The 144,179-nt window shown below is 45.4% G+C and overlaps 1 pseudogene; it reads right to left on the bottom strand.

Annotated features, from left to right (window-relative positions):
* Positions 1–29,011: 29,011 nt before the first annotated feature.
* On the bottom strand, positions 29,012–30,319 carry LOC113029874 (uncharacterized; annotated as a pseudogene).
* Positions 30,320–144,179: the final 113,860 nt, after the last annotated feature.

Raw genomic sequence — 144,179 nt, 5'->3', positions numbered from 1 at the left:
TAGCTCAGCGGAGGGACAGCAGCAATCTCACATGGCTAAAGATCGCTACTGCCCTTGATCCCAGGTTTAAAGACCTTAAATGCCTTTCCAAAGATGAAAGAAGAGAGGAGTGGGCATCAGTACATGACCTTGTGATGTCAGAGACGGATGCACACCAACCATCTGCTCAGACAACAGAGGAACCCTCACCAAAGAAGAGCAAGATGTCCATCTGCTTGCTGGGTTCTCCTGATTCAGATACAGAGGAAGAGGAAGATGCTATAGACTGCTGTCTGAATCTGTACAAAGCAGAGCCCAAAATTGACATAGGAGAGTGTCCACTACAGTGGTGGTTAAAGAGAGAAGGAGCACATGCCAGGCTGGCACCTATTGCACGCAAGTACCTGTCAACCCCTGCAACCACAGTGCCTTGTGAGAGATTATTCTCACTCTCAGGTCACATCATTCAAAAGAAGCATGCTTCTTTGTCATCAGACAATGTAAACAGAATAGTCTGCCTCAGTAACTGGCTGAGTGCAAAGAAGGACTAAGCCAGATTGCTCCTTTGAAGTGAAAAATGTTCAACATTCTGGGTTTTCAGCCGTGTCTTTTTGTGTTTTAAATACTGAGTTTTGTGCACCCTTTATTGTTATGATATTCACTTTAACCTGTAGGCCTGGGTTCAGTCACTGTTGATGGCCTTAAAGGTTTTTTGTAAGTTTTCACTGTGTTAAAGATTGATGAAAACTATTAAAATTCTCTTTGAATTTCAGCATACATTCTTTGTGTTTATTCTGTATTTACTTCATTGTGTTGCATAAATGTCTGTTACAATCTTAAAATATAAAGAATAAAAAAATGTAATTGGAGCCAGGCTATTAATAAAGTAATTGCAATTAATCGCAATTAATAACAGAAAATTGTGAGATTAGTTATTTTTTTTTAATCTATTGACAGCACTAGTTTTATTAGCTGTGTTTCGATTAATGTATCACATTATATTGTTGGGAATGTTAAATGCTAAAGTGAAGAAAAGGTTTGATTTCACTCATGACTGAACATGTTATTATTAACCATAGCAGGCCACTGTAAAGAGTCAATTAACTTTTATAGAGGAAAAAAAAAGCCAAAAAACTCTATTAATATCTATGGATAACAGGGAAATGGTAGGCTTGTCACATTCAAAATGGAGATTTGTAATAATAAACACTGGTCCCCGTCTTTTAGGTGCCTTCTTGAAATAGTCAGCAATTTAAAAAGTAGAATAAAACCGACATGGCCATGTGCTGACATGTGGTGCTGCACAAGAACAAGAGCAAAATAAAGAAAGAAAACTTATTATGCTTAGCTTTGATAAATTCAGATTAAAATGTACCATTACACTCAGAGGATCAATATGAAATCAAATATATGCTAATTTTGTATGGAGTACATGACTGATAACTGTTCTCTCCTGAGCTTTTGTTTTTACAGCACCCACTTGACCACACCAACATTTTCTCACCACCAAAAGGGGGTATTTGCAAAGAATAGGGAGGAATATCTTCAAAACTGGGAAAGGTAAGCCCCGAAGGGGGTGATAACACCATAACTTTCACTTATGGTCAAATTCTCAAAATTTGACCCCAAACTTGAAAAATTCTTGAAACATTTAGAGACAGAGTGGAATTCTGGATAAACATAATGTAGCAAACCACATAAGGATGGAGCATTGGAATCGATAAGATGGTGAAATAACACACAGCAAAAATGTTGATCATGTTGATTATGTTTATTCCAGTGTGCAGAGATTGGCTAATCTGACCAGGAAATGTTATAAAATGGATTGTCGGAACAGTCAGCGTTAAAGTCACCTTTGACAGTCCACACTAAGATGGCATTGGACAGCTTCAGGGCGGAAAAGGGTTGGTGTGACCAAGGTGTGGTTTGGCTTGTTGTATGTATATTTCAAGATGATATGGCTCTGGATGGACCAGTTACCAGGGCATGGAAGGAGGACAGACTTATTAAATTCGGAGAAGGAATTTTCTGGGATTGAAGATCCTCTGGGTGAGTGGTTGACTAAAACCATGCATAAAATAAAAGCTATCTTTTGTTATGGATTGGTGATTGATTGATAATTGGCCACATTTACAGCTGTATTGACTTGTTGTGGACGTACTCTACTTCATGTTTAAGCACTCTAATTAACAGATTGAAAATAGTGACATTAAAGGAAGAATATGCAGCGCCACCCTGTCAGATGCCAGTGACGGTGGGGCTCAGTGATGAATCAGGTGAGCTGGATTCATGGCTGAATCAAAACATAGATTCCAATGCTGTGGTCAGTAAGGGAAAAACAGGGGGAAATGAAATTTGAAAGAGGCATTTATAAACGTTTATGTGTGAAGTTTATAATCGGGATAAAAAGGGGGTGTTTTACTGTTATTTTAGCATCAGGATTATTGTTACATCAGAATCATATAACAAGCATTGCATTAAACATTTATTGAAGCTATTGACATTACATTAACATTTGTATTACAGTGATTGTTATAACCTCATGTTAATCTTCTATTTACAGGTGTCAGAATAATCATATGATCTTTCATTGCAGGTGTAACCATGATCATCTTTATACACATTGCAGTTTGTTGCTCATTATAGAGTTATTATGTTATTCTTTATGATCTTTTATTGAGTTATATCTTTTGTTAAGTTTTAAGTAGTGACAGTTGATTAAACGACATTCATTTAATATTACATACCTGATTCAGAGCATTACACACAGATAAACTTAACAATCTGCAGAACCTTGTAGCTGCATTGTTGTGTCTCCATAAGGGACAGTTGGCTCCGGGAGATAAGTGGGAGTCAGTGTCGGTCCTCAAGAAGGAGAGAATGTTCCTTTGCTGTGTCAAAAGTAGTCAACAGGTTCATATTGAAGTGAATTTCATATTAATACAGGTTTTGTTTCTTGGCAAATCTGCGGACGCAGGCTCTGGGCGGAGCCAGGAGTTGAACAGATCTAACATGACAATTAAATTGATTTCATTCCCTGGCACAGGATGACAGGACTGGAGCAATGACACTGGATAGGAGAAAGTCTGATACTTTCTAAGATATGAGGTCACTAACCTTTTCTTTTAATTTTCTAGCTCCGTTGAATTGACACATGGGAATGTGTCAAAAAGGGGGGGAAGTTGAGTTTTAACATCAAACAAGGGTTATATGAACATTTTTATGACTTCATTTGTGTTTTAATAACTTAGGTATGATAAAACTTGAGCTAATAATGACCCAAAAGGTTTCCGGACTTTTTTAGAGAACCAGTGAGAAGCATAAATCATTATTTCCATGTTTAAGCGTTAATCATTAAAATGAACTGAATAGCGTTTAGAAGATAAAATGCCTGTGTTCACAAGAAGCTGAGTACCACACGTGAGAGGAAACCATGGGACGGTAGGCGGAAGGAAACACATAATTTTTGTGAAAACAGGGGGGCAAATGTTATAATTAAAAATGGCTAATTTGTTTTTGATGTCTTTTATTAAAATGAGTAGTTTTAATCATTTTCATACACACCTTGCAAATGTGCTTATAATGAGTTGGCACTCGGTCTTTTGAAGGTCATTTGAAGGTTCGGCGTGATGGTCCGGACTGATAAAGTGTAGGAAATGCCTTAAGTGCAGAGGGCTAAATGCAAACACGCTTACACACACATAAATTGTGATTAGAATAAGAACTCCTGAACATTTTGAATATTCTAAACCAATTCTGAATCACCAGAAGATCAGTAGATAACAACATTAAATTATTAGAGCTAGGAAGAGAGGTACAGTGGGGCAAAAAAGTATTTAGTTAGCCACCGATTGTGCAAGTTCCCCCACTTAAAATGATGACAGAGGTCAGTAATTTGCACCAGAGGTACCTTCAAGTGTGAGAGACAGAATGTGAAAAAAAAATCCATGAATTCACATGGTAGGATTTGTAAAGAATTTATTCGTAAATTAGGGTGGAAAATAAGTATTTGGTCACCTCAAACATGGAAAATCTCTGGCTCTCACAGACCTGTAACGTCTTCTGTAAGACGCTTTTCTGTCCCCCACTCGTTACCTGTATGAATGGCACCTGTTTGAACTCATCATCTGTATAAAAGACACCTGTCCACAGCCTCAAACAGTCAGACTCCAAACGCCGCCATGGCCAAGACCAAAGAGCTTTCGAAGGACACCAGGAAAAGTATTGTAGACCTGCACCAGACTGGGAAGAGTGAATCTACAATAGGCAAGCAGCTTGGTGTGAAAAAATCAACCGTGGGAGCAATCATCAGAAAATGGAAGACATAAAAGACCACTGATAATCTCCCACGATCTGGGGCTCCACGCAAGATCTCATCCCGTGGGGTCAAAATGATCATGAGAACGGTGAGCAAAGATCCCAGAACCACACGGGGGGACCTGGTGAATGACCTGCAGAGAGCTGGGACCAAAGTAACAAAGGTCACCATCAGTAACACACTACAACGGCAGGGAATCAAATCCCGCAGTGCCAGACGTGTTCCACTGCTGAAACCAGTGCATGTCCAGGCCCGTCTGAAGTTTGCCAGAGAGCACATGGATGATACAGCAGAGGATTGGGACAATGTCATGTGGTCAGATGAAACCAAAGTAGAACTTTTTGGTATAAACTCAACTCGTCGTGTTTGGAGGACGAAGAATACTGAGTTGCATCCCAAGAACACCATACCTACTGTGAAGCATGGGGGTGGAAACATCATGCTATGGGGCTGTTTTTCTGCCAAGGGGACAGGACGACTGATCCGTGTTAAGGACAGAATGAATGGGGCCATGTATTGTGAGATTTTGAGCCAAAACCTCCTTCCATCAGTGAGAGCTTTGAAGATGAAACGAGGCTGGGTCTTCCAACATGACAATGATCCAAAACACACCGCCCGGGCAACAAAGGAGTGGCTCCGTAAGAAGCATTTGAAAGTCCTGGAGTGGCCTAGCCAGTCTCCAGACCTCAACCCCATAGAAAATCTGTGGCGGGAGTTGAAAGTCCGTGTTGCTCGGCGACAGCCCCAAAACATCACTGCTCTCGAGAAGATCTGCATGGAGGAATGGGCCAAAATACCAGCTACTGTGTGTGCAAACCTGGTAAAGACCTATAGTAAACGTTTGACCTCTGTTATTGCCAACAAAGGTTATGTTACAACGTATTGAGTTGTATTTTTGTTATTGACCAAATACTTATTTTCCACCCTGATTTACGAATAAATTCTTTACAAATCCTACCATGTGAATTCATGGATTTTTTTTTCACATTCTGTCTCTCACAGTTGAAGTGTACCTCTGGTGCAAATTACTGACCTCTGTCATCATTTTAAGTGGTGGAACTTGCACAATCGGTGGCTCACTAAATACTTTTTTGCCCCACTGTATTTTGGTTTTCTGTCTCTTACAGAGAAAGGAACAGACACCAGACGAGGTCACAGATATACGAGGATCCTTCGCAGCAGAGACAGACACAGTGACTGCTGAGACACCAATTGCGTTCAAGTGTCATGGCATTTTGGGCTCCAGCTAGTCACCTCAAAAGGATGGATCCCATAAACAAAGCAATAACCATGAAGGGGTTGGCGGAAATCCAGGAACACCAGACCAACGAGGTTCGAGAAGCTCTTGGTCAAAAGGGGGACACGTTCCTGTTCCTTTCTCTGGGGGACACAGCTGTGACCCGAGGATACACAGATCGTTGTTTGGAATCGGGGCAGAATAATCCCCTGATCTGTGCAACGACTGAAGGGTTGTCTAACCACTGAGGTTGACGAAAGAAGAGCAGAGGATCACCCGACTGGAAGACACTGGTAGCTGCAGCAATAAAATAAAGCCTAAAAGCTCCTCGGAAAGAGGTTCTAGTCTGAGTACGTTTGAAGGGTATAAGGTAGCACCAAAATAAAGCTGTGGGAGAACTGGGGAGTGATAGGAGTGCCATATGTACCTACTATCGTTGTTGTAATAATAGTTTTTCTTGCATCTGAACTGCGCAAACACAGAGGTCATCTCACATATGGTTCACCCAACAGGGGACAAAGGGCCTCAGGGATAAGATGAACTGAACCCGGCAACACTGGATTGCAGGGTGTAGGTGAGCTCTTTAGAATAAAGAGCTCAACGGGGAGTGTGGGATTTTAATATTGTTTTATGCCATGTTAGACCCCTAATTAAAGATTGTGAATTATTATGTAGTTTTAGTTTGCATTATTCTCCTGAATTAGAAGAAGGTGATAACTATTGCATTTGTTAGACTGATTTGCATTACATTAGACTGCTGATTTATTGTGAATGAATGATATTGTTTTACGATGCATTATACTGCTGAGTTATAAGAAATACTGTTCGCAGAAAGTCATCGCCTTATTTGTCTGATTAGAAGAGAACAGAACATACTGGAGAGGTTTTCTGCCCCATCTCAGCAGGAGCAGATAAACAGGGAGCCAAGGTCGTAGCTTAGGTGCTGTGAGAGAGAAAGAATGCGAATGTTTAGGCTTTTATGATTAGGTGGGGGCCACTAGAGGCTATAAGAGTTTGATCAATGCTCCACCATATTGAGATCTGATGCTGTCTGCGTACGGTGTCCATCTCCCACGCGTGTGATCATTAAAATCATTGTTTGACTCAACCCGGCCAGAGCAGTGTTGTTATTTTGGTTTTTCCTCTTGTATCCATCCCCAATATTTGAATCCGTAACACTAGTTAGTATCCATTTCAAACAGGACAGTGGTAACAACAGCAGGCTACGGACAATTTAAAGTTTTAGATTTTAAATAGGCTGTATACATTTCAATGGGAGCAACAGGACGGTCAGATGTCGCTGATTTTACTACAGAGCAGGACGGATTGTAGAGTAGCAAACATTGTCAGAAAACACGTTTTCAACACAGCAGGTTACCTGGTGTAATGTTTTTCAGCTAAAAAGAAACATGGTCTGACTCCTACCTAACTATATAAAGAGTAACTGAAGGTTAAATCTTTGGGGGTGCTTTGATTCATTTTAGGGGTGCTGAAGCACCCCCAAAAATGGGCTAAAATCGCCCCTGCCCCATAGTGATAGAGAATGACCACAGATAAGATTTAAACCATGATAAGGCCGTGCCCTTAAGACCAACTACTTGATCTAACCTTGATAATAGAATGTTATAATCTACTGTGTCAAACGCAGAAGTCAGATCCAGTAAGACTAGAACCACAGAGCAACCTGAGTCAGTGGTTAAAAGAAGATCATTAAAAACTCTTAACAAAGCTGTCTCAGTACTATGTTGAGGCTTGAAGCCCGACTGGAATTTTTCAGTAATACCATTGGTATCTAAGAAGGTCTGAAGTTGTTTACAGACCACTTTTTCCTGGATCCTTGACATAAAGGGAAGCTTAGAAATTGGCCTATAATTTGAAAGAACACTAGAGTCAAGACTAGCTTTCTTTATAATGGGTTGAACAACAGCATGCTTGAAGGCAAAAACAGCCTGAGGACAATGGTGCATTCAATACTAATAAAATACAAGGCCCAATAGTATTCAACGCTTCCTTAAAAATACGGGCAGGAAGAATATCGTGTGAGGAATTAGAGATTGTTAAGTGGTCAATTATTTCCTTTACATCCAAAAGAGACACAGGCTCAAACTGCTGAAAGACAGCAGAGCATTTAGAAACTGGAACTTGATGTGGGACTACTGATAAAACGGGGCCCTTAAGGTAGTAATTTTTTTCAATAAAATACCTTAAAAAACTTTCACAAAGGGCCGGAGAAGCCTCCTTGTGTGCGGTAGCACGAGGATTAAAAACAGAGTTAAAAATGTTAAAAAGAGCATGGGGCTTGTGGCAGTTAGTCAAAAAAAAGACCTGATAGGAAGGGAGATTTAGCAGCTTTCACAGGCTTCTGATATTTTGACAAACAATTATGGAGGATTTCCCCTGACACTTCGAGTTTGTCCTTTTTTCCACTACCTCTCGGCACAACGGCATTTGCACCTGAGAGCACGGGTAGTTTCATTCAGCCAGGGTTGGCATAACGACTTAGTACGCTTAGGAATGTGGAATTAAAAAGGTTAGTAAGCTCATCAACCGATAAATCCACACGACAGACAAAGTCAGGGAGGGCAGAGTTGGTAAAAAGAGTAGAGAAGTTAGTAATGGTTTCAGAATTAATCGAGTGTATCTGGCACAAGGGACCCTCGCCGTTAAGCTCCATATGTCGTAGCATAACATTAAGCATAACCACAGAATGATCAGAAATCCCAGACTGCTTGATACGAATATCCAGACCATAAGAAGTCTGGATGACCTTTTAAATGTGTTGGTTCACTTATCCACTGCGTAAGATTAAAAGTGTCAATAAGGGCAAGGAAATCCTTTGTTAGTGTGCTTGCCTCACAACAGACATGTATATTAAAATCACCAACAATTAAAACACGGTCGTGGCGTAAAAACAGGCACCCTAGTAGGTCAGCAAATTGAAAAATAAAATCCTTAACAGATTTTGGGGGTCGATACACCACAGCACAAGGAATTTGGGGGGGGGGGGGGGGGGGCACAGTTCAGTTCCAGTAGCTGCACCTTGAAGTTAGTGTAAAAGACGGGTGGTAGGCTGTCATCTGCGTTTATGTGCTTCAATTCAATTCAATTCAATTTTATTTATATAGCGCCAAATCACAACAAAAGTCGCCTCAAGGCGCTTCATAGATACAGAGAAAAACCCAACAATCATATGACCCCCTATGAGCAAGCACTTTGGCGACAGTGGGAAGGAAAATCTCCCTTTTAACAGGAAGAAACCTCCGGCAGAACCAGGCTCAGGGAGGGGCGGCCATCTGCTGCGACCGGTTGGGGTGAGAGAAGGAAGACAGGATAAAGACATGCTGTGGAAGAGAGACAGAGGTTAATAACAGATATGATTCAATGCAGAGAGGTCTATTAATACATAGTGAGTGAGAAAGGTGACTGGAAAGGAAAAACTCAATGCATCATGGGAATCCCCCGGCAGCCTACATCTATTGCAGCATAACAAAGGGAGGATTCAGGGTCACCTGGTCCAGCCCTAACTATATGCTTTAGAAAAAAGGAAAGTTTTAAGCCTAATCTTAAAAGTAGAGATAGTGTCTGTCTCCCGAATCCAAACTGGAAGCTGGTTCCACAGAAGAGGGGCCTGAAAACTGAAGGCTCTCCCTCCCATTCTACTTTTAAATACTCTAGGAACAACAAGTAGGCCTGCAGAGCGAGAGCGGAGCGCTCTAATAGGGTGATATGGTACTACAAGGTCATTAAGATAAGATGGGGCCTGATTATTTAAGACCTTGTATGTGAGCAGCAGGATTTTGAATTCAATTCTGGATTTAACAGGAAGCCAATGAAGGGAAGCCAAAACAGGAGAAATATGCTCTCTCTTTCTAGTCCCTGTCAGGACTCTTGCTGCAGCATTTTGGATTAGCTGAAGGCTTTTCAGTGAGTTTTTTGGACATCCTGATAATAATGAATTACAGTAGTCCAGCCTGGAAGTAATAAATGCATGAACTAGTTTTTCAGCGTCACTCTGAGACAGGATATTTCTAATTTTAGAGATGTTGCGCAAATGGAAGAAAGCAGTCTTACATATTTGTTTAATATGTGCGTTGAAGGACATGTCCTGGTCAAAAATGACTCCAAGGTTCCTCACAGCGTTACTGGAGGCCAAGGTAATGCCATCCAGAGTAAGAATCTGATTAGATACCATATTTCTAAGATTTTCAGGGCCGAGTACAATAACCTCAGTTTTATCTGAATTAAGAAGCAGAAAGTTAGCGGCCATCCAGGTCTTTATGTCTTTAAGACATTCCTGCAGTTTAACTAATTGGTGTGTGTTATCTGGCTTCATGGACAGATAGAGCTGGGTGTCATCTGCATAGCAGTGAAAATGTATGCTATGTCTTCTAATGATACTGCCTAAGGGAAGCATGTATAATGTAAACAGAATTGGTCCTAGCACTGAACCCTGTGGAACTCCATAATTAACCTCAGTGTGTGAAGAGGACTCTCCATTTACATGCACGAATTGGAGTCTATTAGATAGATATGATACAAACCACTGCAGCGCAGTACTTGTGATACCTACAGCATGTTCTAATCGCTCTAATAGGATATTATGATCAACAGTATCGAACGCTGCACTGAGGTCTAGCAGGACAAGCACAGAGATGAGTCCACTGTCAGAGGCCATAAGAAGATCATTTGTAACCTTCACTAAAGCTGTTTCTGTGCTGTGCTGAGCTCTGAAACCTGACTGAAACTCTTCAAATAAACCATTCCTCTGCAGATGATCTGTTAGCTGTTTGACAACTACTCTTTCAAGGATTTTTGATATGAAAGGAAGGTTGGAGATTGGCCTATAATTAGCTAAGACTGCTGGGTCTAGAGATGGCTTTTTGAGTAAAGGTTTAACTACAGCCAGCTTGAAGGCCTGTGGTACATAGCCGATTATTAGAGATAGGTTGATCATATTTAAGATCGAAGAATTAATTAATGGCAGGACTTCTTTGAGCAGTTTTGTAGGAATGGGGTCTAAAAGACACGTTGATGGTTTGGAGGAAGTAATTATTGAAGTTAACTCAGAAAGATCAATTGGAGAAAAAGAGTCTAACTTAATATCAATGGTACTAAGAGTAGCTGTAGATAATATTACATCTGTGGGATGATTATTGGTAATTTTTTCTCTAATGATAAAAATTTTATTTGTGAAGAAGTTCATGAAGTCATTACTAGTTAACGTTAAAGGGATGGTTGGCTCAAAAGAGCTCTGACTTTTTGTCAGCCTGGCTACAGTGCTGAAGAGAAACCTAGGGTTGTTCTTATTTTCTTCAATCAGTGATGAATAGTAAGATGTTCTGGCTTTGCGGAGGGCTTTCTTATAAAGCAGCAAACTATTTCTCCAGGCTAAATGATGATCCTCTAGATTTGTGACACGCCATTTCCTCTCCAGATTACGAGTCATCTGCTTTAGGGTACGTGTTTCAGAATTATACCACGGAGTCAGGTACTTCTGATTTGAGGCCTTAGTTTTCACAGGAGCTACAGTATCCAGAGTCGTACGTAGTGAGGAGGTGAAATTATTAACAAGATAATCGACCTCTGTTGGGGTAGCGTTCAGATAGCTGCTTTGCTCTGTGTTGGTACAGGGCATTGGAGATGATAACAGTGGGTGGATTATATTCTTAAACTTAGTTACAGTGCTTTCAGAAAGACATCTACTTTGATAAAGTCTACTCTTCACCGCTGTGTAATCAATTATTGTAAAAGTAAATGTTATCAGGAAATGATCAGACAGGAGAGGGTTTTCAGGAAACACTGTTAAATGTTCAGGTTCGATGCCATATGTTAAAACAAGATCTAAATTGTGCTGAGTGGCAATTCAGAGTACCCAGCCTTCTTAGAGTCCCTTGGTGGGGTGCTGGAAGGTGCTCCACCTGGAGACTCTGTTGTCCTGTTGGGAGACTTCAATGCTCACATGAGTCAGGTGGCGCCAGTGTCCGGCAGCCTTGCCTCTGTCAGTGCGCCCCAGGGTGGCTGTGGCTACAATGTAGCTTGCCATCACCAGTGTGTGAATGTGTGTGTGAATGGGTGGATGACTGGATATGTAAAGTGCTTTGGGGTCCTTAGGGACTAGTAAAGCGCTATATAAATACAGGCCATTTAACGACAGCAAGACTTGGAAGGGGCGTGATTGGGAGGAACGGCCTCCTTGATCTGAACCCAAGTGGTGTTTTGTTATTGGACTTCTGTGCAAATCACAGTTTGGCCATAACGAACACCTTGTTCAAACATAAGAGTGTCCATAAGTGCACGTGGCACCAGGACGCTCTAGGCCACAGGCAGTGTTGGGGAGTAACAGAATATATGTACCGCCGTTACGTATTTAAAATACAAAATATGAGTAACTGTATTCTGCTACAGTTACCGTTTAAAAGGGTGGTATTCAGAATACAGTTACTTTGTTGAAATAAATGGATTACACTGCGGTACTTTCCTGTTTCATATTGTCGCGGGTCAGGATTGTTTGGGTTTTGTTTGACAGCTACGTTCTGTTGTTCCAGGCGGCAGCGTTACGGTTGCCATGGTTACAGGGCGACGCTCTCTCTCTCTCTGCGACTGTGTGTTTCCTGGGTGAGAGAGCGCCTTTTCGTTGTTGTTGTTGTTGTGCTAAGCTAACAGGCAGAATGCTACAAGCATAGCTCTAAAGAATGTAGCATCATGGGCAGTGTAGTCCGTGTTGCAGGGAGAATGGACTGCCATACACGTTATGGGTCTGTGAGCGCGAGGAGGTAGAAAAAGGGGAGTGGAAAAGTACGAATTGTCATCGAGGAAAAACGGGAGCTGGAAGCATGTAAATATAATAATAACCACTGCAGCCAAGAAGAGAGCCTGACGAGCCCAGTTGTAAGTAAGCTATTAAGACTCGACTCTACACCGTGTTCGTGTTTTCCTCCGAAAACAATAAGTTCCGTTGGAGCAGCCTTTCAACGCCTCTCTCTGTCTCTCGCAATAGAAGTTGACCCACACAACAAAGTAAAGCTATTTTTCGGCTACGAGCCGACAGGGACCCCGCCGTATTAGTCAGAGGTCCCTTTACTACAGTTCGGAGTCGCGGACCTTCAGTAATAGTAATAAATCACACAGCAATAGTATATTCACGTTGTTGTAAAAAGCATGATAACATATTAAGTAATCCAAAGTATTCAGAATACGTTACTGTCATTGAGTAACGTAACGGAATACGTTACAGAATACATTTTGGGGCATGTATTCTGTATTCTGTAATGGAATACATTTTAAAAGTAACCTTCCCAACACTGGCCACAGGTCAATGATCGATTTTTTAATCATATCACCAGACCTGTGACCATATGTTCTGGACACTCGGGTAAAGAGACTGGCTGAGCTGTCAACCGATCACCACCTGGTGGTGAGTTGGATCAGGTGGCCGGGGAGGACGCTGGACAGACCCGGTGCACCTAAACGCGTAGTGAGGGTGTGCTGGGAACATATAGCAGAGGCCCCAGTCTGCGAGATCTTCAACGCATACCTCCTGCAGAGCTTCAACAGCATTCCGAGGGAGACTGGGGACATTGAGTCCGAATGTACCATGTTCAGCGTCTCCATTGCCAAAGCTGGTGCATTGAGCTGCAGCTGCAAGGTGTTTGGTGCCTGCCGTGGTGGTAATCCCTAAACCAAATGGTGGACACCAGAGGTGAAGGGAGCCACCAGGCTGAAGAAGGAGTCCTATCGGGCTTGGTTAGCCTGTGGGACTCCGAAGGCAGCCGACAGGTATCGACAGGCCAAGCGGAATGCGACTCGGGCAATGGCTGAAGCAAAAACTCGGGTGTGGGAGGAGTTCGGAGAGGCCATGGAAAAAGACTTTCGGACTGACTCGAAGACCGTCAAACTGACTGGCAAACCGTCAGGCGTCTCAGGAGGGGAAAGCGGTGCTCTACCTGCACTGTGTATAGTGCTGGTGGAGCGCTGCTGACTTCGACTGAGAAAATTTTCAAGCGGTGGAAGGAATACTTCGAGGACCTCCTTAATCCCACTGACACGTCTTCCGAGGAGGAAGCAGAGTCTGGGGATGAGGGGAATGATCCGCTAATTTCCGGAGGCGAGGTCACTGACGCAGTTAAATAACTCCTTGGTGGCAGAGCCCCTGGTGTTGATGAGGTCCACCCCGAGTTCCTCAAGGCTCTGGACATTGTAGGGCTGTCCTGGTTGACATGATTCTACAATGTTGCTTGGAGATCAGGGGCAGTACCCCTGGACTGGCAGACCGGGGTGGTGGTCCCCATCTTTAAGAAGGGAGACTGGAGGGTGTGTTCCAACTACAGGGGGATCACACTCCTCAGCCTCCCTGGGAAAGTCTATGCCAGGGTGCTGTAAAGGAGAGTTCGTCCGCTAGTCGAACCTTGGATACAGGAGGAACAAGGCGGTTTTCGTCCTGGTCGTGGAATACTGGACCAGCTCTTTATCCTCTCAAGGATACTTGAGGGTGCATGGGAGTTTTCCCAACCAGTCTACATGTGTTTTGTGGACTTGGAGAAGGCATTCGACCGTGTCCCTCGGGGTGTCCTGTGGGAGGTGCTGCGGGAGTATGGGGTGTCTGGCCCATTGCTACGGGCCATTTGATCCCTATACAACCGTTGCAAGATCTTGGTTTACATTGCCGGCAATAAGTTGGACTCGTTCCTGGTGGGTGATGGGCTCCGCCAGGGCTGCCTTTTGTCACCAATTCTGTTCATAATTTTTATGGACGCAGCCAAATTTCACTTCGGTAGCCTCAGAATCTCATCTCTGCTTTTCGCGGATGATGTGGTTCTGTTGGCTTCATCGGGTGAAGGCCTCCAGCGTGCACTGGAACGGTTCGCAGCCGAGTGTGAAGGAGCGTGAATGAGGATCCGCACCTCCAAATCTGAGGCCATGGTTCTCAGCCGGAAAAGGGTTGAGTGCCCACTCCAGGTCGGGGATGAGTTCCTGCCCCAAGTGGGGGAGTTCAAGTATCTCGGGGTCTTGTTCACAAGTGATGGGAGAAGGGAGCCGGAGATCGAAAGACGGATTGGTGCAGACGCTGCACTGGTCCGTCGTGGTGAAGAGGGACCTGAGTGTAAAAGCGAAGCTCTCAATTTACCGGTCGATCTATGTCCCTACTCTCACCCATGGCCACGAGCTGTGAGTAGTGACCGAAAGAACGAGATTGTGGATACAAGCGGTGAAAATGAGCTTCCTCCGAAGGGTGGCCGGCCTCTCCCTTAGAGATAGGGTGAGAAGTTCGGCCATCCGGGAGGGGCTCAGAGTAGAGCCGCTGGTCCTCCACATCGAAAGGAGCCAGCTGAGGTGGTTTGGGCATCTGACAAGGATGCCTCCTGGGCACCTCCTGGGTGAGGTGTTCCGGGCATGTCCCACCGGGAGGAGGCCCCGGGGTAGACCCAGGACACGCTGGAGAGATTATATCTCTCGGCTGGCTTGGGAACGCCTTGGTGTTCCCCCGGATAAGCTGGAGGAGGTGGCTGGGGAGAGGGAGGTCTGGGCTTCTCTGCTTAGGCTGCTGCCCCCGTGACCCGGCGCCGGATAAAGCGGATGAAGATGGATGGATGGATGGATGGAATGGTACCTTGCCTGTGTCTCAGACAAGATGGATCTCTACTAACTTTGAACAACTGTTCAACTGTTCCTCAAAATTAACAGGAAGTTCAGAGAGTAACACTCTAAGATGGACACGAAGGAACTTTAATCTAGAGGCACAGTAGGACAAGGCCAATTTAAAAAAATTAAATAACATTCTTATAGCAGCTGCCGTACAGTGCAGTTCAGTACTTGTTCTCTTAATTGACATGTCTGTGAAGGTTCTCAGTCATCCAGGTCATCGTTGCCTTTCCTGGACTGCGCTGTGCACATTGAAGAGAACGGCAAACTCAACATCGAAGTTTACCGGAAGCCCACACACACGGACCAGTACCTCCTCTTTGACTCCCATCACCCTTTGGAACACAAACTTGGAGTAATTAGGACCCTACACCACCGGGCAAAACATGTTCCCTCTAAGCCTGAAGGAAAAAAGAAGGAACACACACATGTAAAGGAAGCACTCAAAACGTGCGGCTATCCTAAATGGGCATTCTTAAAGTCAGCAAAGAGGCACAGAAAAGAAGACCAGACACCAGCGAGGGAGGATAAGAAGGACAGACGCAACAACATTGTCATCCCCTATGTAGCCGGTGTATCAGAAAAACTCAGGAGAGTTTTCTCCAAGCACGACATCCCGGTGTATTTCAGACCCAGCAACACACTCAGACAAAAAGACAAAACGCCAAAACACAGACTTAACAATGTGGTGTATGCTGTACAGTGCAGCGAGGAATGCCCAGACCTCTACATTGGAGAGACCAAACAGCCACTTCACAAGCGCATGGCACAACACAGAAGAGCCACCTCCACAGGACAAGACTCAGCAGTCCATCTGCATCTTAAGGATAAAGGACACTCTTTCGAGGATGCCAATGTTCACATTTTGGACAGAGAGGACAGATGGTTTGAAAGAGGAGTGAAAGAAGCCATCTATGTCCGCTGTGAGCGACCATCTTTGAACAGAGGCGGGGGTTTACGACACCAACTCTCTGCCATCTATAATCCAGTTTTGAGATCCCTTCCCAGACGCCTTAACGCCCACTCACATCCTGGGCCATCTGACCTCAGGAATTCGCATGATAAGGTGGGGCCAGGTTTCACAATGAACACACCCGAAACTCTGGCTGATTGGGACCCACACCCAGTTTCACACCTTGGATCAGGCGATTAGAAGATCATCAGGGGGTCCTTTTGTCCCTCTGTGGGGGGTCACTCCCACTAGGTTCACGCCCTGGAGGATGGGGCTGTGGCCCCCCCACACCCTCTAGCAGATTATTACATGAAGGAACCTTTTAAAAAACAAAAAACAAGCGCGTCCATGCTCACAGGTGTACACACGGGTGATCACACCCACAAACTACACCCTTTTTGGCTCCTACCTCAAAGCACACTGTGTTCTGTTGATCTTATGTGCTGCACAATAATGTTTAACATTTAGTATTTACTGTCATATTCCCATATATCATTGTGATGTTGTTTATTCTATTACTCTTGTTCTCTTCTGCTTGCTTTCTTTTTTCTTTCTCAGCAGGTGATCCAGGTGATTGATATATGCATTTTTTTTCTCTGCCCGTTCTGTTGGTTTTTGTCTTTTGCCCTTCTCCCCCGTCCCTCTTCTCAGCTGTTTCTCTTTCCCTCTTTCTTTCTCCCCTTCTTTCCCCCAGTCAAGTCTGTCCCGTATTCAGTAAGTGAAAATAAAATAAACAATAAAAGGTGAATCAAATGGACCATTACGGCAAGGCTGGGATGGTCAGTTTGGTAAAGTAAATACGTTGGGCATCTTTCTTTGCCTTTAGACAACAATTCTGATGGCAAAAGAGCCAAACGGGACAGGCCAAAAAAAAAAAAAAAAAAAAAAAAAGAAGATCATCAGGGGGTCCTTTTGTCCCTCTGTGGGGGGTTACTCCCACTAGCTTTATATCTGGGACTCTCCACCATTTGACCTTAGAACTGAAGAAGCTTCTCGGATGAGAGGTGAAACGTCTTCAAGCAACTTAAAGAAGTCGAGACGCTTTTCTTTACAAGCTCCTTTGACCTCTTAATTGACAGTTTAGAACACATTCTCATGTAAAAGAATGATATAGTTTTGTACTGAAAACATTGTGATACCTGCACTTTACTTTGTAAAGTTTTTATTTTAATTAAAAAACAACTACTTTGAGATTTATATCCCATTGTCTTTTTTTGCACTACTCAGAAGAGGCTATCCTCTTGCTGACAAAAAAGTAACTATGTAACTTGGGAGTGTGGTCACATGTTATTTACCTGATGCCGTTGTTCGCAATGGGTCGTTGGGTGAATGGTTTATGTGCAAACTTTTCTGTTGACCGTCATTTTAGCACGTCAGTTAAAGCATGAGCTATTTGTTTTGATTAAAAGTGCAAACGTATCTTGTTTTGTTCTTAAAATAAATACGCAAAATACAAGTACGACTCTGTATGGATTATTGGAGACACGTCACAGCAACACAGCCCACTCGGCCGGCCGTGGCTTTATTTATGGATGGAAGTTGCAACATTTAGTCAACAGAAAATGTTTTTCATCACATGCATCAGAACAATGAAGAGGATTTGTGGATATACGTTTTGGAGTCACGGAGCTTTCAGATGGTCGGACGCAGTTCTCAAATGAGTTTTTGGAAATGGCACCGCCACACTGGCACGGAGGAACGCAGTGCAACATACACATCAGAAGCTGTAGGACAAGCGGATTCACACTGTGTATTATTGAATGTTTTGAACACAGTTTGTAAGTGGCATCGGTGGTCCATTGGGGACATTGGTTTGATTTGCGTTGTGGGCGTGCATGTGCTTGATTTGGCAAGCTGGAAGACGCTGCTCTGATTTTGACAGCATGTGACGCTGTGGATACTGCGCATTGGTTTGCATGGAAGAAAAGCATTGGCTGTGATCTGTCTCTCAAACTGTGTATAATGTTTTGTTTGATGCATGTGAAAAAGTGACAATGAGTGAAATAAAAGAAGCCAAACATGAACTTGAAGAAAAAAGATCTGCAAAAGTGATGGCTAAAACACTTGTTTATAAAATGGAAACTTTGCAGAAAGAGCAAAAACCTCACATTAACAAGATTAAAGGGTAAACATGTGATATTAAAGAATTGATGAAAAATTATGACAATGCTATGCAGCTCAGCTTGGAAAAACTGATGATTTGTATCAAAATGCTAAAGCAGTTCATGATGCATTCATTTTATTGATTCCTAAAGAATAACAAGACACTCATGTTGATTGGTTTGGACGCATAACAAAATGTAATGATAATTTTGTTGAAGATGTGAAACAGTGGCTTCTGGAAGCTGGAAGACCTTTTATGGAAAAAGGCTGAGAATGTGCCTACTGCTGTTACTTTAGACACGCCTGTTTCTGCTATGACTGCTTGATCAAAGGATATGGTTTCTTCCACAAACAATCAACATAACATCTTAAAATCTCCAAAGCAGTTTAAATCAAATTCTGACATACAAGATGAAATACAGCCAGGTGAAAGTGTTTCAAACGTAGGAAGCAAGAAGAGTTAAGGAAGTTCTTCATGCTCAAACTCCATATTCTCAAGTACAACATCAGCACGGATAATGGCTGAAGCTGAAGCAGCTGCACTGATTGTAAGACAAAAACTGCTTAAGGATAAACATGCCTTGGAGGAGCATGAGGCACAGTTAAGGAGACAGTGGGAGCAACTGGAGCTGGAAACAAATATAGCTGCCACAGTTGTAAAAATAAAAGTACTGGGAGGCTCAGCATTAAAAGTAAAATATCAAAAATATCTGATGGTATGGAGACATATTTTGAAAACGGTTAAAAAGTAACTTAAGTGTTGAATACTAGTCCTGGTGATCCTGTACATGAAAGGCAACGTGCATATCTTTAAGGAGCATAATGTTGCAGATTCACAATCTCTCTTAACCGCAGGCAGGGTTCCAACTCAACCACAGACTCCTTCTTAAGATCCCTTGACATATCAATCAAACATTATAAATTCAGATGAAAATAAATATGTGCCTTCTCGAGTTTCTAGTCATGAAGAAGACTGTAACATCTTATCTGTCATTAGTAAGCAAAATGAACTCACTGCTTTATTAATCCAACAACATGGTCTTTCTTCATTACCTGGGGTAATGGGGTGGCTGTAGCTCAGGTGGCAGAGCAGGTCAGCCACTAATCAGAAGGTCGGTGGTTCGATCCCAGGCTGCCTCCTGGCTGCATGCCAAATATCCTTGGGCAAGATACTAACCCCGTGTTTGCCTACTGGTGGTGGTCAGAGGGCCCGGTGGCGCCTGTGTCCGGCAGCCTCGCCTCTCGCCTTCTCTGACTCAACCCCAAGCGATATCTAACTCATTTTAAAATAGTATACTTTTTCATTTTGGTCACTAAAATGCCACCACTAAAGGAGGAAACTCGATCCGGCCTCATCAGTGGCCTGCTTCTCCTGAGAAGCCCTTGACCAGTCCTAAGTCGGGGACTGCGGCCCAAGCTGCCACCATTAGCAATGTCGGCGCTCTCAAAGCGGAGCTGCTTTCGGCTCTCTGCAAGGACTTTGCTGCTACACTTAAAACGGGGTTTCAAGCTATCCTTGGTGAAAGCCTTTCCTCCATTAAGTGCGTCCACGATTGCTATTTCACGGTTGCTTAAGGAGGCCTTTGACCTCGCTGAGGAGCCGCTGCTAGATCGTGCTCACCGTACTCTGGCCCCCAAGCCTAAAACAGGTGAGCGGCCCTGTCCCATTGTAGCTAGGCTACACTACTACACTGACTGTGTTAAAATCCGGTTGAGGGCAAGGGAACTTCAGCAGATTGAGGTGTTTTGTTTTTGTTTCTTTGTTTTTGTTTTGTTTCCCTTTGGGAGGGGGGTGTCTACTTACTTCTGCTATAAATGACTGATCACATGTCCCGAGATATCCAAACCTCATCAAGTTCTTCCTCCGTTAGATTTTTAAGTTGGAACATCAAAGGCCTTAACAACCCGGTGAAGCATTCCAAAATAGTTTCACACTTGAAGAATCTAAATCCAGATATATAATTTTTACAAGAAACATATCTGCAGGATACACATCATGGCAAGCTTAGCTCAGGTATTCATGGTTTGGGAGACCTTTCATTCGACCTTTAACTCTAAAGTCAGGGGAGTAGCTATTTTAATTAGTAAGAAGGTTCATTTTACAGTTTCCAAAACAATTAAGGACAAAAATGGTAGATTTCGTATAATTGCTCGTAGACTATTTCATACTCCTGTTTTGTTGGTCAATATTTATACACCAAATTTTGATAACCCTGATTTTACAAACAATCTATTTAGCACTCTTCCTTTTCTTGAAACCCATTTTTTAATTCTCGCTGGGGACTTAAACTGTGTAATGAACCTGACACTAGACCGCTCCTCACCTCGTGTCTTTACTCAGTCCTCTATGTCCAAATCAATCTCTGATTTCATGTCTCAGAATGGGTTTGTAGATTCTTGGAGGACGCATAATCCACAAACAAAAAAGTGTGTGGACTTTTTCTCTCAGGTACACCAATCTTATTCCCGGATAGATTATTTTTTTGTTGATGGTTCTCTGATGCATGAAGTCACATCTTCTGAATACCACCCAATCGTTATATCAGACAATGCTCCGCTAAGTCTGGATATAAACTTCATTGGTAGGCCTCGCTCCTGCCCTTCTTGGAGGTTCAATACTCTCCTACTATCTGATGATTCATTTAACCAGTTAATTCTATCAGCAATCGGTGACTTTCTTGTATTTAATAAAAGTGATTCAGTCTCCTTCTCATTATTATGGGAAACACCAGGCTGGCAATCTGGTTTCTGACCCTGTATGTATTAGTGGGATTTTTAAGAGATTTTACTGCAATCGCTACAGCTCTGAATCACAGTCAGTTTCAGATGAGATGCTTGCCTTCCTCCGGAATTCAGACCTTTCCACAGTAACTAAATCAGTGTCTGATAAGCTTGATACTCCTATTAAAATAGAGGAAATTTTTTGCCTCAATCAAATGTATGCAGAGCAGTAAGGCCCCAGGCTTCTTTCAAAAATTTTAAGACAAGTTAGCCCCTCCCCTTCTTGATTTATATAATGAATCACTGAGAAATGGCCGGCTGCCCCTCACTTTAACGCAGGCATTTATTTCAGTTTTACTGAAGAAAGGCAAAACCCTACGGCCTGTGAGTCCTACAGGCCCCTGTCTCTCCTAAATGTAGATTTTAAGATTTTGGCAAAACTACTTGCAATTCGGCTCGAGGCCGTTCTTCCACAGATTATTTCACAGGAACAGAATGGATTAATCAAAGGCCGTCAGTTGTTCTTTAACACTCGTACAGTGCTTAGCACAATTTTTTATGCTCATTGTCCCATGTCTCCTGAGGAGTTGATTTCTCTAGATGTCGAGAAGGTGCTGCTAAAACTTGGGCTCTGCATAGTAAAGTCTTCACTGACTCAAAAGCAGTTTGGCACACTGGAGTCCATATGAAGGGTTTGGTCGGACTGACCAGGTTAGTCAAGGGAGCGACTACGGAGGCAAAATTTTTACAGAAACCTCGGTTCACGAGGGGATGAGGAGAACACAGAACACAAAGGACGGGAACACGGTACCAGAACAAACACCACAATAACAGCATGGACAAAGGGGGGATCCAAATACCAAACCAAACAATCCAATGAACATAAGGAATGAAATACAAAACCACAGGAAAACTAAGAACACTGGGTCAAAATGACCCAGGACCATGACAAGAACAGAACATACCAAGGTCATAACTTAGGCTCACTGAGAGAGAGAAAGAATGTGGATGTTTAGGTTTTATGACTAGGTGGAGGGGGGCTGAAGCTATAAGAATGTGAGGAACGCTCAGACGCTTCGAGATCAGGCAGACACCCTCCTGCACTCATCTCCCCTCTGGATGGTTTATACTAGTGATGGGACGTTCTGTATCGAGGCTTCGGAGCGTGTGTCGAGTAATGGAGGGGGCGTTTCCGCGAAGCGCGTATCGAGGCTTGCTTCATTTATGGGAGGAGCTGAAAATGATGACGTCCGAAGCCTCGCTGCCCGGCTGTACCACGTGACTGGTTCATGAAGTGGTTCGAACTTTGCCGCGAGATATGACAGCGATATAAACCCCTCAGACTTCATTCAAAAATGTGGGTGTTTGATGGAGAGTTGCGGTTAGTGAGAGTTTGGAGACAGTTTGGAGGTTTATGAGAGTGAGGAGAGAAAGTCAGGAGAGAATGGAGCCAGCTAAGAAGAAGAGGATGTCCTCCCCTGTGTGGGAACATTTTGATCTTATTCCTCCCAACAAGGTATGTAAATTTCTACAGAAGATGTATTTTCATGATACTGATGGTGCAATACAATTTATGTTGAGCTGTCTTGACTTTTGTACAAGGTGAAGTGTTTGCTATGTGCCAGGGAGCTGGGATATAACAACAACACCTCATCCATGCTTAGGCACTACAGAGCTTTGCATGAGAATAAGGGGGACACCGATTGTGGAGCAAGACCAGGTGAGCCATCAAATGCAATGATAATATAGCATGCTGTAATGTTACTAAATGATATAACAATATTATACAACTGTTATAAGTTACGTGTGTGATATTTATATTTGTGCTTTATCTTTGCTGTCTTTCCTCAGGAGAACAATCTCAAATAGATGAAGACCTGGTCAGCATGGTGATTGAGGACTCCCAGCCATTTAGCATTGTGGAGGACAAAGGATTCAAAAGATTTGTTAAATCATTAAATCCTAGCTATGTTCTCCCCACTAAAAAGGACGTAAAAGCAGTGAAAATTTAGTTTTTACAGAATAAAATGTGAACAGGCAGGACTGAGGCTCAAAGCCTCAGTGTGTAGCTGTCCATACCTCAACGTTACAAAAGCACAACTACTGTCCACACCCCAACCACACCTCACCTCACAGTAAATGATCATTTCCATTTCAAGCATTTCCAAATAATCATTTCCCATACTGCCACTATAAATATACACAGTATACTGCCATCACTACAATATACATGTTTTACACACTCCTTTTGTTGTTGACATTTACAGGCTGTGTGCAAAATGCCACACTCTTCAAATTCATGCCAGCTATTATTTTTACGTCCAGTAGGTGTCCTGCTAGAGCAAATGAAGCTTCATGAAGCTTCGCGTTGGGGTGAACCAATTGGATGAAAAGCTTCAGTGCTTCATGGGGCTTCATCTGCCCATCACTAGTTTATACTCATAAAGTGTTGAATTGTATGGAATAAAAGATTGAGCATTTATACACCGAGTATTGTCCTTCCTTCAGCCCAAAGATCAAAAGAATTGGGAGGAATTAACACTGGCAGCAAACAAAAACAGAAAGCAAACCGTGAAAACACAAACTGGAACACACAGGCAGGATCTGAGGGTACAACATGACAGAGAGCACAGGAAAACACAGAGCTTATATACACAGGGCGGTAATCAGGGAATGGGCAACAGGAGGGAGACACAGCTGGGAGAAATTAGACTAACGAGACAGGGGGAACGAAGCTGAACACACTGAGATAAGACACAATCCTTCAAAATAAAACAGGAAACAATACACAAATCACAAAGACACAGACTTGACACTGAGAGGCAGACAGAAAGAATATAACAGCTCATTCACAACAGTGAATGAGCTGGTCCCTGCCTCAGGACATCTGACACCTGTTTGCTTCTGGACTGATAACTGTGAGATGTCAGGTGAAGCCGTCCAGCCTCATGTCACGTCAGCTGGAGGGCCCAAGGGGCCCGTCCAGCCTCCCGTCTCCGCTGGAGGGTCCGAGGGGCCCATTCAGCCTCCTGTCTCCGCTGGAGGGTCCGAGGGGCCCGTTCAGCCTCCTGTCTCCGCTGGAGGGTCCTCGGGGCCCGTTCAGCCACCAGCTGCTCCACCGGCAGCCTCGTCCACGTTTGCTGCAGCCGTGTCTTCATCCACGCTAGCTGCGGCCCGTTCAGTCGCCTGTCTCCGCTGGAGGGCCCGAGGGACCTGTTCAGCAACCTTCTTCGTCAACTGGGGGGCCCGAGGAGCCCGTCCAGCCACCTTCTTCGTCAACTGGGGGGCCCGAGGAGCCCGTCCAGCCACCAGCTGCTCCATCAGCTGCAGCCTCGGAGTCTCCGTCCCCGGCTTCCACGCCGCCGCCAGCTGCAGCCTTCATGTCTCCACCCACGCCTCCGCCTGGTCCGGCCCCCGCATCGCCTCTGCCTGGTCCGGCTCCATCACCTGTGGCTGCCACGCCACCGCCTGGTCCGGTTCCGTCGCCTGTGGCTGCCACGCCACCGTCTGGTCCCACCTCATCTGGTTCATCTGGTCCGCCTGGTCCCGCCTCGTCTGGTCCCGCCTCGTCTGGTCCCTCCTCGTCTGGTCCTGTGCCCACCGGGCCTCGGCCAGTACGCCTGACACTGGAGAGCCGCCGCTGCCTCCCGCGCGGCCGGCCCCCTGAACTGCTCCGTCGTCTCCCTCGCTGCCGCCGCTGCCTTCCACGTGGTCGGCCCCCTGAACTGCTCCGTCGTCTCCCTCGCCGCCGCCGTTGCCTTCCGCGCGGTCGGCCCCCTGAAATGCTCCGTCGTCTCCCTCGCCGCCGCTGTTGCCTTCCGCGCGGTCGGCCCCCTGAACTGCTCCGTCGTCTCCCTCGCCGCCGCCGTTGCCTTCCGCGCCGCTGGCCTCCTGACCGGCTCTGTCATCTGTGTCACCCGACCGCGTAGCCCTTGAACTCTTGTGCTCGCGGGCTCCGGGTCGGCCTCCTGAACTGCACCACTGCTGCCTTCTGCGCAACCGGCCTCCGGATCCGTTCGGTCGCCGTGGCCACCTTTTCCGTGGCCGGCCTCCGGAACGGTTGGACTGAACTTCTGTGCCTTCGCCTCTCGGGTTGGCCTTCGGGCCTCTTTGGACATTTGCCTCCCTGTTCTGGACTTTTTTGTGTATTTGTGGACTCGGTTTTGTTCTCCTGCTCCTTGTTTTTTGTTCGTTTCGTTCCCTCCGTCCTGGTCCCCCGCCTCCCGCCCTGGGTGGGGTGTTTTCTGTTTTTCTTGTGTTTTGGTTCCTGGGCTTGGGCTGTCAGGAGCCAGCCCTTGTGGGTGGGGGGGGGGGGGGGGGGTACTGTCATGGTCCTGGGCCATGTTGGCCCAGTATTCTTAGTTTCTTGTATTTTTGTATTTCGTTCCTTATTTAGGCCATTTTTCCTGAGTTGTCCTGTTGTGTTGTTCCCTAAGTGTTTTCCCTTCGTGACTCTTACCCCCTGTGTGCCCCTCTGTGTATTTATGAGCCCTCGTCTCTCTTTGTGTTTATTTCAATTTTTTCCCTGCCCGTTATGGCTATGTTCTTCCTGTGCTCTCTCTCTCCCCTCCTGTCTGAACCCCCGTGTACTTCCTATCTTACTTTGTGATTCCCGCACCTGTATACGTCATGTTATGTTCACCCCGCCCTGTCTCATTATGATTATCAGTGTCACCTGTGTTCCCCATGTGCTCCCACTTCCCTCGTTAACCCTCTGTGTATTTATGTCTGCGTCTCCCTCAGTTCTGTGTCGCGTTCTCCCTCATGGTGTGTGTGTTTCTCCCTGTGTTTCTTGGCGAGCTTTGTATTTAGTTTTCCCAGTTTAGTTTTGTATTTCCTGCTATCTGCCTCTCCAGCATTAAAGCTGTGATTTTGAGTTCATCCCCTGAGTCTGTGAGTTTTGCATTTTGGGTCCTCATCCTGCCTGCCACACAGCGATCCATGACAGTCCCGTTTGGTTCTTTTGCCATCAGAACTAATGTCTAAAGGCAAGGAAAGATACCCAACGGATTTACTTTACCAAATGGACCATCCCGGCCTTGCCGTATTGGTCTATTTGATTCACCTTCTCTTTTATTGTTTATTTTATTTTATTTTCACTTGCTACACACGGGACAGACATGACTGGGGGAAAGAAAAGGGAGAAAGAAAGAGAGGTAGGGAAAGAAAAACAGTGGGGAAGAGGAACGGTGATAAAGGGAAAAAAAACAAAAAACAACAAAACAAACAGACAAAAAATACATATATCAATCACCTGGATCACCTGTTGAGAAAGAAAACAGAAAACAACAAAAAAAGAGAGCAATATAAAAAAACAACATCATTGCAATAATCTATGCGAATATAACAGTAAATACTAAATATTGAATATTATTGTGCAGCTCGTAGAATCGACAGCGCACAGTGTGCTCTGAGGTAGAAGCCAAAATGGTGTAGTTTGTGTCTGTGAGCACCCGTGTGTACACCTGTGAGCACAAGCACGCTTGTATTTAAAAGGTTCCTTCATGTAATGATCTGCTAGAGGGTGAGGGAAGCCACAGCCCCGTCCTCCAGGGCATAAAGCAGGTATGGAGGAGATCCAGGCTCCAGACATCCAGAGGCCCTCAGAGCACAAGAGACCAAGGAAGACCAACAGAGGGGCAACCGTGCCACTCTCTCAGAAAGAGCTGAGCTCTGTGCCAGAGTGACCGAGCCCCAGGCCGGGAGCACCCCACCCCCGAAGGGGCCCGAACAATGGCCCTCAGAGCACAAGAAACCAAGGAAGACCAACAGAGGGGCAACCGTGCCACTCTCTCAGAAAGAGCTGAGCTCTGTGCCAGAGTGACCGAGCCCCAGGCCGAGAGCACCCCACCCCCGAAGGGGCCCGAGCGAGCCCCAGGCTCCAGGCCCCAACAAGCAGCCACCAAGGAGTGAGCCGGTGCATACCTGGACGCCCATCCCCGGACACAAAGAACCACCAATGCACCGATGTCTGAGGGCGTCTGCCATTGGCAGGGGGGGTGGTGGGGGGAGAAAGGCCTCCAGACCTTGGAGGGCCTGAGATGTCCCTAGAGAGGTGACGTCTGATACCCAACCTGACATATAGACACAGACAAACAGGCACACACAGATACAAACATCCATTCCCACCCTCATGCTCTCATATGCAATTGCTCAATACTCACCCAACTTGGATACAGAAATAAATAGACACTGTACACACAATCACACTCCCCAAGCGTACTCTATACCCCAGCTCTAGGTACCCTTGCCCTTGGAGGGGAAAACTGCACCCAGACCCAGGTAGTGTTACCCTCTTCCTTGGGGTGGAGAGAAGCAGACCACCCCAACTCCACAGCAGCAGGGAGGCCCCACATTTCACACCTCAATTGGGTGGCCAACTCCAACTGTGGGGGTAAAATTGAGGCACAGGCAGTCAGAAGGGGACAGAGGGGGAGTGCCTCCCCCGCACCCGGTGACACACCTTTACCCCAAGGGTGATTGTGGTGAAGTGGGATGAGGGAGGCAGCTTGAGATGGGGAGGGAAGGAAGGGAGGGGCCCCTCCCTGGGACCAGCTCCACGCTGACCCCAGGAGGCACCCCCATACTCTGCAAACCACCAGAGCAAGCTGGTCCAGGCCCATCCGGATCGGATGTTACATGTATTGGTTACAGGTCACTTGTTTTTTTAAGTTTACTCGGGGATCGGGCTGGATATCGGGCATCCTGCACCACCCATGTGATCTGGAGCATAGCGGAGACATTTCTGCACTGCCTGGGTGAAGGCAAACTCAGAAACAGCATTTACCCCCACCCGCTGAGTCAGGCCATCTAGGCCACAAACAAACACAAAAAGAAGAAAAAATGGCCAAATTAGAGCTTAAATATGAATAACCTTTTGTCAATTGTCTTCAGCAGGGAGAAAGCATCTACGCTATTAGGCTGATTAATATAAAAGTCACAAGGCAGAAATCAGCAAACTGCTGCCTCACTTTGATTAATTCACTAGTGGGGACCACATCCTTGGTAACAATGGGCAATGAGGGATGAGGAAGTGTGAATAGTGCTGCGGTTTGGAGAAGGCCTTTAAGGGGACTGGCGACGGCTCTCGGGCCGGGCAGATCCTCCAAGAAGGCATCCCCTACAGGAGCAATTGTTGTGAATGTATAGCAGGTAGGCTTGTGATGACCATCGACCCAGGAGCTTGATTAAGTGGTTGGGGATTCCTTTGCGGGAGCCAGAAGTCGCTGCGCCGATGCGGAAGGAATGGCCAGAGAAGAGATTTGGAGGAATCCCGGAGGACAAGAGCACTTGACGAAAGTGTGAGAGGAACCATGTCCTGGTTGGGGCGTGGCCAGATTCGGTGATGAACAGAGGATCTGAAGGTAAGGCGTGCTGAGATTTTCTGAGGTCGAGGTAGTGGGTTAGTGATTCGAAGGGACTTAAAGGTGAGTTTATTTTGAAGTAGTATATAGGCGTGGGGCTGCCCGATTGATTGGTTTTGCTTCGTTTGAGGGAGAAAATGAGGCAGTCTTCGAGACTGGGTGGATGTCACTCAAGCACGGGTGAAGAGTCGGATGGAACTTTGAAGATGAGGAGGTGAACTCGGAACAGCGTAAGAAGCCGAAGAAGGCGAGCAGGAACATGGTTTCGAGTGTGCGTGCCAGGAAGTAGTCGCTATACTTCAGCCGGAGGGTAGAGATGTAGCGAAGTAGAAGATCTGAAGTTAGGGGTAAGTGGTGTAGGGTCGTGGCAGGTGACTGACGCTGGAGACCTTTGATAAGTAGTGATATCTGGGATGACGTAATGGTTGGGCATGGTGAACCTGTGAGCAGTTTGGCAAAGAAATTGATGCCGCTGAGGTATGTCTTTATGGTGGGAATTTTGATGCTCAGGAACCGGAATGCATGAGATATGAAGCTGGAAACTGTTGCAATGTCGAATGACGGGGAGGGCAGGTTGAAGTTATGATGGAATGAACGGAACGTGTTCCAAGCGGTCCAATAGGAGGACAATGTACTTGCTGCAAGGCTATTTATAATCGCTTCTTGGGAGATGTTGATGAGTTCTGCGATGCTGGGATTTAGATCTCAAACATCGTGGCGGAAAATGGAGGAACTGGGGTCGGAGCTGCCTCTGCGTGGGTCGCCAAGGCTCTGAATGTCTGGAGGGAGAGACGAGACAGGGAGTCAGCAAAGGAATTGAAGTGGCCTGCAATGTGTTCTGCTCTGATTAGGAACTGATGGGTGACTGATAACCACGTGAGCTGCCGCATGAAGGAAGGAGAATTGCTTCGGCCTTTGTTGATAATGTCGACTACGGTAAAGTTGTCGGACCAAAGGAGGATGGATTTTTTTGACTATTTGTGGCCCCACAGTAAGGCTGCGATGACTACCGGGTAGATTTCGTAAACGGCTGATGAAGGCAGGAACAGATCGTGGATATATTCACGGAACTTGGGAGGCCAAGCTGAAGAGAACCACCTTCGACCGTAATAGCCCCCAAAGCCAGCAGAAGGGGCGCCATCTGTGAAGAGCTGAACGTCATCGGGGTGGGACAGCTGATGATCATAGAAGAAGGTGATGCCGTTCCAGTTAGGGAGCAGAAGTTGCCAGAGACGCAGTTCAGCCCTGGAAGAGCTATCCAGTGTGATGGAGTCAAGGAGTGATGATTTAGATGTAGCGAGTGAAAGCAAGTGAGAGATAAAGGAGCGACCTTGAGGGATTATGCGTAGAGCAAAGTTTAAGTCTCCCAAAAGGGAGAGCAGCTGTCGTTTGGAGCAAGTGGGAGCGAGGAGAAAGTTTTGGAGGAGAAGGGTGATGCGATTGAGCTTTTTGATGGGCAAGGAGGCCTGGAAACGTTCAGTGTTGAGGTTTATCCCGAGGAACTCCAGGGATGTTGAAGGTCCCTCTGTTTTCTCTTCTGACAAAGGAACACCGAGTTCGGAGAAGACTGACCTGAGAGTGGATAACCCATGAGCTGGTGGTGACATGGGAGGGGAGATGACTAGGAAGTCATCGAGGAGGTGAACGAAAGAGGCAGCTTATGGTTGTTAGAGAGGATCCAACATGGAGCTTCGGAGAGTGAATCGATGAGCTTGGGGCTGCTATTGCAACCGAAGGTCTGCAATAGGCATCCCTCCACTTGACTCCAAACAGGTGCCAGAAGTTGGGGTGAATCGGCAAGACCTTAAAGGCACTTGTGATCTCGGCTTTAGAAAGCCATGCACCTCTGCCGGTGAGTTTAATAAGAGAAATGACATGGTTCACTGTTAAGTATTTGAGATAGTCGTCGCTGGGAATGAGGCTATTTATACTTGGAATCTGACTGCCGTGGGGAGTAGAAAGATCGAAGATGATGCGGTTTTTTCCAGAATATTTCCTGGTGGTGATGCCCAGAGGGTTGATGCAAAAGAGGGGGAAGGGAGGTTCGGGGAAGGGAGGTTCAGGGAAGGGTCCGATCATGAAACCCTCCCTGACTTCCTTGGTGAGCAGGCTGTCGATGGTTTCTGGGTCTTTAATAATAATAATAATAACAACAATGGATTGCATTTATATAGTGCTTTTCGGGGCCCTCAGAGCGCTGTACAATTCCCCTATTCATTCACTCTCACATTCACACACTGGTGGAGGCAAGCTACAGTTGTAGCCACAGCTGCCCACAGAAGCTGCCATAGCGCGCCATCGGCACCTCTGGCCATCACCAGTAAGCGGTAGGTGAAGTGTCTTGCCCAAGGACACAACGACCGAGACTGTCCGAGCCGGGGCTCGAACCAGCAACCTTTCAGTTACAAGACGAACTGCCAACTCTTTGAGCCACGATCGCCTCTTTGAGTGCTGACTGCAGGTTTTTGCAAGTGCAAGAAACCGATGGCTGGGAGACGATCCCTGGGTGGAAGCCTTCCGAGAAACCTTTTACTAAGAAGTTGACGAAGTCTGGATTGCTTTGGGCTGGGATTATGCAGGCAGAAGCGAGATGTGATGGGGTGCCGCACAACTTGCAGGAGAGAGAAGAATAGGGGCAGGGATAGCTCAGTAGGTAAAGTGGTCGCCCCATGATCGGAAGGTCGGCGGTTCGAATCCACTTAACGGCTACCCTGAGGTACCCCTGAGCAAGGTACCGTCCCTACACACTGCTCCCCGGGCGCCTGCTTAGTGGGCTGCCCACTGCTTCACTGAGTGAATGGGTCAAATGCAGAGAAAAACAAGTAATTTCCCCATGGGGATCAATAAAGTATCCATCATTATTATTATTATTATTATTAATAGGCGGCGAAGATGCGGCAGGAGATTTCCTAATGGAGACTGCCCCAGAAGGTGTCTTGGTTAAACTGCTGAAGGTGAGCAGCTGCCTGAGAAGCAAACTGGATGTGGTACTGATAAAATCCGGTGCCGCCAAATCGTAACGCAAGGCCGAGAATAATGGTCAGATAGGAGTCAAACTCTTGTCTTCGGGAGGGAAAAGCAGTGCAGAGGACGCCTCTGTATAACGAGAAGACTAGAGAAAACTCGACCGGAGTGAGCTCTTTCCACCGAGAAGGGGCCGCATCACGTATAATAATGGAACTGTTGTGGCCATCAATCACCCTAGGAAGAGCAGGGAGAATGAGCTCAGCTAAATCTACATATTTACCAGCGATGATTTGTTGGCGAAGGTTAGCAGATGCAGAGAGAGGCATGTTATCGGATTGACAAAAGCAGATGCTTCTCTCTTTCAGAACACGTTGGAGATGGGCGATGGTCCAGTCGGAGATCTTCGTGGGCAGAGAATCTTCGGGAGACCTCACCGGAGCGTGGGAACGGTGGCGCATCCTCGGAGTTGAAGGCTGAGAGCGATCACGGGCCAGAGACGCCCCTCAGGGTGATCCGGAGTGGAGCTCTGCCGAGAACTTTTACTGGGAGGGGATCGGAGGTTGTAGCTTTGCATGGAAGGGGAGAGAGGAGTTCCGGGGAATGCAAATGGCAGACCTGACGGCTGCGCGGCGAGGACGGCTGCTGGAAGGCGCGCCAGACGGGCCAGCTGTAATAGGGCACTCCGCAGTGGCTCCACTGGGGAGATCAGTTTGCAGATCCCGAACTGCCCGGGGAAAATCAGGTGGAGAAAGAGTGAGGGCTTGGTCCGATGGGCTGAGTGACGAGGAATCCATGGTAATGGGCCGAAGGGTGAGTAAGAATCAAGCTCTTAGAATTGCAAGGCGTCTGACGACGAGGGGTGTTCGCATAAAAATGAGAAGAGCAGGTATTGGAGAAGGGGGGGTTTTATAACCTGAGGCCGAAGGGGGCATGAAGGAGGAGTGGTCCCGCTCCTGAAATTCAGATGATATCTCCATCTGTCTTCAGACTGTGCAGAATGCTGCAGCGAGACTCTTAAAAAAGCACCAAGAGATTATCATCTGTTGGTGCTTTTTCCAATTTGCAGTGCATAGCAGTTGTTTATCATCATCAGTAAGGGATGTCTTATTATAGTACATATGTATAGGGCTTTGGAGTTGATGTCATGCCGCAATGTATTGTGGGAGCGTGGCACCATCTTCCGGGTCCACAAATCAAAACAAACACACTGTGTTGGAACGACGACCACAATAAACATGCTTAAAAGAAGCTCAAAAGAAAATGGACGGTATAGAGACCGATTGCGTCCACAGGCGAAGCGGCGGTTACTTGAAAAAAAATAGAGTGGATCGCAAATGTGGACCCATATGAAATACGGCAGTTGAGTAAAAACCACCGACGACTTACCGCCATTATCCTACCCCGATATCTTTATGTATCTTGCTTGTGGAGTAAGCGCTTACACTGCGAACCAGTTTCGTAATTACAAATCGCTGGAGGCGCACATCCAATTTACTAACGGCTGGGTGCAAGATTTGGCTATTTTCAAGCCGCCAAACTGTGAGTACATTGTCATTCAAACCAAGGTGTCAGCTGGAGTGCATCGAGTGTAATAGCCATGGTTCACCCCCTACCACAATTAATGTTATACATTTGTCAATGAACTGCCTAAAATCTCGTTGTCATATTATGTGTCCATAATTGTAAAGTTGATGCAAACTACCACATTGATAATCGGGCAAGATATTACAGCCATTTCATAGGCAGGCTTCCCTACAGTTGTGCGAAAGAATCAGTGAATCGTTACATAGCACGTATGTCTGCAAAGTCACTCCCATTCGATGTTTGTTCGCAATTTCTATAACCTCCGAGACCTCCAACGATAATATTATTAAGCTATAAAGAGTGATATGAACATATATAGAACTTACCCAAATGAAAATGTCCGGTAAGTTAAGTGATATCTGGAAATGTAAGCGAACTGGATATCAGCTCCTCTCACGGCTTAATACATTTCCATTTGGAGATATAAGATACTATCATTTCATCTGACATCATATTACTGATAAATAACTGACATTTTTCATTTTTCTAACTGACAAATTTCCAATACCCCCCACCCCGTCTCCCTGCGTATTTTTATGTGTTCATGCTCCTGGAAGTTTTGGGTTGCCAGAGGGATCGCGACCCCAGAGGTGTTCCTACGCTGGAGGCAGCTACAGCTACCATCATCCAAAGCCAGCTGTAGCAGATGACTGTTGTCAGGAGTGACCTATTTAAGAGTGTGGCTGAGCTCCAGTCTGCGCTGGATTCTAAAGTCCCACTTATCAGTACAGCTGTGGACTTTGTATGAAAAAAAAAACCCTCGCTATTGTGAATGATCCTGCTAACCTGTGTGTTATGTATTGCCAGGAATCGGGGAGCAAAGCCTGATTTTTGGAGTCACGATGTGGGAACAGGGGTGTTTTTTGGGTGGCTGTTTTTACTTTTTCATAGACACTTGTGCACTGTGTGGGATTCAGGAAGACTCACCAGGGTAGCCACAGTTCCTGATTTGGTATACAGTTTTTTTGGTATCGTCCACGGTAATACACTCCCTGTCATCATCGTCATCAGAGTCCTGTGTTTGGGTCAGCTTTTAACCTGCAACTCCACAGTCTGCTACTGCCCACGGTCGTTGACAGAATTTCAATTCAATTCAATTCAATTTATTTATATAGCGCCAAATCACCAACATAAGTCGCCTTAAAGGCGCTTCATAGATACAGAGAAAAAACCCAACAATCATATGACCCCTAATGAGCAAGCACTTTGGCAACGGTGGGAAGGAAAAACTCCCTTTTAACAGGAAGAAACCTCCGGCAGAACCAGGCTCAGGGAGGGGCGGAGCCATTTGCTGCGACCGGTTGGGGTGAGAAGAAGAAAATCCAGCCTCTATGGAAGCTGCAGAATGTGAGTGAAGTTGGCCGCCCCACCTTCTTCAATCCAACAGAAGTGGTATCAAACGTTTGTGCTACGTTTGTGCTGGTTTGTGCTGCAAAACTTTTCCTTTGTGCTGCTATCATTTTAAAGATATTAATAAAATTTGTAGAGGTCATCAGAGGTCAACCAGGCCCTCCCCCCCACATTAATTAAATCAAACAAATGGGTGTCAATCAACCGTGCTATGTTTGTGCTGGTTTGTGCTGCAAAAATTGTCGTTTGTGCTGCTTCTGTTTTAAAGATATTAATGAAAATGTAAGGTCAAAAAGGTCAACCAGCCCCCCCACATTACCCAAATCCAACAAAAGTGGTATCAAACGTTTGTGCTACGTTTGTGCTGCTAAAACTTGTCCGTTTGTGGCGCTTTCATTTTAAAGATATTAATGAAAATGTAAAGGTCAAAGGGTCAACCAGCCCCCCCACATTAATGGAATCAAACAAAATTGATGTCAAACGTTTGTGCTACGTTTGTGCTGGTTGTGCTGGTTTGTGCTGCAAAAATTGTCGTTTCTGCTGCTATCATTTTAAAGATATTCAAGAGAATTTCTAGAGGTCATCAGAGGTCAACCAGCCCCCCCACATTAATGGAATCAAACAAAACTGGTGTCAATCAACTGTGCTACGTTTGTGCTGGTTTGTGCTGCTAAAATTGTCGTTTGTGCTGCCTCTGTTTTAAAGACATTAATGAAAATGCAAACGTCAAAAGGTCAACCAGCCCCCCACATCACCCAAATCAAACAAAAGTTGATGTCACAGGTTTGTGCTGCAAAAAATTTTGTTTGTGGTGCTATTATTTTAAAGATATTAATAAAATTCCATCCATCCATCCATTTGCTTATCCTTTTAAGGGTCGCAGGGGGTGCTGGAATCTATCCCAGCTGTCATAGGGCAAGAGGCAGGGTACATCCTGGACAGGTTGCCAGTCTGTCACAGGGCCAACACACAGGGACAGACAACCATTCGCACTCACATTCACACCTATGGGCAATTCGGATTAACCAATTAACCTATCACCACAAGCTGCATGTCTTTGGAGAGAGCCCGGAGAGAACCCACGCAACACGGGGATGAGAACCTGCAAACTCCACACAGAAAGACCCTGGCATGATGGTGGAATTGAACTCAGGACCTTTCTGCACTCAACAGTGCTAACCACCGTGCTGCCGTAATAATAACATTAAATAACATTTATGAAGAAATTTAAAGGGCATGCCTAGTAGGTGCGTATCAGTTTTATAATTAGATAAGGTGTTTTGAGCCAATAAGCTTGTTGTTGATCACTGACTACCATGTTTCTTAAACATTACCTTACTCCATCTAGTGTGCTACCAGCAGGGTATATGCTAAAATGCTAATGGTTGTTAAACATTAACCTAATAATATGTGAACTGTAGCTTTTAAGTCAAATGCCTAATATTTAACAAAAGTGCTGTCATTTGTATGTGGGCTGTCATGACCAAGTTGTATAAAATTAACATAACACAGGAGTGCACTTCAGTGATTCAGGAAATCTGAACTCAAAGGCTCCAAACAGCTGCAGAACTGTGAATCTTAGGTAACTGTCAATGTTACCTGAAAGGGCCACCTATATTTTTTGCAAGAGTCAAAACTTCTGTAGCCATGGTTCACAAAGGGCTTTAAATGAGTGGGCTATTAAACACGTTGTGGGATTTGACACAGACACAGATTTATCTCAACAGAGTCTGGATTTATCTACAAGTATTTTAATGATGAGCTTTTGAACATTGACTGAATTCATTTTATACCGATCAAATGAATTTTGAACTAGATCGTGTTAAGGATAAACTGAAACTCCTGCAAAAAACAAACATAGCAACCTGTGTTGGTTTGTGATCACCCAGGGTGCTATCATACCACCTTTTCTTCTTGAGAGAAAAAAACAAGACTTGAAGAAACATGGGCTCAGCTATCTATTTGCATTTTGTAAGCCTAGATCCCATGGCAACACGCAATCACTCAACACTTCAATTTACTACGGCAAAACAGTGTATCAAAGTAAGTACTTTTATGTCCACTTAAAGATGTAGAATTAAAGTTATAACCAAATTATAGCAGTAATATATCACATTTTAATTGTTGCTTGACAGATGCCAAAGAAATCAGTGGTGGACAAATTGCACTATTTGAATCCTTCGTGCTTCTAAAGAAGCAGTCATAAAAATGGAAAAGTTCAACTCCAAGTGATGACATATGGTGGCAAAATCTATGCAAACAAGTTGGTGAAAAGATGACACCAAAAGCTCTTTACACTTTTGTTAATTAAACAGACACAATGTATGGGCTGCTCTGGATTACAGTGATGAAGAGAGACTGACTGACAATGATAATGATTTTGAACAAAGCAGCTCTCCTTTTCAAAACAAAGACTGCAAGACTTTCAATGTGGAGCTCCCATTTGAACAGTGGATACATATGATTCCACATAAAGTCACATACAAAAAGAATACTTTCAAGAAAAGGGAATACACAATTTTGAAGCCAGGTACATGGACTCATGTTGTAAACCAGGGAATCTGGAAAGAGGTTAAAAGTACATGCACCATTACTTTTAAACGAGCCAAGGTGTACCCCAGAACTGTATCTTGTTTTATTAAAATCAGAGGCTTTTGCAAAGAGTGTAGTGGCCAGCTGTACATTACATGTGAAAGGAACCTGAAAATCACTGCCAATGGTGCTGAAGTGTGTAATGGCAAACACGGATGAATCCATGCACACTGGCTTTTCTAAGAGAGCCATGTCCGGAAGTCTGAGGGCACAAGTAACAAAAGAACTTTGTGAAGGCAGACTGCAGCCCCATGTGTGGAGAGCATCAGAGGCAGCAAAGCTGATGGACTTTGGTGATCCAGAGCCAAGCCATCTACCAAATTTGACAACTCTGCGCAAAGCCAAACACGAACAAAATCAACTAGAAGTTGCTCATAAAAACCCAATACTGTCTCTCCACTCATTAAAATACAGTTCCCCTCACAGTGGAAGCATTTGGGACATTGGATTAGACAAGTTCTTCTGTCACTACTGGAGTCACACTCAAATGCTGATGTACAAGACTGAAAAGCACCCCATAGTCGCCTTTGATGCGACTGGCTCAGTTGTAAAAAAGCTTCTCAGGCCTAATGGTTTGTCTGGAAATATCTTCCTGTATCAAGGTGTGTTAACAGGAAGGGACAACTCTCACGTTCCAGTGGTGCAAATGTTGTCAGAGAGACATGATGTCCAGGCAATCACAAGATGGTTATCGGAATGGATTCGTGCTGGAGCACCAATCCCAAAGGAGGCCATCTGTGATTTCTCCTTAGCTTTACTTGGTGCTTTAGTTAAGGCTTTAACACATCATTCAGATTTGAAGAGCTACATTAATGAATGCTTTGGTGTCTTGCTTCGGAAAAAATCCTACAAACTACCACCATGTTTCATCAGAGTGGATGTGGCACACTTAATCAAAATGATTTGCCAGTGGGACTGTTTGAGAAAAAAGCCTCATCGGGTGAGGGATTTCTACGTGCGATCAATGTCAAGTCCCAATCCTTGGAAGAAGCAAAGGTCCTAATACGCAGCATTGCTATTGTGGCATTAAGTGAGACAGAAGGCTGTGACAGTTTTGGAAACCCCATTATGTCAGAAGTGTCCAAATCAAATCTGAAAAGAAAAATTGCAGATGAGACTATGTCTGTTTCTGATGACAAGGAAGAAGAAGACATTAGATTGGATCCATGCACAGAAATAAACACTGACTTAAGGCAGTGGGTGGCAGATATTTGTGAGGGGAGCAGGTGCCATGCTGAAGATCATGGTGATCGAGACAATATGCACTATCTACCTGAGCTCGTCCCACACCTAATTAGATTGGGGATACCTACCACTCTGGACTGGAGTAATGGTTCCCCTATTTCAGAGCGAAAAGCTCACTGCAACTTCAGCTAATGTTGAAGCAGAGTTCAAGAACATTAAACATGGTCTGTTCAAGCATGAAAATCTCCCTATAAGGATAGATAAATTCATTGCACGTCATCTTGGTTTTATTGAAGGGAACATGCGGATCTGTTCTGCAAAACAAATACGAAAAGAAGCAGAGGTTGCCAGACAGGATGGTACAATGAAGCGTCAGTATCCACACAAAGCCTTTGTGGAGCAGGAAGTGGATGATAACCCCTCTCAGGAGCCCAAAATTGACACAGACATGGACATTGAAGAAACAGCAGCTTTGGAAAACTGGAGAGGCCTTGCAGTTCCACCAAAGAAGAGGAAATTGACCTCATACCTCTCCCCTTGTCCTGAATGGCTCCACTCAGATCCAGCTGTGAAAAAGAAAAAAGTAAAGCTAGGGCTGTTAAAAAATGGAAATAATCAACAACCAGTAAAACTTGGCAAAGGACAATACTGTGTCATGAACACCTGTGCCTTTGATGCTTTCTGTCAAAGTCTGTGCTGCGCTTACTGTGACAGTCGTACTGCTCAAAACATGTTGAATAGTTCAGAGGAGAACAAAGTATTCCAGCTTGTGAAATCCCTTGCTTCAAAGGGTGTCACTCAACATGCCTATTCATTGAGGGCAGAGGTGCTGAGCTCAATATTCTGCCCTGTTCAGTTGAAGACTGGTGTTCGTCGTGTTGATGCACAGTGCCATGTCTCCACAGTAATTCAAAAAACATTGATGGAAAATCCAAGTCAAGTCAAGTCAAGTCAAGTTTATTTATAGAGCACATTTAAAAACAACCAAGTGTTCACTTCACAAGACAGTGTTCCTCCCAGTACTGCAAACTTTACACACCAAACACAAGGCAAATACCTTTTGTTTCCATTGATCTGTCAGTCCTCTCAGCTTTTGGCATAGCTCACCTTCAGTCTGCTGTTGAACAAGGGCTCAACCTTCCAGCATCGCCATGCCTAAGACCAATCAAAAGTCCTGATGCATCTCCAACAGCATTTAAAACAAATTCATCAGGAAAGCAACTTTGCACAGGGACTGTTTGTCACAGTTTCACCCTGAGAGAGCTTGTATGGATTGACACAGACCTTGGAAAATGCTCTACAGAAACTCTGGAGCACACTTTTCACAGTCCAAAAAGGTTTTTGGTTACTTAATTCCCATCCACTCTGCTACTTCAAGGAGAGAAATTCACACTGAAAGCAGTCATTACATTTCAGGAGGGCCCAACACCAGAAACACTCGGGCATTATATGACATTCTGTAACAGGACCCCGTACATCTGGGAGATGTATGATGACCTAAGAAAGGATGGAACCATAGCATCTGAAAACACCAGCGTATGTCCGCACGCTGTGCTCTACACAAAGGAATGATGGCAAGATCTCATGAAAGAAAGTCCTTTTCTAGTTTGTGAGTTAGATGATGGAAATAGCTGTTATTTTCAGTTATTGTATTAGACTTGTGAGGCTCAGACAGTTCCATGTATTTACCTTTTCTAACAGGAAACTATATACTACATTGTTCTCGTAGTTTTGTATTTTGTTACCAGCAAATAAAGTATTTTCTCCAACCGAATGCATTAATTATTTTAAATGCTATATTTAACCTAGTTTTTAAATAAGTTATAGCAGTTTGATTACTAGGTTTAAGAGTGTGATGAGAAGAAAAAAATATCCAATGCTGGTTAATATCTCTCAATTTCTTTACAGTAAAGAAAGTGTCACAGGCTGGGTCTCCGACCCAGCACTCTGAGTTTTCTTTGTATTTGTCTCATTTTGTTATGTGATCAGTTTTGTGTTATTTCCTATTTTTCCTTTAGTTTAGGCAGTTATTGTTCTTGGTTTTCTATGTTTTGGGGTTTTGTAATTATTCATCACGTATTAGGTCTGTTAAGTTGTGTTGTCATGTTTTAGTATTTCCTGTTTTATTCTGGCAATGTCATGTGTTCTTTGTTTATTGTATTTAGCTTTCCTCTCCTGGTCCTGTCATTAGGTTTATGTCTGTCAGCTGTTTTCCCCCATGTGTCGCCACTTCCCCTGATCACCTCATGTCTGTATTTAAGCCTTTTGTTTTCTCCATGCCATTGTCGGTTCGTCTGTTTACATCACCGCAGTCATGGTTATAGTTTTCGTCTGTTTAAGCTCACCTCAGTCATAGTTATAGTTTTTTGGTCTTAGTACCTTTAGTGTTTTGTTTCTTAGTGTCTTGCCAGTTTAGTGTTTTTTGTTTCTTAGTGTTTTTGCCAGCTTAGTGTTTTGTTTCTTAGTGTTTTGCCTGTTTGTTTTGGTCTCTTGGTTTATTTCCTGCCGGCATCGCAATAAAGCTTCACCTTCTGTTAAAACCTTACTACTCCTCATCGTCATCTGCTTTTGGGTCCTGTTTCCACACACACACCGGCGCACCCCGCCGTGACAGAACGAACCGACCAGTATGGACCCAGCGGATGCTGCTCTCACCGAGTGTCTGGAGGAGACTGCTCGGATCCAAGTGATCCTCGACCGCATCTTTACAGCGCCCGATTTAAAGAGCAAGCAGGTAATGATTAGCGTTGCTGAAGCTATCATGGAGAGGGATCCTCGCCTTCTCCAGCTCCCGGACTCACCTGCCATACTTGATGCCTTTACAAAGATAAAGGAGATGCTGCAGGCCCAGGGATTGTCGAGTCAGGAAAAGGCTTCCAGCACCCACCAGTCACAACAACCCCACAATCAGTCATCTCCATTGCTGCCTCCGGAACCTGAGTGTGTTCGTGTCGGTTCGCTGAGATTCGCCGCAGCGTCACCACCTCTCAGCTCACCAGTTTCCACGCCCTCATCACAGTTTCGCCATACTCCTGTCACAGTTCAGCGCGAGGAAGCGCCGGACACCATAGACTTGGACGACGACGAGCGCCAGTCTATATTCTGCGCTCTCTTGGAGGAGGAGCTCCGGTGGAAGCCGTGGCTCATTCCGGAGCACGAGCACTCTTTCCGGGGAACTCGACTGGCTCTCGGGGACCTCAGAGTTACCAGGGACTTCCACCTATTTCACCGCCGTCTTCCACTCCTAAGAAAAAGCGGCGTGCGCGCCGCCGACGCTCCATTACACAAACACAAGTGAGTGACTATATCTTGGCACCTCATGTTTTTTCTCCGGAGGTTATCGAAACTGACACTACTTTTCGGTTAATGAGCCCGGCTATACAGAGACTGTTTGCCCTGGAAAAGCTAGCCATCAGGCTCAGCTAAGCTGCTGTGGGACTGCTATCCAGGCCGGTTTGGAGACGGAGGTACAGCTGGTGCAGCCAATTTCAGTGTCAGTCGGAGGGCGCCGGCCTCATGTTTCGTTGCTGGAGGTTCAGGAGAACCCAGCCAGCTCATGTTTCGTCTGCTGGAGGTTCAGGAGAACCCAGCCAGCCTCATGTTTCGTCTGCTGGAGGTTCAGGAGAACCCAGCCAGCCTCATGTTTCGTCTGCTGGAGGTTCAGGAGAACCCAGCCAGCCTCATGTTTCGTCTGCTGGAGGTTCAGGAGAACCCAGCCAGCTCATGCTTCGTCTGCTGGAGGTTCAGAAGACTCCAGCCAGCTTCATGCTTCGTCTGCTGGAGGTTCAGAAGACCCAGCCAGCTTCATGCTTCGTCTGCTGGAGTTTCAGAAGAACCCAGCCAGCTTCATGCTTCGTCTGCTGGAGTTCAGAAGAACCCAGCCAGCTTCATGCTTCGTCTGCTGGAGGTTCAGAAGACTCCAGCCAGCTTCATGCTTCGTTTGCTGGAGGTTCAGAGAATCCAGCCAGCTTCGTGCTTCGTCTGCTGGAGGTTCAGTTGAACCCAGCCGGCTTCAAGTTTCGTCTGCTGGAGGCCCGAGGTGCCCGTCCAGCCTCATGCCACGTCTGCTGGGGTTCAGGAGCCCTCCAGCCCATGCCACGTCTGCTGGCGGGCCCGAGGAGCTCGTCCAGCCACCTTCTGCTTCTGCTACGCCTGTTCCAGCTTCAGCCTGTGCTTCGCCTGGCCCAGCTTCAGCCTGTGCTTCTGCTTCGCCTGGTCCAGCTTCAGCCTGTGCTTCTGCTTTGCCTGGTCCAGTTCCGGCCTGTGCTTCGCCCTGCTGCGGCTCCGGCCTGTGCTTCGTCTGCTGCGGCTCCGGCCTGTGCTTCGTCTGCTCCGGCCTCCGTGTCTTCAGCTCCGCCTGGTCCGGCCTCCGCCTCTGCAGCTCCGCCTGGTCCGGCCTCAGCCTCTGCAGCTCCGCCTGGTCCGGCCTCCGAGTGTTCAGCTTCGTCTGCTCCTGCACTTCCCGTGCCTGCTCGTCCCGTCCGGCCTGCTCGTCCCGTCCGGCCTGCTCGTCCTGCACGTCCGTCCGGCCTGCTCGTCCTGCACGTCCGGTCCGGCCTGCATCCTGTCCGGCCTGCTCGTCCTGTCCGGCCTGCTCGTCCTGCACGTTCTGTCCGGCCGATGACTGGACGTCGTTGCCATCATGGACAGCCCTCTGAACTACGCCGCCGTCATGGACGGCCCTCTGAACTGCTACGCCACCAGTGCCTCCCGCCCGGCCGGCCTCCTGACCTGCTCGGTCGCCGTCGCTGCCTCCCGCCCGGTCGGCCTCCTGATCTGCTCCGTCGCCACCGGTGCCTTCTACCTGGCCGGCCTCCTGAACTGTTTTCTGGGTTCTTGGACCGTTGGGCCTCCGGGTCAGCCCCTGAGCTCGTGGATTTTGGACTGCTGGACCGTTGGCCTCCTGGTCGGCCTCCTGAACTTTTGAACTGTCTTTTGTTTTGTTGTCGGCCTCCGGGGCGGCCACCTGAACCGCTTCGCCATTCGCTCCTGTTCTGCCGGGTTCATGGTCGCCCTCCTGAAGTCGGGTCTCGGACTTTTTGTGCCATTTTGTGTTTGCTCTGTGTGTTTTCGTTTCTTTGTTTTTTGTGGCCTTGTTTCTGGCCCTCCGTCCTGGGCCCCCGCCGCCCGCCCTTGGTGGGTTGTTGTGGTTTTGTTTTCTGGGTGTTTTCGGGCGTCTGGAATCCGCCCTTGAGGGGGGGGCTCTGTCACAGGCTGGGTCTCCGACCCAGCACTCTGAGTTTTCTTTGTATTTGTCTCATTTTGTTATGTGATCAGTTTTGTGTTATTTCCTATTTTCCTTTAGTTTAGGCAGTTATTGTACTTGGTTTTCTATGTTTTGGGTTTTGTAATTATTCATCACGTATTAGGTCTGTTAAGTTGTGTTGTCATGTTTTAGTATTTCCTGTTTTATTCTGGCAATGTCATGTGTTCTTTGTTTATTGTATTTAGCTTTCCTCTCCTGGTCCTGTCATTAGGTTTATGTCTGTCAGCTGTTTTCCCCCATGTGTCGCCACTTCCCTGATCACCTCATGTCTGTATTTAAGCCTTTTGTTTTCTCCATGCCATTGTCGGTTCGTCTGTTTACATCACCGCAGTCATGGTTATAGTTTTCGTCTGTTTAATCTCACCTCAGTCATAGTTATAGTTTTTTTGGTCTTAGTACCATTAGTGTTTTGTTTCTTAGTGTTTTTGCCAGCTTAGTGTTTTGTTTCTTAGTGTTTTGCCTGTTTGTTTTGGTCTCTTGGTTTATTTCCTGCCGGCATCGCAATAAAGCTTCACCTTCTGTTAAAACCTTACTACTCCTCATCGTCATGCTTTTGGGTCCTGTTTCCACACACACACCGGCCGCACCCCGCCGTGACAGAAAGTGGCTGGCTTTAGAAACTTTTGGTAATATCTTTAAAATGAAAGCAGCACAAACGACAATTTTAGCAGCACCAACCAGCACAAACGTAGCACAAACGTTTGACACCCATTTTGTTTGATTTAATTAATGTGGGGGGCTGGTTGACCTCTGATGACCTCTAGAAATTTTTATTAATATCTTTAAAATGATAGCAGCACAAAGGAAAATTTTAGCAGCACAAACCAGCACAAACGTAGCACAAACGTTTGATACCACTTTTATTGGATTTGAAGAAGGTGGGGGGGCCAACTTCACTCACATTCTGCAGCTTCCATAGAGGCTGGATTCTTCTTCTTCTCACCCCAACCGGTTGCAGCAGATGGCCGCCCCTCCCTGAGCCTGGTTCTGCCGGAGGTTTCTTCCTGTTAAAAGGGAGTTTTTCCTTCCCACTGTTGCCCAAAGTGCTTGCTCATAGGGGGTCATATGATTGTTGGGTTTTTCAGTTCATCTGACCACACGGTGCTGCGTTCACTCCACATGTGCATCAGTGACCCTTGACCTCCCATGATCCTGTACCTGGTTTACCACTGTTCCCTAATTGATCCACTTTTTGATAGAAATTACTGCAAACCAGAAACACCCCACAAGCAATCAAGCCTTTTATTTTTGAAGCAGACTTCGATGAATAAAAAAATCCACGGAATCCCTACCACCACATTTGCTGTTAAAGAATTTCCACATGGAGTTCAGTTCAGGCATCTTTCAGTTTATTGTCTGAGTGTCCAAAGCTGTCATCAAAACAAAATGTGGCTTTTCTTTCTCTCTCTTTCTCTCTTGAATAAGCCCCTGTTCCTGGCCTTGGTCATGAGTGTTTAACAGCTATGGCAACAGTACTACACTAGATCGCTTTCGCCATTACAGTGTAACTGCCTCCTGCTAGTCTGTTTAATTTATGTGTTTTTCCTGTGATAATAACTTCAGTTTTCCTGTTAGTCTCCCAGTGTGCCCATGCATCTGTCAATTACCAAGAAATACAGTCTCTCACAATTCCCCATCCATAGTCCCACATAATCCGACAGATTAAGACTGCCTCTAATTGTTACTCTCCCTCACCACGCAGATCACCAGGACTTGCTCCTAGCAGATCACTGAAGGCAGTGTTTTGATCTTTTTTGTTAATTAAACTTTTTGACTCTAGTAACTATTAAGAACTTGCTTTTATGAAAGATAATTTAAAAAACATGGCCCAACTGACATATATGCACAAAATGTCCTTAACAAATTATTTACTATACTCATCAATAACAGTGGATTCTGATGTTCAGATTGTATTCTAAGCTTACAAATAAAGTTCATGGAGACAGTGATGAACATTTCAGTTGGTCTTTAAACCTCAGATACAGTGCACTGGTTTTCAACTCACCTGGACAGGTGTTTTATCATGATAGCCATTCTTGTGTTGGCTATAACCAGGGGCAAGTCTAGAAAGGCTCTCTGTAATAATGCAGAACAATAAGCAGCAGGGTTAATTATAGGTGAGGATGTTTAACTTTAGCATGGCAGGACACACAAAGGGTACAGCTAGAATAATAATGTGGTATAATCATGTAAGTAGAGGGGGAGGTAGACTGGCCTGGCTCAGATGTCATATAGGGAGGTAAGTAATGATTAAACATAATAATTATTCTCTGTGAGCAAGTGGTTATGCTTGTAAAAACCAGCCAGACTTCTGTCTCAAACTGTTACTGCTAAATGTCCTGTTGTTTATGAAATAGAATGTGTAGTTTTCTAATCCAGTCGAATCCAAAATTATTTATTTAAAACAATGAAGTTGAGCCACATGCTGCACAAGAAACAAAGTGTTACAGAATATTATAAGCAATACCACAACACACACACACACACACACCACCACACACACACACACACACACACACACACACACACACACACACACACACACATCAATGATTGTATCTGCATAAATACCTAAGCTCTCACTCCAGGTTGAAAACCAAAAATTGCCATAAAAAATTTGTTTAATGCATACTTTGAACATGTGAACAGAATCAGCTTTCGGATACTCCGAGGGTCAGGATCTAAGAAAACTTGAGTTCTAATATTATTTTTCTTTATAAAGAATAAATTAAAGTTTTGTAGTCTTGAAATCAGCATTTTATAAGTATTTGCTTTGATACACAATTGGTGTCCAATATTCTGATTATTCTTTGAAGAATAATAGTAGGAATTCTGTCTCCAGATGAAGGTAGATTGAGATGGTTAGACAGCGACAAAGGCACTCCCAGAGTGCATTGATTGATAATTATTTACTGTTACATTTTCAGCACCCTTGTTTACACACTTAATTAAAAGCTGTAGGCAAGTGTATTTTGTACAATCACTGTAGTATTTTACCATGTTTACCAGATTGTATCCAACACCACTGTAGCGGTTGCAAGGCAATGTGAAGAGGACCCGATGGAAAAAAAAAACCTAGACGAGCCTTCACCATTTTTCAAAGCTTTGAATATATTCATTCTTTTTCATGTACAGAGGTTTGTCATGCTCTCCAGCAAAACATCTAGGAATAACCACCTGAGCCCCTCTACAAACTCCTCCTCTCTCCTCCCTAATGATGTTCACCTGAAAGGAGTTAAACCACCAGCATCTAAATAGCCAGTTTGACAGCTACCTAAGTTTGGTAGCTGGCCTTTCATGATTCATGTTATTGTGTTGTACTTGCCTTGCTTTCTTATGCTGCAGTTCCTGGTCTCATTACGGCTCATACCTCAGGCTTCCGCTCACTTCTCGGTCTCCTGGTTATACTTATCATCACTCATGTTTCACTGCCTGGAAGGCTCTCAGTGCCTCACCTGCCTGCCTTCCTGCTACCTTTGTCTTTGGATCCTCTGGAACTCAGGTCAGCCATCTCCCCTCATTCTGCTCACCCAGACTTTCGCCAACTCCACTCAAATTTCTCTTAACTCTTCCTGCAAGTAAGCCATCAGTTCAGGGCTGTTTGTAAAGACCATTTGCAAAGACCATGCTAACCCTCCTCAGTGCTACCACCAGAAATTACCTGCTAAGCTGTAGTTCACCTCCCTAGTCTACATTTTTCACCCTAAGGTCGCCACATCCCCTCGCCAAGTTGTTGCCAAATTGTTATGCTTAATGACTCCTCTGTGTTTTGCATCTAGCCAAATAAACATTGTTAAAACTTTTGCTGCCTCTTCTCTTGGTTGCTGCACTTGGGTTCAGTTTTGATACCGGCCTTCAGCCCACTGTGACAGGCCTTTTTCAGAGGACACAAAACAGGTTAACAATTTAAAGCTATTCTGCAGCAATAGAGGGTGATTAAGCCTTGAAAGCTCATGCTACTAATTCCACCTTTCCTGGATTACTTACAACCCCCACTATGTGCATAAAAGCAGTGTTGGAACAAACTGTGGTACTATACCCTCATGAGCATCAGTTGAACAGCATTGTTGTCAGAGTCCAAAACACTAGAAAGTCCACTAGAAACCCCGGAGCCCCCAAAACAGTACCAGACAAAGTACGAACGGCCTGAGGCCCAGAAAACAGGCCATAACCGGCTCAGGGGCTGACCAGATGGCCACTGGCCAAACAGTCCACAGTTCAGGAGTTCCGGGGGTCGACCTGGAGGGCCACAGCACCAGAGCAACAGGCTACAAAGTTCAGGGGGCCGACCCGGAGGCCAGCAACAGAGATGAAGCAGATCTGGGGGCCAGCCACACGGAAGGCAAAGGTGTCGACAAGGCAGTTCAGAAGGCCGACTGCGAAGACAGCAGCGGCGACTGAGCTGGTCCGGAGGCTGGCCGTGTGGAAGGCAGCATGGGAAAAACAGATCCAGAGGCCGACCACGGAGCCAGTGTTGCGATGCAGGCAAAACAGTACTGGTGGCCGGCTGCACGGAAGGCAGCGGAGGCAGCGATGCAGGCAAAACAGGTCCGACTGCAAGACCAGAAGGGAGCGTGGTGGATGCAGGACCAGATGGCAGCGAGGTGGCTTCGGAACCAGACGGCAGCGTGGGGTCACCAGAGCCATCAGTGGACACCAGGTGCTGGAGTGACTCCTTGGACTCCCCAGCAAGAACTGAACATGGCTGGACGAGCCCCTCGGACCCCCAGTAGAGGCATATGGCTGGACGGGCCCCTCTGACCCCCAACAGAAGCAGACAGCTGGTCGGGCCCCTCTGACCCCCCAACAGAAGCAGACAGCTGGTCGGGCCCCTCTGACCCCCCGCAGAGGCAGGCATCTGAACGGCCCTTGGACCCCCCAGCAGAGGCAGACGGCTGGATGGGCCCCTCGGACCCTCCAGCAGGAACAAGGGACCGCTGAAGTGGTTCATCAGGACCACCAGCGGGGAGGAACGGCTGAAGCAGTTCATCAGAACCACCAGCGGGAAGGGACGGCTGAAGCAGTTCATCAGGACCGCCAGCGAGAAGGGATGCAGGATTAAAGGGAGCAGGGACCCCTGGCCCAACAGGTAACTGAACTAGAAGTTGAGCTAAAGGCTGAAATAAAAACAGAGCAGGAGAGTGAACAAATGGCAGTGGTGTAGTCAGCTGAGGAAGGTGACTCAGCCTCTGGAGAAACCCTGGGAAAGGTCTCAGTCCCTTGAGACACCAGTTTAGGAGTAACAAAAAACAGAGTTTGCATTATCAGTCCTAAGTGAGTAAGGGGCTCACTGCTCCTCACGTTCAGTGTTTTGTTTTTTACTTTTTCTACGTGTATCTCTGTGGATGTGTGTGTTTTTTATTATTATACATCGAGTAAAATAAAAAGCATATAAGCTACCGCTTCCGAGTATTTTCCTCTCCAACGTCAGGTCCATAACCAACAAAATCGACGAACTGAGATCACAGATTGCAGTCAACAAGTGTGTACGGGACAGCAGCATAATATTACTCACAGAGACTTGGCTGCAGCCATCAATTCCGGACTCGGCTTTTGAGCTAGGTCCACCGTCACGACAGGAACGGCCACTCCGGGAAGAACAAAGGAGGGGGTTATGCATCTACACCAATGACAGCTGGTGCAAAAACACAAAGACTGTAGACAGCCATTGTTCCCCGGATTTGGAATATTTGACTGTGAAGTGCAGACCCATCTACATACCTCGCGAGTTTACTGTTGTCATGGTAACGGCCGTGTATGTGCATCCAATGCTAACTCAGCCACGGAGGAGCTGCTCAAGACAATAAGCAATCAGCAGAACTCCCATCCAAACGCAGTGCACATTATAGCTGGGGACTTCAACCATGCTGATTTAAGGTCACTATTCCCCAACAAAGAGTTAGAGTGGGGCCTCATCTTTTCTCAGCCCTCAACCTCTACTACTGTACACTCTGTACACACATGACTGTGTTAGTACCCCACCCAGACAACTCAGTCATCAAGTTTGCAGATGATACCACCGCGGTGGGGCTCATTTCTGGGGGAGATGAGCCTCGCTTCTTTGACGTAGAGCCCCTGGAGCAGAAAAAATCTGCCAGCTCCCAAGCTCATAGGGTCTCCCGGGCTTTGTGCAGCTCCTCCAATGCGTGCTGGAACCCACTGAAGTGGCGGAAAAGGGAATTCCTTTCGAGGATTGCCTCAAAGGCATTTATTCTGACAGTCATTGTCCTAGCATCAGATGCACCAATTGTCCCTGCACTGGATTGTCTCAGTAGCCACTATGCAGGGCCTCTGACAGGCAACCCACCCGCAGTAGATGTGCTCAGTGTGAGGTCTCGCAGCAAGCTATCAAATACGGCGCATTTCTGGGCTTTTAAAAAAAACCGCTATGCGTCGCCAGGTGTTTCATCGGATTAGAGGTGTTACCTCCTTTGACAGTATCACAGTATCAGCTTAAAGCACTTGTTGCAGGCTGCTGAGTTTGCATATTTTGCTGTGAAGTACAGCCAGGCTTTTGACCGCTTCGCCTTGGGCATTTTTAATCTGTAGCTCTGCTCTAAAAAAACGTACGTACCTGGACCCGCCTACTATCCTCGGAAACGTAAAATGATTGGCTAGAAGTGTATTACAGCTCAGGAAAAAAAAGCACCGAAATAAAGCACCGAAATGTGCGCTGCTTTTCGGTCTGGTTACTACCGTTTATGTCAGAACCGGTGCCATGATGGCACCGGACACCGGTACCCATCCCTAGTCCCCACCTATAAAATGCTTCATACTCTTCAGATTCTTCAGTCTCGCTGAAATTCAGTCGTTTCTTTTCTTTTTTTTTTTTTTTGCCTGTCCCATTTGGTTCTTTAGTCGTCAGAATTGTTGTCTGAAGACCAACCAAAAAAAATAAAATCTCCTGGATCACCTGTTGAGAGAGAAAGAATAGAAAACAAGCATACCTGCTTCATGCCCTGGAGGGGGGGGAAAACAGCCCCGTCCAACACACACACACACACACACACCCTCTAGCAGATCATTACATGAAGGAACCTTTTTAAAAAAAAACAAGCGCGTCCATGCTCACAGGTGTACACACGGGTGATCACACCCACAAACTACACCCTTTTTGGCTCCTACCTCAAAGCACACTGTGTTCTGTTGATCTTATGTGCTGCACAATAATGTTTAATATTTAGTATTTACTGTCATATTCCCATATATCACTGTGATGTTGTTTATTCTATTACTCTTGTTCTCTTCTGCTTGTTTTCTTTTTTCTTTCTCAACAGGTGATCCAGGTGATCGATATATGCATTTTTTTTTTCCGCCCATTCTGTTGGTTTTTGTTTTTTGCCCTTCTCCCCCGTCCCTCTTCTCAGCTGTTTCTCTTTCCCTCTTTCTTTCTCCCATTCTTTCCCCCAGTCAAGTCTGTCCCGTATTCAGCAAGTGAAAATAAAATAAACAATAAAAGGTGAATCAAATGGACCATTATGGCAAGGCTGGGATGGTCAATTTGGTAAAGTAAATCCGTTGGGCATCTTTCTTTGCCTTTAGACAATAATTCTGATGGCAAAAGTGCCAAACGGGACAGGCAAAAAAAAACAAAAAAAAAAACAACCCAAAGCAACATACTAAACACAACACCATCGAATTAATCTAGCTAAGTGTAAACAGCAGTAAATACAAAATATTCAATGTTGTTGTGCAGCACGCAGGACAGACAGCGCACAATGTGCTTTGAAGGAGCAGCCAAGAAAGGTGTAATTTAAGTCTATGAACAGTGAACACGCGTGTGCACACTTGTGTGGATCAGCGCGCTTGTATTCAAATGGTTTCTACATGTAATGGTCTGCAAGAGGATGTAGAGAGCCATAGCCCTGTCCCCCAGGGCATGAAGCAGGCATGGAGAAGATCCAGGCCCCAGACATCCAGAGGCCCCAGAGTGCGAGAGCCCAAGGAGGACCACCGGAGGGGCATCCGTGCTCCCCTCATGGGAAGGGCTGAGGATCCCCAGACGAGGCGTCACCCAGTAGCCACCGAGCAGAAGCTAGAGGGGGCTGCACCGGCGTGCCCGCCGGCTCTGCCGGCAGGCAGCTGTGCCAGAGTGAACCGAGCCGCAGGCCCAGAGACCGGAGGCCTGAGGGCCCCCCGCACCCTGGAGGAGGCCTGACCGAGCAACAGGTGCCAGGCCCCGCCAAGTAGCCACCGGGAGTGAGCTGGTACATACCTGAGCGCCGAGCCCCGGACACCAAGAATCACCAATGCACCGACCCCTGAGGGCATCAGTCACCAGCAGGGAGTGTGGTGAGGGGAGATAGGCCTCCACACTTTGGAGGGCCTGGGAGTTCCAGGAGAGGTGGAGTCTAAGACCCGACCTGACATATAGACACAGACAAACAGGCACACACAGACACAAACATGCATTCCCACCCTCATGCACACATATACAAACACTCAGCACTCACCCAATGTAAGGATTGACATAAATGGACATGTACACACAATCACACTCCCCAAACATACTCCATACCCCGGGTCCAGGTACCCTCGCCCCCAGAGGGGGAAACAGAACCCAGACCCAAGAGATATTACCCTTCCCCCCGGGGTGGAGGCAAGCAGACCGTCCCAGGCTCCACAGCAGCAGGGAGGCCAATCGGACAGCCAACATCTCCTCCCCTGCCCCTGGCTGGGGCAGACTGTATGTGTTTGCAAAAGAGGACTCAAACGCAGACCAAAAACTGAACGTGGCGTGGATTTAACAAAAAACAAGCCGTTTATTGAGGCTAGCAAAAAGGGTACAAACAAAAGGGCATTGGTGAAACCAAACAATAACCTAAACTGGGTGAACTAAAACTAAACGTGAAAAAACCATAAACATGGTAAACTGACATAGACACCTGAAGTTGTGACATGGATGAGCAGACGACCTGACAAAGAATGACTGAAAGCACACGGACTAAATACACACAGGAGGATAATGAGGGAAGTGGGAACACATGGAGAAACAGCTGACACATGAACATAACGACGTCACAGTAGAAGAGTAAAACTAAACACGATGAACACAGGAACACCAGACCTCTTCAAAATAAAACAGGAAACATAAGACGCAGACATGACAACCTGAACTTGAAAACGTAAGACACAGACATGAAACACATGAAGGGGAAGGGAGACTTGACAAGGGCGGAAAACACAAGGGGAATCTAATAACAAAGAACTAGAACAACCTAGGCATGATAAAAAATGAACTTAGAAAACCAGAAGGGCTTAAACAAACTAAAACTCAAAACGCTGGGTCAAAAGACCCAGGATCGTGACAGGTTTGAGTACACAGACCGTCCAATGGACGCCGTTAACGTGCCCACCCTCAAGGCCCTATATATATATGTGTGTTTTATGAGAGTGTAAGTAATGTGGATGTCTAAGTTGTGAGATAAAATTGAGGCGCAGGTGGCCAGAAGGGGACAGAGGGGGGGGGGGGGGGGGGGGGATGTCTCCCCTGCACCCTGGTGACACACCCGCACCCCAAGGCCCTACCTGTGTGGGTGAGTGTAGTGGAGCGAGAAGAGGAAGGTAGCCGGGGATGGGGAGGAAAAGGAGGGAGGGGAGGATGCCCCTCCCTAGGGCCAGCTCCCCCGCTGACCCCAGTAGGCACCCCCGTCCTCTGGTACCCACCAAGGCAAGTGAGCCCAGGTCCATCCAGACCGGGGCCTACGGCAGCAGCACTGCCAAGCCGCACAGGACCCGGGGCAGCCCACCCTACCCCACCGCAGAGGAAACTGTACCCACCCCAACATTCAATCATCTCCCAGACTACACAAGACAACAGACACCCAGGTTAAGTTTACTCTCCACCTCTCCTATGTCTCTCCCCCACCTGCAGAGTGGACTCCTGGAAGGATGGAACAACCTCCCCGCCAGTTGAAAAGCCCCCCCAGTTAGGCCGATGCACAAGAGGACCCCTGTGCCAGGGCTGAGCCCCCGTCCACCCACCCGCCCACAACCTTGGCGACACACCGACGAGGACCGAAGCCCCCAAGGGGATTCTCCGTGCTGCCAGAGCCGCAGCACGGAGGCGAAGCAACCCCGAACCCCAAACCCCCACGCCTGCCCTGGATCCACTCAGGGGCAGCCAGGCCACCAGGCCAGTAACCTACGTCCACCAGTACAGACCATCCTCCAGCCCCACTGCACGCAGCCACGAGGAGAACAACCTCTAAGAGCGACCAGAGCCACTAACTAGGTTATGAACACAATTAGTTTCTGTAGTGACATCATCCAATTTTCCCAACAAGCATACTAAAGGGGAGGTTGGAATTTTACATTTCAGACACTTTGATAAGTCTTCACATATCTTGTTAGGTTTTGTATTGTTGATTGTCATTTATGCTTAGAAATATTTAACCATATATGCTTAGAGGTGTATAATCATTTGTAGATTGAAAGAATGTCTCATCCTAGGAGGTCTGTAACGGCTCTGAGTAGCATGAAGGGGGAGTGCGTTCACTCCCTCTACAGAGTGTTCTGGCATAGATCACACACCTCCTAGGAGAGGTCGTATCTTCTCTTGCTGATATATGGCATAGCAAACACACGTATATCTGTTTGAGTATAAGAGCCTTTTGTTCAGACGTCCTGGCACCAGCTTTGGGGAGTCTTCACAGGGTCACATCTTGACCACACACACACACACACACACACACACACACACACACACACAGGCAAGGTACTCTTTGTGTGTATGTAGACGTCATATGTTAATGAACCTATGCATATTCATGTAACCTCAATAAAAGAACAGTGGTACGGGAGAATGGACGAGAGCAACTGGGGTCAAGCGAAGGAACGGCGCCTGTCCGGTTCTCTCCCGTGCACGATAAACATGAAGAACTTTGCCTACTTGTGTCTTGCTTTGCAGTGTAATTATATTGTCCTCAACGTTCCAGCGGATAGGTTCAAGCTACAAACCTATCATTAATTGGTCCTTCGATGCCGGAGCCCTGGAATCGCATTCACCGAGGGGAGGAGAGGCACGCTGAAAGACTGACGTCAGCCAGGAAGTTCCTGTGGATTCGCTGTCTGTCTTTTCTCCTCGATGAATGACGATCGGCGAGATTCGAGGCTGATATTACACGCTAAGCAACACCGAGTAAGTTTAGAGTCCATCTCTATAACTGTACGTCTTCGCCGCTCAGTGGGGCGTTGTCCGTGGCCGCTCAGTGGGAATAAAATTACGTCTTCGCCGCTCAGTGGGGCGTTGTCCGTGGCCGCTCAGTGGGGCTAAAATTTGCCGTCTAAGTGGGGCGATGTACGAAGCCGCTCAGTGGGGTTTTTGTACAGAAGCATTAAGTCGCAGAGTTGCGCAGTTCGAACTTTTTTTTGTTTGCCGTCTTAGTGGGGCGAAATACAGACCGCTGTGTGGGGTACTGTAGTGAGTTCTCCACCGCTCAGTGGGATGTTGAGAAGTTCCGCGGGGTCCAGATTGTGCTGGACAATAGGCCTATTTTGTGTTGTTGTCGTTGTTGTCGTTTTTGTTGTTGTTGTGTGTGAGTGCGTGCGGAGCAGAACACGTGGTCTGTGACACCGACTGTTGTTGTTATCATGGGTTTCTAAGCAACCAAGAGTGAGTCGGAGGGAGACAGACGTTTGTGCTGGACTTTGCTCCTGGCAGCACAAAGTATTTAAATAAAGATGAGAGAGGAGTTTTCAGAAAACACACCAGCCTTGAAGAGCGTGTGGAGAAGGCCTGCCACATCAGCAGCACTTGAGATGTGCTCTGGTGAATGGTTTTCCCCCACCCCCTTGCTGACACAAAATGTTAACTCTTTAGCTTGCCCTGATCGACAACAGCCTGTGTGCCAGACCATAGATGTAATTGAGGTGGATAGCTGTTAAAAGTAATCTACATTAAGCTTGTGGTTGCTCAAATTCAGTACAATGACATATGAGGTGAAGTGATATAGGCAAATATTTAAACTAATGAAGTGCATAGAGGCACTTGATCTGTGTGAAAGACTGTCGTCTTATTATGAGCCATTGTTGAGATATAGAGCACACCTGTGAAAACAACTAATATGCTGAACCCTGTATGGCACATCTAAAAGTACATGATGGAGAAGCTGTATTGAATATGAAAGTGTAAGACTTTGCCGCTGTGGGCAGAGCATGCAACTACTGCGTGATGTTGCGTTGCGGTTTTTTTTCTTCTGAGCTGATGAGCAAGCTACACATTATCAGATCAAGAGCTGTCTGAGAACTACTCAAAGAGAGGGAAACAGAGCTCTGATAACTGTGATAACTGGAGTGTGCAGCGTTTCCGTGAGCAGTTTTCCTGCACCTTGACTCGTGTGTGTGTGTGTGTGTAGCATCAGCATCATGTTTTTGTTTATTTGTTTTGTTGGGTTAAAAATAATTAAATAAACTGGTGATCATATTTATGGATCACCATGGTATCATCAGCCATGTGATTTATTTATGCAGATGAAAAAGAGAAAGAATTTATATTGTAGATGAAAAATAATCATAGGAAAAGGTTTTGTGTTGATCAGCCAAAAACAACCACAATTTCATTTTCTGCTTTTAAGAAAGGATTGTTCACAAAAACACACACAGAGAGAGAGAGAGAGAGAGAGAGAGAGAGAGAGATGTGTGTTGATTAAGCAGCGATGATAATAATGAAAATGTCTTAGTTAGTCACTTTCAGGTGAAAAGCAGACCTGAATCAATTTTCCACATGCAGCAGTCGGAAGAAAGTTATAGTTTAACATCATTGGAAACATGCAGGCCAAGTTTCTGGCTGACTTATTTACAGCGCCATGTGTCTCTCAACCTCACAAGCAAGCAAGCAAGCTCTCACCCCTCCCTGAAGACAAGGAATGCAGCTCCAAAGCAATAACATGATAAAGAGACAGCAGCAAGTCTTGAGCAAAGAGTCCCAGCAAAGCAGCAGCAATGTGGACAAACAGCATCAGAGAAGAAGAGCAAACCCATCATCCTGACTGATCGGATGAATGGCACTGTGTCTACAACAAGCTGAAACTTCACTGTGCATGTGAAGAAAACGTTTGAGGAGAACTGAACAGTTGGAGTTTGACATTTGCCACCTGTGGAGTAAAATGGCAAGAAGAGACAGTGGGACACAGGACAAAGATGAAGGAGAACTGGGATTAACGTGAACGGTATGATATGGCCCACCCCTTATAATAGTTACAGCTATCTTCATGAAGTTGTACAAAAACGCTTTATTTCGCCAAGACAGTAGGTTTCCGACTATTAGTATAGGTTTTCATTTTGTGAATAACTTGAAAATCTTAGGTCAAACAGCTGCAAAACCTGTTTGATCAACACGGGGATATTGAATTCTATAAGATAAAGTCATAAATATGTGTGTCTGATCCTTCTATCAAAGGTTAAAGCTAACTTCTTGAAGTTGTACAAAAGCTAACTTCTTGAAGTTGTACAAAAAGGCTTTATTTCGCCAAGACAGTGTGTTTCTGACTACTACATGCACTTGAATGGAGTTCTCGCCCGAATTAAAGTATAGGTTTTCCTCTTGTGAAAAACTTGAAAATCTTAGCTCAAACAGCTGCAAAACCTGTTTGCCCAGCACGGAGATATTGAATGCTATAAGATAAAGCCATACATACAGTGGGGCAAAAAAGTATTTAGTCAGCCACCGATTGTGCAAGTTCCCCCACCTAAAATGATGACAGAGGTCAGTAATTTGCACCAGAGGTACACTTCAACTGTGAGAGACAGAATGTGAAAAAAAAATCCATGAATCCACATGGCAGGATTTGTAAAGAATTTATTCGTAAATCAGGGTGGAAAATAAGTATTTGGTCACCTCAAACAAGGAAAATCTCTGGCTCTCACAGACCTGTAACGTCTCCTGTAAGAAGCTTTTCTGTCCCCCACTCGTTACCTGTATGAATGGCACCTGTTTGAACTCATCATCTGTATAAAAGACACCTGTCCACAGCCTCAAACAGTCAGACTCCAAATTCCGCCATGGCCAAGACCAAAGAGCTTTCGAAGGACACCAGGAAAAGTATTGTAGACCTGCACCAGACTGGGAAGAGTGAATCTACAATAGGCAAGCAGCTTGGTGTGAAAAAATCAACTGTGGGAGCAATCATCAGAAAATGGAAGACATACAAGACCACTGATAATCTCCCTCGATCTGGGGCTCCACGCAAGATCTCATCCCGTGGGGTCAAAATGATCATGAGAACGGTGAGCAAAGATCCCAGAACCACACGGGGGGACCTGGTGAATGACCTGCAGAGAGCTGGGACCAAAGTAACAAAGGTCACCATCAGTAACACACTACAACGGCAGGGAATCAAATCCCGCAGTGCCAGACGTGTTCTGCTGCTGAAGCCAGTGCATGTCCAGGCCCGTCTGAAGTTTGCCAGAGAGCACATGGATGATACAGCAGAGGATTGGGAGAATGTCATGTGGTCGGATGAAACCAAAGTAGAACTTTTTGGTATAAACTCAACTCGTCGTGTTTGGAGGAAGAAGAATACTGAGTTGCATCCCAAGAACACCATACCTACTGTGAAGCATGGGGGTGGAAACATCATGCTATGGGGCTGTTTTTCTGCCAAGGGGACAGGACGACTGATCCGTGTTAAGGACAGAATGAATGGGGCCATGTATCGTGAGATTTTGAGCCAAAACCTCCTTCCATCAGTGAGAACTTTGAAGATGACACGAGGCTGGGTCTTCCAACATGACAATGATCCAAAACACACCGCCCGAGCAACAAAGGAGTGGCTCCGTAAGAAGCATTTGAAAGTCCTGGAGTGGCCTAGCCAGTCTCCAGACCTCAACCCCATAGAAAATCTGTGGCGGGAGTTGAAAGTCCGTGTTGCTCGGCGACAGCCCCAAAACATCGCTGCTCTCGAGAAGATCTGCATGGAGGAATGGGCCAAAATACCAGCTACTGTGTGTGCAAACCTGGTAAAGACCTATAGTAAACGTTTGACCTCTGTTATTGCCAACAAAGGTTATGTTACAAAGTATTGAGTTGTATTTTTGTTATTGACCAAATACTTATTTTCCACCCTGATTTACGAATAAATTCTTTACAAATCCTACCATGTGGATTCATGGATTTTTTTTTTCACATTCTGTCTCTCACAGTTGAAGTGTACCTCTGGTGCAAATTACTGACCTCTGTCATCATTTTAGGTGGGGGAACTTGCACAATCGGTGGCTGACTAAATACTTTTTTGCCCCACTGTATGTGTGTCTGAGTCTACTATTAAAAGTTACAGCTATTTATATGAAGTTGTACAGAAACGCTTTATTTCGCCAAGACAGTGCGTTTCTCACTGTTACATGCGCTGATATCATGCACATTTTACCAGGGCCTGTGCTGCTGGCTGATGCCATCCACATCTCACCAGGCCTGTGCTACTGGCTGAGCCCAACTACATTTCAACAGGGCCTGTGCTACTGGCTGAGGCCAACTACATTTGACCAGGGCGTATGTTGCTGGCTAAGGCCATCTACATTTCCCTGGGACCTGTGGTGCTGGCTGATGCCATCCACAATACACAAGGGCCTGTGCTACTGGCTGATTCCATCCACATTACACCATGGCCAGTGCTTCCTGTGAGGCCATCATCACCACACCAGGGCCTGTGGTGCTGGCTGAGGCCATCCACATTACACCAGGGCCATTGCTTCCTGCGATGCCACCTTCACCACACCAGGGCTTCTGCTGCTCGTTGATGCCATCCACATTACACCAGGGCCATTGCTTCCTGGGAGACCATCTTCACCACACCAGGGCTTGTGCTGCTCGTTGATGCCATCCACATTACACCAGGGTGTGTGGTGCTGACCAATGCCATCCATATTTCAGTGTTGTTAGATGAGGCCATCCACATTACAACATGGCCTGTGCTTCTGGCTGAGGCCAACTACAATTTACCAAGCACTTTGTTGGTGGCATATCCCATCCACAATACACAAAGGCCTGTGCTACTGGCTGATACCATCCACATTTCACCAGGGCCAGTGGTGTTGGGTAAGGCCATCCACATTAAACCAGGGTCTGTGGTGCTGGCCATTACCATCCACATTTCACCAGGGCCAGTTTTGTTAGATGAGGCCATCCGTATTAAAACAGGGCCTGTGCTACTAGCTGTTGGTGGTTGATGCCATCCACAATACACAAAGGCCTGTGCTACTGGGTGATGCTATCCACATTACACCACGGCAAGTGCTTCCTGTGAGGCCATCACCATCACAGCCCCTGTGCCTGTGGTGCTGGCTGAGGCCATCCACATTACATCAGGACCTGTGATGCTGGATTATACCATCCACATTACACCAGTGCCATTGCTTCCTGGGAGGCTATCCTCACCACACCAGGGCTTGTGCTGCTTATTGATGCCATCCACATTACACCAGGGTACGTGGTGCTGACCAATACCATCCATATTTCACCAGGGCCCGTGTTGTTAGATGAGGCCATCCACATTACAACAAGGCCCGTGCTACTGGCTGAGGCCAACTACATTTCAAAAGGGTGTATGTTGCCAGCTGAGGCCATCTACATTTCACCAGGGCCTGTGTTGGTGGCTGATGCTATCCACATTACACCAGGGCCAGTGATTCCTGTGAGGCCATCTTCACCAGACCAGGACCTGTGTTGCTGGCTGATACCATCCACATTACACAAGGGCCTGTGGTGTTGCTGGCTGATGTCATTCCAATACACAACACTGCAAAAACCCACCTCCTTAATACTAGGAAAAATACACTTATTTTTGGTGAAGATTTGCTTAAAACAAGTGAAATTATCTGGCCATGGGGTAAGTGTTTTTTTCTTAATAAGATTTCTTGAAATAAGAACAATATCTAGATTTAAATAAAGCTAAAAAAAAGTATTTTACACTCATTCCAGGCAACAAATCAGAACATTGAAACTTAAAATAAGCTTTAACCACTTATTATAGGCCACAAATAAGATAATAAAGCTTAAAAAATAAGTCTTTTACACTTATTCCAGGCAACAAATCAGAACATTGAAACTTAAAATAAGCTTTAACCACTTATTGTAGGCCACAAATAAAGATATTAAAGCTAACAATAAGTCTTTTACACTTATTCCAGGCAACCAATCATGGCTTGAAATCTAAAATAAGCTTTAACCACTTGTTCTAAGTAAAATGTTGAACAAATGAAATCTGAAAATAGGCATAAAACACTTATTCTAACAAACAAATCAAGGCAAATAATATAAAAACTAATATAAAAACTAGTACATTAAATCATTTGAAAGATTCTTCTTTTTAAATTTAGCTAAACACTACTTTAAGATTATATTGCTGATTAAGGACAAAACAAAACTGAAACAGAGCAAAAGTGTCCATCTTTATTTGTCCACTTTAACAATAACCTGCAGATAATAAAGATACAATTGAACAGTACAGGTCCAACATTATGAGTTTGTTTAAGTAGTTTCAACATTTCAACAGCCTTGGAGGTTTCGCCATTGCCCCATTAAAATTGACGAGTGACATAGGAAGACCACAAAGATTCAAATTTCTTCCAAATGACACCAAATACCACAAAACTTGTCTGGGTGAGTAAATGAACATTTTCCATTTTAGAAATAAGACCCAGATTGAAAAAACAAAAAACAAAACAGAAGTGCCCTCTCCTAATCTTATCTGAAATTTACACACTATTTTCCAATAAATGCATGCCATTCTGCCAGGGCTTTTCTGTAAGATGATGTAGTGTCATGCTCATGAATGGCATCCTGGAGAACTTCTGTCTGAATGACAGACAGCAGGGTTGCCACGCATTTGGGGGAAGTCAGATGGAGTGCATAAAAGTATGCCATCACATATATCATAGCCTCACCAAGTTTTTCTTTGTCAAATGTTGTAACTGGTAAATTACCAACAGCAATGGCACACTTGCAGCCATCGAACATCACTACTGGACATGACAAGCTTCGTTTCTGGAGGACAGCATCTGGATCTTCTGTAGGCTGCAAGACACAAAAGACATGACAGTTAACATCTTATGTTAATTGTATGTTTTTTTGCTGGGATTTGGTCATAATATCAGAGACGTCATTATCTTGTTCTTTGTTGGTTACACACATTTTATAGTAGTTTAGACTTATGGTTTATCAGTGTCAAGCGACTCCTTATGTGACCACACTCGTGTACATTAAATACGTTATAAATTAATGAAAACAATAAATTATAGATTTAAGACTTTCGGCTGAAACCGAAAAAGCATTTTTGAGTCATGTTTGACCGAAATATTTCGTTTGCCAAATTTTCTGTATATCTTTATAAGCAAATTTTTATAAAACTTACCTTCAGGACATGTAGAAATGCTTCAGAAGCATTCCCCATCTTTTTTGGTCGATGGGCAGGTGTGGGAAGGAGCGTTGGAAGAGCCTTCATCAGTGCAAGGTGGGCTTCAGCTGGACAAAGCAGAAACAAACCTTCATAAACATAAATTTTAAAGGATGAGAACTTTGTATTCAAATGGTAAAACTTAATTTTGTCCATGGTCATTGTTGGATTCATTGCCTTCTTTGACACTCCGTAGAACTCTACCCTTAAGGGCCTGTGCTACTGGCTGAGGCCAACTACATTTCACCAGGGCGTATGTTGCCTCCTAAGGCTGTCTACATTTCACGAGGGCCTGTGCTGCTGTGTGAGGCCATCTACATTTCACCAAAGCCTGTGTTGCTGGCTGAGGCAATCCACATTACACCAGGGCCACTGCTTCCTGTGAGGCCATCTTCACCACACCAGGGCCTGCGTTGCTGGCTGATGCCATCCACATTACACCAGGGCATGTGCTACTGGCTTAGTCCAACTACATTTCACCAGGGCCTTTATTGTTGGCTGAGGCCATCCACATTACACCAGGGCCTGTGATGCTGGCTTATACCATCCACATTAGACCGGGGCCATTGGTTCCTGGGAGGCCATCTTCACCACACACAGGGCTTGTGCTGCTTGTTGATGCCATACACATTACACCAGGGTGTGTGGTGCTGACCAATTCCATCCATATTTCACCGGGGCCAGTGTTGTTAGATGAGGTCATCCACATTACAACATGGCCTGTGCTGCTAGCTAAGGCCATCTACATCACACCAGGGCCTGAGCTTCTGTTGGTAAAGGCCATTTACAGCACACCAGCACATGTGCTGCTGGCTGAGGCCATCTACAGTACAGAAGGGACTGAGCTGCTCTTTGTAGAGGCCATCTACAGCACACCAGGGCCTGTGCTGCTGGCTGATGCCATCTACAGCACACCAGGTAGGGGTGGGTTTTAATAATCGATTCATCGATTAAAATCAATTCTGGCTTGGATAACGTGATATCGATTCATTAAAATCCTGAATCGATTTTTCTATATAAATGTATTTTCCCCGAAATTCCAGAATCTCACGTGAAACGTCACAAAATTTTGACAACCACCAAACAGCTAAAACAGTAAATGAGAGCAGGTACACGGATTCTGCACAAAGACGTAAACACAGAGCGCAACCCCCGGATCAGAATCAGTGACATGTCGCCTTTCTCACTGACGGCACGGACACGGTCGGGGCTGAAAGCCGACACCTCGCTGATTCTTATATGTCGGCGGGTCTGTGCTTTGTGTTTTCGCCCTTTTTGCGCTGATTCTAAAGCTCTTAGTTTGATCTCTCTCCAAACAATATTGACCAAACCAGCAGCAAAAGAAGATCCAATCTACGCTTCACATAAACATCGTCATGAATTCAATCTGACTTTTGCTGTTTTGCTTCTACCACGATAAAATCACACGATGGTTTTTTTTCTCCTTTTATTTACTTCCGAAAAGAAAACCTAATTTTTGCCGTTCAATACTGAACAAATTTTAACTTTTTAAAATCATGCAAAATGCTGTGTCTCTAATAAAACTGTTGTAACTTCACAAGGTAATGTTCATATGCTGGTTAATGGTTTTCTTTTGTTTTTGATGTACTGCAGAATATTTTTATAAAATCCCAGGAAAATCACCTTCATGTTTTTCTGTGTTTTATCTTCAGCTACTTTGACACAAATGCATCTGCTGTGATGCTCACACCTTTGATAAAGTCTCAAAAGTGTCAGCTTCCTTTTTATGGATACAAAAATATGTAAATGTACTGATATGAATTATAATATTTCTGACTGAGGCAAAATTTCCTAGATTCTAATCCAATTGAATCAAATCGTGGATCGAATCGATTCAGGACCTTGTGAATTAGAATCGAATTGATTGTAGAAATCAGTGACGATACCCAGCCCTAACACCAGGGCCTGTGCCAGTGGCTGAGGCCATCTAAAAAACATCAGGGCCTGTGATTCTGGCTGCGTCCATCTACATCTCACCAAGGCCTGTGCTGCTACCTTATGCCATCAATATTGCAACAGGGCCGGTGCTGCTGTCTTAGGCCATCAACATTACACCATGGACCGTGCTGCTCTTGGTAGAGGCAATCTACAGTACACCATGGCCTGTGGTGCTGTTGGTAGAGGCCATCTTCACAACAGCAGGGCCTGTGCTGCTTGCTTAGGCCATCTACATTACACCATAGCCTGTGCTGCTGGCTGATGCCATCAACATCACAGCAGAGCCTGTGCTGCTAGCTAAAGCCATCTACATTACACCAGGGTCTGTGCTGATGGCTGAGGTCTGTTACATTACATCAGGGCCTTAGCTGCTGTTGGTAGAGTCCATCGAAGGCACACCAGGGCCGGTGCTGCTAGCTGAAGCCATCTATAGCACACCAGGTCCTGTGCTGCTGACGGAGGCCATCTAAATTGCACCATGGCCTGTGCTGATGCTGGTAGATGCCATCTACAGCACACCAGTGCCTGTGCTGCTGGCTTAGGCCATCTACATTGCACCAGGGCCTGTGCTGCTACCTTATGCCATCAACATTGCAACAGGGCCTGTGCTGCTGGCTTAGGCCATCTACATTGCACCAGGACCTGTGCTGCTACCTTATGCCATCAACATTACACCATGGCATGTGCTGCTCTTGTAGAGGCAATCTACAGTACACAAGGGCCTCTGCTGACTGAGGGATTCTACACAACATCAGGGTCTTAGCTGCTGGCTGAGGCCATCTACATTACACCAGGGCCTGTGCTGCTGGCTGATTATATCCAAAACACACCAGAGCCTTATCTGTTAGCTGATGCCATCTACTTTACACCATGGCCTGTGCTGCAGGCTGAGGCCATCTACAGCACACGAGAGCCTGTGCTTTTGGCTGAGGCCAGCTACACTACACAATGGACTGTGCTGCAGGCTGATGAAATCCAAAGCACACCAAGGCCTGTGCTGCAGGCTTAGGCCTGGTGAAATTCAATATCCCCGTGCTGGGCAAACAGGTTTTTCAGCTGTTTGAGCTAAGATATTCAAGTTATTCACATAATGAAAACATATACTTTGTTTCGGGCGAGTTCCCCATTCAAATGCATGTAACAGTGAGAAACGCACTGTCTTGGCGAAAGAAAGCGTTTTTGTACAACTTCATATATATAGCTGTAACTTTTGATAGAAGACTCAGACAAACATGTTTATGGCTTTATCTTATAGAACTCAAGGTCTCCGTGCTGGGTAAACAGGTTTTGCAGCTGTTTGTGCTGATATTTTCAAGTTATTCACATAATGAAAACCTATACTTTCTTTCGGGCGAATTCTCCATTCAAATGCATTTAATCGAAACGCACTGTCTTGACGAAATAAAGCGTTTTTGTACAACTTCATATAAATAGCTGTAACTTTCGATAGAAGACTCAGACACACACATATTTACGGCTTTATCTTATAGAATTCAATATCCCCTTGCTGGGCAAACAGGTTTTGCAGGTGTTTGAGCAGAGATTTTCAAGTTATTCACATAATGAAAATCTATACTTTGTTTCGGGCGAGTCCCCATTCAAATGCATGGAAATTGCAAGAAACGCGCTGTCTTGACGAAATAAAGCGTTTTTGTACAACTTCATATAAATAACCGTCACTTTTGATAGAAGACTCAGGCATACATATTTATGGCTTTATCTTACAGAAATCAATATCCCCGTGCTGGGCAAACAGGTTTTGCAACTGTTTGAGCTAAGATATTCAAGTTATAAGCATAATGGAAACCTATACTTTGTTTCGGGCGAAACAGTTTATACAGGGAGTGCAGACTTATTAGGCAAATGAGTATTTTGTCCACATCATCCTCTTCATGCATGTTGTCTTACTCCAAGCTGTATAGGCTCGAAAGCCTACTACCAATTAAGCATATTAGGTGATGTGCACTCTGTAATGAGAAGGGGTGTGGTCTAATGACATCAACACCCTATATCAGGTGTGCATAATTATCAGGCAACGTCCTTTCCTTTGGCAAAATGGGTCAAAAAAAGGACTTGACAGGCTCAGAAAAGTCAAAAATAGTGAGATATCTTGCAGAGGGATGCAGCAGTCTCAAAATTGCAAAGCTTCTGAAGCGTGATCATCGAACAATCAAGCGTTTCATTCAAAATAGTCAACAGGGTTGCAAGAAGCGTGTGGAAAAACCAAGGCGCAAAATAACTGCCCATGAACTGAGAAAAGTCAAGCGTGCAGCTGCCAAGATGCCACTTGCCACCAGTTTGGCCATATTTCAGAGCTGCAACATCACAAGGTGTGCAATACTCAGAGACATGGCCAAGGTAAGAAAGGCTGAAAGACGACCACCACTGAACAAGACACACAAGCTGAAACGTCAAGACTGGGCCAAGAAATATCTCAAGATTGATTTCTCTAAGGTTTTATGGACTGATGAAATGAGAGTGAGTCTTGATGGGCCAGATGAATGGGCCCGTGGCTGGATTGGTAAAGGGCAGAGAGCTCCAGTCCGACTCAGACGCCAGCAAGGTGGAGGTGGAGTACTGGTTTGGGCTGGTATCATCAAAGATGAGCTTGTGGGGCCTTTTCGGGTTGAGGATGGAGTCAAGCTCAACTCCCAGTACTACTGCCAGTTTCTGGAAGACACCTTCTTCAAGCAGTGGTACAGGAAGAAGTCTGCATCCTTCAAGAAAAACATGATTTTCATGCAGGACAATGCTCCATCACACGCGTCCAAGTACTCCACAGCGTGGCTGGCAAGAAAGGGTATAAAAGAAGAAAAACTAATGACATGGCCTCCTTCTTCACCTGATCTGAACCCCATTGAGAACCTGTGGTCCATCATCAAATGTGAGATTTACAAGGAGGGAAAACAGTACACCTCTCTGAACAGTGTCTGGGAGGCTGTGGTTGCTGCTGCACGCAATGTTGATGGTGAACAGATCAAAACACTGACAAAATCCATGGATGGCAGGCTTTTGAGTGTCCTTGCAAAGAAAGGTGGCTATATTGGTCGCTGATTTGTTTTTGTTTTGTTTTTGAATGTCAGAAATGTATATTTGTGAATGTGGAGATGTTATAATGGTGTCACTGGTAAAAATAAATAATTGAAATGGGTATATATTTCTTTTTTGTTAAGTTGCCTAATAATTATGCACAGTAATAGTCACCTGCACACACAGATATCTCCCTAAAATAGTTAAAACTACAAACAAACTAAAAACTACTTCCAAAAACATTCAGCTTTGATATTAATGAGTTTTTTGGGTTCATTGAGAACATGGTTGTTGTTCTATAATAAAATTATTCCGCAAAAATACAACTTGCCTAATAATTCTGCACTCCCTGTATACGTGGATGGATCAGCTAGCAACAAAAGGACTGGTGAAATGTAGTTGGCCTAAACCATGAGTGCCTGGTGAAATGTGGATGGTACTGGAAAGCAGCACAGAATCTGGTAAAAATTTGAATCGACCAACCTCACATGCCCTGGTGTAATGTGCATGGCATCAACGAGTAGCACAGGCCCTGGTGAAATTTAGTTAGTCTAAGCGATCAACAGAAGCCCTTGTGTGGATGGCATCAGCCAGAAACGCAGGTTCTGGTAAAATGTAGATGGCCTCAGAAAGCAGTACAGGCCCTGGTGTGGTGAAGATGGCCTCACAGGAAGCAGTGGCCCTGATGCAATGTGGATGGCATCAGCCAGTAGCACAGGCCTTTGTATATTGTGGATTGGACCAGCCACCAACAAAGGCCCTTGTGAAATGTAGTTGGCCTCAGCCATGACCACAGGCCCTGGTAAAATGTAAATGTCCTAAGCCAGTATCACAGGCCCTGTTGTAATGTGGATGGCCTGATCTAACAACACTGTCCCTGGTGAAATATGGATGGGCTCATCTAAGAACAGTGGCCCAGGTGAAATGTGGATGGTATTGGCCTGCACCACAGGCCCTGGTGTAATGTGGATGGCCTCAGCCAAAAGCACACTCCCTGGTGTGGTGAAGATGGCCTCACAGGAAGCACTGTCCCTGGTGTAATGTGAATGGTCTTAGCCAGTAGCACACGCGCTTGTGTATTGTGGATCGCATCAGCCAGCAATACAAGCCCTGGTGAAATGTGGATGGTATCAACGAGTAGCACAGGTCCTGGTGTAATGTGAATGTCCTCAGCCAACACCACTGGCCCTAGTGTAATGTGGATGGCATCAGCCAGTATCACAGGCCGTTGTGTATTGTGGATGGTTTCGGACAGCACCACATGCCCTGATATAATGTGGATGGCATCAACAAGTAGCACAGACCCTCGTGTAATGTGGAGGGCCTCATCCAAAGACACAGGCCCGTGTGAAATGTGGATGGTTTTGGCCAGTAGCACAGGCCCTTGTATATTGTGGATCGCATCAGCCAGCAACACAAGCCCTGGTGAAATGTGGATGGTATCAACGAGTAGCAAAGGCTCCTGTGTAATGTGGATGGCATCAGCCAGTATCACAGGCCCTGGTGAAATGTAGTTGGCCTCAGGCAGTAGCACAAGCCCTGGTGTAATGTGGATGTCATGAGCCAACAACGCAGGCCCTGGTGAAATATGGATGGTATCAGCCAAGAGCACAGGCCCTGGTGTGGTGAATATGGCCTAAAAGGGAGCTCTGGCCCTGCACTCAGAAAAATAAAGGTGCCAACTGGAACCAAAAGTGGTTCTTTAGACTGATGCCATAGAAGAACCTTTTTTGGTGCCACAAAGAACCTTTCAAACAATGGTTCTTTGAAGAACCATTTCTTTCAGTGGTTCATTGAAGAACCTTTAAAGGTGCCCCAAAGAACCATCAAGAAATGGTTCTTTGGGGCACCTTTAATGGTTTTTCAATGAACCTTTTTAAAAATGGTTCTTTAAAGAACCATTTTTAAAAAGGTCCTTCAAATGGTTCTTTAAAAGAACCATTTTAAAGAACCTTTTTTGAGTGGTTCTTTAAAAAACCATTTTAAATCTTTCAAAATAAAATGCATCATAAATTGAATTTGAGTAGGGTAAAAATAAATACGAGCACAGCATAGACATATATTAATGGTTTATTGTCATTTTGTAGTTACCAAAAGACAAAAAGGCATTTTAACCCTCAGCACAACATCACTACTAATACATGTCACATATTAGTGTTTTAAACAGTAATAATTAAATATATTTGCTATACTATAAATAAATATATATAAATACTATAGCTACAGATAACAGAACAATACATTTATTGTTTAATTAATAAAACATCAGAAAGTGATAAAACACATTAGAAATAGCAATAGCTTCATAACAGACCAATAAATCAACACATTTTCATCAGCAGATGTTTGCATGTTCAGTAAAAATATTTCAACAACAAGTTTATGATTAAAATGATCAATGAACTTTAGCATTACGCTATGTAATGTACGTTTCATGTTGTACTCATGGTCTTTTGTTAGTCCAGTTTAGGATAATGTCTCTGACGTATGTCTCATATCAAATACAGGGAGTGCAGAATTATTAGGCAAATGAGTATTTTGTCCACATCATCCTCTTCATGCATGTTGTCTTACTCCAAGCTGTATAGGCTCTAGGGCTGCCACGATTAGTCGACTAGTCACGATTATGTCGACTATTAAAATCGTCGACGACTAATTTAATAGTCGACGCATCGTTTGAAGCTTTGTAAGATCACAAAGGACGCAGGAATGAGTAGTAGGATTTAAGAGTGTAATAACGGACTGAAACAGAAGATGGCAGCACTGCATGTACAAGGATGCCAGCTGCCGTTAAACCCCGAAGAAGAAGAAGCTGTGTCCCAGAATTCATAGCGCAGCCCAGCATAGTTGTCAACAATGGCGGCAGCTAGTTAGTTTTAACTTTACTCTTATTATTCTTTCTGGGTCACAAAATAAACGTTTAACATATTTTCAGGCGAGAATGTAGCTGTGTAAACCTCAAATATCTGCTCAGTTTATCAAGACACCGCATATTTTCAAAAGCGCTCTGACGTTTTCGGAGACGTCTGTTACCCACTAGCTCGTTAGCTAGGCGGGGGCAAGGCTAACTAGAGCCGTGAGAACACCGGACTCCCGGCAAATCGTTTTCAAACCCACCGCCGTCTTTCGCTAGTCAGGTTTAACATATATATGAGTCACTTAGATAACTTAAAAATGTTATTGTTTGGCTTTCTTTAGTATTTTATTTGTTCCTGAGTAAATCTGTTTGGCTGAGATTAAAGTTATAGTTTTTGCACAGCTAAAACTGTCAAGCAGACAGCTGATTATCAGAAGTGTGAGACGCTGGAGAATATACTCCGGTGTCCTGTTATATTTTAGAAAGCAAGGAGTTTATTAAACTTCACCGAAAAAATCTGCAAATTTCATTAAAAATTAATAAACTACCATCTTGTCTTTATTTTTAGTTAGCACAAACACTTCAAGCTGTAAGCTAATGATAGTTATATAAGACCAGATGCTGCTGGTGCAATAAGCTGTACGCTGTACGTCCAATGGATGATGATCTGATTAGTCGACTAATCGCAAAAATAATCGGTGATTAGTCGACTATCAAAATAATCGTTTGTGGCAGCCCTAATAGGCTCGAAAGCCTACTACCAATTAAGCATATTAGGTGATGTGCATCTCTGTAATGAGAAGGGGTGTGGTCTAATGACATCAACACCCTATATCAGGTGTGCATAATTATTAGGCAACGTCCTTTCCTTTGGCAAAATGGGTCAAAAGAAGGACTTGACAGGCTCAGAAAAGTCAAAAATAGTGAGATATCTTGCAGAGGGATGCAGCAGTCTCAAAATTGCAAAGCTTCTGAAGCGTGATCATCGAACAATCAAGCGTTTCATTCAAAATAGTCAACAGGGTCGCAAGAAGCGTGTGGAAAAACCAAGGCGCAAAATAACTGCCCATGAACTGAGAAAAGTCAAGCGTGCAGCTGCCAAGATGCCACTTGCCACCAGTTTGGCCATATTTCAGAGCTGCAACATCACTGGAGTGCTCAAAAGCACAAGGTGTGCAATACTCAGAGACATGGCCAAGGTAAGAAAGGCTGAAAGACGACCACCACTGAACAAGACACACAAGCTGAAACGTCAAGACTGGGCCAAGAAATATCTCAAGACTGGTTTTTCTAAGGTTTTATGGACTGATGAAATGAGAGTGAGTCTTGATGGGCCAGATGGATGGGCCCGTGGCTGGATTGGTAAAGGGCAGAGAGCTCCAGTCCGACTCAGACGCCAGCAAGGTGGAGGTGGAGTACTGGTTTGGGCTGGTATCATCAAAGATGAGCTTGTGGGGCCTTTTTGGGTTGAGGATGGAGTCAAGCTCAACTCCCAGTCCTACTGCCAGTTTCTGGAAGACACCTTCTTCAAGCAGTGGTACAAGAAGAAGTCTGCATCCTTCAAGAAAAACATGATTTTCATGCAGGACAATGCTCCATCACACGTGTCCAAGTACTCCACAGCGTGGCTGGCAAGAAAGGGTATAAAAGAAGAAAAACTAATGACATGGCCACCTTGTTCACCTGATCTGAACCCCATTGAGAACCTGTGGTCCATCATCAAATGTGAGATTTACAAGGAGGGAAAACAGTACACCTCTCTGAACAGTGTCTGGGAGGCTGTGGTTGCTGCTGCACGCAATGTTGATGGTGAACAGATCAAAACACTGACAGAATCCATGGATGGCAGGCTTTTGAGTGTCCTTGCAAAGAAAGGTGGCTATATTGGTCGCTGATTTGTTTTTGTTTTGTTTTTGAATGTCAGAAATGTATATTTGTGAATGTGGAGATGTTATATTGGTTTCACTGGTAAAAATAAATAATTGAAATGGGTGTATATTTGTTTTTTGTTAAGTTGCCTAATAATTATGCACAGTAATAGTCACCTGCACACACAGATATCCCCCTAAAATAGCTAAAACTAAAATCAAACTAAAAACTACTTCCAAAAACATTCAGCTTTGATATTAATGAGTTTTTTGGGTTCATTGAGAACATGGTTGTTGTTCAATAATAAAATTATTCCTCAAAAATACAACTTGCCTAATAATTCTGCACTCCCTGTATATGTCATATCAAAACAAGCCCACACCTGCAGTTGTTTCAGTTTTTCACTGGTGTTTCCTGTCAGCTGGTCAACCTCACATCCATATCAGCCAACCAAATGACAAGTTCCTCCCTTTGTGCTTCAAATCCCTCCCACTCTGAGACAAGGAGCTGAAAGAGATAGAGAAAAGAGTCAATTATAAAGAAGAGAAAAGTGAAACCCTCCTCAGAAGGTCTGACTCGCATACCTGCAGTTGACCTGTGATGGACTCCAGTTTGGCGTTCACGTCATCCCTCGCCGATGCCAACAGCCGAGTCTGCAGGGTGCCCTGGAAGAGCTCAGTTAATGTTCGACTCCTCCTGGTCAGGCTCTCCAGCTGGATGAGCCGAGGTCTCCACTCTCGCCGCTGCCTCTGAACACAGAAACACAAATTGCATCTGAAGCAGGAGGTGCAGATTTTTTTTTGCTATTCTTTTCTAAATCCAGGCTAGATCACGTGGAGGTATTTGGAAAACTTTTTTGGCCAGCGGACAACTGTTGTCTTGCAGAAAGTCAAATCAAACATATGCGATACACAATCAATTCACAAGAACACATAAAAAAATAAGTCCAGTTCTTGCCTGATTACAAGTGAAATCTGCATCAAAACAGGGTGACAGAAGTAAAACGAGAGCACAAAGCCTCACTTTTTACAAGCCTGCTATTACAGTTCTCCTCTATGCAGACGACTTTCCTGTTTTCAAGGCACAACTTGGATCTGCTGTACGAATCTTATGGATACACACTAAATGAAACAATAGTGTGCATGACTCCAGATTCTGATCCCTCATCCTAATATGGTCTCAACATAGCAACAGCAAGAAAGCAAATGTTGAGGCTTCAAAATACAAAGTCCATAAACCAATGGCTGACATGGGTTTTATCATAAGGGTGATAAATATACAGATTTCAGTCTGTCTTAGAGATTTGATGTTCATTTACCTGCAGATGCACTATACGTACCTGCTCCATGGTTTTTCACAACATTTTGCACATCACTATTTAATACAGGAAGTAGGTGAACTAAAACAAGTCATCGTTCTTTGTGAGAGGACCATATTAATGAAACCAACCTCAATGACATCATAGGGATCCCTAAAGATGCTCCTGCTGCTTTTCTTCCTCCTCATCCTAAGCTTCCTTCTCCTTGTCCTCGCCTTCCATCCAATTGTAATTCAACCTAATTGTGTTTCTCCCCCTCCTCTTCCTCATTTTGTTGGAGCTGTGAACACAATTAATGTGAATCTGGATTAATTTGTGCAAACAAGAAAAATCTACAGCTTTTTGGTCAGAGGTGCTCTTGTGATTTAAGCCGGGTAGAGTAGATTTATGTGTTGATGCTACCTGCTTCAGCTCTGGCTGCTGAGTGATATTTACACCCTGGCTGGATTACAAACTTTAACCATGTGCTCAACTTTGGCCCAGTGCTGATACCTCTTGTTAGTATAACGACCTCATCTTAGCTTGTATGTATGATGTATGATGGTGGATAAATGAAATATACAAAAAAATTAACTATATTACAAAAGAACATCTACCTTGGAAACATCAAATGACTGGAGCATAACTTGTCAACTAGTCCGAAACTAAGTTATGCAGGAACAGTCAAAGACACACCTTCTCATGTCACATTTCTATTCATTTCTATATAATTCGATTAGACAATAAAGAGTTATCTAATCTAATTATTCATTCAAAACACTTATGCATAGCTGTATTTTATACAGCTCATACAGAATTTAAAGTACAGGTTCATGTGAGTATTTAATGTACGGCTCAGATCTACAGAATTTCGGAGTTTCTAGAGCAGACACAGAGCTCACGTCATAACAGGCTTCAGGCGCCATTTTAGTGACTTTAACAATATATTAAATTTTAATTTCGGTCTAGCTGACATTAGGTTATGTACGCAGCACGCAATTGAACCACATATTTTAGAGGCCAAAGGTTCAAATTAGCTGGGAGCAGCTTCACTTAATTATAACAGTGGTTTTGTTAGGAAAACATTTGGATACTAAATTGCGCTGACCTCAACGGCTAACGTATCTAGCTAATCGCTACTGTTAGCACAACATTAACAGCAAGCTACAATGACGAGTAACAAAAACAAAACAGTAATAAGGTTTTAATGAAAATGTTTTACCTTTTCTAACAGTCCCAGAATCCACAGCTTCAAAGTCCAGCAGGTACTGAAGACTGTTATCCGTTTCGCTGTCACCGTCCGTGAGTTTTTTTTCCCGAAGGTCAAGGCCCGCCGCTCGCACACTCTGTCTGCGCATGCGCATCCCAACGACTGAATCCCTCCGTCCGCTCCCGGGAGGTTATAGTATGACGTGTTCTCTCTCTCTCCCTGTCATGTATTTGGCTCGAAACACATATTAACAAATTGATCAGTGATGAACAACTACTCAGATCATTTACCTAAGCAGTGTGCTTTGTCAAAACGAAGTCTGTGTCCATTACACTGACGTTCTGTTCTGCAGTTGTTATTTACTTGTATTTTATAATTTGACTTTACATACTGCTGGGTGGTTTGTAAAGTTTATTATTATCATTATGCTATATTTTCAAAAATATATAATAATCTCAAAAGTAATGCCTTGGAGTAGAAAATAGTAATGCTTTATTAAAATTTAAAACTAAAGTACAGTATTTGAATGTGTGTATTGTGTCAATTATTTCTAACTTTTATTTGAATATTCAGTTTCCTACCATCTTCTCTTAAAGGGTAATTGCCAGGTATCCCGCCCTTCCCCTTCGCACACACATGCACACAAAGAAAACACACAGTATAATTCACAGCCTCATTATAGTGAATAAATATTTATGCCATTTACACCATCAAACTTAGATTTGATAAAGAACCTTTTGTTCTTTAAAGAACCATTTGTAATAGCTGAAGAACCATCCACAAAATAAAAAGGTTCTTTGACGTATGATGGTTCTTTAAAGAACCATGAAGACATCTGAAGAACCATTTAAGAACCATAATTTTTCTGAGTGTGGTGTAATGTGGATGGCATCAGCCAGTAGCACAGGCCTTTGTATATTGTGGATGGGATCAGCCACCAACACAGGCCCTGGTGAAATGTAGTTGGCCTCAGCTATGACCACAGGCCCTGGTGAAATGTAAAACGTCCTCAGCCAGTAGCATAGGCCCTGTTGTAATGTGGATGGCCTCATCTAACAACACTGTCCCTGGTGAAATATGGATGGTATTGGTCAGCACCAAACACCCTGGTGTAATGTGAATGGACTAAGCCAACACCACTGGCCCTGGTGTAATGTGGATGACATCAGCTAGTATCACAGGCCCCTGTGTTTTGTCAATGTCATCAGCCAGCAACACAACCCCTTGTGAAATGTGGATTGTTTCGGACAGCACCAAAAGCCGGGGTGTAATGTGGATGCCATCAATGAGTAGCACAGGTCCTGGTGTAATGTGGATTTCATGAGCCAGCAACACAGGCCCTGGTGAAATGAGGATGGTATCAGCCAGCAACGCAGGCCCTGGTGTGGTGACTATGGTCTCACAGGGAGCAGTGGCCGTGGTGCAATGTGGATGGCCTCAGCCAGCAACGAAGACCCTGCTGTGGTGAAGATGGTCTCACAGGGAGCAGTGGCCCTGGTGTAATGTTGATGGCCTTATCTAACAACATTGTCCCTGGTGAAACGTGGATGGTATTGGCCAGCACCACAGGCCCTGGTGTAATGTGGATGGCCTCATCCCGCACCACAGGCCCTGGTGTGGTGATGAATGAATCAAAGGGAGCACTGGCAGTGGTGTTATGTGGATGGCCTGAGCCAACAACACTGGCCCTGTTGAAATGTGGATGGTATTGGCCAGCACCAAAGGCCCTGGTGTAATGTGGATGGCATCAACGAGTAGCACAGGCCCTGGTGTAATGTTGATGGCATCATCCAGCACCACAGGCCCTGGTGTGCTGATGATGGCCTTACAGGAAGAACTGTCCTTGATGTAAAGTGTATGGCCTCTGCGTAATGTGTAATGTGGATGGTATTGGCTAGCACCACAGGCCCTTGTGTAACGTGAATGGCCTCATCCAACAACACTGGCTCTGGTGTAATGTGGATGGTATTGGCCAGCAACACAGGCCCGTTGATGCCATCCACATTAAACCAGGGCCTGTGGTGCAGGCCCAAACCATCCACATTTCACCAGGGCTTGTGTTGCTGGCTGATGCCATCCCCATTACACCAGGGCCAGTCGTGTTGGCTGAGGACATTCACATTACGCCAGGGCCTGTGGTGTTGGCCAATACCATCCACATTTAAAGAGGGCCAGTGTTGTTGGCTGAGGACATACACATTACACCATGGCCTGTGCTTCCTCTGAGGACATCTTCACCACACCAGGGCCTGTGCTACTGGCTGAGGCAGACTACCTTTCACCAGAGCGCATGTTGCCGGCTGAGGCCAGGGCTAGTGCTCCCTCTGAGGCCAACTTCACGACAGCAGGGCCTGCGCTGCTGTCTGAGGTCATCTACATTTCACCAGAGCCTGGCTGCTGTCTGAGGCCATCCACATTACACAATGGCCTGTGCTTCCTCTGAGGACATCTTCACCACACCAGGGCCTGTACTGTTGGATGAGGCCATCCACATTACACCAGGTACAGTTCTACCTGTGTGGCAATCATCACCAAACCAGGGCCTGTGGTGCTGGATGAGGCCATCCACATTTCACCAGGGATTGTGTTGCTGGCTGATGCGTTCCACAAAACACAAGGGCCTTTATGTCTGTTGCTACCTCCACAGGACAAGACTCAGCAGTCCATCTGCATCTTAAGGATAAAGGACACTCTTTCGAGGATGCCAATGTTCACATTTTGGACAGAGAGGACAGATGGTTTGAAAGAGGAGTGAAAGAAGCCATCTATGTCCACTGTGAGCGACCATCTTTGAACAGAGGCGGGGGTTTACGACACCAACTCTCTGCCATCTATAATCCAGTTTTGAGATCCCTTCCCAGACGCCTTAACGCCCACTCACATCCTGGGCCATCTGACCTCAGGAATTCGCATGATAAGGTGGCGCCAAGTTTCACAATGAACACACCCGAAACTCTGGCTGATTGGGACCCACGCCCAGTTTCCCACCTTGGCTCAGCCGATTAGAGGACCATCAGGGGGTCCTTTTGTTCCTCTGTGGGGGGTCACTCCCACTAGGTTTATATCTGGGACTCTCCACCATTTGACCTTAGAACTGAAGAAGCTTCTCGGATGAGAGGTGAAACGTCTTCAAGCAACTTAAAGAAGTCCAGACGCTTTTCTTTGCAAGCTCCTTTGACAAGGGCCTTTACTACTGGCTGAGGATATTCACATTAAACCAGGGCCTGTGGTGATGGCCAATATAATTCACATTTCACCAGGGCCACTGTTTTTGGCTGAGGCCATCCACATTTCAGGAAGCATAAGGGACAGTTCTTCCTGTGAGGCCATCTTCACCACACCAGGGCCTCTGCTGCTCGTTGATGCCATCCACATTACACCTGAGCCTGTGGTGCTGGCCAATACCATCCATATTTCACCAGCGACAGAGTTGTTAGATGAGGCCATCCACATTACACCAGGGCCTGTGCTACTGGCTGAGGACATTCACATTACACCAGGGCCTGTGGTGCTGGCCAATACCATCCACATTACACCAGAGCCAGTGTTGTTGGATGAGGCCATTCACGTTACACAAGGGTCTGTGGTGCTAGCCAATACCATCCACATTACACATTACGCTGAGGCCATACACTTTACATCAGGGACAGTGCTTCCTGTAAGGCCATAATCAGCACAACAGGGCCTGTGGTGCTGGATGATGCCATCAACATTACACCAGGGCCTGTGCTAATCGTTGATACCATCCACATTACACCAGGGCCTTTGGTGCTGGCCAATACCATCCACATTTAAACAGGGCCAGTATTGTTGGCTCAGGCCATCCACATTACACCACTTCCAGTGCTTCCTGTGATGCCATCATCACCAAACCAGGGCCTGTGGTGCTTGCTGAGGCCATCCACATTACACCAGGGCCTGTGCTACTCGTTGATACCAACCACATTTCACCAGGGCTTGTTTTCCTGGCTGATGCGATCCACAATACACAAGAGCCTGTGCTAATGGCTGAGGACATTCACATTACACCAGGGCCTGTGGTGCTGGCCAATACCATCCATATTTCACCAGGGCCACTGTTGTTGGCTTAGGCCATACACTTTACACCAGGGACACTGCTTCCTGTGAGGCGATCTTCACCACACAACAGGGACTATACTGTTGGATGAGGCCATCCACATTACACCAGGGCCTTTGCTACTCGATGATACCATCCACATTTCACCAGAGATTGTGTTGCCGGCTGATGCGTTCCAGAAAACACAAGGGCCTTTACTACTGGCTTCACCACAACAGGGCCTGTGCCACTGGCTGAGGCAGACTACCTCTCACCAAAGCGCATGTTGCCGGCTGAGGCCATCTACATTTCACCAGGGCCTGGCTGCTGTCTGAGGCCATTCACATTACACCAAGGCCTGCACTTCCTGTGAGGCCATCTTCACCACACCAGGGCCTGAACTGTTGGATGAGGCCATCTACATTACACCAGGTACAGTTCTTCCTGTGTGGCAATCATCACGAAACCAGGGCCTGTGGTGCTGGATTAGGCCATCCACATTTCACCAGGGATTGTGTTGCTGGCTGATGCGTTCCACAAAACACAAGGGCCTTTACTACTGGCTGAGGATATTCACATTACACCAGGGCCTGTGGTGCTGGCCAATACCATCCACATTTCACCAGGGTCACTGTTGTTGGCTGAGGCCATACACATTACACAAGGGACAGTGCTTCCTGTGAGGCCATCGTCACCACACCAGGGCCTCTGCTGCTCGTTGATGCCATCCACATTACACCTGGGGCTGTGGTGCTGACCGATATCATGCACATTTCACCAGAGTGTGTGGTGCTGACCAATACCATCCATATTTCACCTGCGACAGAGTTGTTAGATGAGGCCATCCACATTACAACAGGGCCTGTGCTACTGGCTGAGGACATTTACATTTCCCCAGGGCCTGTGGTCATGGCTGAGGCCAATTACATTTCATCAGGGCCTTTGGTCATGGCTGAAGACATTCACATTACACAAGGGCCTGTGGTGCTGGCCAATACCATCCACATTTCACCTGGGCCAGTGTTGGTAGATGAGGCCATCCACATTACACCAGGGCCTGTGGTGCTAGCCAATACCATCCACATTACACCAGGGACAATGGTGTTGGCTGAGGACATTCACATTACACCAGGGCCTGCGGTGCTGGCCAATACCATCCACATTTCACCAGGGCCAGTGTTGTTGGATGAGGCCATTCACATTACACCAGGGCCTGTGGTGCTGGCCAATGCCATCCACTTTACACCAGGGCCAGTGGTGTTGGCTGAGGACATTAACATTACACCAGGGCCTGTGGTGCTGGCTAATACCATCCACATTTCACCAGGGCCAGTGTTGTTGGATGAGGCCATCCAAATTACACCAGGGACAGTGCTTCCTGTGAGGCTATCATCACCACACCAGGGCCTTTGGTGCTGGCTGATACCATCCATATTACACAAGGGCTAGTGCTGCTAGCCTTCCACATTACCCAAGGGCCTGTATTGCTGTCCGAGACCATCCACATTTCACAAGGGCCAGTGGTGTTGCTGGCTGATGCCATTCACAATACTCAAGGGCCTCTGCTGCTGGCTGATGCCATCTACATTAAACCAGGGCCAGTGGTGCTGGCCAATACCACCAACATTTCACCAGGTCCAGTGTTGTTTGCTGAGGCCATCCACATTACACCAGGGACAGTGCTTCCTGTGAGGCCATCTTCACCACACCAGGGACTGTGCTGTTGGCTGAAACCATCCACATTACATCAGGGCCATTGGTCCTTGCCGATGTCATCCACATTTCACCAGGGCCAGTGGTGTTGGCTAAGGCCATCCACATTACACCAAGGTCTGTGGTGCTGGCCATTACCATCCACATTTCACCTGGGCCAGTGTTGTTGGATGAGGCCATCCACATTACAACAGGGCCTGTGCTACTGGCTGAGGCCATCCACATTATACCACGGCATGTGCTCCTTGTGAGGCTATCCTCAACACACCAGGGCCTGTATTGCTGGCTTAGGCCATCCACATTGCACGAGGGTTAGTGCTCCCTCTGAGGCCAACTTCACGACAGCAGGGCCTGCGCTGCTGTCGTGAGGTCATCTACATTTCACAAGAGCCAGTGGTGTTGGCTGATGTGATCCACATTGGAAGGGAGACTCGGCTTCGCACCCTTCATTCACCCGTAGCTAGCCAGGCCCCTGTAACTGGTGCAGCCGAAGATAGCGTAGGCCCCGCTAGCTGTTCCCCGGCAGACCCCAAGCAGCTGGGGAAAGAGGGCGGCTGGGTGACGGTGAGGAGGAAGCATAGTCCTATACAGAAGCCCCAGGTACACCACCAACCCGTTCATGTGTCTAACTGTTTTTCCCCACTTGGCGACACGCCCTCCGGGGGTCAAACTCTGGTAATTGGTGATTCTGTTCTCAGACATGTGAAGCTAGAGACACCGGCAACCATAGTCAATTGTCTTCCAGGGGCCAGAACAGGCGACATTGAAGGAAATGCAAAACTGCTGGCTAAGGATAAACGTAAATTCAGTAAAATCATAATTCACGTCGGCAGTAATGACACCCGGTTACGCCAATCGGAGGTCACTAAAAGCAATATTGAATCGGTGTGCAACTTTGCCAAAACAATGTCAGATTATGTCGTTTTCTCTGGTCCCCTCCCCAATCAGACCAGGAGTGACATGTTTAGCCGCATGTTCTCCTTAAATTGCTGGCTGTCTGAGTGGTGTCCCAGAAATGATGTGGAATTCATAGATAATTGTCAAACCTTCTGGAGGAAACCTGGTCTTTTTAGGAGAGACGGCATCCATCCGCTTTGGATGGAGCAGCTCTCACTTCTAGAAATATGGACAAATTTATTAAACCTCCCAAAATATGACTATCCAGAGTTGGGACCAGGAAGCAGAGTTGTAGTCTTACACGCATCTCTGCAGCTTCTCTCCTCCTGCTACCCCCCCCCCCCCCCCCCCCCATCTCCTTACACAGAGTTTCTGTCTGATTTCTCAGACTTTTTATCTGATTTAGTGCTCAGCTCAGATAAAATAATTATTGTGGGTGATTTTAGCATCCATGTAGATGCTAAAAATGACAGCCTCAACATGGCATTTAATCTGTTATTAGACTCAATTGGCTTTTCATAAAAAGGAAAAGAACCCACCCACCACCACTTTAATAATCACACTCTACATCTTGTTTTAACGTATGGCATATAAACTGAACATTTAACAGTGTTTCCTGAAAACCCTCTCCTGTCTGATCATTTCCTGATAACATTTACATTTAAAATAATTGATTACACAGCAGTGGAAGGTAGACTTTATCAAAGTAGATGTCTTTCTGAAAGTGCTGTAACTAAGTTTAAGAATATAATCCAACCACTGTTATCATCTTCAATGCCCTGTACCAACATAGAGCAGAGCAGCTATCTGAATACTACTCCAACAGAGGTCGATTATCTTGTTAATAATTTCACCTCCTCACTACATACAACTCTGGATACTGTAGCTCCTGTGAAAACTAAGGTCTCAAATCAGAAGTACCTGACTCCGTGGTATAATTCTCAAACACACAGCCTAAAGCAGATGACTCGTAAGCTGGAGAGGAAATGGCGTGTCACAAATTTAGAGGATCATCATTTAGCCTCGAGAAATAGTGTGTTGCTTTATAAGAAAGTCCTCCGCAAAGCCAGAACATCTTACTATTCGTCACTGATTGAAGAAAATAAGAATAACCCCCGGTTTCTCTTCAGCACTGTAGCCAGGCTGACAAAAAGTCAGAGCTCTTTTGAGCCAACCATCCCTTTAACGTTAACTAGTAATGACTTCATGAACTTCTTCAGAAATAAAAATTTTATCATTAGAGAAAAAATTACCAATAATCATCCCACAGATGTAATATTATCTACAGCTACTCTTAGTACCATTGATGTTATATTAGACTCTTTTTCTCCAATTGATCTTTCTGAGTTAACTTCAATAATTACTTCCTTCAAACCATCAACGTGTCTTTTAGACCCCATTCCTACAAAACTGCTCAAAGAAGTCCTGCCATTAATTAATTCTTCAATCTTAAATATGATCAACCTATCTCTAATAATCGGCTATGTACCACAGGCCTTCAAGCTGGCTGTAGTTAAACCTTTACTCAAAAAGCATCTCTACACCCAGCAGTCTTAGCTAATTATAGGCCAATCTCCAACGTTCCTTTCATATCAAACATCCTTGAAAGAGTAGCTGTCAAACAGCTAACAGATCATCTGCAGAGGAATGGCTTATTTGAAGAGTTTCAGTCAGGTTTCAGAGCTCATCATAGCACAGAAACAGCTTTAGTGAAGGTTCCAAATGATCTTCTTATGGCCTCTGACAGTGGACTCATCTCTGTGCTTGTCCTGCTAGACCTTAGTGCAGCATTCGATACTGTCGACCATAATATCCTATTAGAGCGATTAGAACATGCTGTAGGTATTACAGGTACTGCACTGCAGTGGTTTGTATCATATCTATCTAATAGACTCCAATTTGTACATGTAAATGGAGAGTCCTCTTCACACACTGAGGTTAATTATGGAGTTCCACAGGTTCAGTGCTAGGACCAATTCTGTTTACACTATACATGGATCCCCTAGGCAGCATCATTAAAAGACATAGCATACAATTTCACTGCCATGCAGATGACACCCAGCTCTATCTGTCCATGAAGCCAGATAACACACACCAATTAGTTAAACTGCAGGAATGTCTTAAAGACATAAAGACCTGGATGGCCGCTAACTTTCTGCTTCTTAATTCAGATAAAACTGAGGTTATTGTACTCGGCCCTGAAAAGCCTAGAAATATGGTATCTAACCAGATTCTTACTCTGGATGGCATTACCTTGGCCTCCAGTAACGCTGTGAGGAACCTTGGAGTAATTTTTGACCAGGATATGTCCTTCAACGCACGTATTAAACAAATATGTAAGACTGCGTTCTTCCATTTGCGCAACATCTCTAAAATTAGAAATATCCTGTCTCAGAGTGACGCTGAAAAACTAGTTCATGCTTTTATTACTTCCAGGCTTGACTACTGCAATTCATTATTATCAGGATGTCCAAAAAACTCGCTGAAAAGCCTTCAGCTAATCCAAAATGCTGCAGCAACAGTCCTGACAGGGACTAGAAAGAGAGAGCATATTTCTCCTGTTTTGGCTTCCCTTCAAACCCAGAATTGAATTCAAAATCCTGCTCCTCACATACAAGGTCTTGAATAATCAGGCCCCATCTTATCTTAATGACCTTGTAGTACCATATCACCCCATTAGAGCACTTAGAGCACTGATCCTGAATCCTCCCGTAGTTATGCTGCGATAGACGTAGGCTGCCGGGGATTCCCATGATGCATTGAGTTTTTCCTTTCCAGTCACCTTTCTCACTCACTATGTATTAATACAGCGGTCCCCAACCCCCGGGCCTCGGTACCGGTCCGTGAGTCGTTTGGTACCGGGCCACGAGAGTTGAAAGTTGAGGCTCAGGTGTGAAATGTATGGTTTTCAGGATTTTTATCGTTTTTTTAGCGTTATTTTGTTATCGTTTTTATCGTTAACTCGGTTTTCCTGGGTCTTTTCACGTGTGTTATGAATAAATCTTCTTTACGGTACCGGTACTAGGCCGGTCCGTAAAAATATTGTCGGGCATGAACCGGTCCATGGCGCTTAGGGACCGCTGTGTTAATAGACCTCTCTGCATTGAATCATATCTGTTATTAACCTCTGGCTCTCTTCCACAGCATGTCTTTTATCCTGTCTTCCTTCTCTCACCCCAACCGGTCGCAGCAGATGGCCCCGCCCCTCCCTGAGCCTGATTCTGCCGGAGGTTTCTTCCTGTTAAAAGGGAGTTTTTCCTTCCCACTGCCACCAAAGTGCTTGCTCATAGGGGGTCATATGATTGTTGGGTTTTTCTCTGTATCTATGAAGCCCCTTGAGGCGACTTTTGTTGTGATTTGGCGCTATATAAATAAAATTGAATTGAATTGAATTACGGACTAAACCTGGGACATTTGTGGCCCCAGTGCATGTGCCCTATCTGCCTTGTTGGTGTCCTTGATTTTTAAAAGTAAAATGTCTTATTATGCTATAAATAAAGCCAGAGAGTGAAATCTGTGCTGATCCTAATACAAATACCTGAAGACAAAGTGCCTTGGTTGTTTTCGATTGTTCTTTTCATCAGACATAATAACTACTCAGATCTCCTGGACTTCTTTCTTTCTTTCTTTCTTTCTTTCTTTCTTTTCATTCCTGAAGGCATGCACATCTTCAGGAACAAAGCTACAACCCAGATGACATTGTCAAAAGTGTCTTTAACTGAGCTTTGAGAAAAGGTGGACTGCTGAATGAAAGTAAGATTTGCATTTGGTTTGGAAATCAAACTCCTTGACCAATACTTAATATTCCTTTTCCATATTTTCTAACACACACACACACACACACACACCAACAGATATTGTGTATATATAAATGGTGAATGCTCATATCGAACATGGGCCAAGTTTCAAATAATGAGGTCAGTATATGTACAAGTAATCCCTGCTCCAAGCACAGAAGTACCACCCACCTGCTATTCAAAACTTCTGAGGAGCAGCCAATAAGACAAAGGCTGGCTCAAAGAGAGGACAGCTAAACTGGCATATTTCAAATGGAAGATAAATTGAAGGACTGCACCAAGACTCAGTATAGGATAAATAAGCATATTTTCAGCAATGAATCACACAAATTTGCTGTAGTGCACAAATTAAAGTATGGAGCTGGAAATAAACATAATTAGCTCTCTTTAAGGGACTAAAACATCTCTAGATTGTATTTTGAATAGATCATGAGTGGTCCATTTTTTTGTCATTTGCTATAATAAAATCCCCCTCATAATGTAGTGAAGAGTTGCCAAGGCCATCTATCTGCAGCCGTAGTTTTTAAGATGCGGTACTTTTTAAAATACACACAGTGGGACACTGCCATAGACTGGTGACCTGTACAGGGTGTACCTTGCTCAGTCTGTGACAGCTGCTCCAGCCCTTCATGACCCTGAATCAGATACACCATTAAAAAGGGGGTGGATGGATTGACAGGGGATCAGAGGTATGGTGGACTGTAACTAAATAATTAAATAGAAAAAAATTAACTGTAAAAATAAATCTGTTAGGGAGCCTGGGTTCGTTGACCCAAAATTTTGAGTTTTACATTATTATTGAACCTTTGATTTTGCCATTATTTATCATTTTCTAGTCTTTTTGGTTTCTTAGAGTTCTGTCTTCTCGGTTTCTGTCTCTGTGTTACATAGTTGTTCTGTCTCCCCCTGTCTGCTGTATCCCCTCGTCAAGTCAAGTCTTGTTTATGTTTCCTGTTTTACTTTGAAAGTCCATGTCTCATGTTAATGTACTGGATTTTGCTTCCCTTGTCTCGCTACCCTTATTTGTCCCCAGCTGTGTTTCTCTGTTGTCTCCCATTCCCTGATGGCTCTCTCTGGGTATGTAAGCCCTGAGTTTTCTTTGGTCTTTGTTGCGATCTCCTTCATCCTATGGGTGTGTGTTCTGTTTGGCTGCCTGTGTAAGTTTCTTTTGGTATTCTTGCTTTTGCTATATTTGTGTTTAGCGTTAAAGCTGTTTTTGTAGTGATGGGCAGATGAAGCCCCATGAAGCACTGAAGCTTTTCATCCAATTGGTTCACCCCAAACGCGAAGCTTCATGAAGCTTCATTTGCTCTAGCAGGACACCTACTGGACGTAAAAATAATAGCTGGCATGATTTGAAGAGTGTGGCATTTTTGCACACAGCCTGTAATGTCAACAACAAAGGAGTGTGTAAAACATTGTATATTGTAGTGATGGCAGTATTACTGTGTATATTTATAGTGGCAGTATGGGAAATGATTATTTGGCAAATGCTTGAAATGGAAATGATCATTTACTGGTGAGGTGAGGTGTGGTTGGGGTGTGGACAGTGGTTGTGCTTTTGTATACGTTGAGGTATGGACAGCTACACACTGAGGCTTGAGCCTCAGTCCTGCCTGTTCACATTTTATTCTGTAAAAACTAAATTTTCCACTGCTTTTATGACCTTTTAGTGGGAGAACATAGCTAGGATTTAATGATTTAACAAATCTTTTGAATTCCTTTGTCCTCCACAATGCTAAATGGCTGGGAGTTCCTCGATCACCATGCTGACCAGGTCTTCATCTATTTGAGATTGTTCTGCCTGAGGAAAGACAATAAGATAAAGCACAAATATAAATAGCACACACCGTAACTTATAACAGTTTGTATAATATTGTTATATCATTAGTAACATTACTGCATCCTATATTATCATTGCATTTGATGGCTCACCTGGTCTTGCTCCACGATCGGTGTCCCCCTTATTCTCATTGCAAAGCTCTGTAGTGCCTAAGCATGGATGAGGTGTTGCTGTTATATCCCAGCTCCCTGGCACATAGCAAACACTTCACCTTGTACAAAAGTCAAGACAGCTCAACATAAATTGTATTGCACCATCAGTATCATGAAAATACATCTTCTGTAGAAATACCTTGTTGGAGGAATAAGATCAAAATGTTCCCACACAGGGGAGGACATCCTCCTCTTCTTAGCTGGCTCTATTCTCTCCTGACTCTCCTGACTCTCATAAACCTCCATACGGTCTCCAAACTCTCACTAACCGCCAACTCTCCATCAAACACCCACATTTTTGAATGAAGTCTGAGGGGTTTATATCGCTGTCATATCTCGCGGCAAAGTTCGAACCACTTCATGAACCAGTCACGTGGTACAGCCGGGCAGCGAGGCTTCGGCACGTCATCATTTTCAGCTCCTCCCATAAATGAAAGCAAGCCTCGATACGTGCTTCGCGGAAACGCCCCCTCCATTACTCGACACACGCTCCGAAGCCTCGATACAGAACGTCCCATCACTACTGTTTGAGTTCACACTTTTACCTCCAAGTGTCTGCACATTGGGTCCACAGTTCCTGCCTGCACACAGCACATGACAAAATCATTGTGTAAAAACAAAACAAAATGCTGTCTTCTTTATTGACCATTTACCGTCAAACACATTTCAACTATAAGCTTCATCAGTGCAAACCAAAGCCACATCCCCAGATATAGAACCATGGGAGGTTTAAACACTAATTAGTGTGAATGCTTGAAAAGTTAAATCAGAAGAGCAGGCCTGTCTTTACACTGTCACCACGTCCATATAATAAACTCCACAGGCATGAAAAATGAGAATTCAGTAGACATGACATATGTGAGTGAAGTTGGCCCCCCCACCTTCTTCAAATCCAACAAAAGTGGTATCAAACGTTTGTGCTGGTTTGTGCTGCAAAAATTTACGTTTGTGCTGCCTCTATTTTAAAGATATTAATGAAAATCGTAAAGGTCAAAAGAGGTCAACCAGCCCCCTACATTAATTGGAATCAAACAAAACTGGTGTCAATCAACTGTGCTACGTTTGTGCTGGTTTGTGCTGCCTCTGTTTTAAAGATATTAATGAAAATGTAAAGGTCAAAAGAGGTCAACCAGCCCCCCACATTAATGGAATCGAACAAAATTGATGTCAAACATTTGTGCTACGTTTGTGCTGGTTTGTGCTGCAAAAATGTACGTTTGTGCTGCTATCATTTTAAAGATATTCAAGAAAATTGTAGAGGTCATCAGAGTCAACCAGCCCCCCACATTAATGGAATCAAACAAAAACTGGTGGTCAATCAACTGTGGCTACGTTTGTGCTGGTTTGTGCTGCAAAAATTTACGTTTGTGCTGCTCTGTTTTAAAGATATTAATGAAAATGCAAAGGTCAAAAGGTCAACCAGCCCCCCCACATTAATGGAATCAAACAAAACTGGTGTCAATCAACTGTGCTACGTTTGTGCTGGTTTGTGCTGCTAAAATTGTCGTTTGTGCTGCCTCTGTTTTAAAGATATTAATGAAAATGCAAAGGTCAAAAGGTCAACCAGCCCCCCCACATTAATGGAATCGAATAAAAGCCTTCAGTTTTCAGGCCCCTCTTCTGTGGAACCAGCTTCCAGTTTGGATTCAGGAGACGGACACTATCTCTACTTTCAAGATTAGGCTCAAAACTTTCCTTTTTGCTAAAGCATATAGTTAGGGCTGGACCAGGTGACCCTGAATCCTCCCTTAGTTATGCTGCAATAGACGTAGGCTGCCGGGGGATTCCCATGATGCATTGAGTTTTTCCTTTCCAGTCACCTTTCTCACTCACTATGTGTTAACAGACCTCTCTGCATTGAATTATATCTGTTATTAACCTCTGGCTCTCTTCCACAGCATGTCTTTTATCCTGTCTTCCTTCTCTCACCCCAACCGGTCGCAGCAGATGGCCGCCCCTCCCTGAGCCTGGTTCTGCCGGAGGTTTCTTCCTGTTAAAAGGGAGTTTTTCCTTCCCACTGTCGCCAAAGTGCTTGCTCATAGGGGGTCATATGATTGTTGGGTTTTTCTCTGTATCTATGAAGCGCCTTGAGGCGACTTATGTTGTGATTTGGCGCTATATAAATAAAATTGAATTGAATTGGGTCCAACTCCTGCCTGCCGCACAGCGATTCATGACACGGGTCTTTTAACCTAAAAATGTTTAATGGCCATGAAGAAAGGACTCTTCAATAGATCTTTCAACTCACCTGTGTTTACTGTCTCCACCTGAAATTAATTGCAGTCTGAATTTTTTTTTCTCTTCTGTCCTTTTGTCTTTGGTCTTCAGCCTTGGAAGGAAAAAATAAAAATATTGAAAACCTTATTAGCACACTAAATATACAAAACCTTGCTATATTTCAATTGTTTTAGACTGAAGTTGCCACTGCTAGCTAAGTCAGTTTTGAATCATGCTAATGAGAAGAAGAAAAAAAAAACCTGCCGAACAATGAGGTTGCTGTTGTGAAAACGCCAACTTTCTTGCGTTGGCAAGTGGTCGTTAAAATATCATTAAGACCCTTTCTTTTTATGTAATTCTTAGTAAAACTGTTTTAATCGGTTAAAACTGACGACATAATCTATGTTTGAAAAAGAGCGCGAACAACAGCGAACCACTATTCACCACCTGGGTCTGTGCTTTTTAACACAACAGCGCATTCGAAATCGAAGTTCTTGCCTGCAACATATTAATATACTTGCTTTTTTACGGAAAAAATAAACATAACGAAGGTTCCGTTTTACTTACAAGTTTCTCCAAATGTGCTCTCCAGTCGCTCGAGAAGGGCAGCCATATTGAACAGAATTTTCTGTCAACGTCGTTCAGGTTAGAGAGAAAACGTCATGACGTAGTTGACATACACATGCGGAGCTCGGAAAAAAACCATTTACTCAAAAATCATAATTAAGAAAGCAGTATTTACTCTTAACTTCTAAGCCATGTACAACTATAACTGTTTGAATCGTTAACAGAACAAAAGTTTTAAGTTGTTTTCAACTTTGAGGAATTTCAATTGTTATATCCACAAACTTTATAAGTCAGGTAGACTGTTGGGGTTTACAGTGCAGTAAAACTTGGCAAAGGACAATACTGTGTCATGAACACCTGTGCCTTTGATGCCTTCTGTCAAAGTCTGTGCTGCGCTTACTGTGACAGTCGTACTGCTCAAAACATGTTGAATAGTTCAGAGGAGAACAAAGTATTCCAGCTTGTGAAATCCCTTGCTTCAAAGGGTGTCACTCAACATGCCTATTCATTGAGGGCAGAGGTGCTGAGCTCAATATTCTGCCCTGTTCAGTTGAAGACTGGTGTTCATCGTGTTGATGCACAGTGCCATGTGTCCACAGTAATGGCGCGATTTTCCGAAAGCATAAAGTGCCATTCCATCTATACGCAGATGACTGCCAGCTCTACTTACCTCTTAGTCATTCTGATAGTCTCCCAACTGGACCTCTGCTTGACTGCCTTACTGATGTCAAAGCATGGATGGCAAACAACTTTTTAAATTTTAATGATCGGAAGACAGAAGCAATTTTATTTGGCCCAAATCGTTCTTCTCATACTCTGGATGTTGATCTTGCAGCTTTGACTTCCCAACTAAAGAGCTCGATCACAAATCTCGGAGTTAAAATTGATTCTGCACTCACCTTTTGATGACCATGTAAACGGGGTGGTAAAATCAGCATTTTATCACCTCAGACGTTTATCAAAGGTTAAGCCCTTTCTTTCCAAGCGTGACTTGGAAAGCGTTATTCATGCCTTTATTACCTCACGTTTAGATTATTGTAATTCTCTTTTAACAGGGGTTGGGCAGGGCACTTTGTCACGCCTGCAATTAGTGCAAAATGCTGCGGCACGATTTTTAACTGGTAGAAGAAAATTTGATCACATCACTCCAATTTTGGCCTCTTTACACTGGCTTCCAATTGAATTCAGGATCCGTTTTAAAGTCCTTTTATTGGCTTTTAAATCTCTAAATGGTCTGGCACCTGTTTATTTGTCTGATTTGTTGAAGCCCCACGTCCCCACTCGTTCCCTTCGGTCAGCTGAGCAGTTGCTGCTTTCGGTCCCAAAGTCACGGCTGAAACTTAGAGGAGACCGAGCGTTCTCTGTTGCCGCGCCGATGCTTTGGAATAACCTTCCTCTCCATATTAGACAGGCTGCATCAGTGCCAGTTTTTAAGTCTTTATTAAAAACCTATTTTTATTCCCTGGCTTTTAACTCTGTGGGTAACTGACATTTTTATTTTATTTTATTTTTTTTATTTATTATTTTAATTTTTAATTTTTTAATTTTTTATTACTATGTGCATATTAGTATTGTACAGCGCTTTGGTCTACCAGGTGTGTTTTTAAAGTGCTATATAAATAAATAAATGATGATGATGATGATGATAATTCAAAAAACAATGACGGAAAATCCAAGTGTTCACTTCACAAGACAGTGTTCCTCCCAGTACTGCAAACTTTACACACCAAACACAAGGCAAATATCTTTTGTTTCCATTGATCTGTCAGTCCTCTCAGCTTCTGGCATAGCTCACCTTCAGTCTGCTGTTGAACAAGGGCTCAACCTTCCAGCATCGCCATGCCTAAGACCAATCGAAAGTCCTGATGCATCTCCAACAGCATTTAAAACAGATTCATCAGGAAAGCAACTTTGCACAGGGACTGTTTGTCACAGTTTCACCCTGAGAGAGCTTGTATGGATTGACACAGACCTTGGAAAATGCTCTACAGAAACTCTGGAGCACAGTTTTCACAGTCCAAAAAGGTTTTTGCTTACTGAATTCCCATCCACTCTGCTACTTCAAGGAGAGAAATTCACACTGAAAGCAGTCATTACATTTCAGGAGGGCCCAACACCAGAAACACTCGGGCATTATATGACATTCTGTAACAGGACCCCGTACATCTGGGAGATGTATGATGACCTAAGAAAGGATGTAACCATAGCATCTGAAAACACCAGCGTATGTCCGCACGCTGTGCTCTACACAAAGGAATAATGGCAAGATCTCATGAAAGAAAGTCCTTTTCTAGTTTGTGAGTTAGATGATGGAAATAGCTGTTACTTTTCAGTTATTGTATTAGACTTGTGAGGCTCAGACAGTTCAATGTATTTACCTTTTCTAACAGGAAACATATATACTACATTGTTCTCGTAGTTTTGTATTTTGTTACCAGCAAATAGTTTTTTCTCTAACCGAATGCATTAATTATTTTAAATGCTATATTTAACCTAGTTTTTAAATAAGTTATTGCAGTTTGATTACTAGGTTTAAGAGTGTGATCATAAGAAAAAAATATCCAATTCTGGTTAATATCTCTCAATTTCTTTACGGTAAAGAAAGTGGCTGGTTGAGCTTAGAAACTTTTGGTAATATCTTTAAAATGAAAGCGGCACAAACGACAATTTTAGCAGCACAAACCAGCACAAACGTAGCACAAACGTTTGACACCAATTTTATTTGATTCCATTACTGTGGGGGGGCTGGTTGACCTCTGATGACCTCTAGAAATTTTTATCAATATCTTTAAAATGAAAGCGGCACAAACGACAATTTTAGCAGCACAAACCAGCACAAACGTAGCACAAACATTTGACATCAATTTTGTTCGATTCCATTAATGGGGGGGGGGGCTGGTTGACCTTTTGACCTTTACATTTTCATTAATATCTTTAAAATGAAAGCGGCACAAACGACAATTTTAGCAGCACAAACGTAGCACAAACGTTTGATACCACTTTTTTTGGATTTGGGTAATGTGGGGGGGCTGGTTGACCTCTGATGACCTCTAGAAATTTTGATTAATATCTTTAAAATGATAGTAGCACAAATGAAAATTTTTGCAGCACAAACCAGCACAAACGTAGCACAAACGTTTGATACCACTTTTGTTGGATTTGAAGAAGGTGGGGGGGCCAACTTCACTCACATGACTTTTCTGTTCATTTTAAGCAGCAGAAGTGAGGCGCATGTCTGTGTGCGTGTGTATGGAGCCATTGGGTGCAGTCACTATAGCAACCAGGCTCACACCTGCCTGCTTAACTAGCTCTGTCTCTCACTCTGCCAAGATTCATCTTAAACACTTCTCTTTCAACTGCTGCTGTGTCCTCAGTGTTTGCTCTACAGGTATGATTTTACCCTCAAAACGTTGCCATCGTTGTTCTCTTTCCAACACCTTGTCTTTCAAAGCTCAGACATTTAAAATTTTTAAACTGTGTGGATCCAAGTGGAGGGATCACATTTTAGTCATTCAGTGACTCAAAGAATATGAACTTTTAATATTCATTCAGAGGTTTTCTGACTCTAAATTTTCTTTTCTCATTTCTAAGGTTTTTCTAATTTACAATTAAAACATTTTCAGCTTTTTTCCAACTTCTTCTTCTGTGTAAACGTCAGCTTTTAGCACTTCAGCACTTTTGTTTTCAGATTAAATCCTTTTTCTTTTTATCGCATTCAAACTTTTTAACTTAAAATTCAGCAATTAATTCATTTCAATGCATACATTCAGATTCAAGCATTCACACTGCAGTTTCTTCAGAAAATGCACTTTCTAGTTGACAGCTAGAATACATACTTACATCATGTATGGACTAATGAAGAGGAAGCCATGAATCAAGCCAAAGTTAGAAACTTAAGAAAACTTTTTTTTCCTTTTCTTTTTTTTCCCCAATGTTTGTAATTAGGGTGTAGATAGGTACACAAAGCTACATCATCTGGGGCTGGAAAAGAACAGCAGCACTGAGGTGCTGAAAGATGCAGTTCCAATAGTGGCCACTTGAGGCTGGGAATCATGGGTGTCCCATGTTAAAATGTCCAACTTTAAACATGGATAGTTTCTGTCTATGATAACTGAACTGTTTCTCAGAACTAAACTGCTTCAGTTTTGCTGAGGCTTAAAGTTTGGGTGCATGTCCTCTTTGATGAACTCTTTGGCTTCCACTAATACACTGTGGCTGAAGAAGAAGAAAGTGTGTACATTATTGTACTTTATTGAGCCCCGTGGGGAAATTGCTCTCTGCATTTAACCCATTCACTCAGTGAAGCAGTGGGCAGCCATTGGGCGCCCGGGGAGCAGTGTGTAGGGACGGTACCTTGCTCAGGGGTACCTCAGGGTAGCTGTTAAGGGGAATTGAACCCCCGACCTTCCGATCATGGGGCAACCACTCTACCTACTGAGCTATCCCTGCCCCATGAACTGAACCTCTCAACTGTGTTTGTGCTCATGGTGCCTTTTGGAGTATTTTTTTTTATGACAAATAGTCTGGCCTGCTAACTGCTACAAACCATCCATAAACCATCCACTTCAGTTTTGCTGAGTAAAATGCTAGTATTTTATTCATCTGTTTCTTTGCTTTAAAAGAGTCTTCACGTGACATCAGAGCTACTGGGACATGCACACGTGAAAGTCAAAACAGTAGTGCAGTCCTTTGCTCTCCAGCCATCTTATGAACGTCTTTGAGTTTAGCCAAAATGCCGGATAGCTGCTGCCTTTTCGTGTTTCTTTACAGTGGCCAGAAGGGCGTAGAATATGGCACCAACATGTGAACACACCCCTCCTGACCCTGCCTTACGGGTCAAATCACGCCAATCCCTGCATTTCCACAGTAACCTAGTCTGTCAATGGAGGCTCATTTAAACTGTAGGACTGATTCACTGTAAAATTCCAAGTCAACAAAATATAAGATTTACACGTGATCATTCATTTCAGCAAACAACAATTTCTTGTTCTTCACCTCTCTGATGACAACCATATTTACCCATCCAGATCGAAAACGCATGTAGATGTCCGTACTTTGAAAGCTTTGATCTTGGTACCAGTGTAAGGTGATCGAGCCATATAAGACGCCACCGAACTGGAGCTCTGGGAGAGACATTGATTTAATTTAAATGTAGATAAAGCTGCCAGCGAAAAGTATGCCTCACAAGTCCCAAAATCCATAGTTTCTCTGAATGCAGCTTGCTAACGTTAGCCCAGATTTGTGACTCCAAAAATCCAACATGGTGGCCATGTTGTTTTCTTTGCAGGGTCCTGAAATCAGTGTGAGATGTCCATGTGGCTACAAACACATCATAGTCTATGAATGATAGAAAATAAAATCTAAGAGTGATCTGGTGTAATGTGTATGGCATCAGCCATCAACACAGGCCCTCGTGAAATATAGGTGGCCTCAGCAAGCAACACAGTCCCTGGTCTAATGATAATGTCCTCAGCCAACACCATTAGCCCTGGTGTAATGTGGATGGTATTGGCTAGCACCACAGGCCCTTGTATAACGTGAATGGCCTCATCCAAAAACACTGGCCCTGGTGAAATGTGGATGATATCGGCCAGCACCACAGGCCCTGGTGTAATGTGAATGTCCTCAGCCAGTAGCACAGGCCCTGGTGTAATGTGGATGGCCTAAACTAACAATCTGTCGCTGCTGAAATATGGATGGTATTGGTCAGCACCACACACCCTGGTGAAATGTGCATGATATCGGTCAGCACCACAGGCCCAGGTGTAATGTGGATGGCATCAACGAGCAGCAGAGGCCTTTGGTGTGGTGAAGATGGCCTCACAGGAAGCACTGTCCCTTGTGTAATGTGTATGGCCTCAGCCAACAACAGTGGCCCTGGTGAAATGTGGATTATATTGGCCACCACCACAGGCCCTGGTGTAATGTGAATATCCTCAGCCAGTAGTAAAGGCCCTTGTGTTTTGTGGAACGCATCAGCCAGCAACACAATCCCTGGTGAAATGTGGATGGCCTAATCCAGCACCACAGGCCCTGGTTTGGTGATGATTGCCACACAGGAAGAACTGTACCTGGTGTAATGAGGATGGCCTCATCCAACAGTACAGGCCCTAGTGTTGTGAAGATGGCCTCACAGGAAGCACAGGCCATGGTGTAATGTGTATTTCCTCAGGCAACAACACTGGCCCTGGTGAAATGTGGATGGTATTGGCCAACACCACAGGCCCTGGCGTAATGTGAATGTCCTCAGCCAACACCACTGGCCCTTGTGTATTGTGGATCGCATCAGCCAGCAACACAAGCCCTCGTGAAATATAGGTGGCCTCAGACAGCAGCGCAGGCCCTGCTGTCGTGAAGTGGGCCTCAGAGGGAGCACTAGCTATGGTATAATGTGGATGGCCTCATTCAGTAGCACAGGCCCTGTTGTAATGTGGATGGCCTTATCTACCAACACTGTCCCAGGTGAAATGTGGATGGTAATGGCCAGCACCACAGACCTTGGTGTAATGTGCATGGCCTTAGCCAACACCACTGGCCCTGGTGAAATGTGGATGACATCAACGAGTAGCACAGGCCCTTGTGTAATGTGGATCACATCAGCCAGCAACACAGGCTCTGGTGAAATGTAGATGACCTCAGACAGCAGCGCAGGCCCTGCTGTCGTGAAGTTGGCCTCAGAGGGAGCACTAGCCCTGGTGCAATGTGGATGGTCTACGTCAGCAATACAGGCCCTGGTGTGGTGACGATAGCCTCACAGGGAGCACATGCCGTGGTATAATGTGGATGGCCTCAGCCAGTAGCACAGGTTTTGTTGTAATGTGGATGTTCTCATCTACCAACACTGGCCTAGGTGAAATGTGGATGGTAATGGCCAGAACCACAGACCTTGGTGTAATGTGGATGGCCTTAGCCAACACCACTGACCCTGGTGAAATATCGACTGTATTGGCCAGCACCACAGGCCCTGGTGTAATGTGAATGTCTTCAGCCAGTAGCACAGGCCCCTGTGTATTGTGGATCGCATCAGCCAGCAACAGAAGCCCTGGTGAAATGTGGATGGTATCAATGAGTAGCACAGGCCCTTTTGTGGTGATGATGGCATCACAGGAAGCACTGGCAGTGGTGTAACCTGGATGGCCTCAGCCAACAACACTGGCCCTGGTGTAATGTGGATGACATCAGCCAGTATCACATGCCCTTGTGTATTGTGGATGTCGTCAGCCAGCAACACAAGCCCTGGTGGAATGTAGTTGGCCTCACCCAGTAGCGGAAGCCCTGGTGTAATGTGGATGGCATGACCAAGCAATGCAGGCCCTGGTGAAATGAGGATGGCCTCAGCAAGCAACAAAGGCCCTGGTGTGGTGAAGATGGCCTCACGGGGAGCACTGGCCCTGGTGTAATGTGGATGGCATCAGCCAGTAGCACAGGCCTTTGTATATTGTGGATGGGATCAGGCACCAATACAGGCCCTGGTGATATGTAGTTGGCCTCAGCCATGACCACACCCTGGTGTAATGTAAATGTACTAAGCGGGTAGCAAAGGCCCTGGTGTAATGTGAATGACCTTAGCCAACACCACAGGCCCTGGTGAAATGTACATGATATCGGTCAGCACCACAGGCCCTGGCGTAATATGGATGGCATCAACGAGCAGCAGAGGCCCTGGTGGGGTGAAGATGGCCTCACAGGAAGCACTGTCTCTGGTGTAATGTGAATGGCCTCAGCCAAAAGCACAGTCCCTGGTTTGGTGAAGATGGCCTCACAGGAAGCACTGTCTCTGGTGTAATGTGAATGGCCTTAGCCGACACCACTGGCCCTGGGAAATGTGCATGATATCAGTCACCACCACAGGCCTAGGAGTAATGTGGATGGCCTCAGCCCAGGGCAAAGGCCCTTGTGTGGTGAAGATCGCCTCACAGGAAGCACTCTCCCTGGTGTAAAATGTATGACCTCAGCCAACAACAGTGGCCCTGGTGAAATGTGGATGGTATTGGCCAGCACCACTGGCCCTGGTGTAATGTGGATGGCATCAGCCAGTAGTACAGAAACCTTGTATATTGTGGATCGCATCAGAAAGCAACACAAGCCCTGGTGTGGTGATGATGGCCTCACAGGAAGCACTGGCAGTGGTGTAATGTGGATGGTCTCCTCCGACAACACTGGCCCTTGTGTAATGTGGATGGCATCAGCCAGTAGCACAGTCCTTTTTATATTGTGGATGGGATCAGCCACCAATACAGGCCCTTGTGAAATGTACTTGGCCTCAGCCAAGACCACACACCCTGGTGTAATTTAAATGTCCTAAGCCAATAGCAAAGGCCCTGGTGTAATGTGAATGGCCTTAGCCAACACCACTGGCCCTGGTGAAATGTGCATGATATCGGAAAGCACCACAGACCCAAGTGTAATGTGGATGGCATCAACGAGCAGCAGAGGCCCTGGTCGGGTGAAGATGGCCTCACAGGAAGCACTGTCCTTGGTGTAATGTGGATGGTAGAAGCCTGCATCACAGGCAGTGATGTAATGTGGATGGCCTCAGCCAAAAGCAAAGACCCTGGTGTGGTGAAGATGGCCTCACAGGAAGCACTGTCTCTGGTGTAAAGTGTATGGCCTAAGCCAACAACAGTGGCCCTGGTGAAATGTGGATGGCATCAGCCAACACCACTGGCCCTGGTTTAATGTGGATGGCATCAGCCAGAATCATAGGCCCTTGTGTTTTGTGGATGTCATCAGCCAGCAACACAAGCCCTGGCGTAATGTGGATGGCATCAACGAGCAGCACAGGCGACGGTGTAATGTGGATGGCATGAGCAAGCAATGCAGGCCCTGTTGTGTGTGAATGTGTGTGTGAATGGGTGGATGACTGGATATGTAAAGCGCTTTGGGGTCCTTAGGGACTAGTAAAGCGCTATATAAATACAGGCCATTTACCATGTACCATTTACCATTTACCTTGAGGTCCCCTCCGTCCAGCACCATTTACAACGCTGCCGACGGGGGTGGACGCGCACCCGCCGGGCCTTGGGCCGGTCCATCGCCCGCCAGCGCCGCTACGCGGATCGCCGTCGCCGGGCGGCCCCTGCATACGCCCAGGGACAGAAGGTGTGGCTGTCCGCCAGGGACATTCCCCTCAGGACTGACTCTCGCAAGTTGGCCCCGCGTTTCATCGGTCCTTTTGAGGTAGAGCGGGTGGTTGGCCGCTCCGCTGTCAGGCTGAAGTTACCCTCCTCGTTGCGGGTCCACCCGACCTTCCACGTCTCCCAAGTCAAGCCGGTTAAAGTGAGTCCGTTGTGCCCGCCTTCTGAGGCCCCGCCGCCCGCCCGGCTCATCGACGGGCATCCCGCCTTCACGGTCGGCCGCATCCTGGACGTACGCCGCCGGGGGAGGGGCAGGCAGTTCCTGGTCGACTGGGAGGGGTACGGGCCGGAGGAGAGGTCCTGGGTTCCCCGGTCCCGGATCCTCGACCCCGCCTTGCTTTCGGCCTTCTACAGGGGCCGGTCGCCAAGGGGCGACCCTTGAGGGGGGGGTGGTGTCATGGTCTGGGTGGGCACCTGCAGGTCTCCGACAGCGGCCCCTCCTCCTTTGGGCGGAGTTCGGTCGCTCCTCCCTGGCTGACCACCTGTGAGCAATCATGCCAGCAGTATATCAGACCTGCGCTCTCAACCATTCATCGCCTGAGTATCTGCTATCCCCATGTCAGTCGAGTGGAGCATCATAACTCTGTCAGACGCTGTGTGATGTCTTACTTGTCTTTCTTGTCCTCAGAGGTCGCACCTGGAGTGGAGATCTTGTCTCCCTCACTCCCGCCTTCCTGGACCTGGGCCGCCTGCTGCTAACACGACGTGGCCTGCCAGCCCACCACTCACTTGCCTGCCTCCCCACGCTTCGACCGCTTCCGGGCTTCCGCCCCACCTGTCACCTCCACCTGAAACCAAGTAAGGCAACTCAATTCAACTGTGGAGGATCGTTGATTGTCTGCTGGATCCCACTGACCGTGATCTCCTCTTATTCCAGTGCCCCTGCCCCTGCCTAGTCCTGTTTCTACCTCCCCGCTGCCTCTGCTGTTCAGCCGTCTCCTAGAGGTGTCTAGGTCGCCCTCTTTATCGTAAATTATCCTACGCACCACGAGTGTGGTGGCGCCGCTTTGCTTTTGTTTTTGTTTGCCTGTGGGCGGAAATAAATCATTTGTTCCCTACCGTCTCGCTTCCGGGTTGGTTTCTGCACCTGTGTCCATCTTTGTTCCCTCGTGCCGCTGGGCCGTGACAAGCCCTGGTGAAATGTGGATGGTATCAACGAGTAGCACAGGCCTTGATTTGGTGATGATGGCATCACAGGAAGCACTGGCAGTGGTGTAACCTGGATGGCCTCAGCCAACAACACTGGCCCTGGTGAAATGTGGATGGCATCAGCCAGTATCACATGCCCTTGTGTATTGTGGATGTCGTCAGCCAGCAACACAAGCCCTGGTGAAATGTAGTTGGCCTCACCCAGTAGCACAGGCCCTGATGTAATGTGGATGGCATGACCAAGCAACGCAGGCCCTGGTGAAATGAGGATGGCCTCAACAAGCAACAAAGGCCCTGGTGTGGTGAAGATGGCCTCACAGGGAGCACTGGCCCTGGTGTAATGTGGATGGCATCAGCCAGTAGCACAGACCTTTGTATATAATACAGGCCCTGGTGATATGTAGTTGGGCTCAGCCATGACCACCCCCTGGTGTAATGTAAATGTCCTAAGCCAGTAGCAAAAGCCCTGGTGTAATGTGAATGACCTTAGCCCTGGTGAAATGTGCATGATATTGGTCAGCACCACAGGCCCAGGCGTAATGTGGATGGCATCAACGAGCAGCCCTGGTGGGGTGAAGATGGCCTCACAGGAAGCACTGTCCTTGGTGTAATGTGGATGGTAGAAGCCTGCATCACAGGCATTGATTTAATGTGGATGGCCTCAGCCAAAAGCACAGACCCTGGTGTGGTGAAGATGGCTGTCTCTGTCTCTGGTGTAAAGTGTATGGCCTAAGCCAACAACAGTGGCCCTGGTGAAATGGGGATGGCATCAGCCAACACCACTGGCCCTGGTGTAATGTGGATGGCATCAGCCAGTATCACAGGCCCTTGTGTTTTGTGGATGTCATCAGCCAGCAACACAAGCCCTGGGGAAATGTGGATGGTTTCGGACAACACCACAGGCCCGGGGGGTAATGTGGATGGCATCAACGAGCAGCACAGGCCCTGATGTAATGTGAATGGCATGAGCCAGCAACGCAGGGCCTGGTGAAATGAGGATGGTATCAGCAGCACAGGCCCTGGTGTGGTGAAGAAAGCGTCACAGGGAGCAATGTCCCTGGTGTAATGTCCATGGCCTCATCCAACAGTACAGTCCCTGGTGTGGTGAAGATGGCCTCACAGGAAGGCCTGTCCCTGGTGTAATGTGTATGGCCTAAGCCAGTAGCACAGGCCCTTGTGTATTGTGGATCGCATCACCCAGCAACGCAGTTCCTGGTGAAATGAGGATGGCCTCAGCCAGCCACGCAGGCCCTGGTGTGGTGAGTATGGGCTCACAGGGAGCACTGGAACCTGGTGTAATGTGGATGGCATCAGCCAGTAGCACATGATCTGGTGTAATGTGGATGGCGTGACCCAGCAACGCAGGCCCTGGTGAAATGTAGTTGACCTCAGCCATCACCACAGGGCATGGTGAAATGTAAATGTCCTCACCCAGTAGGATAGGCCCTGTTGTAATATGGATGGCCTCAGCGAACAGCAAAGAACCTTGTGTGGTGAAGATCGCCTCACAGGAAGCACTCTCCATGGTGTAAAATGTACGGCCTCAGCCAACAACAGTGGCCCTGGTGAAATGTGGATGGTATTGGCCAGCACCAAATGATGTGGATGGCCTCAGCCAACAGTACAGGCCCTGGTGTGGTGAAGAAGCCCTCACAGGAAGCACTGTCCCTGATGTAAAGTTTATGGCCTCAGCCAACAACAGTGGCCATGGTGAAATATCGATGGTATTGGCCAGCACCACAGGCCCTGGTGTAATGTGAATGTCTTCAGCCAGTAGCAGAGGCCCCTGTGTATTGTGGATCGCATCAGCCAGCAACAGAAGCCCTGGTGAAATGTGGATGGTATCAACGAGTAGCACAGGCCTTGATTTGGTGATGATGGCATCACAGGAAGCACTGGCAGTGGTGTAACCTGGATGGCCTCAGCCAACAACACTGGCCCTGGTGAAATGTGGATGGCATCAGCCAGTATCACATGCCCTTGTGTATTGTGGATGTCGTCGGCCAGCAACACAAGCCCTGGTGAAATGTAGTTGGCCTCACCCAGTAGCACAAGCCCTGGTGTAATGTGGATGGCATGACCAAGCAACGCAGGCCCTGGTGAAATGAGGATGGCCTCAGCAAGCAACAAAGGCCCTGGTGTGGTGAAGATGGCCTCACAGGGAGCACTGGCCCTGGTGTAATGTGGATGGTAGAAGTCGGCATCACAGGCCCTGGTGTAATGTGGATGTCCTCGGCCAACACCACTGTTGGATGGCCCGGGTGAAATGCGGATGGTATCAACAAGTAGCACAGGCCCTGGTGAAATGTGGATTGCCTCATCCAGCACCACAGGCCCTTGTGTGTTGATGATGTTCTCAATGGAAGCACGGGCAGTGGTGTAATGTGGATGGCCTCATCCAACAACACTGGCCGTGGTGAAATCTGGATGGTTTCGGACAGCACCACTTGCGCTGGTATAATGTGGATGACATCAACGACTAGCACAGGCCCTGGTGAAATGTAGTTGGCCTCAGCCAGTAGCACAGGCCCTGGTGAAATGTGGATGGCATGAGCCAGCAATGCAGGCCCTTGTGAAATGTGGATGGCCTCATCTAACAACACTGTCCCTGGTGAAATAAGGATGGTATTGGTCAGCACCACACACCCTGGTGTAATTTGAATGGCCTTAGCCAAAACCACTGCCCCTGGTGATATGTAGTTGGCCTCAGCCATGACCACACCCTGGTGTAATGTAAATGTCCTAAGCCAGTAGCAAAGGTCCTGGTGCAATGTGAATGACCTTAGCCAACACCACTGGCCCTGGTGAAATGTGCATGATATCGGTCAGCACCACAGGCCCAGGCGTAATGTGGATAGCATCAATGAGCAGCAGAGGCCCTGGTTGTCATGGTCCTGGGCCATGTTGGCCCAGTGTTCTTAGTTTCCTTGTATGTTTGTATTTTATTCCATGCTTCCCCTGCCCATTATGTCTAGTTCTCCCCGTGCTCTCTCTTCCCCCTGTGTGCCCTCTATGTATTTATGAGCCCTCGTCCCCTTTCGTGTTTATTCCATGTCTCCCCTGCCTGTTACATTGGTGTTCTACTCGTGCTCTCTCTCCTCCTGTACTTCCTGTTTCACCTCTCCCGTCAGTGTTCAGTTCACCCCGCCCTGTCTCGTTATGATTATCAGTGTCACCTGTGTTCCCCGTGTGTTCCCACTTCCCTCGTTAACCCTCTGTGTATTTCTGTCTGCGTCTCCCTCTGTTCAGTGTGACGTCGTCCCTCATGCCGTGTGTGGATCTCCCTGTGTCTCTCTGTGAATTCTTAGTTTGTGGTTTCCCAGTTTAGTTTAGTTTAGTTTGTATTTTTGTTCTGCCAGCGAATAAAGCTGAGTTTTGAGTTCATTCCCTCGTGCCTGTGAGTCCTGCATTTTGGGTCCTACTCCTGCCTGCCGCACGGCGATTCGTGACAGTACGACGTCACCAGATATGGACCCAGCAGCACTCAACCCCCCAGAAGAACTGCGTCTGGACATTATCTACTCCGTGGAAAGACTCCTGCATCTGTGGCTCGAACATGAGGGGAAGGAATTTCGCCGTGCTGTGGAAACCAAACTACAGCGTTTAATCTCTGGTCTTCCCTGGCTACTCAGTGCGCTCCACCCACTCGAACAGGATTTAATCCACAACGAACTCCACCTTCATCCCCCAGCTACTACTACCCACCTGCCTGAAGGGCCGGATGTGGAGCCGCTCGGCCCGTCAGAACCATCATCAAAAAAGAAACGGCATTCACGCCGCCGACGCGCCACCCCACAGCCGGACATTCAGCCTTCTAATTCACCTGTTGTGCTACCAGAAGCTCGGTCGGCTCCCTCGCAGCTACTTCCAGCTCGGTCAGCTCCCTCGCAGCCCGTCCCAGCTCAGCCAGCTCCCTCGCAGCCCGTCCCAGCTCAGCCAGCTCCCTCGCAGCCCGTCCCAGCTCAGCCAGCTCCCTCGCAGCCCTTCACAGCTCCGTTAGCTCCCTCGCAGCCCTTCACAGCTCCGTTGGCTGCCTCGCAGCCCTTCACAGTTCAGTTAGCTCCCTCGCAGCCACCCTCAGTTCAGTTAGCTCCCTCGCAGCCACCCTCAGTTCAGTCTCCTGTGTCCCCGCTAGTTCAGCCATTAACTCCACCACAAGCTCCATTTTCACCTCTACCATCGCTTCAGTCATCAGTTCGGTCTGCCACTCAGTCGCCCTTAGCTCCATCATCCACACTACCACCTGTTTCTCTTCCACCACAACCGTCACTACACCCAGCCACTCAGGCTGCTACTCAGTCAGTCATTCAACCCATAGCCCTGCCGTTACCATACCCTGTAGCTGAGCCACTAGCCGTCCGACCCACAGCCACTTCAGCCACTCCTTCACCCGTTACACCTCCACTACAACCATCACTGCAGTCTCCAGTGTCCCCAGTGCAGTCTCCAGTGTCCCCAGTGCAGTCTCCAGTGTCCCCAGTGCAGTCCCCAGTGCAGTCCCCAGTGCAGTCTCCTTTAGCACAGTCACCCACTCAACCACCAGCACCACAACCGTCACTACCTCTAGTTCATTCCCCTGTGGAGTCATTAACTCCACCACCTACTCCACTCTCACCACCACCGTTACTACAGACGTCAGTTCAGTCCCCTGTGCCAGTACAGACGCCCTCAGTTCAGTCTCCCGTGCAGTTATCTACTTCACCACCGTCAGTAGCTCAGCCCCCACTCTCACCCGTGTCTCCAGCAGCTCAGCTCCCACTCTCACCCGTGTCTCCAGCAGCTCAGCTCCCGCTCTCACCCGTGTCTCCAGTAACTCAGTTAGCTGCCCAGCAGCCACTTTCCGCTCAGTCTCCTGTGTCGCCAGTTTTGCTCATTCACTCCATGCAGAGAGGTAACTGGATTTCTACTCAGGGTACTTTCCATGGTTTAGCCGCCGTTGGCACAGTTTGCCACTCCAGGGCTTCCCCAGAGGCTGGGTCTCAGTCACCAGCTGATTCTGGACCCCTGAAGTTTAAGCAGCCCCCTAAGAACTGCACCATGTTCGCATTGCCTGGGCAGAGTCAGTGCTCAGTGCAGCGCCAGTTGTCCTCATGTCCGCCGAAGGACTTCATGCCTGTTGGCGTGGTTTTGGCCTCCGCTGGAGGGTCCGAGGGGCCCGTTCAGCCTCCTGTCTCCGCTGGAGGGTCCGAGAGGCCCGTTCAGCCTCCTGTCTCCGCTGGAGGGTCCGAGAGGCCCGTTCAGCCTCCTGTCTCCGCTGGAGGGTCCGAGAGGCCCGTTCAGCCTCCTGTCTCCGCTGGAGGGTCCGAGGGGCCCGTTCAGCCTCCTGTCTCCGCTGGAGGGTCCGAGAGGCCCGTTCAGCCTCCTGTCTCCGCTGGAGGGTCCGAGGGGCCCGTTCAGCCTCCTGTCTCCGCTGGAGGGTCCGAGGGGCCCGTTCAGCCTCCTGTCTCCGCTGGAGGGTCCGAGGGGCCCGCTCAGCCTCCTGTCTCCGCTGGAGGGTCCGAGGGGCCCGTTCAGCCTCACGCCGCATCAGCTGGAGGGCCCGAGGAGCCTGTCCAGCCGCCATCTGCGACCGCCTCGTCGTCGCCTGGCCCGGCTACATCCGCCTGTGCTGCAGCTCCGCCTGGCCCGGCCTCAGCCTCTGCAACCTCGCCTGGCCCGGCCTCAGCCTCTGCAACCTCGCCTGGCCCGGCCTCAGCCTCTGCAACCTCGCCTGGCCCGGCCTCAGCCTCTGCAACCTCGCCTGGCCCGGCCTCAGAGCCTTCGTCCTCGCCTGGCCCGGCCTCAGAGCCTTCGTCCTCGCCTGGCCCGGCCTCAGAGCCTTCGTCTGCCGCAGCCTCCTCAGAGCCTTCGTCTGCCGCAGCATCCTCTTCAGAGCCTTCGTCTGGTCCAGCGTCAGCTGCTCCGTCTGGTCCAGCATCCTCATCGGCTGCTCCGTCTTGTCCAGCCTCCGCTTCCGCCTCGTCTGGTCCAGCATCCTCATCGGCTGCTTCGTCTGGTCCAGCCTCCGCTTCCGCCTCGTCTGGCCCTGCCTCGTCTGGCCCTGCCTCGTCTGGTCCTGTGCCCACCAGGCCATGGCCAGCACGCCTGAGACTGGAGGGCCGCCGCTGCCTTCCGCGCGGTCGGCCCCCTGAACTGCTCCGTCGTCTCCTTCGCCGCCGCCGCTGCCTTCCGCGCGGTCGGCCTCCTGAACTGCTCCGTCGTCTCCTTCGCCGCCGCCGCTGCCTTCCGCGCGGTCGGCCTCCTGAACTGCTCCGTCGTCTCCTTCGTCGCCGCCGTTGCCTTGCGCACGGTCGGCCCCCTGAACTGCTCTGTGTTTAGGTGGTTTTCTTGGGCTCCAGTGTTTGCCGTGCTCTTTTGTTTTCTGTTCCGAGCCCTCCGTCCTGGGCCCCCGCCGCCCGCCCTGGGTTGTTTTCTGTTTGGTTTTGTTTTTCTGTGTTTGGGCTGTCTGGAGCCAGCCCTTGTGGGGGGGGTACTGTCATGGTCCTGGGCCATGTTGGCCCAGTGTTCTTAGTTTCCTTGTATGTTTGTATTTTATTCCATGCTTCCCCTGCCCATTATGTCTAGTTCTCCCCGTGCTCTCTCTTCCCCCTGTGTGCCCTCTATGTATTTATGAGCCCTCGTCCCCTTTCGTGTTTATTCCATGTCTCCCCTGCCTGTTACGTTGGTGTTCTACTCGTGCTCTCTCTCCTCCTGTACTTCCTGTTTCACCTCTCCCGTCAGTGTTCAGTTCACCCCGCCCTGTCTCGTTATGATTATCAGTGTCACCTGTGTTCCCCGTGTGTTCCCACTTCCCTCGTTAACCCTCTGTGTATTTCTGTCTGCGTCTCCCTCTGTTCAGTGTGACGTCGTCCCTCATGCCGTGTGTGGATCTCCCTGTGTCTCTCTGTGAATTCTTAGTTTGTGGTTTCCCAGTTTAGTTTAGTTTAGTTTGTATTTTTGTTCTGCCAGCGAATAAAGCTGAGTTTTGAGTTCATTCCCTCGTGCCTGTGAGTCCTGCATTTTGGGTCCTACTCCTGCCTGCCGCACGGCGATTCGTGACACTGGTGGGGTGAAGATGGCCTCACAGGAAGCACTGTCCTTGGTGTAATGTGGATGGTAGAAGTCGGTATCACAGGCCCTGATGTAATGCGGATGGCCTCAGCCAAAAGCACAGTCCGTGGTTCGGTGAAGATGGCCTCACAGGAAGCACTGTCTCTGGTGTAATGTGAATGGCCTTAGCCAAAACCACTGGCCCTGGTGAAATGTGGATGGTATTGGCCAGCACCATTGGCCCTGGTGTAATGTGGATGGCCTCAGCCAGTAGTACAGAGGCCCTTGTGTATTGTGGATCGCATCAGAAAGCAACACAAGCCCTGGTGTGGTGATGATGTCCTCACAGGAAGCACTGGCAGTGGTGTAATGTGGATGGTCTAAACCAACAACACTGGCCGTGGCGTAATGTGGATGGCATCAACGAATAGCACAGGCCCCGGTGTAATGTGGATGACATGAGCAAGCAACGCAGGCTCTGGTGTGGTGAAGATGGCCTCACAGGAAGCAATGTCCCTGGTGTAATGTCCATGGCCTCATCCAACAGTACAGTCCCTGGTGTGGTGAAGATGGCCTGGCAGAAAGACCTGTCCTTGGTGTAATGTGTATGGCCTCCGCCAACAACAGTGGCCCTGGTGAAATATGGATGGTATTGGTCAGCACCACACACCCTGGTGTAATGTGAATGGCCTTAGCCAGTAGCACAGGTCCTTGTGTATTGTGGATCGCATCAGCCAGCAACGCAGACCCTGGTGAAATGAAGATGGCCTCAGCCAGCAAATCAGGCCATGGTGTGGTGAGTATGGCCTCACAGGGAGCACTGGCCCTGGTGTAATGTGGATGGCATCAGCCAGTAGCACATGATCTGGTGTAATGTGGATGGCATGAGCCAGCAATGCAGGCCCTGGTGAAATGAGGATGGTATCAGCAAGCAGCACAGGCCCTGGTGTTGTGAATTTGGCCTCAGAGGGAGCAGTGGCCCTGTTGCAATGTGGATGGCATCATCCAGTAGCACATGCTTTTTTAAATTGTGGATGGGATCAGCCACCAACACAGGCCCTGGTGAAATGTAAATGTCCTCACCCAGTAGGACAGGCCCTGTTGTAATATGGATGGCCTCAGCGAACAGCAAAGAACCTTGTGTGGTGACGATCGCCTCACAGGAAGCACTCTCCCTGGTGTAAAATGTACGGCCTCAGCCAACAACAGTGGCCCTGGTGAAATATGGATGGTATTGGCCAGCACCAAAGGCCCTGGTTGTTGATGGTTTCGGACAGCAAAACAGGCCCGGGTGTAATGTGGATGCAATCAACGAGTAGCCTCATCTAACCTCATCTAACAACACTGTCCTTGGTGAAATATGGATGGTATTGGTCAGCATCACACACCCTGGTGTAGTGTGAACGGCCTTTGCCAACACCACTGGCCCTGGTGAAATGTGCATGACATCCAGCACCACACGCCCAGGTTTAATGTGGTTGGCATCAACGAGAAGGAGTGGCCCTGGTGGCGTATAGATTGCCTCATGGGAAGCACTGTCCTTGGTGTAACTTATCCACATTACACCAGGATACATTACACCAGGCTTCTACCAGCCTGTGATACCGGTAGAAGCCGGCATCAAAGGCCCAGGCGTAATGTGGATGGTCTCGGCCCACAGCAAAGGCCCTTGTGTGTTGAAGATGGTCTCACAGGCCCTGGTGTAATGTGGATGGTAGAAGTCGGCATCACAGGCCCTGGTGTAATGTGGATGTCCTCGGCCAACACCACAGGTCCTGGTGTGTTGATTATGGCCTCAATGGAAGCACTGGCAGTGGTGTAATGTGGATGGCCTCATCCAACAACACTGGCCCTGGTGTAATGTGGATGGTAAGACCCAGCAACGCAGGCCCTGGTGTGGTGAAGGTGGCCTAAATGGGAGCATTGGCCCTGGTGCAATGTGGATGACCTAAGCCAGCATCGCAGGCAGTGGTGTGGTGAAGATGGCCTCACAGGGAGCACTGGCCCTGGTGTAATGTGGATGGCCTCATCTAACAACACTGTCCCTGTTGAAATATCGATGGTCAGCACCACACACCCTGGTGTAATGTGAATGGCCTTAGCCAGCATCACTGACCCTGGTGTAATGTGGATGGCTGATGCCAGCAATGCAGGCCCTTGGGAAATGTGGATGGCCTGAGCAAACAACACTGTCCCTGGTGAAATATGGATGGTATTGGTCAGCACCACTGGCCCTGGTGTAATGTGAATGGCCTTAGCCATCACCACTGCCCTGGTGAAATGTGGATGGCATCAGCCAGTATCACATGCCCTTGTGTATTCTGGATGTCGTCAGCCAGCAACACAGGCCCTGGTGAAATGTAGTTGGCCTCACCCAGTAGCACAGTCCCTGGTGTAATGTGGATGGCATGACCAAGCAACGCAGGCCCTGGTGAAATAAGGATGGCCTCAGCCAGCAACAAAGGCCCTGGTGTGGTGAAGATGGTCTCACAGGGAGCACTGGCCCTGGTGTAATGTGGATGGCATCAGCCAGTAGCACAGGCCTTTGTATATTGTGGATGGGATCAGCGACCAATACAGGCATATGTAGTTGGCCTCAGCCATGACCACACCCTGGTGTAATGTAAATGTCCTAAGCCAGTAGCAAAGGCCCTGGTGTAATGTGAATGACCTTAGCCAACACCACTGGCCCTGGTGAAATGTGCATGATATCGGTCAGCACCACAGGCCCAGGCGTAATGTGGATGGCATCAACGAGCAGTAGAGGCCCTGGTGGGGTGAAGAAGACCTCACAGGAAGCACTGTCCCTGGTGTAATGTGGATGGTAGAAGTCGGTATCACAGGCCCTGATGTAATGTGGATGGCCTCAGCCAAAAGCACAGTCCCTGGTTTGGTGAAGATGGCCTCACAGGAAGCACTGTCTCTGGTGTAATGTGAATGGCCTTAGCCAACACCACTGGCTCCCCGGAAATGTGCATGATATCGGTCAGCACCACAGGCCCAGGTGTAATGTGGATGGCCTCAGCCAAAAGCACAGTCCCTGGTTTGGTGAAGATCGCCTCCCAGAAAGCACTCTCCCTGGTGTAAAATGTATGGTCTCAGCCAACAACAGTGGCCCTGGTGAAATGTGGATGGTATTGGCCAGCACCAAAGGCCCTGGTGTAATGTGAATGTCCTCAGCCAAAACCACTGGCCCTGGTGTAATGTGGATGGCATCAGCCAGAAGCACAGGCCTTTGTATATTGTGGATGGGATCAGCCACCAACACAGTCCCTGGTGAAATGTAAATGTCCTCATCCAGTAGAACAGGTAATGTGGATGGCCTTAGCCAACACCACTGGCCCTGGTGAAATGTGCATTATATTGGTTAGCACCACAGGCCGAGGTGTAATGTGGATGGCATCAACGAGCAAAAGAGGCCCTGGTGGGGTGAAGAAGGCCTCACATGAAGCACTGTCACTGGTGTAATGTGGATGGTAGAAGCCGGCATCACAGGCCGTGATGTAATGTGAATATCCTCAGCCAGTAGCACAGGCCCTGGTGTAATGTTGATGGCCTCATCCAGCAACACAGGCCCTGGTGTGGTGATGATTGCTTCACAGGAAGCACCGTCCCTGTTGTAATGCGGATGGCCTCATCCGACAACAGTTGCCCTGATGAAATGTGGATGGTATTCAAGTCAAGTCAAGTCAACTTTATTTGTCAATTCTGCCACATGTACAGGACATACAGAGAACAGAAATTTCGTTACTCTCAAACCCTAGTGATTAAAAAATGCAAATAAAATAATTAAAAGTAAAAATTTAAATAAATACAATACAATTTTACGTATAACAAAAAAAAAGCTATGCAATATACAATATACAATATTCAAGTAAGGAGGCATAGTAGTGCAAATAGGCAAATAGTGCAAATGGAGATTTAGTAGTATGCGGTAAGAGATAGTGTAACAACAAAGTCTTATGAGGTAATCGCAGTCCAATGCTCCACAAAGTGACTGGTAACTGGTGCATGCCAGTGAGTGAGTCAGAGTGTGTGTGTGTGTGTGTGTGTGTGTGTGACAGAGTTCAGTGAGACTGTGGAGGGGAGAGGGGGCAGCACCAAAGGCCCTGGTGTAATGTGAATGTCCTAAGCCAGTAGCACAGACCGTTGTGTATTGTGGATGGCATCAGCCATTAACACAAGCCCTGATTAAATGTGGATGGTATCAACGAGTAGCACAGGCCCTGTTGAAACGTAGTTGGCCTAAGCCATTATCACATGACTTGGTGTAATGTGGATGGGATGAGCCAGCAACACAGGCCCTGGTGAAATGCGGATGGTATGACCCAGCAACGCAGGCCCTGGTGCGGTGAAGGTGGCCTCACAGGGAGCACTGGCCCTGGTGTAATGTGGATGGCATCAACGAACAGCAGAGGCCCTGGTGGGGGGAATATGGCCTCACAGGAAGCACTGGCAGTGGTGTAATGTGGATGGCCTCATCCAAGAACACTGGACGTGGTGAAATGTGGATGGCCTCAGCCAACAACAGTGGCCCTGGTGAAATGTGGATGGTATTGGTAAGCACCACACACCCTGGTGTAATGTGAATGGCCTAAGCCAGCAACACACACCCTGGTGTGGTGATTATGGCCTCACAGGAAGCACTGGCAGTGGTGTAATGTGGATGGCCTCATCCAAGAACACTGGAACTGGTGAAATGTGGTGGCATCAACAGAGCCAACATGAAGAAGGTTCTCCCCAAATACTATCAGCACATCTCCTTCCCCACAAGATGTGATCAAACATTGGACCACTGTTACACTCCATTCAAAGAGTGCTACAAACCCCTCCCCCGCCCAGCTTTTGGTAAGGCAGACCATTGTTCCATACTGCTGTTGCCGGAATACAGACAAAGACTGAAACAGGAAAAACCAGCTTCCAGGGTTATTTACAAATGGGACAGTGAGGCTGAGGAGGTCCTGCAGGACTGCTTTGACACAACTGACTGGCAGATATTTGTGGATGCAGCTGATGGCAACATCAATGAACTCACAGACTCTGTCATTGGATATATTGGAAAGTGCATGGATGATACCATCACAAAAACCACTGTCCGCATATATCCAAATCAGAAACCCTGGGTAAATAAAGACGTTCGCGGCAAGCTAAAGGTGCAGACCTCTGCCTTTAACTCCGGGGATGCTGATGCATTTAAAGCAGCCAGGTACGACCTCCGAAAGTCCATAATAAAGGCCAGAAAGGACTACAGGGACAAAATGGAGTCCAGCTACCACAGCTTTGACTCCAGGCGACTGTGGAATGGACTGCACTGCATCACTGACTACAAGAAGGTCAACACAGTCAGTGTTCAGCCCACTGCATCTCTTGCAGACGAGCTTAAAAACTTCTATGCTCGTTTTGACGCAGACAACAGAGAGCAGATCCTCTACCCTCAGGAGGACAGTGAGGCTGCAACTCTAACTCTGAAAACAGAAGCTGTGAGATGGACCTTTAAAAAGGTAAATCCTCACAAAGCTCCAGGACCAGACGGCATCCCAGGCCGGCTACTCAGAGTGTGTGCAGACGAGCTTGGCAGAGGTGTTCACCAACATCTTCAACCTCTCCCTGAGGCAGTCAGTGGTCCCCACGTCCCTCAAAGCATCCACCATCATTCCCGTTCCCAAAAAGTCAGTGGTCTCCTGTCTGAATGACTACCTTCCTGTTGCACTGACATCCGTCATCATGAAGTGCCTGGAGCGGCTGGTCAAAGGTCATATCTGCTCCTCCCTCCCTGACACACTGGACCCTCTTCAGTTTGCCGATCGGACAAACAGAGCCACAGAGGATGCCATCGACCTGGCAACGCACACCACCCTCACTCACTTGGAGAAAGGGAATACATATGCAAGGATGCTCTTCATCGACTACTGCTCGGCATTTAACACCATCATCCCCTCAAAACTTGCCACGAAGCTCGTCGACCTTGGGCTGGGAACACCCATCTGCAGATGGATTCTAAACTTCCTCACAAACAGGCCCCAGGTGGTGAGAGTTGGTAAGCACACCTCCTCATCACTCATCCCAAACACAGGTACGCCACAGGGTTGTGTGCTTAGCCCCCTCCTATATTCCCTGTTCACACACGACTGTGTTGCTAAACAAGAGTCCAACATCATCATCAAGTTTGCGGATGACACAACCATCGTAGGCCTCATCAGAAACAACGATGAGATGGCCTGTAGAGAGGAGGTGATGGCGCTGAACGAGTGGTGCCGGGAAAATAACCTGACTCTCAACATCAGCAAAACTAGAGAGATGATAGTGGACTACCGGAAACGACCAGTCAGAGAACACCAGCACATCCACATCAACGGTGTCAAGGTCGAAAGGGTCAGCAGCTTCAAGTTACTTGGAGTCAACATCACTGAGGACTTCTCCTGGACCCTTCACACAGACAGTGCTATCAAGCTCGCCAGCGGCTTTACTTCCTAAGGAGGTTGAGGAAGTTTAGCATGAAGCTGTTGTAATGTGGACGGCCTCATCTAACAACACTGTCCCTGGTGAAATATGGATGGTATCGGTCAGCACCACACACCCTGGTGTAATGTGAATGGCCTTAGCCAACACCACTGGCCCAGGTGAAATGTGTATGATATTAGAAAGAAGTACAAGGAAATGGTAATGGGGGGAGCCATGAAAATATATCTTTTCAACATGATTCAGTGTGACAAAGCCAGGGCATCATTAAAAACAAAACAAAAAAGCCCCCCAGGTTGTCACGGTCCTGGTCAGTGACCCAGTGTTTTGAGTTTCTTGTGCCTCTGAGTTTTTTTGTTTATGTTCTTAGTTCTCTTTGTTGTCCCAGCGTATTCTTTAGTGTTTGTGTCTTAGTTTGGTTTTCTTGTATTCTGTTTAGTTCTGAGTATTTGGTAGCTGCCCTCTGTGTTTCTTAGTTGCTCTGTCTCCCGTCTAGTTTGCATCTGTGCTAATTCCTATTTTACTTTGAAGGTCTGTGTCTCATGTGAGTGTATCCTACTTTGCTCCCTTGTCTCGTCAGTTCTGATTTCTCCAGCTGTGCTCTCCTTCTGTGTCTCATTCCCCTCGTCACTTCCCATTGTATTTAAACCCTGTGTTTCTCTGAGTCAGTGCTGCGTCGTCCCTTAAGCTGTGTGTTTCTTCGTGTGCCTCTCTGCAAGTGTGAGTTTATATTTTCCCAGTTTAATTTTGTTGCTCGTTTTCTGTGACTAGCAATTAAAGCTGTGATTTTGAGTTCATTCCCTGAGTCTGAGTCCTGCATTTTGGGTATCTATAGACTTTATCAAAGTAGATGTCTTTCTGAAAGTGCTGTAACTAAGTTTAAGAATATAATCCAACTGTTATCATCTTCAATGCCTGTACCAACATAGAGCAGAGCAGCTATCTGATTGCTACCCCCAATTTCACCTCCTCACTACATACAACTCTGGATACTGTAGCTCCTGTGAAAACTAAGGTCTCTAATCAGAGTACCTGATCCGTGGTATAATTCTCAAACACTAGCCTAAAGCAGATGACTGTAAGCTGGAGAGGAAATGGCGTGTCACAAATTTAGAGGATCATCATTTAGCCTGGAGAATAGTGTGCTGCTTTATAAGAAAGTCCTCCGCAAAGCCAGAACATCTTACTATTCGTCACTGATTGAAGAAAATAAGAATAACCCCCGGTTTCTCTTCAGCACTGTAGCCAGGCTGACAAAAAGTCAGAGCTCTTTTGAGCCAACCATCCCTTTAACGTTAACTAGTAATGACTTCATGGACGTCTTCACAAATAAATTTTTATCATTAGAGAAAAAATTACCAATAATCATCCCACAGATGTAATATTATCTACAGCTACTCTTAGTACCATTGATGTTTATTAGACTTTTTTCTCCAATTGATCTTTCTGAGTTAACTTCAATAATTACTTCCTCCAAGCCATCGTGTCTTTAGACCCCATTCCTACAAAACTGCTCAAAGAAGTCCTGCCATTAATTAATTCTTCAATCTTAATTATGATCAACCTATCTCTAAAATCGGCTATGTACCACAGGCCATCAAGCTGGCTGTAGTTAACCTTTACTCCAAAAGCCATCTCTAGACCTGCAGTCTAAGCTAATTATAGGCCAATCTCCAACCTTCCTTTCATATCAAAAACCTTGAAAGAGTAGTTGTCAAACAGCTAACAGATCATCTGCAGAGGAATGGCTTATTTGAAGAGTTTCAGTCAGGTTTCAGAGTTCATCACGAACAGAAACAGCTTTAGTGAAGGTTACAAATGATCTCTTTATGGCCTCTGACAGTGAACTCATCTCTGTGCTTGTCCTGCTAGACTTAGTGCAGCATTCGATACTGTTGACCATAATATCCTATTAGAGCGATTAGAACATGCTGTAGGTATTACAGGTACTGTGCTGCAGTGGTTTGTATCATATCTAATAGACTCCATCTCTTCACACACTGAGATTAATTATGGAGTTCCACAGGGTTCAGTGCTGGGACCAATTCTGTTTACATTATACATGCTTCCCTTAGGCAGCATCATTAGAAGACATAGCATACATTTTAACTGCTATGCAGATGACACCCAGCTTATTGTCCATGAAGCCAGATAACACACACCAATTAGTTAAACTGCAGGAATGTCTTAAAGACATAAGACCTGGATGGCCGCTAACTTTCTGCTTCTTAATTCAGATAAAATTGAGGTTATTGTACTCGGCCTGAAAAGCTTAGAAATATGGTATCTAACCAGATTCTACTCTGAATGGCATTACCTTGGCCTCCAGTAACGCTGTGAGGAACTTGGAGTCATTTTTGACCAGGATATGTCCTTAACCGCACATATTAAACAAGTATGTAAGACTGCGTTCTTCCATTTGCGCAACATCTCTAAAATTAGAAATATCCTGTCTCAGAGTGACGCTAAAAAACTAGTTCACGCTTTTATTACTTCCAGGCTGGACTACTGTAATTCATTATTATCAGGATGTCCAAAAAACTCACTGAAAAGCCTTCAGCTAATCCAAAATGCTGCAGCAAGAGTACTGACAGGGACTAGAAAGAGAGAGCAGATTTCTCCTGTTTTGGCTTCCCTTCATTGGCTTCCTGTTAAATCCAGAATTGAATTCAAAATCCTGCTCCTCACATACAAGGTCTTAAATAATCAGGCCCCATCTTATCTTAATGACCTTGTAGTACCATATCACCCCATTAGAGCACTTCGCTCTCGCTCTGCAGGCCTACTTGTTGTTTCTAGAGTATTTAAAAGTAGAATGGGAGGGAGAGCCTTCAGTTTTCAGGCCCCTCTTCTGTGGAACCAGCTTCCAGTTTGGATTCAGGAGACAGACAAAATCTCTACTTTCAAGATTAGGCTTAAAAATTTCCTTTTTGCTAAAGCATATAGTTAGGGTTGGACCAGGTGACCCTGAATCCTCCCTTAGTTATGCTGCAATAGACATAGGCTGCGGAGGATTCCCATGATGCATTGAGTTTTTCCTTTCCAGTCACCTTTCTCACTCACTATGTATTAACAGACCTCTCTGCATTGAATTATATCTGTTGTTAACCTCTGGCTCTCTTCCACAGCATGTCTTTTATCCTGTCTTCCTTCTCTCACCCCAACCGGTCGCAGACAGATGGCCCGCCCTCCCTGAGCCTGGTTCTGCGGAGGTTTCTCCTGTTAAAGGGAGTTTTTCCTTCCCACTGCCACCAAAATGCTTGCTCATAGGAGGTCATATGATTGTTGGGTTTTTCTCTGTATCTTGAAGCGCCTTGACGCAGCTTATGTTGTGATTTGGCGCTATATAAATAATTTGAATTGAATTGGGTCCAACTCCTGCCTGCCGCACAGCGATTCATGACACGGGTCTTTTAACCTAAAAATGTTTTAATGGCCAAGAAGAAAGGACTCTTCAATAGATCTTTCAACTCACCTGTGTTTACTGTCTCCACCTGAAATTAATTGCAGTCTGAATTTTTTTTTTCTTCTGTCCTTTTGTCTTCGGTCTTCAGCCTTGGAAGGAAAAAAAAAATATTGAAAACTTTATTAGCACACTAAATATACAAAACCTTGCTATATTTCAATTGTTTTAGATTGAAGTTGCCACTGCTAGCTAAGTCAGTTTTGAATCATGCTAATGAGAAGAAGAAAAAAAAACCTGCCGAACAATGAGGCTGCTGTTGTAAAAACGCCAACTTTCTTGCGTTGGCAAGTGGTCGTTAAATATCATTAAAGACTTTCTTTTTATGTAATTCTTAGTAAAACTGTTTTAATCGGTTAAACTGACGACATAATCTATGTTTGAAAAAGAGCGCGAACAACAGCGAACCACTATTCATCACCTGGGTTGTGCTTTTTAACACAACAGCGCATTCGAAATCGAAGTTCTTGCCTGCAACATATTAATATACTTGCTTTTTTACGGAAAAAATAAACATAACGAAGGTTCCGTTTTACTTACAAGTTTCTCCAAATGTGCTCTCCAGTTGCTCGAGAAGGGCAGCCATATTGAACAGAATTTTCTGTCAACGTCGTTCAGGTTAGAGAGAAAACTCATGACATAGTTGACATACACATGCGGAGCTCGGAAAAAAAACATTTACTCAAAATCATAATTAAGAAAGCAGTATTTACTCTTAACTTCTAAGCCATGTACAATTATAACTGTTTGAATCGTTAACAGAACAAAAGTTTTAAGTTGTTTCAACTTTGAGGAATTTCAATTGTTATATCCACAAACTTTATAAGTCAGGTAGACTGTTGGGGTTTGCAGTGCAGTAAAACTTGGCAAAGGACAATACTGTGTCATGAACACCTGTGCCTTTGATGCTTTCTGTCAAAGTCTGTGCTGCGCTTACTGTGACAGTCGTACTGCTCAAAACATGTTGAATATTTCAGAGGAGAACAAAGTATTCCAGCTTGTGAAATCCCTTGCTTCAAAGGGTGTCACTCAACATGCCTATTCATTGAGGGCAGAGGTGCTGAGCTCAATATTCTGCCCTGCTTAGTTGAAGACTGGTGTTCATCGTGTTGATGCACAGTGCCATGTGTCACACGTAATTCAAAAAACAATGACGGAAAATCAGTGTTCACTTCACAAGACAGTGTTCCTCCCAGTACTGCAATTTTACACACCAAACACAAGGCAAATACCTTTTGTTTCCATTGATCTGTCAGTCCTCTCAGCTTCTGGCATAGACTCTTCAGTCTGCTGTTGAACAAGGGCTCAACCTTCAGCATCGCCATGCCTAAGACAAATCGAAAGTCCTGATGCATCTCCAACAGCATTTAAAACAGATTCATCAGGAAAGCAACTTTGCACAGGGACTGTTTGTCACAGTTTCACCCTGAGAGAGCTTGTATGGATTGACACAGACCTTGGAAAATGCTCTACAGAAACTCTGGAGCACAGTTTTCACAGTCCAAAAGGTTTTTGCTTACTGAATTCAATCCACTCTGCTACTTCAAGAGAGAAATTCACACTGAAAGCAGTCATTCAATTTCAGGAGGGCCCAACACCAGAAACACTCGGGCATTATATGACATTCTGTAACAGGACCCCGTACATCTGGGAGATGTATGATGACCTAAGAAAGGATGTAACCATAGCATCTGAAAACACCAGCGTATGTCCGCACGCTGTGCTCTACACAAAGGAATGATGGCAAGATCTACATGAAAGAAAGTCCTTTTCTAGTTTGTGAGTTAGATGATGGAAATAGCTGTTATTTTTCAGTTATTGTATTAAACTTGTGAGGCTCAGACAGTTCAATGTATTTACCTTTTCTAACAGGAAACATATATACTACATTGTTCTCGTAGTTTTGTATTTTGTTACCAGCAAATAAAGTTTTTTCTCTAACCGAATGCATTAATTATTTTAAATGCTATATTTAACCTAGTTTTATAAGTTATTGCAGTTTGATTACTAGGTTTAAGAGTGTGATCATAAGAAAAAAATATCCAATGCTGGTTAATATCTCTCAATTTCTTTACGGTAAAGAAAGTGGCTGGTTGAGCTTTAGAAACTTTTGGTAATATCTTTAAAATGAAAGCGGCACAAACGACAATTTTAGCAGCACAAACCAGCACAAACCTAGCACAAATTTGACAACAATTTTGTTCGATTCCATTAATGTGGGGGGTGGTTGACCTTTTGACCTTTACATTTTCATTAATATCTTTAAAATGAAAGCGGCACAAACGACAATTTTAGCAGCACAAACGTAGCACAAACGTTTGATACCACTTTTGTTGGATTTGGGTATGTGGGGGGGCTGGTTGACCTCTGATGACCTCTAGAAATTTTGATTATATCTTTAAAATGATAGTGCACAAATGAAAATTTTTGCAGCACAAACCAGCACAAACGTAGCACAAACGTTTGATACACTTTTGTTGGATTGAAGAAGGTGGGGGGCGCAACTTCACTCACATATGTTTCTGTTCATTTTAAGCAGCAGAAGTGAGGCGCATGTCTGTGTGTGTGTGTATGGAGCCATTGGGTGCAGTCACTATAGCAACCAGGCTCACACCTGCCTGCTTAACTAGCTCTGTCTCTCACTCTGCAAGATTCATCTTAAACACTTCTCTTTCAACTGCTGCTGTGTCCTCAGTGTTTGCTCTACAGGTATGATTTTACCCTCAAAACGTTGCCATCGTATTTCTTTTCCAACACCTTGTCTTTCAAAGCTCAGACATTTAAAATTTTAAAACTGTATGGATCCAAGTGGAGGGATCACATTTTAGTCATTCAGTGACTCAAAGAATATGAATTTTAATATTCTTCAGAGGTTTTCTGACTCTAATTTTCTTTTCTCATTTCTAAGGTTTTCTAATTTACAATTAAAACATTTTCAGCTTTTTTCCAACTTCTCTTCTGTGTAAACTTCGCTTTTAGCACTTCAGCACTTTTTTTGTTTTCAGATTAAATTCTTTTTCTTTTATCTCATTCAAACTTTTTAACTTAAAATTCAGCAATTAATTCATTTCAATGCATACATTCAGATTCAAGCATTCACACTGTAGTTTCTTCAGAAAATGCACTTTCTAGTTGACAACTAGAATACATACTTCAATCATGTATGGACCAATGAAGAGGAAGCCATGAATCAAGCCAAAGTTAGAAACTTAAGAAAACTTTTTTTTTCCTTTTCTTTTTTTTTTACCAATGTTTGTAATTAGGGTGTAGATAGGTACACAAAGCTACATCATCTGGGGCGGAAAGAAAAGCAGCACTGAGGTGCTGAAAGATGCAGTTCCAATAGTGGCCACTTGAGGCTGGGAATCATGGGTGTCCCATGTTAGAATGTCCAACTTTAAACATGGATAGTTTCTGTCTATGATAACTGAACTCTTTCTCAGAACTAAACTGCTTCAGTTTGCTGAGGCTTAAAGTTTGAGTGCATGTCCTCTTTGATGAACTTTTGGTTCCTAATACACTGTGGCTGAACTGAACCTCTCACTGTGTTTGTGCTCATGGTGCTTTTGACAAATAGTCTGGCCTGCTAACTGCTACACTAACTGGTGTGGTGAAGATGCGCCTACAGGAAGCACTGTCCCTGATGCGACACGCCATATGTGTGTCAAGTGGCGCCGGTGTGCATGGCTGACCGTCTTCGACCCCGTCTGCGCCTCGGCGTTGTACTTCGTTGTTTGGTGGTCAGAGGGCCGGTGGCGCCAGTGTCCGGCAGCCTGCGTCTGTCAGTGCGCCCCAGGGTGGCTGTGGCTACATTGTAGCTTGCCATCACACGTGTGTGAATGTGTGTGTGAATGGGTGGATGACAGGTTGTGTAAAGCGCTTTGGGGTCCTTAGGGACTAGAAAGCGCTATACAAATACAGGCCATTTACCATTTACCATTGTACACTAATAACTTATGATAGAGACACGCTCCTGAATCTTCGGTTTTCCTGTTCTCAACGACTGGACAGCCTTGGGACCGGCGGGTGCCGCTATCCCCCTGATGCCTGTCTCCCCACCAATGTGACCTACTTACCTCTTCCCATGCTCCGCAGGAAACGTCTCAGGAAACGGGGTAGAAGGAGTGGTGTCCGTGTCCGCTTCAAGGCTTATATAAGAGCCATGGCTACGGATTACCCTGCTACAAGCCGTGAGCTATCTCGTTTCATCCACTATCTCAGTAGCCGCTTCGCGGCTAGATTGTAACCCACCGTTGGATATGCTCCATCGGTCTTCAAACTACTCTGCCTGCCCAGTGGCTTACCACTCTGCTCGATCTTGGATAACACCGCCTGGCCGTGTGTTCAACATAACAACCTTAGCACCTTGCGACGGGCTACTACTAAGGACTTGGTTCTGGATCTGGATGGCCTTATTTAATTTAGGTCTCTTTCAAATAAGGCCTTCCTCCTAAATGACTTTTTTTTCACCACGGGACTGGATGTTCTATTCCTGACGGAGACATGGGCCTATTTCAGGACAGCTGGTTTAGAAAACTTAGAGTGAAAAACGATACTCAGGGTTGAGTAACCCCGAACTGTCCAACTCGGAATATTCGGTTTCAGAAAGGCTGATAACAAGTAGTTCAATCAATGCGGAGTTGCTCTAACCCCAAGTGAAGCGAGCGGACGAGGATACATAAAGCCCTGATAAGCGGAGCACAGAGTAAGCGAGTCACCATGGAGAGGAGGGAAAGAAGGCGCGGTCAATGTTTTTTACAGCGCTTGAGGCCGAAATTCTGATGGCAGCATATGCCGTAACATGCAAATTTTGCAGAAAAAAAGGTAAACACAGCCTCAGCTGCAAAAGAAAGGGGATGCATGGCAAAACATAGCCGACAGAGTCAATGCGTGAGTGTTAATATAACATTGATCTAGGATTTCCACCCATTTAACACGTTATTATCATATGTTATTTATTTTGTTATTTTATAAATTTTATGTTGTGATGTGATGTGAGCGCAGGTGCAACCCAACAGGCCCCAAACGTGCCTGGCAGCAAGTAAATGAAAATATAAAAATATAGTCCAAACAGGTAAGGTGTAATTGTATTATGAGCCATAGTGCTTGGTCTGTTTGTCCATGTAAATCAATTGCAGTTAGAGGCTACATTAATTTTCTTTCTGTAAGCACTTATTGAAATTATCTGAGCACATTACAAGTACATATTTGCTTACTCTGTATGCTCAAATGACCCCGTTATAGCCAAACAGAAAAAAAGCGGAGGCCCGAAAAACAGGTGGGGTCCTCCACCACCACCATCACAGAGGCTGAGCAGTTGGCCCTCAGCCAAAACAGTGGGCGCCCTGTGGCTGAAGGCATCTTGTGGGACATCCTCTGAGTCAATAACCCCGCAAGACACAAGTGCCTACATAGGGGGTAAATTCAAAATAATACATGATGTGCATACATCCTTTCTTCACAGTCACCTTTGCAGTGCTGCTCATTCATTTGATAACTCTTCACCATAATGAATTTGTTTGTAGTGAAGTTATTTTCCTACTGATTTGCCTTCCCTCAGTCTTGGTTGTCTTTGAGAGCATAATGACAATGAAGTGTAAGCTGAGTGCTATATGTTTGTAATTGCCATTTGGTCCCTTGTAAGTTATAAGTGACCTGTATAAAACCTCATATTCTATCAGTTGATGGTGATGGTGTACTGCATCTGGTGCTGCCTCCTGTTGAGCCAGACAACATGCAGTTGTGAGTAATACTCCACAGATTATATGAGTTTACAGTAGAACAGCAATGTTGTTTATTTCTTTACTACAGGAAAATAATGAAGAAACATTGACAGCTGTTACAGAGGAGGAAGCAACAGAGACACTTTATGAGGTTTACATCTTTTAATACTTTGTGTACAGGAACACAGGCGACCAATAAAGCCAGTTGAACAGAAAATCTGTTTATTCGTCTTTCAACATGTTGAGGTGATGGGTCAAAAAAATGATTGTGACATATGGTGTCTCTGACTGCGCTTCCATCTTGTATGTCTGTGGGAGGGTCAGGATGTTCATGGTTTGGATCACTGCTGATGTTTGGTTCAGAAGGACAGTGTCTCCTCTAATTGTGGCAATGTTGTGGAGAATCACACATGCCACAATAATGTCACATGCCCTTTCTGGGGTGACCCTGAGTCTTTGCAGGCACTGGAACCGGGCCTTAAGCATTCCGATAGTCATTTCATTCTGGCTCTTGTCCTGCAATTAGCCAGATTATATCGCTGCTGTGGGCCGGTTCAGGTCAGGGTAAGGGGTAGCAAATAGGGTAAACATGGATACCCCCTATCACCAAGCAAGTAGCCAGTGAACTCTCCTAAGACAGAAGGATACACTTCAGTTCAAATGTCCCTGTAGCAATTGGTCTTTATATATTTTAAAGTATTTTCAACTCACCATGTCCAAATTTTGTGCTCAGTGTACATTCACGGAATATTTGTGAGTCATGGACAGAGCCTGGCCACTTGGCTTCCACATTTGTGATAATGTTGGCAGCATCACATATGATCTTCACAGTGCAGCGAACGCAAATTAGCATCCATTACTATAATGAAATAATTTGTTAGTTTGAAATGCTACAGGGAACTATGTACCTGTACATTGATGGTGTGGAAAGACTTCCTGTTCACATAGTCCCCTCCATTACTGAAGAGCAATGATTGGAATGTGAGTGCCATCTATGCAGCCAATCGCCTGGGAACCTGGAAATAAATATAAAATTTAAGTAGTAGTCCAGTTCACCACATCAATAAATTAAGTTTTGGTCATCTGCTACCTGCAATTTTGTGGAATCCCTCTTTGATAAATCTTGTGGGTCTATGACCGGGGAACACCACAGACGAGTACAGGAGACGTTTCAGTGCAACTGTAACATTCCTGACTGCCCGACAGACGGTAGCCTTGAAACGTGCTCAGCGTCATCAATATTATACAGAAAGCTCCCGTTTGCAAAAAACGAAGTGCAATACAATAATATGTACAGAACTGAGAGCATGTCCGCGATGTGTCACATGCATAATATATGGCCTGAGGATGTTATCCAAATAACTTATAGATTGTGCTGAGAAACGGTAACGTTCACACAGGAAATCATCAGGAAAATAAAAATGTCCGAACGCGCTCTAATAACTCTCTCCCGGCGGAGAGCTCTGCGGAGAATTTGGGCTTCACGATCTACTGGCTCTTCAAGGACGGGGCACGCCATGTCTGACACTTCTACAGTCAGGTTTCGCGACAAGGGGGGAGAACGTCAGGGTTAGTTGAAGTAAACCTGCTAGGGGGCAGGTTAGCTTCACGAGTGTGTCGTCATAGTGACTCACTGAGGCTTCATCTGAATTCTCTTTGTGAAACTGAAAACCAGAGTTTTCGTTAACTTCAGGGTATACTTACTCAGTTTTTCAAACTAACCGGCTTCCTGAAATAGGGCATGGACTTCTCCGGGTGAGTTCATCCCCTTCTCTGAGCTTCTCCCTCCTGATGTGCCTTCTTTAGCTACCTAGGCTATGGTAGGGTGGTGGCTTAGCCTCGGTTTTTAAAAATAAACATGAAGCACGCTGCTACCCTCCCAACCTATTCCAGCTTTGAAGCTCAGCTATTGGAATTGACTGGCTCGGACTACTCTGTGTGTTGTGGTTTATCGTCCGCCTAAATCCATAAGATGTTTTATTCTGAATTTGCTGACTTTTTGGGATCCATTCTTTTTAGATATGGTTCTGTTATTATTTCTGGTGATTTTACATTCATGTCTGCTGTATGGATGACCAATTGGCTAAGATTTTCTTGCACTGACTGACTCTTTTATCTTATTCAGTGGGTGAATGAGCCTACCCATGTTAAAGGCCACACCCTTGATTTGGTTTTTTTCATTTAATGTGGTATTTGCATTAAGGAAATTAGAAATACTGGACTTTCTGATCATTCCCGGTTATCTTCGATGTTGACTGGCAACACTGGCAATACTTAGAGGCTCTCTTTACCTACGCGTACTATTAATGCTGATACTGTGGTCCTTTTTACGTCTTTTGTGAACTCCCCATTTTTATGCTGGATTGTTTTACTCCACACACGCTTAAGAATTTACTAATATCTCTTTTTTACTTGTTCTCGATTCTTAACATTGTTGCACCTATCAAAATGAAACGCCCCAGAACTTACTCACAATGTTGGTTAAATGATTCTGTTCGTGCTTTACGACGTATATGTCGGCGGGATGGAGGAAGTGGAGGAATGATAGACTCCAGTCATCATATGATATTTTACATATTAGCCGGTCGAAGTTCCAAACTGCTGCCAGAATGGCCAAAGCGGCTTTTCTCTCTAAAATTATTACCACTAATGGTGATAATCCTCGAATTCTATTAAAATTTTTAAACTCTGTGGTGAACCCCTGCCCCTCTATGCCACTGCCGTGCTCCCCGGGTCTTTGTGAAAAATTTCAAACTATTGTTTAGATAAAGTTTTATCTCTTAATCTACTCTTCCTTTGGTGACTGATAGTATGTCTATTCCTGATTGTTTGCTACTCTTTATCAATTTGAACCCGTTTCACTCACTACTCTGAACCGTCTAATTGATAAACTGAACAATACTAATTTTGTACATGATGTTTCCCGTCCCGTATAGTCAGGATTGTTTTTAATGCAATCGGACCTTGTTTATTGTCCATATTGAACCTTTCTTGTTCTGGTATGTACCTTCAGCTCTCAAACATGCTATAATCAACCTGTTCTAAAAAAAGGAACCTTGATCATAGTGATTTTGCCAACTAAGGCCGATTTCTAAGCTTCCCTTTCTGGCTAAAATTCTTGAGAAGGTGGTTCTGCTTCAACTGCAGACCTACGTGGATGAGAATAATATAAATGATAAATTTCAATCGGCCTTCAAACAACATACAGCACTGAATCAGCGCTGCTTTCGTGTCTTCAATGATCTTTTACTAATGGCTGACAATGGACGCCCCTCTGTCCTAGTGCTATTGGATCTTTCATCGGCATTTGACATGGTTGACCATAACATCCTATTGGCGAGACTAGAGCACACTGTAGGCATTAAGGGCGCTCCTTGGATTGGTTTAAATCCTACCTTCCAATCAGCTCTCCTTCAGTACTCTGGCCACATCCTCTTCTTCGGCTGTACCTGTTTGCTTGGTGTCCCCCAGGGATCTGTGTTGGCCCTACCTTTTCTCATTGTACATGCTTCCTTTAAGTGCTATCTTTGAGAAATACCACATTGCTTTTCACTATTATGCGGATGATATCCAGATCTATTTTGAGTTAAACGATGATCTTGCTCTGTCTTTGAATAGCTTCGAGAATGCATGCTGTGAGGTCAAGAAATGGCTTTTGGCAAATACTCTTATCCTTAATGATAAGAAACCGAAATTTGATTGTAGGGGTTGACATTTGTTAAACACAGAGTAAGAAAATGAGACACTGTAGACCGACTCTGAGAGTATTAGAGCGTGCGCACGGGGTGTTGAATGCCTCTCAGAAGACACACACACTGAGCGCAGGCTGGGTTCTTTATTTATAGTGAAAGTAAGTATAATGTACTTCCTCTTTTAACTGAAAAGGGAGAGGTCGGTATTATCAGCTTATCATGACCTTGCACACATACACTGAAAATAACAACTGCAGAAGTATATCATGCTTATCTGATATACACACACTGAGGTAAGGAATGCATTATGTTCTCTTTAACAATAAGCTTGTTATTTGTGAAAATATATGACACCAAAATAATAAGGCATAAACTGATTATATTGTAATTATAGAGATTTGGTTATATTGTATATGTAGAAAATCTCTAACATGATTTTGGTAGTAATGCCCTTCGTGCAAATTTGGGATGCCTTTGGTTTCTCCTAGTTTTTCTCTGACATTTAGGAATCTGGGTGTCTTATTTGAGCGTCATTTACACTTGATAAACAAGTGTCTGCTGTTGTCAGATTAGTTTTACCAGCTTTCGCCTTATTTTAAGGCCAGGCACTATATCCCGTATAAAGACCTAGAAAACCTCATCCACGCCTTGTAACGTCAAGCTAGATTACTGTAATTCACTTTACTGTGGTCTCCACTCTTTCCTTTTACATAGATACAGCAGTTCAGAATGCTGCAGCACGCATTCTAACTAAAACCAAGAAGTTTGCCCACATTACTTCCTGTCCTCGCTGATCTGCACTGGTTGCCTGTCAAATATCGTATTCAATTTAAAATTTTGTTTACTTTTAAAATGACCAATAACACTGCACCAAGCTATCTTAAGGAACTTTTATTTTTTATTTTTTTTTTTATTTTTTGCTCACACCACCTGTTTTATTACAAGAAATTACAGTCCACATTTTCATTCAAAAGAAGATTAAATTTAAAAAAAAAAAAGTTTATTAACATGTTATTCTCAGATGTATGAAATCTTTTCAACAATGTTACAACTATAAAACAAAAGAGTAACTTAGAATACCACAGTTTTGTTATTTAAGATTGCCAACCTACAATTCTACAAGTGCTATTATGAAGTTCTCTCTCTCCAAGCATTCCTGGAGAAACTCTATCACTATAACACTCCTCATGTCAAGTAGATCTTCCATTTTACTCTATAAGAGATCGATCAAACATTTAGCATTTTTGGCATTTTATCATATTCTCTTTAAGACAGATAAACAGAGATGGATGGATGGATGGGATAAGTTTAGATCTTCAAAGATCAATCCCAATTCTCAAAGATTACATATGAACGATACACAGACAGGCCACATTACACAGTATTTTTTGGACAGTCTCTAAGTATAGGCTTTGTGACTGTTTTATGTGAGACTGACCAATAATTATTGCTTAGCATATATTTTTGCATGCAATAAGAGGTTCGTTCTTATCTCTCAAAACAAATTATGCAAATAGCATTCCTAAAATTTACTGCCTCAGTGAAATAAAAAGTAATGCTCTGTCTAAATTGTTTTTTTCTGTATCTGCATGTTTTCACTGTGACTTCATAAACGCTTTCCTGATGACTTTGAGTGGCAACAGGCTAAGCAGGTTATTCTAGTTATTCTACTGATCAGAACACATTTAAGGTACTCCTGGGGGATCATGAAATGTTCCCAGGCCAGACAAGGTAATAATTCTCCAGCAGGTTCTGGATCTACTTTCAGGTAAAGGGAAGCAACCAGGATGCATCCAAACAGATGCACAACTTTCTTTAAACACGAAGGAGCAGCGCTCTACTTCTAGCTCCTAACTCTATCTTAAGGCTGAGCCCAGCCACCCTAGAGAAAAACTCAGGCACTTGTCTGAATCTTTGGTTATTGCCCATATCTCATGAAACTATGTGAGGGTAGGAAAATAGTGGAACCAGCAAAATGAAAGTTTGTTGCTGACACATATAATTTGCCAGTCAATACAACATTCACTCATATAGAGAATTATATTGTGGTTGTTTGCATGAGTGTTGCAGTTTCACTCGCTCATCCAATCCATTTTCAAAATACCAAAATGGTGCTGGGCTTGTTATGGAGCTTCACAAAAATGTCTCGGTGGCTAAGTCCTCTTTTATACTGTCTATAGTTACAAGTTGGTGGGTTTCATATATCATAATGTTGACATAAAGTAACTTCCTCATGAAAATAGAACAGCTTTCATTGCTATGCATGACACACAACTAAATCCACCAGCAGTCTGATATGCTTAGAGCTATGTAACAGACACCAAATGTTGATTGCCTTGAACTCATAAAGCTCACAGATGCATCACTAGATTTGTCAGAATTAATCCTGAATTTGATAACCTGGTTCTCCATTAAGTCTAATGGAGTAAAGACAGGGCAAAATTAAATCTGCGATATGTGTATGCCGAGAGTTATCATTTCATAACACAATGCCAGAGATTAAGCACCCATCTGAACAAATGCATTGGAATGCACTTATGGTAACTCTTTATTATGTTCTACTTCTATGTGAAAACATCAATTAACACTGTAGCGCAGAAAAAGATACATTTGGCTCCTTCCTTACTTTCCTACATTCCTAAATGGTTGTCAACCAGATGGATTTGCATGTTTTATTTGTCCTTCTGGCACACAACCCTCCTATTAATTGACCTTAGGACTGGCACTAGTAGTATACACCAGCATGGGGAAAATCAGGTGATAAGAAAAGCAAAAAGCCAGCCATCAACCGTCTGCCACAATTTGTCATGTGAGTTCAGGTTGCGGCTACTTGTTGCACCACAGTGTAGAAACCAATAGATACTGAAAACTTTTCAGACAGGGGTTATTTAGATTATTTTTCTATGATTACTAGTTTTAAACACTTGATCTTTTTTTTTTTTTTTTTTTTTTTTGGGCCTGTCCCGTTTGGCTTCTTTGCCATCAGAATTGTTGTCTAAAGGCAAAGAAGATGCCCAACGGATTTACTTTACAAACTGACCATCCGTTGCCGTAATGGTCCATTTGATTCACCTTTTATTGTTTATTTATTTTCACTTACTGAATACGGACAGACTTGACTGGGGGAAAGAAGGGGAGAAAGAAAGAGGGAAAGAGAAACAGCTGAGAAGAGGGACGGGGGAGAAGGGCAAAAGACAAAAACCACAGAACGGGCAGAGAGAAAAAATGCATATATCACTCACTGGATCACCTGCTGAGAAAGAAAAAAGAAAGCAAGCAGAAGAGAACAAGATAATAGATAACAACATCACAATGATATATGGGATATGACGTAAATACTAAATGTTAAACATTATTGTGCAGCAATAAGATCAACAGAACACAGTGTGCTTTGAGGTAGGAGCCAAAAAACGGGTAGTTTGTGGGTGTGATCACCCGTGTTACCTGTGAGATGGACACGCTTGTTTTTTGTTTTTTTAAAAGGTTACTTCATGTAATAATCTGCTAGAGGGTGTGGGGGGCCACAGCCCGTCTCCAGGGCGTGAAGCAGGTGTAGGAGATCGAAAACTCCAGACATCCAGAGCCCGCCAGAACACAAGAGACCAAGGAAGACAACAGAGGGGCATGCTGCGCCACTGTCCGAAAGAGCTGAGGAGAGTCCCAGATGAGGGCTCACTCAGCAGCGCGGAAGCAGAAGCCAGGGGGAGTTGCAGTGACGCGCCGTGAGTCGCCGAGCCAGCTGCCTGAGTGACCGAGCCCCAGGCGAGAGGCCGGGGGCACCCCACCTCCGAAGTGGCCCGAGCGAGCCCCAGGTCCAGGCCCGATAAGCGGCCGCCAAGGAGTGAGCCGGTGTGTACCTGGAACTTTTAAACCCATATGCTCCTGCTAGGACTTTAAGGTCATCCTCACAGTTACTGCTGGTTCAGCCCAGATCTCGACTGAAATCTAGAGGTGATCGATGTTTGCTCTAGTTGACCGGAGCTGTGGAACAATCTCCCAAATGGCATCGAGCGGTCTGATTCTATTCATTCTTTAAATCACAGCTAAAAGCATATCTTTTTTAACTTGCCTTTTCTACCAGTTAAATGCTGCTTGCTTTGCAGTGACCTATGACTATTGTATTAAATTCTCGCTATCTTTCCATTATGATGTCTTTTATTCTTGGGGTACAGTCTTACCTTGCTATACCTATGTGCTGCAGTTTAATCTTATGTGGCTTTATCGGTGAACATAATGTTACCTTTATGTATTGATGTTAATGTGAACTGTTTATTTTTTATTGTTTTATGTAAACACTTTTTGGTATGCCCAAGGCTTTTAAATGTGCTCTTAAATAAAGAGTTGTTGTTGTTGTTGTTGTAAGTGTATGGCCTCACAAACACAATGGCCCTGGTGAATATGTGGATGGTATTGGCCAGCAAAGCAGGCCATGTTGTAATGTGATGTCCTCACCAGTAGACAGGCTTTGTGTCTGTGGATCGCATCAGCTGCAAACAAGCCCTGGTGAAATGTGGATGGTATCAACGAGTAGCACAGGCCTGGTATAATGTGGATGCCTCATACAGCCAACACCACAGGCCTGGTGTATTTTCGATGATCAGCAAGCAGCACAGGCCTCGTGAAATATAGTGCCTCAGCGCAACACAGTCCCTGGTCTAATGTTAATTGTCCCAGCCAACAACATGTGGCCCTGTGTGTAACGTGGGATGTATTGGCTAGCACGAGGCCCTGGTGTAATTGTGAATGTCTCAGCCAGTAGCACGGGCCCTGCGTGTAATTAGTGGGAATGGCTCCAACTAAAACAACTCTGTCGCTTGGTGAATATGGATGGTATTGGCTCGCAGCACACACCTGGTGAAATGTGCATGATATCGGTCAGCACACAGGCCAGGTGTAATGGTGGGATGGCAATCAACGACAGCAGAGGCTTGTGTGGTGAAGATGGCCTCAGGAAGCACGGCATGGTGTAATTGTGTATGGCCTCAGCAACAACAGTGCCCTGTGTGGAAATGGTGGATTATATTGGCCATCATCCACAGGCCCTGGTGTAATGTGAATATCCTCAGTCAGTAGATAGAGCCTTTGGTTTTGGTGAAGCATCAGCCAGCACACCAATCTCCTGAAATGAAATCTGATGGCCTAATCCAGCACCACGGGGGCCCTGGTTGGTGATGATTGCCACATTTCTGGAAGAACTGTTACTGGATTGTAATGTGAGGATGGCTCATCAACAGTACAGGCCTTAGTGTGTGTGAGATGGCCTGACAGGAAAGCACAGCATGGTTGTATGTGTTGGCCTCAGGGACAGCAGCCAGGCTGGTGAATATGTAGATGGCCTCAGCCGGCAACACTCGCTCTGGTGAAATGTAGTCTTGACTTCAGCCCAGTAGCACGGCCTGTTGTTGGTGGAAGATGCGCTCACAGGAAGCACTGTCCTGTGTATGTGGGAGGCTCAGAAACAACACTGGCCCTGGTTAATGTTAATTGTCCTCAGCAGATAGACAGGGCCCATGTGGTATGTGTGGATGTCACAGCAGGCCACAACAAGGTCTGGTGAAATGTAGATGACTCAGACAGAGCGCAGCCTTGCTGTCGTGAAGTTGGCCTCAAGAAGGGAGCACTAGCGGTGTGAATGTGGATGGTCTAAGCCAGCAATGACAGCCTGGTGTGGTGACGATAGCTCACAGGCGAGCACATGCCGTAGATAATGTGGAGGCCAGCCAGTAGCACAGGTTCCGGTCTGTAATTGGATGGTCTCATCGACCAACACTGCATAGGTGAAATGTGGATGGTAAAGCAACACCACTGGCCCTGGGTGAAAATGTGGATGACAATCGGGCAAAGGACCAAATGCTTGATGTAATGTGGATGGCTTTCAGCCAACAGCACAGTCCCTGGTGTGGTGAGATGGCTCACAGGGAGCACTGTCCTGGCTGTAAATGTGGATGGCCTCAGCAAAAACCTGGCCTGGTGGTAAATGTATAAATGGCATCAGCCGGTATAGCACAGGCCTTGGGATATTGAATGGCATCAGCCAGCAAAAATGGCTTTGTTCAAATGTGAGCTGATTTCGGCCAGCGAACACAGGCCTGGTAGTAATGTGAGATGCATTGGCAAGCACCAAAAGGCCCTGGCGTAATGTAATGTCCTCAGCCAACACACTGGCCCTGGTGTAATGAGGATGGCTCAGCCAGTAGCACAGGCCTTGTGTATTGTGGATGCATCAGCAGCAAACACAAGCCGGGTGAAAATGTGGAGGTTTGGGTCCTGAACAAGGCCCATTGGTTTAATGGGTGGATGGATCAAAAGTAAGCACAGGCCTTTGTTGTAATGGTAGATCAACATAGCCAGCAAAACAGGCTCTGGTGAAATGTAGTGACCTCAGACAGAGCGCAGGCCTGCTGTGCGTGAGTTGCCTCAGAGGGAGCACTAGCCCCTGATGCATGTGGACTGGACTAAGCCAGCAATACAAGGCCCTGGTGTATGTGGATGGCCTCATCTTTACCAACACTGGGCCCAGGTGAAATGTGGATGGTATTGGCCCGACACCAAGGCCCTGGTGGTATGTGAATGCCCTCAAGCCATGACACAGGGCTGATGAAATTAGTTTGGCTCGGCATGACCACAGGCCCAGGTGAAATGTATGTCCCAGCAGTAGCAGCAGGGACCTGTTGTATATGTGGATGGCCTCATCAATACCACTCTTCCTGGTGAATATGGTGGTATTTGGTCACACCAAACCCCTGGTGTAATGTGGAATGGGCTTAGCCAACAACTGGCCTGGTGAAATGTGCATGATTTTGGTCAGCACCAAGGCCCAGGTGTAATGTGGGCATCAACGAGCAGAGAGGCCTGGTGGGGTGAAGATGGCCTCACAGAACACTGTCCTGGTGTAATGTGGATGGTAGAAGCGAATCACAGCCGTGATGTAATGTGGATGGCCTCAGCCAAAGAGGCCTGTGTGTGAAGATGGCCTCACAGGAAGCACTGTCCCTTGGTGTAATGTGTATGGCCTCAGCAAAAACTGGCCTGGGTGAATGTGGATGGTATTAGCAGCACGACAGGCCTGGTGTAATGAATGTCCTCAGCCAAACACTGGCCCTGGTGTAATGTGGATGTATTGGCCAGCACCACAGCCTGGTGTATGTGAATGGCCTCATCACACACACTCGCTGGTGAAATGTGGATGGTATTGGCAACACACAGGCCTGGGTATTGTGAATGTCCTCAGGCAACACCACTGGCCTGGTGTAATGTGGATGGCATCAGAAACACGGCCCTGGTTGAAATGTGGTGGTATGGAACACCACGGCGCCCTGGTGTAATGTAAATGGCAAATCAGCCGGTAGAACAGGCCCTCTGAGTATTGTGAATGGCATCAGCCAGCAACCATGGGCCTTGTAAATGTGGATGTTGGCAAGCCAACACAGGCCCTGGTGTAATGTGGATGGCATTGGCCAACACAAAGGCCCTGGTAAGTATGAATGGTCATCAGCCACAACACTGGCTGGTGTATGAGGATGGCATAGCCAGTAGCACAGGCCCTTGTGTTTGTGGGTGCATGAAGCCAGAAACAAGCCCTGGTGAAATGTGGATGGTTTGGGTCTGCACCACAGGCCCTGGTTTAATGGGATTGGCATCAAAAGTGCACAGGCCTTGTGTAATGTAGATACATCAGCCAGCAACACAGGTTATGGTGAAATTGTAGATGACTGGACAGCAGCGGCAGGGCCCTGCTGCGTAAGTTGGCCTCAGAGGGAGACCTAGGCCTGAATGCATGTGAATGCTGCAGCAGCAATAGGCCGTGGTGTGGTGACGATATGCTTCACAGGGAGGCATATGCGTGGTATAATGTTAGATGGCTCAGCCAGTAGACAGGCCTTGTTGTAATGTGGATGGCCTCGATTCCCAACACTGGCCTAGGTGAAATGTGGATGGTATTGGCAGCACACAAGGGCCCTGGGTGTTAAATGTGAATGCCCTCAGCCATGACCAGGGCTGATGAAATGTAGTTGGCTTCGCCATGACACAGCGCCAGGTGAAATGTAATGTCTCAGCCAGTAGCAAGGCCTCGGATTACGTCGTTGAAGAGAAATTGTTCGAGCCATGTTTCCGAAGTAACAAAGACGCGACGGGTGGCCTGGATTGCAGCCATTCAAAGATCAAATATAACGTCCCAGAACACTCCAGCTCACAGGTTAGTCTGCTCCAAGCATTTACACAAAGGTCAGTCTGCTGTTGTAGTTAATGCGTCATTTTTCTTAACATAATTGGTGATATAGGTTACAAGCAAGTCTGGCGCTGAACAGAAATTGTCGCGCTATGCTCCTTTGTTTATTGTGCATAAATAGTGAATTGTCCTGACACAATATTGCGTTTCACTTCTGTTATTATGGTACATTGACAAAAACATATACTTTTATTCACAGGATAAAACAGGTTTTTTGTATCACTAATTGCCCAGTACGATTACAGCATACAATATTATTGTCACTGCTACATTTCTGTGATGCTACCAGAAATTATTTCCACTACTAATTAATTACCGTTGAGCTCAAAGGTCCTATTAATAAACGGTTAAGGAATGTGTATTTATGACGACAATTTGTGAGACTGGTAAACTTATGATATGTACGATGGTCTTTCGTTCTACACGGTGCATTTCAAGGTCCTGCACCCATCCGGCGGTAAACTGTACCTGGGCTTGTTACAGTGACCTGAAGTTACTAAACTTCATGAGTGTATGCACTCACTCCAAGAACCGTATGATTATAAATATGCATATAAATATGCTACGATGAGATAGCTGACTTCATCTAACTAGCAAATGTTGTCCAGGCTACGTTGGTGATGCAGTTTTTTTTAATATGTATGATATTTTTGTCATGCGATTTTAAAGCCGGTCCTACAACCGCATCCAAGAATAACATGCAGCTTATCTCAGAACCGTCAGTGAAAATTATTCTTGGAGCTAGGTTTAATTGAGCTGCATTTTAAAGAGGCAAGGCAAGGCAAGTTTATTTGTATAGCACAATTCAACAACAAGGTGATTCAAAGTCCTTTACAGAGACATTAGAAACAAGAACAAATAAAAAGCATGATTTAAAATTGATTAAAACAAGCAAATAAACTAACTAACTAATTAACAAACAAACAAACAAACAAAACAGTATATAAAATCAAAACAGATAAAATCAGAACAGTAGATAAAATCAGTAGTTAAATGTAAGTTTTGAAATTTAAGCTTAAAGTGTGGATTTGGTGCTTTATTCAAATGCAGCTGAGAACAGGCGAGTCTTCAACCTGGATTTAAATAAACTGAGTGTTTCAGCTGATCTGAGGCTTTCTGGGAGTTTGTTCCAGATATAAGGAGCATAAAAGCTGAATGCAGCTTCTCCGTGTCTGGTTCTGACTCTGGGAACTGATAAAAGACCGGATCCAGATGACCTGAGGGATCTGGATGGTTCATACTGGGTCAGGAGGTCATTGATGTATTTTGGTCCTAAACCATTCAGAGCTTTATAGACCAGCATCAGAACTTTAAAGTCTATCCTCTGACGGACAGGCAGCCAGTGTAAGGACCTCAGAGCTGGACTGATGTGGTCCACTTTTTTGGTCTTAGTGAGGACTCGAGCAGCAGAGCTCTGAATGAGCTGTAGTTGTCTGACTGATTTTTTAGGTAGACCTGTAAAGATGCTGTTACAGTAATCAAGCCTACTAAAGATGAATGCATGGACTAGTTTTTCCAGGGCCTGTTGAGACATCAGATCTTTTATCCTTGATATATTCTTGAGGTGATAGTAAGCTGACTTTGTTATTGTCTTAATGTGTTTTTCTAAGTTTAGGTCTGCATCCATCACTACACCCAAATTTCTCGCCTGGTTTGTGGTTTTTAGATGTATAGATTGAAGTTCTCTGGTGACCTGTAATCGTTTTTCTTTGGCGCCAAAGACTATTACCTCAGTTTTGTTTTTGTTTAGCTGGAGAAAATTGTGGCACAACCAGTCATTGATTTCCTCAATGCATTTACCAAGAGGTGCAATTTTACACCTCTTGGTGTAAAATTGCACAATTTATACACAATATACACAATTTTACAATTTGTGTATATTTTCTAAGTTCACTATTTTGTCATGTGTTGAGAAAAACACAGATTTTAAAATTACATGGTCTAATATTTACATTTAGCATAACTGCAACATGCTTTTTTTTTTTTTTTTTTTTAAAGACTCGAAAGGACTTGAAATTCAAAGTTTCAGACTTGAGACTTGACTCGGACTTTTACACCAGTGACTTGAGACTCGACTCTGACTTGCCTGACATTACTTGAGACTTGACTTGAGACTTGAGGATAAAGACTTGAGACTTACTTGAGACTTGCAAAACAATGACTTGGTCCCACCTCTGGATTATATCTCTCGGCTGGCCTGGGAACGCCTTGGTATTCCCCCGGACAAGCTGGAGGAGGTGGCTGGGGAGAGGGAGGTCTGGACCTCTTTGCTTAGGCTGCTACCCCCGCGACCCGACCTCGGATAAGCGGATGAAGATGGATGGATGGATGGATGGATGGTAGAAAGAAGTACAAGGAAATGGTAATGGGGGGAGCCATGAAAATATATCTTTTCAACATGATTCAGTGTGACAAAGCCAGGGCATCATTAAAAAACAAAACAAAAAAGCCCCCCAGGTTGTCACGGTCCTGGGTCAGTGACCCAGTGTTTTGAGTTTCTTGTGCCTCTGAGTTTTTTGTATTATGTTCTTAGTTCTCTTTGTTGTCCCAGCGTATTCTTTAGTGTTGTGTCTTAGTTTGGTTTTCTTGTATTCTGTTTAGTTCTGAGTATTTGGTAGCTGCCCTCTGTGTTTCTTAGTTGCTCTGTCTCCCCTAGTCTAGTTTGCATCTGTGCTAATTCCTATTTTACTTTGAAGGTCTGTGTCTCATGTGAGTGTATCCTACTTTGCTCCCTTGTCTCGTCAGTTCTGATTTCTCCCAGCTGTGCTCTCCTTCTGTGTCTCATTCCCCTCGTCACTTCCCATTGTATTTAAACCCTGTGTTTCTCTGAGTCAGTGCTGCGTCGTCCCTTAAGCTGTGTGTTTCTTCGTGTGCCTCTCTGCAAGGTGTGAGTTTATATTTTCCCAGTTTAATTTTGTATGCTCGTTTTCTGTGACTAGCAATTAAAGCTGTGATTTTGAGTTCATTCCCTGAGTCTGAGTCCTGCATTTTGGGTATCTATAGACTTTATCAAAGTAGATGTCTTTCTGAAAGTGCTGTAACTAAGTTTAAGAATATAATCCACCCACTGTTATCATCTTCAATGCCCTGTACCAACATAGAGCAGAGCAGCTATCTGATTGCTACCCCCAATTTCACCTCCTCACTACATACAACTCTGGATACTGTAGCTCCTGTGAAAACTAAGGTCTCTAATCAGAAGTACCTGACTCCGTGGTATAATTCTCAAACACATAGCCTAAAGCAGATGACTCGTAAGCTGGAGAGGAAATGGCGTGTCACAAATTTAGAGGATCATCATTTAGCCTGGAGAAATAGTGTGCTGCTTTATAAGAAAGTCCTCCGCAAAGCCAGAACATCTTACTATTCGTCACTGATTGAAGAAAATAAGAATAACCCCCGGTTTCTCTTCAGCACTGTAGCCAGGCTGACAAAAAGTCAGAGCTCTTTTGAGCCAACCATCCCTTTAACGTTAACTAGTAATGACTTCATGGACGTCTTCACAAATAAAATTTTTATCATTAGAGAAAAAATTACCAATAATCATCCCACAGATGTAATATTATCTACAGCTACTCTTAGTACCATTGATGTTATATTAGACTCTTTTTCTCCAATTGATCTTTCTGAGTTAACTTCAATAATTACTTCCTCCAAGCCATCGTGTCTTTTAGACCCCATTCCTACAAAACTGCTCAAAGAAGTCCTGCCATTAATTAATTCTTCAATCTTAAATATGATCAACCTATCTCTAATAATCGGCTATGTACCACAGGCCATCAAGCTGGCTGTAGTTAAACCTTTACTCCAAAAGCCATCTCTAGACCCTGCAGTCTTAGCTAATTATAGGCCAATCTCCAACCTTCCTTTCATATCAAAAACCTTGAAAGAGTAGTTGTCAAACAGCTAACAGATCATCTGCAGAGGAATGGCTTATTTGAAGAGTTTCAGTCAGGTTTCAGAGTTCATCACGGCACAGAAACAGCTTTAGTGAAGGTTACAAATGATCTTCTTATGGCCTCTGACAGTGAACTCATCTCTGTGCTTGTCCTGCTAGACCTTAGTGCAGCATTCGATACTGTTGACCATAATATCCTATTAGAGCGATTAGAACATGCTGTAGGTATTACAGGTACTGTGCTGCAGTGGTTTGTATCATATCTAATAGACTCCATCCTCTTCACACACTGAGATTAATTATGGAGTTCCACAGGGTTCAGTGCTGGGACCAATTCTGTTTACATTATACATGCTTCCCTTAGGCAGCATCATTAGAAGACATAGCATACATTTTAACTGCTATGCAGATGACACCCAGCTCTATCTGTCCATGAAGCCAGATAACACACACCAATTAGTTAAACTGCAGGAATGTCTTAAAGACATAAAGACCTGGATGGCCGCTAACTTTCTGCTTCTTAATTCAGATAAAACTGAGGTTATTGTACTCGGCCCTGAAAAGCTTAGAAATATGGTATCTAACCAGATTCTTACTCTGAATGGCATTACCTTGGCCTCCAGTAACGCTGTGAGGAACCTTGGAGTCATTTTTGACCAGGATATGTCCTTCAACGCACATATTAAACAAGTATGTAAGACTGCGTTCTTCCATTTGCGCAACATCTCTAAAATTAGAAATATCCTGTCTCAGAGTGACGCTAAAAAACTAGTTCACGCTTTTATTACTTCCAGGCTGGACTACTGTAATTCATTATTATCAGGATGTCCAAAAAACTCACTGAAAAGCCTTCAGCTAATCCAAAATGCTGCAGCAAGAGTACTGACAGGGACTAGAAAGAGAGAGCAGATTTCTCCTGTTTTGGCTTCCCTTCATTGGCTTCCTGTTAAATCCAGAATTGAATTCAAAATCCTGCTCCTCACATACAAGGTCTTAAATAATCAGGCCCCATCTTATCTTAATGACCTTGTAGTACCATATCACCCCATTAGAGCACTTCGCTCTCGCTCTGCAGGCCTACTTGTTGTTTCTAGAGTATTTAAAAGTAGAATGGGAGGGAGAGCCTTCAGTTTTCAGGCCCCTCTTCTGTGGAACCAGCTTCCAGTTTGGATTCAGGAGACAGACAAAATCTCTACTTTCAAGATTAGGCTTAAAAATTTCCTTTTTGCTAAAGCATATAGTTAGGGTTGGACCAGGTGACCCTGAATCCTCCCTTAGTTATGCTGCAATAGACATAGGCTGCCGGAGGATTCCCATGATGCATTGAGTTTTTCCTTTCCAGTCACCTTTCTCACTCACTATGTATTAACAGACCTCTCTGCATTGAATTATATCTGTTGTTAACCTCTGGCTCTCTTCCACAGCATGTCTTTTATCCTGTCTTCCTTCTCTCACCCCAACCGGTCGCAGCAGATGGCCCCGCCCCTCCCTGAGCCTGGTTCTGCCGGAGGTTTCTTCCTGTTAAAAGGGAGTTTTTCCTTCCCACTGCCACCAAAATGCTTGCTCATAGGAGGTCATATGATTGTTGGGTTTTTCTCTGTATCTATGAAGCGCCTTGACGCGACTTATGTTGTGATTTGGCGCTATATAAATAAAATTGAATTGAATTGGGTCCAACTCCTGCCTGCCGCACAGCGATTCATGACACGGGTCTTTTAACCTAAAAATGTTTTAATGGCCATGAAGAAAGGACTCTTCAATAGATCTTTCAACTCACCTGTGTTTACTGTCTCCACCTGAAATTAATTGCAGTCTGAATTTTTTTTTTCTTCTGTCCTTTTGTCTTCGGTCTTCAGCCTTGGAAGGAAAAAATAAAAATATTGAAAACTTTATTAGCACACTAAATATACAAAACCTTGCTATATTTCAATTGTTTTAGATTGAAGTTGCCACTGCTAGCTAAGTCAGTTTTGAATCATGCTAATGAGAAGAAGAAAAAAAAACCTGCCGAACAATGAGGCTGCTGTTGTAAAAACGCCAACTTTCTTGCGTTGGCAAGTGGTCGTTAAAATATCATTAAGACCCTTTCTTTTTATGTAATTCTTAGTAAAACTGTTTTAATCGGTTAAAACTGACGACATAATCTATGTTTGAAAAAGAGCGCGAACAACAGCGAACCACTATTCATCACCTGGGTCTGTGCTTTTTAACACAACAGCGCATTCGAAATCGAAGTTCTTGCCTGCAACATATTAATATACTTGCTTTTTTACGGAAAAAATAAACATAACGAAGGTTCCGTTTTACTTACAAGTTTCTCCAAATGTGCTCTCCAGTTGCTCGAGAAGGGCAGCCATATTGAACAGAATTTTCTGTCAACGTCGTTCAGGTTAGAGAGAAAACCTCATGACATAGTTGACATACACATGCGGAGCTCGGAAAAAAAACATTTACTCAAAAATCATAATTAAGAAAGCAGTATTTACTCTTAACTTCTAAGCCATGTACAATTATAACTGTTTGAATCGTTAACAGAACAAAAGTTTTAAGTTGTTTCAACTTTGAGGAATTTCAATTGTTATATCCACAAACTTTATAAGTCAGGTAGACTGTTGGGGTTTGCAGTGCAGTAAAACTTGGCAAAGGACAATACTGTGTCATGAACACCTGTGCCTTTGATGCTTTCTGTCAAAGTCTGTGCTGCGCTTACTGTGACAGTCGTACTGCTCAAAACATGTTGAATATTTCAGAGGAGAACAAAGTATTCCAGCTTGTGAAATCCCTTGCTTCAAAGGGTGTCACTCAACATGCCTATTCATTGAGGGCAGAGGTGCTGAGCTCAATATTCTGCCCTGTTCAGTTGAAGACTGGTGTTCATCGTGTTGATGCACAGTGCCATGTGTCCACAGTAATTCAAAAAACAATGACGGAAAATCCAAGTGTTCACTTCACAAGACAGTGTTCCTCCCAGTACTGCAAACTTTACACACCAAACACAAGGCAAATACCTTTTGTTTCCATTGATCTGTCAGTCCTCTCAGCTTCTGGCATAGCTCACCTTCAGTCTGCTGTTGAACAAGGGCTCAACCTTCCAGCATCGCCATGCCTAAGACCAATCGAAAGTCCTGATGCATCTCCAACAGCATTTAAAACAGATTCATCAGGAAAGCAACTTTGCACAGGGACTGTTTGTCACAGTTTCACCCTGAGAGAGCTTGTATGGATTGACACAGACCTTGGAAAATGCTCTACAGAAACTCTGGAGCACAGTTTTCACAGTCCAAAAAGGTTTTTGCTTACTGAATTCCCATCCACTCTGCTACTTCAAGGAGAGAAATTCACACTGAAAGCAGTCATTACATTTCAGGAGGGCCCAACACCAGAAACACTCGGGCATTATATGACATTCTGTAACAGGACCCCGTACATCTGGGAGATGTATGATGACCTAAGAAAGGATGTAACCATAGCATCTGAAAACACCAGCGTATGTCCGCACGCTGTGCTCTACACAAAGGAATGATGGCAAGATCTCATGAAAGAAAGTCCTTTTCTAGTTTGTGAGTTAGATGATGGAAATAGCTGTTATTTTTCAGTTATTGTATTAAACTTGTGAGGCTCAGACAGTTCAATGTATTTACCTTTTCTAACAGGAAACATATATACTACATTGTTCTCGTAGTTTTGTATTTTGTTACCAGCAAATAAAGTTTTTTCTCTAACCGAATGCATTAATTATTTTAAATGCTATATTTAACCTAGTTTTTAAATAAGTTATTGCAGTTTGATTACTAGGTTTAAGAGTGTGATCATAAGAAAAAAATATCCAATGCTGGTTAATATCTCTCAATTTCTTTACGGTAAAGAAAGTGGCTGGTTGAGCTTTAGAAACTTTTGGTAATATCTTTAAAATGAAAGCGGCACAAACGACAATTTTAGCAGCACAAACCAGCACAAACCTAGCACAAACATTTGACAACAATTTTGTTCGATTCCATTAATGTGGGGGGGCTGGTTGACCTTTTGACCTTTACATTTTCATTAATATCTTTAAAATGAAAGCGGCACAAACGACAATTTTAGCAGCACAAACGTAGCACAAACGTTTGATACCACTTTTGTTGGATTTGGGTAATGTGGGGGGGCTGGTTGACCTCTGATGACCTCTAGAAATTTTGATTAATATCTTTAAAATGATAGTAGCACAAATGAACATTTTTGCAGCACAAACCAGCACAAACGTAGCACAAACGTTTGATACCACTTTTGTTGGATTTGAAGAAGGTGGGGGGGCCAACTTCACTCACATGACTTTTCTGTTCATTTTAAGCAGCAGAAGTGAGGCGCATGTCTGTGTGTGTGTGTATGGAGCCATTGGGTGCAGTCACTATAGCAACCAGGCTCACACCTGCCTGCTTAACTAGCTCTGTCTCTCACTCTGCCAAGATTCATCTTAAACACTTCTCTTTCAACTGCTGCTGTGTCCTCAGTGTTTGCTCTACAGGTATGATTTTACCCTCAAAACGTTGCCATCGTATTTCTCTTTCCAACACCTTGTCTTTCAAAGCTCAGACATTTAAAATTTTTAAACTGTATGGATCCAAGTGGAGGGATCACATTTTAGTCATTCAGTGACTCAAAGAATATGAACTTTTAATATTCATTCAGAGGTTTTCTGACTCTAAATTTTCTTTTCTCATTTCTAAGGTTTTTCTAATTTACAATTAAAACATTTTCAGCTTTTTTCCAACTTCTTCTTCTGTGTAAACTTCAGCTTTTAGCACTTCAGCACTTTTGTTTTCAGATTAAATTCTTTTTCTTTTTATCTCATTCAAACTTTTTAACTTAAAATTCAGCAATTAATTCATTTCAATGCATACATTCAGATTCAAGCATTCACACTGTAGTTTCTTCAGAAAATGCACTTTCTAGTTGACAACTAGAATACATACTTACATCATGTATGGACCAATGAAGAGGAAGCCATGAATCAAGCCAAAGTTAGAAACTTAAGAAAACTTTTTTTTTCCTTTTCTTTTTTTTTTACCAATGTTTGTAATTAGGGTGTAGATAGGTACACAAAGCTACATCATCTGGGGCTGGAAAAGAAAAGCAGCACTGAGGTGCTGAAAGATGCAGTTCCAATAGTGGCCACTTGAGGCTGGGAATCATGGGTGTCCCATGTTAGAATGTCCAACTTTAAACATGGATAGTTTCTGTCTATGATAACTGAACTCTTTCTCAGAACTAAACTGCTTCAGTTTTGCTGAGGCTTAAAGTTTGAGTGCATGTCCTCTTTGATGAACTCTTTGGCTTCCACTAATACACTGTGGCTGAACTGAACCTCTCAACTGTGTTTGTGCTCATGGTGCCTTTTGGACAAATAGTCTGGCCTGCTAACTGCTACACTAACTGGTGTGGTGAAGATCGCCTCACAGGAAGCACTGTCCCTGATGCGACACGCCATATGTGTGTCAAGATGGCGCCGGTGTGCATGGCTGACCGTCTTCGACCCCGTCTGCGCCTCGGCGTTGTACTCCTCGTTGTTTTGGTGGTCAGAGGGCCCGGTGGCACCAGTGTCCGGCAGCCTCGCCTCTGTCAGTGCGCCCCAGGGTGGCTGTGGCTACATTGTAGCTTGCCATCACCAGTGTGTGAATGTGTGTGTGAATGGGTGGATGACAGGTTGTGTAAAGCGCTTTGGGGTCCTTAGGGACTAGAAAGCGCTATACAAATACAGGCCATTTACCATTTACCATTGTACACTAATAACTTATGATAGAGACACGCTCCTGAATCTTCGGTTTTCCTGTTCTCAACGACTGGACAGCCTTGGGACCGCGGGTGCCGCTATCCCCCTGATGCCTGTCTCCCCCACCAATGTGACCTACTTACCTCTTCCCATGCTCCGCAGGAAACGTCTCAGGAAACGGGGTAGAAGGAGTGGTGTCCGTGTCCGCTTCAAGGCTTATATCAGAGCCATGGCTACGGATTACCCTGCTACAAGCCGTGAGCTATCTCGTTTCATCCACTATCTCAGTAGCCGCTTCGCGGCTAGATTGCTAACCCACCGTTGGATATGCTCCATCGGTCTTCAAACCTACTCTGCCTGCCCAGTGGCTTACCACTCTGCTCGATCTTGGATAACACCGCCTGGCCGTGGTGTTCAACATAACAACCTTAGCACCTTGCGACGGGCTACTACTAAGGACTTGGCTCCTCGGACTCGGATGGCCTTATTTAATGTTAGGTCTCTTTCAAATAAGGCCTTCCTCCTAAATGACTTTTTTC

The sequence above is a fragment of the Astatotilapia calliptera genome, chromosome 9, assembly GCF_900246225.1.
Source record: "Astatotilapia calliptera chromosome 9, fAstCal1.2, whole genome shotgun sequence".
In the NCBI taxonomy this organism is placed as follows: Eukaryota; Metazoa; Chordata; class Actinopteri; order Cichliformes; family Cichlidae; genus Astatotilapia; species Astatotilapia calliptera.
Note: the sequence above shows the minus strand (reverse complement) of the source record. Positions and strands in the feature narration are given on the sequence as shown.